The 144179-nt window shown below is 38.9% G+C and overlaps 2 protein-coding genes across 3 annotated transcripts; both read left to right on the top strand.

The window, feature by feature from the left end:
• Positions 1–33535: 33535 nt before the first annotated feature.
• On the top strand, positions 33536–37265 carry LOC145093902 (1-aminocyclopropane-1-carboxylate oxidase homolog 1-like). 2 transcript variants are annotated; one of them, XM_079032145.1, is made up of 3 exons: positions 33536–34223; positions 36237–36603; positions 36896–37265. In XM_079032145.1, exons 1-3 carry the CDS (start codon positions 33688–33690, stop codon positions 37136–37138), a joined length of 1146 nt encoding a protein of 381 aa, XP_078888271.1. In that variant the 5' UTR covers positions 33536–33687; the 3' UTR covers positions 37139–37265. The 2 variants fall into 2 exon arrangements, with proteins under 2 accessions (XP_078888271.1, XP_078888272.1); XM_079032146.1 differs by having other exon boundaries at positions 33540–34223; positions 36237–36558.
• Positions 37266–53173: 15908 nt separating this feature from the next.
• On the top strand, positions 53174–122282 carry LOC145093901 (1-aminocyclopropane-1-carboxylate oxidase homolog 1-like). The gene is made up of 3 exons (XM_079032144.1): positions 53174–53898; positions 121185–121506; positions 121843–122282. Exons 1-3 carry the CDS (start codon positions 53363–53365, stop codon positions 122092–122094), a joined length of 1110 nt encoding a protein of 369 aa, XP_078888270.1. The 5' UTR covers positions 53174–53362; the 3' UTR covers positions 122095–122282.
• The last annotated feature ends 21897 nt before the right edge of the window (positions 122283–144179 follow it).

The raw sequence follows: 144179 nt of genomic DNA, 5'->3' as shown, positions 1-144179 counted from the left end.
AATCCCTACTAAACTGCCCAGACTTAATGCATTTGTAGCAGCCCGATCCCCCTACCTTGCAGGGGGCCTCATGTGACTTGCCGCATTTCCCATAGGGGCCTCGGCCCTGCTGGCCCTTCGACCTAGCGTCGAACCCCTTGGGTTTATTCCCCGAAACCCATGTAACCTTCTCAGTCTCCTTCCTCTTCCGGAGATGCTCAATGTCAATCTCCCTCTCCCTCGCCCTTGCAATTATATCATCTAAAGTCGCACATGCCGAGTAGCTGACATGTTTCGGATATCGGCCCTTAACATGTCATGGTAGCGGGTCTTCCGCATCTCCTCATCCCGTGCATACTGAGGCTCCAGTAAGGCCCTCTCCCTGAACTTGACAGTAATCTCTGCCACCGACTCAAACTCATCCCTAAACCTGGTCACAAAGTCAGATCAGGTCATAGCCTCCATGGTGGGGGCTCCCAAAGAATCACCAACAGGCTCCCACCAATCTCTAGCCCTGTCCCTCAATCATCCTCCAGCGTACCGGACCTTCGACCCCTCACGGTAGAAGCTAATCAACTAAGCAGACTCTATTTCTGCAATCCATCTCCTGGAAACTATGGGTTCTTTCACCCTATGGAAATCTAGCGCATTACATCCCCTGAAGTCCTTAAAGGACAGTGTGCGCACCCCTGACTGGCTGGATGCCATGTCACTTCGGAATACTCTGAGGCGATCCTCCATCAACTCGATGATCCCCTCATTGATCGACCCAAAAATCAATGGGTTCGCCTCAAGGATGCCTCTCGTGATCTCAGAAGCAATGAACTCACATAGTCCTTCATCAACTGGCTCAGTACCTGATCCCAAACCAGATCCTGATCCCATTCTTCCTGCTCCGTGACGCGTAATCATCACCATTCTGAAACAAAATACATACTTGGCAGGGTCATACATAACCTCAGAAAGCCTCACGTACTACAAGTTCCCTGGTTCTATCTCGACCCTCTTTGACTCGAGTACGGATCCTTTGCTTTCGGTAGTACGGGTGCATACTACCTTCCACATCTATCTGTACATTCCTCAAGGATTGCTTTGACTTCACCAAGTCCCGTCTACTATTACTGCTCCCTGCACTAATCTTATCCTAGGCTTACCCTAGGGTAACTCTCCAACCCACTCTCCACCATCAGCTGCATAAGAAGTCCATGGCATCTCTCCCTAACTAGCTCGCGAATACCATTGCATATTACTAAGACCAGATAATTCTTCAAATGAGAGGTCCTGCCCTACAACGGTTGGACTCAAACAAGAGATGAGAAATAGGGCTAGACCTAACCTTATGAAATTATTTCGTCCTCATAATATGTAACTTAACGTATTCGTCTACTTGTTAATTAAAGATAACTAGGACTCCTAAAAAGCACAAAGCAAGCAACATTTGGGCATTGAGTACCCCAAACCAACATATCCTATCCAGGCCATCATATCACCGACTACTCAATACTATCATGCGGCTCAATAAGCACATACAACAGGCATATCAGCCATCCACTTAGATCCTTTTCCCTATTCTACCATGAAGTTCATATATACATACAACAGGCACAAAAGGCATCCTTCTTAGATCCTTAGCCGTAATCTAGCATGCAGTTTTCATAATCATATCATAACATAAATGCATGTGTATCTTGGGGAAACTTACTTGAACTTGGCCGGTCGTACGCATCACACACCTTGTTCTTTTCAAAGTTCCTTTCTCTTTTCAATTTCTTTTCAAACTCCTTTTTAAAAGATTTACTTTTGAAAATTTTCATACCAAATCATTAGTTTGAGTTCAGACACACCCGAGGGTACGCCTGAATCCCTCAAACCATGGATCTGATACCAACATGTAACACCCCAAAAATCATGACCAAAATTTTCATTTTAAATTAAGTAGATTATAAAATTGTTTACTGAAAACATCATCCATATCCTATCAGCCCGTAATCTCATAAGTCAAATATCATAAAACATGTCGTGGAACAATAATAATAATAATAATAATAATAATAATAATAATAATAATAATAATATCAGAGTATAATCCCACGGATCTCAAAATGTGGAATCATGTGCATGTGTGTGATGTGCTGCTACCGTGTCAGCTCCTTCCCCTTCGACGAAGAGGTACCTAAAACCAAAACTGAAAACTGTAAGCACTAAGCTTAGTGAGTTCCCCCACCGTACCACATAACACACAATAACATATCAAGCCAGGCATATCTGGGTGCCGGACTCCCCTTCGGTCTATCAAAACCGGATAACTGCTTTGCATATCTGGGTGTTGGCCTCCCCTTCGGCCTATTTCAACCAGATAAATACCTAACATATCTAGGTGCTAGCCTCCCCTTCAGTCTATTTCAATCGGATATCGGGGACTATACACCCCTACCACTACCACATAGAATCATAACATGCTGGCACAAAGAACATGACAGATAATGACATACCATACAATTATCACACAGACAATCATCTAACTACAAGCTTCTACTAGTGGGCCGACATTATGGCCTTAGACCCACTTTTACTGGAAGGTAACTTACCTCGTAAAGGTGAGTGTCGAATCTCACGGGAAGAAATATCTATCCGCTGCTCCGACAACTCCCGACTACCATAATCACAATAAAACTCAATCATAATCTATAACACTACTTAGGGTAAAATGACAATTTTACCCCCTTGGCATAACTTAAGCCATCCCTACGGCCCAATTCTAATTTATTAAATCTAATGCACTCATGGACCATCAAAGGCACCCTAAGGGAACACTAATGGACCAATTTTCTAAATTGGGCCCAACTCTTCAAATGGGCCTTTTCACAAGTCTAATAAGACCTTAACACAAAGTGAGTATTCTCGAGTGGCCCAATATGTCCCAAACGGCCCAATACCTCTAACTCCAAATTCTCAAGCCCAGAACTATACTCCATAGTGGGCCATGGGGCCCAATAGTCTAGGCCCAATTCCCTAAGGCCCAAAAGCACAATATAGCCACTCTTCATGCATACACGCGACATACCTAGCACGTACACCCAGGATGTACGCTTAGCGTACTGGCCAGCTTCCTTGGGACATCATTTGTGACTTAATCCATTAAGTGTTTACATCCAAAATGTAGATCCAGGTCCTTTAAGACCTCCTAAACCATAAAGTCACAAACTTTATGTGCTTGCATGCATGGTTGGGCTCAAAACATGATTTTGGACCTTTTAACAAGCTTTAAGACCAACTAACACTTGCATGGTTGTGGCTTAACCATCAAGGTCCGATTTTTATGACTCTTAGTGCCCCTAAGAGCTCAAAAGGATGGCTACTATGGTCTGAAATCATTAAGATGCAAGAAGCCTCAACAATGGAGTCCAAAAGTGACCTTAAACACCCCCATAAAAATCTAAGCATACGATGGCCAAGTTCGGAACTTGATACCTCAAAAGAGTCAGAAATGATGCCAATCTCCTGGATCTACTAGCTCTTTATGGATCCTTGCTCCTTCTTCAAGCTCCTTCCTCTTCTAAAGCACCAAAACTACACCAAAGTACTCTCAAATGGCTTCCAAATCACAAAGACACCTAAAAGGGCGTTAGGGTTTTTATGGAGGCTGTATAGCGGTGAGAGGGAGACTGGAACAAAGGCATAAGATCCTTTATATAGGGATCAAACCCTAAGAGTTTGGGTTTTAGAACCTGCGCACGTACGTTGCGCGTACCCTTTTGGTACTCCAAGCATACGTGCATGGTCTCCCTGCCCCAGCCTCATAAGTACGTTGCTCGTACCAGGCATGGTACGCCCCGCGTACTGCCTTTCTTAGCCCACAACCTAAGGCCCAACTATCCTGGCCCAAACCAACAACAACCCATTATTCAATAAAATAAATAATATTAATACCTGCAAATCCCGGATGTTACAAATGAAACTTTAATTCCAAACCCTAGAGTTTTAAAAGTTAAAATTCAACCCTTATACTATTATTATTATATTAAAAGTTTATATATATATATATATATATATATATATATATATATATATATATATATATATAAGAAAAGTTAGTCTTACCATTAGTAGGCCTCATTCATGAAGTTGGTCTATAAGGGGGGATATTGTCACACCCCCAAACCAAAACGGAAGAAATGTTTGGGGGCGGAGGACGTCATGTAGAGTATCATAACAATGCACAATAGGAAAACAAGCAACAACATCATCCACTGAATTAATAATATAGTTTATACATGTGTCTTCTGTGTTTAGTTGTGAGACACCAATATATATATATATATATATATATATATATATATATATATATATATATATATAACAAAAAGAAAGATGAGTCGTGATCCGGCTCTATCTTCTCAAAAGTTGTGCAGATGTACCTGTCTACTGATGACCTGAGAATACAAGTTATTTTTGAAATAGTAGATCAACATTTAAGCTGGTGAGTTCAAAAGTAATTTATTGTCAAAAGTTTGCATTTGTTTTATGAAAAGATTTGTAAGTGTTTTGATGTAAAAGTTCATATACTTCCTAGAAAATCCTATATTTTCTACTAAACTGATAAATAGTCTTCTACCAAGACTCAACTATTTTGTATGTTTGTTTTCTCGGAAAAATGTATGTTTTTCCAAGTTTATGACTATCTTTACTAGAAAATAGTTTGCCTTTCTCAATGTGAGAATATCACAGTATGAATGTAATGTAAAAATGAAAGTGTACAATAGTGTTGTATAAAATAACTACTGATGCACTAACTACCTTAAAAGCAAGTTGTAAATTAAGGTTAAAAATGTGATGTGGTTATAAGCATGTTGATTGACTAGTATTTAACACGACGACCTGGTAGCGTCGAAACTAATATGACATTTGTCACCCCTTGGCTTGCCATCCAAACTGTAGCAAATAGTCGTGATGTGGGATTGCCGGTCCCGTATAGATATATACACACAATGACCGCTCTCCCTCTAGGAGACTCTGGTTACAAAACACGATATAACAAGTATATTGCTAATGTTGGGTTCTTAGCATTCTAACACTCCTAAGGTGTTCATGCAACCCTAAATACTTTGGATCTATGTTTTCACTAATTATACATGCAATGGTGTTTCCAATGTATTAAACCTATAACTAGTATACAATTGTCATATAATCTAGTTACGACAACATACCTTATGGTGGAGCTTGAAGTCTTGATGTATCTAGCCTTAAGAGCTTAGCTCCAATGGTGTGGAAGCCTCAAGTGGAATCACAACACACCATGGACAAAGGAAGAACTTGAGAGAGAATCTTCATGCATCTAAAACCACTATGAACTCCAAGATTTCTCAAGTGGCGATTTTAAGCAATGAAGTATGTATTTATATGTGCGATTTCTAGGGTCATGGATATAACCCAAATCCATACCCATGGGTCTTATGATCCATGGTTCATGATGCCCAACTCTTTATGTATCCATACATAAAGTTAGTCCAACATGGATCATAAGACCAACACACATAAATATAACTAATTAACATAATTAGTCCCCATATATTTAATTAGTTTCTGTTGATCACTAAACTAATTCCTAATTAATTCTTGATCAATACTAATTAACTCATATTATTTCATATTAATATATTATAACTTATAATATATTAATAAATCATATATAACACCTTCTCTCTAAAATCCATTCTAACAAATTGTCCTTATGATATGCAACCCAAATTAACCATGGTACTCTCGGGTCAAGTACATACCAATAATAGTTATGGGATTAGACATCTAATCCAACAGTCTCCCACTTGGATAAGTCTAAGACTATTATTACAAGTATGACTTCATAACTTGACTAGCAATCGTAGCTCTTAAAGCCGATGACGAACTCTGAACAAATCAAATGACGCGTCCATTAGATAAGTAATCATATATTCCTCCTTTCTAGATATCATATGGACCGAGACATGGATTATAATCATTCTCTCAGTCCATTTGTTGTTTCTAGATTTTCGATTTATGACAACTGACTAATTAAACAAATCATATTAGTCCAGGCTTGGCCAAGAACTTAGGGGTGTCATCACTAAATCATCGAGGGGCCCACAGATATCGCTTTTATCCATATGAGGTAAAAGGAATGGATAAACTTTGACTCATATGCTTGTACTAACTACTTGTTGAATCATACACAAAGGCACGTTTTATAACATCAAGTTACTGATGTGTTTTCGTTCAATCAATGTATAACCAACTCATAGTCAACAACTCATATCTCTAGGTTTGAAGAATATAAGATATTATAGTCTCATGATTCACTCGTGATAAAATCCATGAAGTGATTCAAATGAGCGTGGGTTTAATCCAATACTCAGAACTTATGAGCACTCATGAATGTTGTAGCAACCATTGCTATGTCTAATGCACCTTAGACAAATCTTACAAGCCAAATTCATGACAGTCTTGATTCATATCTATTTCCAACATATGACAGACTGTGGATGGTTTGAATAACTTAGTCATTCAGGAAGAACGACCTAGTTATTCTGGAAGTCAAAACATGCAAAGTGAAACACAAGAATAATACTTAATCCTATATGGCCCCAAACTCTTGAGTGTAAATAAAAACCCTTTTATCTAAGCACCAAATTGACTACTCATTATTCATGTTTCGATTAATCAACTTAATACTTGAATTAAAACAATAGTCATGCCATCCTCCAAGAATGCACACTATGTTTTTGCAAACAATAACTATGCCATACTCCAAGTTTGCACACTATGCTTACATATGGTCCTCTCTTTATGAAAGAGATCAATTGACAACATTTCAATGATGCTTATTTCACAATTCCAATCCTTGTAAATGTAAGAATACCAAACTCTTTCCATTTACTATAATTTGTTAGATTCTACACTTATATGCAATGATCCTCTTGTAATGAATATGCACACGAGTCACACGGACTTGGCAACAAACATTACAAAGTATTTCCAATGGAAATCAATCCCATGGAAATGAAATCTCAAATTTAAAGTACATTCCTTTGAACATCCTTCTTTGCATTAAGTTTTCTAATCTTACAAAGATTCAAAGAATAACTTCCACCTATAGAAACAATTCCACATTACCATTTTGACTATCACTTCTGAACAAGAGTTGCCTCTTTTCAGAATATGTCAATATGGTCCTAACTATATACTTCCAATTTTCCATGAGCAACCGATCTTTGGTAAACCTCAGATTGTCCTCGACAATTGCTTAATCATTTTAATCATATCCAGTTCTATTCCTTTTTCCCTCCTAATGTCCTATGCATTTGGAAAATTTAGAACGGATAAATATTATAGCACATGTAATCAAACCTATATCCAAAGCATATGGGACATGATTCATGCTATAAAATTTTTATTTGCCATGTTCTCACAATTCGAACTATGAAGAGGTATGCCGTAATCATAATCGAATTTTTAGAACACAACATATATAGAATTTCCTTATGTTGAACCATTCCAACATAACATTCATATATATCATTGAATAAAGTTGATTAAAATCTCAATCTAAACTTGTAGAATTGGAATGAAGTATAAAATCCTCTCCCTTAATTATAGTAAAACAACTTTTCAAAGTGAATTGAACCTTTTGTTTTCTGTAATTAACATTGCTAGCTTGCAATTCTTAACATAATGATCATGCTCCCACTAGCTTTGACATGTACCCAGAAATCAACTGGACTTCTAGAAATTAATACTTTATTGACTATCTTACCAAAGTTCAGATTTCTTATACGAGATGCTTTGAAAAGACTTTATCAAAAACATACACCTTTCCTTAGATAGCTCACATGTGTGTCTAAACAATTATGAAGAGGGATTTCGTAATCATAATGTTTAGACCTTTTGTCATTCTCAGAACTGCTATCTACTCAAAATGTACTTAGTGAAAGAGTTTCCTTACCATCATTTTCATGAATCGAAGAGAAAGCTTATGACACTTAGATTTTATGGTGTAAGTGTTCCTATCCATGTGAATTTGTCATAACCTTAATCACAAGACAAGATTAGTGACAAATCCAAACTCATATAGACTGAACTTGTTCAATCTTAATTTCTTGCCATCTGGCAGCACAAGGGCCTACCATTGCTTCCAGGTTGTTATGCAAACAACTGAGAACTCTTAGAACTCACATGCATGGACAACTTTAACTAGAATGGTCATAGAAATAAGATTGTGTCAATACGATAGGTTACAAACCCCAAGTCGTGGGCTAGAGATTAATAATACTCTTGATTAGTTCTCGAAACTATATCAAGTTCTTTTAAGACTCCCACTGTCCTCTTGACATATAAGATTCTCTTTGTCGAGAACCATTCCTAGACAGACAAATAGTCAAGAATTTGTGAGAATTCTTATCAAGACTAACAGTTCACACAATTGTTCTTAGTTGGTCTTTGCCTTATCCAAAACATCACAACCTACCAATCCCAAATGTACAAGAGTAAGAAACATGTTACTCTACATTTGATAAGTGTTAGAAACCTTTCTTAAAATTATATCACTCAACTTACAATCTTAGAGTATGACTCTAAGACTTGATTTTGGAACAAAGTATGATTTATCTTCTGATTTAACCATTTCGACAATTCACGATTCCTCTCCTTAGCCAAACAAATGCACTAAGGTGTCCTTAGAGGATCAATTGTGATATGGTTCCATAATCACCAAGATAATCATAAAACAAGATACTCAAGTACTCTCCAATCTCTTTAGATTGGAGAAACTTTTATCTTTCTGCCTAATTTGATTCTTCTTATTCATTCTGTTAATCAGTGAAACCTTTCCAATGTTTCAGAATCACACTTAAACTTGTAAGCATAACCATATTTACTAAACTTTAGTAAATCATGACGAATAGTCTTATTGATCCTTTGTGGTGGACTTTGACTAGTGCACAAGAATGTGTACTTGATCCCTTAGTCCTTCACTTGAGTCACATATACATGTGAACAAGGACTTAGTCTTGATTTCCCAAAGATGAAAAATTCTCATTCATCACACAATACAACTTGCATAATTCCAAGTTTCTATCCAACTGAAACTTGGGTGATGAGAATCTTTCCTTATTTGGCAAATTATGACACTACCACAAATGAAAGAATCAAATCCATTTTCCAATATTTCTTATCGATGGAAACATATAAACAACAATTTTCACAAATGCCATTGTAAGGATACTTAAAATAAATAAAATCAAAACCTTTTCTTTTATTTTAAAACTTGCGGAAAATCTTATCCTTACAATGCAAATACATATAAGAAAACATTGTGTTGTCTATTCCTAAGCGATATATATACATCATAACTCTTATGCAGCAGCTCAAAATTCTGATCATCGGACCATGCGATCGAAATCCATCTTCGCGATTAGAATCAGCATAATCATACTTTAAGCTTCCTTTGATTCTTCAAAACATCAAAATGTAATTACATTACATCATGTATTAAGAATCTTAAAAAGAGACTTAACAGAGTTAGATAATGGAGTTTACCCGAAGCAAAGTCAAACCTTTTGACTTTACCTTCCTTATGAAATTTCAGGTAAATTGGGTAGCTTCCCAACCAATGTCCCCTTTATTGGAAAAAGAAATCTATGGACTCTTTGGAAATGGTATACGGGACTATCACAAACTTAGACTTTCTCCTTACCATTAGGTCAAACGACCCATGGCCGATTCCTTTCAATTGGGAAGAGAAAGTTTTCTGGACTTCCAATGTCACCATTGTCAATGTCCAAATAGGTTTGGGAAGTAGATCTTCCAATCTAATCTGCTTTACCAATGCTCCAAATCATTGTTGATTCATCATCATTAAGAAAATAGGTAAGATCATTAAGGGCCATGTCGTGATCTATCATCAAGGAGTGACTGAAGAACCAAGCCAATGGCCAGCTACCTCAAGACTTCGACACCTAACTCTCTCGGCTTGTCAATTTGTGACTTAACCTCTAAGATGTAAACACATATAGAGTTTGCTTGCCAATAGGGATTAAGTGACTTAGAACTTATCAAGTCTTGAAACTTGTGGGATAGGGAGATTTATTAGAGGAGGTGGAGGAAGTGAAGTATGATTTCCAGTCCCACTAATGCACAACAAAAGGATTGATCTTTCACCTTGGTTTCCATTTGGGATATCATCTTCATTAAGAAGCTTGTTCCTAAAGATTTGGGAAGACCATAGTTGTCTGAAGGAGACATCTATAATGGGAGAAATTCAAGTTTAGTTGATTTAAAGTCCTTAATATAACACCTAATATGAAATATTAAGGCTAGGATCCAACAACCAATTTATAACCGGAAGAGAGATGCCGTAATCCAAGTTATAAAATAGTTTAAGGTATTTAAATGACGATTTACCAATTTCCACCATGAAGAACGAAATATAATTAAGTTTTAATTGGATTTGAAACTCCTAGATCTGTTGAGATACATTGAACTTTCAATGGCATGGTTGAATCTCGATTGTGCCCTCTCAATTTTGTGACTGCAATGTCGAGGATCACAAACAAGGTGTGAATAACCATGCAAATTGACTTGGTACGCTTAATTTTATTACCGAATCGATGTGCCGGTTAACCACATGTGCTCCACCGATCTATGATAAAACTTAAGTCACCCTTTTCCACTCTTACTAGTCCTTATTAGTGTCCACTACCAACTTGGTAAGGTACAAAGTGTAATTTCATGGGTTTGCACCATTTCACATTTTCCTAAGTAACTATGATTAGGAATTTATAAGTGTTTAGTTACTTAGTATTCATCATTACTTTTAATGAAAGGAGAATTATATTCCTTTCCTACCCGTTCGGCTAACGACCCTCCACCAGTCAAGGAAGCGGTGGGTGAGAGTGGACACCCGTTAAACTACCATTTTATAGGCAGTAACCTTATACCCCCATATAGACTGGCTTCGTGAATGAGGCATACTAATGGTAAGATTGACTTTACTCTTATACATATATATATAATCATTAACTTTTAATATTATAATAGTATAAAGTTGAATTTTAAACATTTAAAATTCTAATGTTTAATTTGGAATTAAAGTATACATGGGGAGGTAACTTTGCAAATTCCAAAACTTGAGGGCAAGTTTTGAAACTATTCAAAACCTTTCATATTCATAACATATGAGTTTAATGTAGGTTTTTAAAACTTTTAATGGAGAGACTCTTGAACATCCATAACTTGAGGACAAGTTATGGAGTTCATAAAAGTATTTATGACAAAAGGACTCTTCATGTTTCTTAACCTATGGTTTTAATAACTTTTAATGAGACTTTTCATATAAATTGAGGACAAGTTACAAAAACATTTATTATGAATAACTTTTAGATTAATTTGGATTGAAAACAACTATCACAAACATATCTAGGAATATTCATAATCTTTATTAAACTCATATGAACAAGACAATTCAAATCAAGCAATTTTCATGTAATTAGCCTAATCATTAAACTAATACAAAACATGAAACTTTTGACAATTATCTTTTGAATTGGATTAGAATGATCATTACCGCATCAAAAACAGGTTCATAGGTTTAAAAACAACTTAGGGTAATGATTCTAGTCCAATTCCAACCTTAAAAGTCGAAAATATGATTTCAGGGGCTCCTACTCGTCGAGTGTATGAACCTACTCGACGAGTAGGATGATTTTCTTCATGGACTCGGCAAGTTCATCAGTGTACTCGGCGAGTCCATTGCCCAGACAGCCAGAAAATCGATTTGTTCAACATTTTTCAGCACTTTGCATCAAGTATAATTGAAAAGAAGCCTAGGCTTTGATACAACTGTTGGGTGTTGAGCATTTTAACACTCCTATGGTGTTCATGCAACCCTAAATACCTTGGATCTATGTTTTCACTAATTATACATGCAATGGTGTTTCTAAGGTATTAAACCTATACTAGTATACAATTGTCATAGAATCTAGTCAAGACAACATACCTTATGGTGGAGCTTGAAGTCTTGATGTATATAGTCTTAATAGCTTAGCCCTAATAGTGTGGATGCCTCAAGTGGAATCACAATACACCATGGACAAAGGAAGAACTTGAAGAGAGAATCTTCATGCATCTAAAACCACTATGAACTCCAAGATTCCTCAAGTGGCGATTTTGAGCAATGAAGTATGTATTTATATGTGGGATTTCTAGGGTCATGGATATAACCCAAATCCATACTCATGGATCTTATGATCCATGGTTCATGTGGCCCAACTCTTTATGTATCCATACATAAAGTTAGTCCAACATGGATCATAAGCCCAACACACATAAATATAACTAATTAACATAATTAGTCCCCATAGATTTAATTAGTTTCTATTGATCACTAAACTAATTCCAAATTAATTCTTGATCGATACTAATTAACTCATACGATTTCATATTAATATATTATAACTTATAATATATTAATAAACCATATAACACCTTCTCTCTAAAGTCCATCCTAACAAATTGTCCTGATGATATGCAACCCAAATGGACCATGCTACTCTCGGGTCAAGTACATACCAATAATAGTTATGGGCTTAGACATCTAATCCAACAGCTATGCCGTGAAGTAGTGGTTTCACATTATTGTTATCTTGTTCTTGTTATAGTATGTATGTTCCTTTATGTTCTTGTTATAGTATGTATGTCCATTCATGTTATTGTTATAGTATGTTTTGTAATGTATAGTAATGATATGAATGTACTGACTCATGTATGTTTCCCTGTTCTAGAAATAGTATGTAATGAACTCTAAACTATACCTATTATAGTTTACTAGTATGTTTGTTTAAACTGTTACTAAGTTCAAGAAAGACTCAATTACTCACCATAAGCAACTAAGTTAAGTATGTTCCTTAAAAATGTGTTTATTATTCATATATGTATTTAATAAGTATAACTATTATTTAGCTAACAGTCGGACTAGCGATCCTACCCTAAGCCCACAACCAAACAAGGAACAGGAGTCAACGTATCTACCAGTAGTCCTAAGTCCATTAAAGCATATTTATACGTAAATAGAGAGTTGAATATGGTTTGATATTAAAGAATTTTAAAAGAGTTTAAAAGAGTTTTAACAAGTTTTGAATATCAGAAATCCTTTTGTTTGTTGTTTTCACATAAAAATGGTTAACACAATTGTATTGTGGTCTACTTGTATTCCCCCCCCCCCCTAAAATGATTTAAAATCATTTAAAAGGGTAATTATAGGGGTATGAACTCACATGTAATGAGTGGTTCTAATGAAAGATCGATACAAGATGCTTGGTATCACTAGTGAAGTCCCGAGCACAAATGGATCCTATTAAGCATATATTAACATATATATATATATATATATATATATATATATATATATATATATATGTGTGTGTGTGTGTGTGTGTATGAAATTAGTGTTTATAACAATTAATGTGTATAAGAAACAACCTTAGGAACTAGAAAGCACTTACAATGAAGTGTAAGAACCAAGAACGAAGGGTTGAAAGATGATCACGACCAAGCTAGAAGGGTTCATGGCCCTTAGGCTGTTCACGGCCTAAGAACACTTGATGTGTTCACGACCAAAGCTTCAATCTATGAAGGGTTCATAGCCAAAGATGAAGGTTCACGGCCTTAGAGTGGTTCACGGTCCAAGAACTCCTTGAAGATCCAGATGAAAAGTGATGAATCAATGATAGAATCAAAGGGGTTTCCAAGTATGAACAGGTAAAGGGACGAGATACTTACATTTTTTAGGTGAAAGAAGACGATTTTGTGGATGATACTTGAGAGTGAAATGATGAATTCATGGCTAGAAATGGAGAAGTGAAGAGAAAATGGCCAAAACTCATATATATGGCATGAGTTCACGGCCAAAGATGGGTTCACGACTGTCAACTACTTTTGAGGGTGTTTCCTGTAACACCGTAAATTTCAGAACAATTTTTCATTTAAAAATAATCGTTTAATTCATAAAACACTGTTCTTAAAATCTCATTCATAATCGAATTACAAAACATAACTCCATTTTCACTTGCATAATAAACCAGGATCTTCAAAACATGACTCTTTCTCTGGTGTGTACAATCGAGCCGGTGCCGTCCCGTGATCCTGAGAGAAACCTGAAACACATAACTCTGTGGGTCCGTGGACCCTACTCTGTGAACCTTCCGGTTCTAACTCTGTGAACCCTCCGGTTCTAACTCTGGGAACCTTCCGGTTCTAACTCTGTAAACATGCACATCATAAATCACATAGAAATAATGCAGTACATAACATACATATCATACAAATACTCTATCACATAACTCTGGTTACCTACTCAAGGTAAAGTATAGTGAGAAGACTCACCTGGCAAGCAGTAAGCAGATATCCTCATGCTTGCATCTCGAACTCGCCACCATCTATCACATAAAGCAAATGCTCTCATGAACATAACTCTCGAGACTAGACTCAAACCTCTCTTGGCACTCTTTTAAGGGTAAAAGACCATTTTACCCCCTTCTAGGCCCAAAGGCCACATTGCTGACCAAACCATAAAAGTCAACAGAAGTCAACGGTCAAACTTTGACCCAACTCGCCGAGTGCACTCCGGTGACTTGGCGAGTACACATATGTCCACTAACTCTTTGTCCCGCTTGGTACGTCGAGTCCCTACCTATGCTCGACGATTCATACCAGACAGGAATCGCGGGGCCACCCCGACTCAACTCGCCAAGTCTCAAGAACAACTCATCGAGTACCGCCTTGAACTCCAGTCCTCTAACCCCCTCCTGACTTACTGAGTCATCCCCCAACTGGGCAAGTCTATCCACTGAGCAATTTACGTGAAACGCTAACCCTACTCGTTGAGTCTCAAGAACAACTCGGCGAGTTCATGCCATGCACAAACTCTGCTGACCTCCTAAGGTCAGATCTGTTTCCCCAAACCATAGATCTGGCCTCCCCAAGCATGAATGTCACGTAAAGTTCGAAACTTGATGCTTGTATAACCACAACAAGGCATCAAAAGGAGATTTAGTCCCAAAAATGGCAACCTAAGGCCAATAACCCCAAACTGGTCCATAAAGCTCCAAGGGTCAAGGCCTCTGGATCTCTTTGAGTCCAGATCCAAGGCACAAACTCGAAGAGGGACCATTTGCTCCACATAATCACTCTCCAAAGGGGTTAGAAAACCCTAAATCTAATGATCAACACCAAAACTGAAGGAGGTTCAAACCATTACCTCAAAATGATGTCTCTGAACTCTGGTACTGCTTGAATCACACCTCCTCTTTGCTCTTGTCACCTTCTTCTTGCTAAACCAAGGGTTCAAGGATCAAAAAGTGACTTCTTCTCCCTCACAATGATTTGGCTCACTTAGGGTTCTCTCAAGGGACTGGTAGCCGCAATGGGAGGCTATAAGTGCCCTTAAATAGGCTCCAAACCCGTGGGATTAGGGTTTCATTAAACAGCGTGGACTCGCCGAGTCTACTAATGGACTCGCCGAGTCCGGACGTGAACCCGGATGAACATCCGCGACCCTACTCGGCGAGTCTTGGCTCCAACTCGCCGAGTTCCTCCTCAAACACCAAAATAATTAAATAAAATAATATACCTGGGAAATCAGGATGTTACCATTCTCAACCACTAGAATCAGACTTCGCCCTCGAAGTCTCACTCTGGAAAAAACTCCGGATGCTGCTCACGCATCTCGTGCTCCGGCTCCCAAGTAAGCTCTGACCCCTTCTGGTGGTTGTCGAGGCCAACACAAATAATAACCCTATATATTACACACTAAAATAGTGTATAGTGGTAAAGGGATCGAATCCACGGAGATTGGTTCAATTTATAACTCTATGAAAAATCTCTTTGTAAAAATACTTGTAAAATGACAATAAAAATAAAATGGGGGGTTTTGGTGTTTTGAAATACTTGAAACAAACTAGAATTAACTATGATTTAAATAGACAAATGCAACAAAAATAAGAGTTTGATGTAAAATCAATAAGGGGGAGATGGTTGACTTAAAGTTTCCTCACTTTGACTTTTGATGAACATATCATTAGAATCCAATGGTGCAATACTTTGATTTAAATTCTTAATTTGGCTATAGTAATCCAAGGAGCTTGAGATTATCTAGACTTTTCTTAATTGTTGAAATGGCTAGAGAAGCTCATAACAATTTCCTTAGTCAAAGTCACTAATTCCAAATAGCATGTAATTAGTGAAAGTCAATTAGCATTAAGAACCAAAAAGTCACCAAATCTAAGAGGGGTCAAATGCTTTCACCACCATGTTGGAGGAAATGTTTTTATGATTGTGTGAAGCAAAAACAACACAAAAATCATTTGTTGCTTGCTAATTTGAGGATCCTTTACTTAATCAAGAAATTAGCCAACTAATCACCACAAACACATTTAAACTCATGAACTAAAACATACAACTAATGATAAGATATTAAAACACAAAACATTCCCATAAAGATTTAAGAACATGTTCATGGATTCTTCAACATTCAACAAAAGTTCAAAGGATTAACCAAAAGTCAACCAAGATTAGTTTAGCCAAGCATGGCTAAACTCAAAGAAACAAAGTTAGAGAAAATTGAACCAAACATTAAGCAAGAATCAAGAGGTAAAAATATGATGTTCTTCAAGTGTTCTTGGCCTTCCAAAGTCTTCAAAACTCCAGAGAGAATCTCCAAAAATCGGATGTCCAAGAGTCTCCAAAATATGGGCACCAACCTTCCTCAAATAGCCTTCCAAATGGATTTCCGAAATTACCCCTGCAGAAGGTTGCGCGACCCGCGTGCTGTTGCGCGGGTGGTCCCTGAATGTAGCATCTTTGAGGTTTTGGGCCTCCATAGCTTAGCCCACTTGGCCCAGTGCGAGCCCAATCAGCTCCTAGCCCATTTTTCTTCAAGTTTTCTTCAATTTAAGCCCAATTTGGCTTCTCCAAATGATTCATAGCTCGTAAACTAGCCCGATTAATAATCTATGCATGCTTGAATATACTCCCGCATCTTGCAAATTTAAATATTTATTTCTCTCCAAGCCTTCAAATAATCATCAAGCTCGCTCCATGCATCATCTCCACCACCCATCAAGCCTAAGATCCTTGTTTTCCACCAATTCCCATCGCTTTCCATACGTCTCGAACATTCCCGCTCCACTAGTCTCCATGAAATCTGCAATAAAGCTCACGAAACTAGAAAGTGCCCGAAATAGTCATAAAATAACAAAAAGGAAAATATGCATGAAAATTAACTAGATTATGGATGAAATATGCTAAAATGAACTATAAAAAGAAGTAAATAAAATGAAACCATCACCTTCCAGTGTTGCCACTGGACCTGCACTAGAGGCACTTCTTTGTTCCCTAGAACCTTGATCTTTCGATTCCGAATAGCCACCGGTCTCTCCATGTAGTTCAGGCCCACATCCACCTGAATATCCTCTAATGGCACTACTACAGACTCATTGGCTATACACTTTCGTAGCTGCGAAACGTGGAAAGTGTCATGGATCTAAACTAGCTCTGCAGGTAGCTCCAACCGGTAGGCTACCCTGCCTACCCTCGCGATCACCCGAAAAGGACCGATATATCGGGGCCCCAACTTGCCCCTCTTCCTGAATCGGATCACTCCTTTCCAAGGAGAGACCTTAAGGAGAACGAGATCGCCGACCTGAAACTCAATCTCGGATCGACGTCTGTCCGCGTAACTCTTCTGTCGGCTTTGGGCGGTCAACAACCTCTGCCTGGCCTGTTGTATCTGCTTTGACGTCTGAAGCACGATCTCTGTACTTCCCATCACACGTTGCCCTACCTCTCCCCAACAAATGGGGTCCGATACCTCCTTCCCTACAACAGCTCAAAGGGTGGCATACTGATGCACTAATGATGGCTGTTTGTTGTAGGAAAACTCCGCCAAGGGAAAATACGGGCCACAATTCCCCCCTAAAATCTAATACACATGCCCGAAGCATATCCTCTAGCGTCTGAATCGTTCGCTCGCTCTGAAGTGTCCACAAACATCACCATGGTAAACTCTAGCTCATTTCTCATATTCATCTTCGATACCGAGCACTAGGTCAGCTTTTGGCCCCACAGCTGAACCCCCAAAGGTCACACATAACATGATCCAAAATATCTCACTAACTTCCTCCCTGTGACCACTATCACGGCCTAGTGACACGCAAGTCACAAAATTCCCTTTTCCTCATAAAAGATACAATCCAGTCGAAGATCGACTCAGCTCTAACCTATGGCGTCTGCTGCGCATATCCTCCCACGCGCCTCGTTGACCCTCCCGACAGAGACGGAGACCCCAGTCTTGCCCCGGTTTAACCACTAGGCTCCATAAATTCAACACTAGGGCTACTCAAGCCTAAAACTCCTCTGCATCATGCACTTATTAGAGAACACTCCATCATCACACTCTCTTGCCGTTTAGTGGGTACTATGGCTTCCCGCAACATTACAACAGTCTCTGACTAGTGAGTACTACGGCTCCCTGTAGTATCACAACGCCAACTAACTAGTGAGTACTACGGCTCCCCGTAGTACCATGACTCCCTCCCTACTACTTGTGAGTACTACGGCTCCCCGTAGCATCACAACATCCTCTGACTGGTGAATACTACGGCTCCCCGTAGTATCACGACTCTCTCTCTCTCTCTCTGACTTGTGAGTACTATGGCTCCCCGTAGCATCACAACACCCTCTGACTGGTGAATACTACGGTTTCCCGTAGCTTCACCCTATACTCTCATTCTCATTACAACGCCACACTATGTTCACGAACTCATGCACCGAAGACTATCATAGATAGTTAAACACACACTTGCCCCGATATGCATTACAGACTCTGGTGGCAACCGCCATAACACAGAACCTACCTCAGGAGATCCACTTCCTTAAATAATCCCTCTTGACGACAATACATGAAGGGCTCCCACTGGAACCGTAGATACCTGACACATCACTAGTCGTCTTAAACCCAAGACTCTAAATAACTCCGAAATTGGGACGCTATACGCGGAAACCACGGAACACCATAACAGAGCATCATAATGTCCTGCCTCTACCACTGGTTCCCTTACTCCCAGCACCATACACATACAACAATACATTTCCTCTAAATCCCATAATAATTTCCTATTTCACTCAATGCGCAACTTCAGTGCATCCAAACACTCAATTGGAATACAAGGAAGGCGCTAACTCTTCAAAACACACTGATGATCCTCCGAAACCCTTTCCACTACTGCTCAAAATCCAAGCAAGAATACACATCCCAGCCCGGGAGTTGGCTACTAGACAATCTTCTACCCATATTTCAACCCAGAAGTTCTCAACTGCCCATACCATCATTACGAGTCTTCCACATGAAACGACTCTGAACACTACCAGATTCCTGACCATTGACCACCCGATGTGGAGACACCCATCCTTCTTTCATACATATAGCACATGCATTATCTCGCCCTGCACCTTTCCTTGATCACCAATGACCCTGATCTCATGAATTCAATCCGTAGGTTTCTCTATCCAACCCCTAACCGCTCTTGCACAAATCTCTGGTTCTCTCAATAAATCACCCGGTTCTCCCCCACTTAGGGTTCGAACCATCACTATCTGACACACCAACAATCTCACAAACTATTTTCACCAGCAATAACGCACCTTCCCCTGGAAAGTGATACGCAATTCCTGATAATCCCCTTTAAGGAAATCAATCGATCTCATATACTCTGAACCACGGATGAAATTCTAAAGAACTTCTCGTCACGACTGCCTCTAGTCGTTCCAAGTCTCGTACCAATCCAATACCAAACAACTCAACTGTCTAATAACATCACTGACTCATAGACTGGACCACGAAATCATCATACTCCCCCACCTCGACTCATCAACCGACGATCCAACACATGGATCATTCCAAGAGCAGGGACCCACTCCCATATTCAATACCCAACATAGATAGAAAAACCACTACACTGATAAACTCGACTGGACTCCCCACTGATACCTCTACAATACGCCCTACTATACTCAAATAGGTGTAACGTGGTCCTCGACTATCTCAGTCCTAACTGACTATCTGCTCATGGTAAATCACTGCCTCGCAGCACACATGCTACCTGATACTCTGATGGAAAATCATCATCAATGACAACCTGCAGGGTTTACCCCCAAATCCAAAACTTAAACATCATGCCTCTCATGTTTCGCACACGAACAAAAATAGAACTACCCAGGTCATAGAAGGTGACATCTCCTCTATCGACTGATTGCTCAACTCAGACCAAAATTCTCCCCTCCCTCTGACTCCTTACCAAAATACTCTAAAAGGCTCTCGACCTCCCTCTCAAGGGACGCCTCTTCGAACTCAATCATGGCCCACAGGCCTAAAACCCATAGCGTCCAATCTCTACCTCATCAATCATGACCGGACAACCGGAGAACCACAAGCATCGTTCACTACGAACCGTGGTACTCATCCCATGACATCTCTTCTTAATATGCTCCGGTGTATGGTACCCGAACCATAGCATCACTCCTCCATCTGCTCTGATGTATGGTACTCGAACCATAACATCACTCCTCCACCCGCTCCGATGTATGGTACTCGAACCATAACATAACTCCTGAATCCGCTCCGATGTATGGTACTCGAACCGTAACATCACTCCTCAATCCGCTCCGATGTATGGTACTCGAACCATAACATCACTCCTCAATCCGCTCCGATATATGGTACTCGAACCATAACATCACTCCTCAATCCGCTCCGATGTATGGTACTCGAACCATAACATCACTCCTCAACCCGCTCATTAGAACCTTCAGAATACTCCCTATATCAAGTATGGGTCCTCTGCTTTCAGTAGTACGGGCCCATACTACCTGCCACATCTACCCATACTTTCCACACGGACTATTCCGGAGCTCCTAAGTAGCTGCTCGACTTTCTCGTTCACCAATTCCATCGCGCGTGCTTGCTTTCCAGCAAAATTCTCTACTCTGTCAGCGCACTCATCTGGCTAAGGTTACTCCCTAGGCTCTTCCTAGATTCCTACACTTCTCTGCCATCAGCTGCTGAAGAGCTCCTAATGATGCCAGCCATCTACCTCCTGAATATCGTCATATTCGCTTGGTAGCTGACTCCCATCATCGAGAGTTCCACAAAGCACAAAGCAAGCAGCATTCGAGCATCGAAGAATACATAGGACTCACTCTGGGTGATAACTCCGCTTGCTCTGCTTATCCTCGAAAGTACCACCGAACTCTGCAACTCTTCCCCTCGCGGGTTCTAACTATTCTTTCGCTAAGTACCACGGTACTCATCTAGGCATCTCCCTTAGATTACTCCTCTACTCAAATCCCCTAAAGGATTCCAACTAAATATTCTCACTCACCACATACTCAAAAGCACATTGCATATAACAGCAATTCCTAGGCTAAGGCATCACAAATCAGGCCACTCTATTCCTAAGATATGAAATACCTAGCCTGTCTCTAGCATGCAATAATATCTCATAAAGTGCATCATAAATATCTCATAACACGAAAGTAAGGGTATTTTGGGAAATCACCGTTCGGGCTCTGGCTGATTGTACACACTGCTCTTTCTCGCTTTCTCTTTGAACTCTTATTCGCTTTAGAAAATTATTTCTTTGAAAACATTTCTTACTTACTCAGTTTGAGTCCAGATTTACCCGAAGGTGCATCCGAATCCCTCAAACCAAGGCTCTGATACCAACTTGCAACACCGTAAATTTCAAAACAATTTTTCATTTAAAAATAATCGTTTAATTCATAAAACACTTTTCTTAAAATCTCATTCATCATCGAATTACAAAACATAACTCCATTTTCACTTGCATAATAAACCAGGATCTTCAAAACATGACTCTTTCTCTGGTGTGTACAATCGAGCCGGTGTCGTCCCGTGATCCTGAGAGAAACCTGAAACACATAACACAAAACACTGTAAGCACGAAGCTTAGTGAGTTCCCAAAAATACCACACATAACACATATTAGCCACTCGAGGCTATAACTCTGTGGGTCCGTGGACCCTACTCTGTGAACCTTCCGGTTCTAACTCTATGAACCCTCCGGTTCTAACTCTGGGAACCTTCCGGTTCTAACTCTGTAAACATGCACAGCATAAATCACATAGAAATAATGCAGTAAATAACATACATAGCATACAAATACTCTATCACATAACTCTGGTTACCTACTCAAGGTAAAGTATAGTGAGAAGACTCACCTGGCAAGCAGTAAGCAGATATCCTCATGCTTGCATCTCGAACTCGCCACCATCTATCACATAAAGCAAATGCTCTCATGAACATAACTCTCGAGACTAGACTCAAACCTCTCTTGGCACTCTTTTAAGGGTAAAAGACCATTTTACCCCCTTCTAGGCCCAAAGGCCACATTGCTGACCAAACCATAAAAGTCAACAGAAGTCAACGGTCAAACTTTGACCCAACTCGCCGAGTGCACTCCGGTGACTTGGCGAGTACACATATGTCCACTAACTCTTTGTCCCGCTTGGTACGTCGAGTCCCTACCTATGCTCGACGATTCATACCAGACAGGAATCACGGGGCCACCCCGACTCAACTCGCCAAGTCTCAAGAACAACTCGGCGAGTACCGCCTTGAACTCCAGTCCTCTAACCCCCTCCTGACTCACTGAGTCATCCCCTAACTCGGCAAGTCTATCCACTGAGCAATTTACGTGAAACCCTAACCCTACTCGCCGAGTCTCAAGAACAACTCGGCGAGTTCATGCCATGCACAAACTCTACTGACCTCCTGAGGTCAGATCTATTTCCCCAAACCATAGATCTGGCCTCCCCAAGCATGAATGTCACGTAAAGTTCGAAACTTGATGCTTGTATAACCACAACAAGGCATCAAAAGGAGATTTAGTCCCAAAAATGGCAACCTAAGGCCAATAACCCCAAACTGGTCCATAAAGCTCCAAGGGTCAAGGTCTCTGGACCTCTTTGAGTCCAGATCCAAGGCACAAACTCGAAGAGGGACCATTTGCTCCACATAATCACTCTCCAAAGGGGTTAGAAAACCCTAAATCTAATGATCAACACCAAAACTGAAGGAGGTTCGAACCATTACCTCAAAATGATGTCTCTGAACTCTGGTACTGCTTGAATCACACCTCCTCTTTGCTCTTGTCACCTTCTTCTTGCTAAACCAAGGGTTCAAGGATCAAAAAGTGACTTCTTCTCCCTCACAACGATTTGGCTCGCTTAGGGTTCTCTCAAGGGACTGGTAGCCGCAATGGGAGGCTATAAGTGCCCTTAAATAGGCTCCAAACCCGGGGGATTAGGGTTTCATTAAATAGCATGGACTCGCCGAGTCCACTAATGGACTCGCCGAGTCCGGACGTGAACCCGGATGAACATCCGCGACCCTACTCGACGAGTCTTGGCTCCAACTCGACGAGTTCCTCCTCAAACACCAAAATAATTAAATAAAATAATATAACTGTGAAATCAGGATGTTACATTTCCGGCTCAAATGCAATCCACTAATCTCTTGCTAACACTTCCTAACATACAATCCTTTAAGTGTACTAGGCCTAGAACTCATAATATGACCCTTTACTTAGTAAAAGATAACAGAAACAAGTCAGAACTTTTGATTGATTTGATTGACTTTACAAGAAGACACTACAGGTTGTCACAAGTATACGGTTACTGCCTATAAAATTGTGGTTTAATGGGTGTCCACTCTCACCCACCGCTTCCTTGACTGGTGGTGGGTCGTTAGCCAAACAGGTAGGATACGATATTAATTATCCCTTCATTAAAAGTATAATGATAAATGTAAAGTAGCTAAACTTTATTGAAATCCTAAATCTTAGTTACTTTAGGAAAATGTGAAAATGGTGCTAATCTATGAAATTGCACTTTGCACCTTGTTAAGTCATTAGTGGAGCGTGTGTGGTTAACCGGCACACTAATCTGGAACTGACAATGTGTGGCAAAGGGTAACTTGGTGTTAATCATATATCAATGGAGTGTGTGTGGCTAACCGGCACATTGATTAGGTCATATGTAACATTGGGTGTACCAAGCTAATTTGCATGGTTATTCACACCTTGTTTATGATCCTCGGCATCCCAGTCACAAACTTAAAGGGCACAATCGAGATTTAAACATGCTTTTGAAAAGTTCAACGAATCTTAAAGATCTAGGAATTTCAAACCAATTAAAACTTAATAATTTATTTCCTTTTTCATGGTGGAAATTGGTAAATCATCATACCTGCAAATATTTTACAATTGGATTACGGCATCCCTATTCTCAATTGTAAAATATTGTGTTGGGTCCTAGCCTTAATATTTCATTTTGGGTGTTATATTAAGGACTTAATAACTTGAATTTCTCCCTTGTAGATGTCTAGTTCAGACAACTGTGGTCTTCCCGAATCTTTTGGAAAAAGCTTTCCACATGAAGATGATATTCCACAATATCATACTTCATTTCCTCCACCTCCTCCAATTATTCTCCCTAAACCACAAGTTCAAAGACTTGAAAAGTTCAAGGTCGCTCAAGCCCTATTGGCTAGCAAACACCAAGATGGATGGTCTGTGTATGCACATGTCTTGGAGATGAAGTCACACATTGACAGGTTGGGAATGTTAGGAGTCGTTGTATCGAGGAAGTTAGCTATTGACTTGGTTCTTCAGTCACTTCCCGAGTCATATAGTCAGTTTGTTAAATACTATTGTATGAAAAATCACGACATGACCCTTATTGATCTTGCCTATTTGCTAATTGTTGTTGAACCGACAATGATTTGGCGCAATGATCATGCAAACATGATTGGAAGATCTACTTCCCAAGCTGCCATGAACATAGGCAATGACATCGGTAGTTCAAAAATGATTCATTCTCCAAGGAAAGGAATTGGCCATGGTCAAAAGCTTTGATCATAAGAGAACGGCCGGTTCTGGGATTGTCTCATGTGCGAATGCAAAAGAAGCCAATAGTTTCTACTACCATTGGAAGGGACATTGGAAGCAAAGCTACCCAGACTACTTGAAAGATCTAAGATAAGGTAGAATCAAAAAGGTTTGGCTCTGCTTTAGGTAAGTCCTCTATCTAACTCTATTAAGTTCATATTGGTAGATTCTTAATACATGATGTGATAAGATTACATTTTGATGTTTTGTAGGATCAAAGGAAGCTTAAAGGAAAGGCATGATGAGTCTAATCGAGAAGAGATGAATTTCGATTGCATGGTTCGATGATTGGATTTTGAGCTGCTGCTTAAGAGTTATGATAGATTGCTTAGAAATTTGTAATAACATAGTTTTCATTTGTAATTTCATTGTAAAGAAAAGTTTTTCCGCACACTTTTTTTATAAATAAAGATTTTTTTTTTATTTTGTCTTATCTTATATCTCCTTACAATGGCTTTTGTGGAAAATTGATGTTTGTATTTTTTAGCAATGTGGATTTGATTCTTTTTTTGTGGTATTGTCTAAATTTACCAAATAAGGAAGATCTCATCACCCAAGATTCAGTTGGATAGAAACTTGGAATCATGCAACTTGTATTGTATGATGAATGACAACATTTGTCTTTGGGAAATTAAGACTAATCCTTGTTCACATGTATATGTAAGTCAAGTGAAGGACTAGGGGATAGGGTACGCTTGGTTGTGCATTGGTCAGGTCCACTACAAAGAACAATAAGACTATTCGTCATGATTTAGTAAAGTTTAGTAAATATGGTTATGCTTACAAGTTTAAGTATAATTCTGAATCATTGAAAAAGTTTCAATGTACAAAGGGACGAATAAGAAGAATCAAATAGGCAGAAAGATAAAAGTTTCTCTAATCTGAAAAGATAGGAGAGTACTTGAGTATCATGTTTTATGATCATCTTAATGATTATAAAAACCATATCACAATTTGATCCTCTAAGGACGCCTTAGTTCATTTGTTTGGAAAAGAAGAGGAATCAGGAATAGTTGAAATGGTTAAATCAATTAAGATGAATCATACTCGTTCCAAAATCAAATCTTAGAGACATCATCCAAAATTGTATATTGAGTGACATACCAGAAAATGTAGAGTAAAGTGTTTTCTACTCTTGTGTATTTGAAATTGGTAAGTTGTAATGTTTTGGATAAAACAAAGATCAGCTAAGACCGATTGTCAATAGTGATTGTCTTGATAAGAAATCGCACTAACTCTTGAATATTTGTTTGTCAAGTAATGTTTCTTGACAGAGAGAGACTTATATTTCAAGAGGTCAGTAGGAGTCTTAAAGATCTTGACAAGTTTCAAGAACTAATCAAGAATAAACCTATTGTTAACCACTAGCACACGGCTTGAGGTTTGTAACCTATCGTGTTGACATATTCTTTTTATGTGCCCATTCCAGTTAAGGTTAACCATGCATGTGACTTATATGAGTTCTCAATTGTTTGCATTACAACCTGGAAGCAATGGTAGGCCCTTGTGCTGCCAGATGGCAAGATATTAAGATTGAACAAGTTCAGTCCATATGAGTTTGGATTTGTCACTAACCTTGTCTTGTGATTATGGTTTTGAAAAATTCACATGGATAGGAACATATACACCATTAAAAGTCTAAGTGTCATAAGGTTTCTCACCAATTCATGAAAATGATTGTGAGGAAACGCTTTCACTAAGTAGATTTTAAAGAGTTAGCAATTGTGATATCTGAATTCTCAAATTTGATTATGATTACGACATCCCTCTTCGTAGTTCGAATTATGAGGAATGGCAAAAGGTCTAAAAATTTGGAACTTATTGTTGTAAGTTCTGAAATAATTTAGACACACACATGTGAGCTATCTAAGAAAAGGCGTATGACTTTGAGAAGCTTAGATAAAGGCTTATCGAAGCATCTCGTATCAGAAATCTGAACTTTGGTAGGAAAGTCAATAAGTATTGATTTCTAGGAGTCCAACTGATTTTGGATACATGTCAAAGCTAGTGGGAGCATAAGTGTTATGCCAATAAGATAATAATTATGATGCTAGTGGGAGCATAATTATTATGGTAAGTGTTGCAAGTTAGCAATGTTAATTATAGAAAACAAAAATTTTCAATTCCTAATGTTGCTGGGTTTGAAAAAGTTGTTTTGCTATAATTAAGGGAGAGGAACTTATACTTCATTTTTCAATTCTAAAATCTTAGATTGAGATTTTTAATCAAACTTAGTCAAAGACATATATGAATGGTATGTTGAAAAGATTCGACATAAGGAAATTCTATATATGGAAATGTTAATTTCATTCTCAAAATTCGATTATGATTATGGCATCCCTCTTCATAGTTCGAATTGTGAGAACATGGCAAATAGAAATATTATAGCAAAAGACTGATCAAGTATCATGTCTTTATGTAAGACATTATGAATCGTGTCCTATATGCTTCGGATATATGGTCGATTACATACGCTATACTATTCATGTGTTCTAATTTTCCAAATGCCTAGGACATTAAGAGGGAAAAAGGACTAGAACTAAATATGACTAAAGTGGTTAAACAACTGTCAATGACAATCTAAGGTTCGCTAAGAATTGGTTGGTTATGGATAGTTGGAAGTATAGCAATGAATGGTCCATATTGATATAATTCTGAATATATAGGATTCTGTTAAGAATGGATAGTCATATAGCAATTATGGAAAAGTTTCCATAATGGGAGTTGGATATCAAGAATATATGAGTAAGTTAGAAATTTTTATGCAAAGAAGGATGTTTAAAGGAATGTACTTTGAATTTGAGAGTTCATCTCCATGGAATTGTCTTGTAACAATCTCCAAAGGAATGTACTAAAGGAGTCTTTGCATAACAGTTTAGAACTAACACATTCTAATAGTGGCAGGAATTTGATATTCTTACACTAAAAGATTTGGAATTGTGAAATGAGTTTAATTGGAAATCAAATTGATTTATTTCAAAAAGTAAGGACCATAGGTAAACATAGTGTGCATGCTTGGAGCATGGGATAACTATTGTTCTAATTCAAGTATTAAGTTGATCAATCGAAACATTATACAATGAATAAGGAGTAATCAATATGGTGATTAAATAAAAGGTGTTTTATTTACGCTCACAAGTTTTGGGGCCATATAGGATTAGTATTATTCTTGTGTTTCACTTTGCATGTTTTGACTTCCCGAATAATAAGATTATTCAAACTATCCACAATCGATCATACTTTGGAAGTAGGTATGAAAGAAGACTGTCATGAGTTGGCTTGTAGATTTGTCTAAGGAGTTAGACATAGCAACAATTACTACACCATTCATGAGTGCTCCTGAAATAAGATTTGAGTATTGGATCAACCCGTGATCACTTGAATCAATTCGTGGAATTTATCACGAGTGATCGTGAGACGATAATATCATAGCAATCTTAAAACCAAGTTATATGAGTTGTTGACTATGAATTACTTGTGCATTGATGATATGAAAACGCATCAGTAACTTGATGCTATAAAACGTATCGTTGTGCGTGATTTAATGAGTAGTTAGTATAAGCATATAATGTCGAAGTTTATCTTTTCCCTTTTATACTAAGAGGATTAAAAGAGATATGTTGGGCCCCTTGATGATTCTTTTTTGACTATGTGTAGGGCCCGATCAGAACTAAATTGATGTGTTTAGTTATATTCTAGGTTAGACGAATCGGAAATCGGGAAACAAACTGTTGGATAATAAGTATGACATTGTTCCATGTATTTGTCCAGCTGATATCTTGAGAACAGAGGAATGTATGATCCCTTATCTAAAGGATGCATCACTGACTGGGTCAGAGTTGACAATGGCTTTTGAAAGCTTACGATTGCTAAGTCGGATCTTGAAGTCACTTGGCAATTATAGTTATTAGACTTATCCAAGTGGGAGACTGTTGGATTTAGTGTCTAAGCTCATAACTATAAATGGGATCTACTTGACTCGATTGTAGCATGGTCCTTTTGGGTTGCCTTCACCAGTGCAATTTTATAGGATGGATTTGAGAATAAGGTTATTTATGGTTTATTAACATATTACAAGTATAATATATTAATATGAAATCATATTATTTAATTAGTATTGATCAAGAATTAATTAGGAATTAAGTCAAAAGAGACTAATTAAATATATGGGGATTGGTTATGTAAATCAATGACTCTTGTAATGTGGGCTAATGATCCATGACTATATAGTTGGGGTAAACCAATAAGATAATCCATGGATAGTCCATGGAGGTTAACCCATGGAGCATAAGAATGTGAAAAGGTATGGAGCATTAGGGTTTATAAAGTCTAACCCTAGCATTTGCCACATTATAAATAGTGACCCCACAAGCCAAAATTGGCTACACACTCTTTGGAGTTAAGTATCTTATTCTATTAAAGCCTCATCTTGTATATTGGTGTTTGTGAACCAATAGAGGCATCACACTTGAGGTGCTCAAGCTTTCAAAGGTCAAGAACTCTACCCTACTAGAGAGATAAGCATTCAAACTAAGTTTTATATTATATAGCTTCAATTGTATGCTAGCTAGGGTTAATGCTTTGGAAAAACAAAATGCATGTATAATTAGATAAACATAGATCCAAATCATTTAGGGTTGCATGTGCACCATAGTAGTGTTATAGTGCTCAAAACCCAGCATATATATATATATATATATATATATATATATATATATATATATATATATATATATATATATAACAATGCAAGATGATCTTTTAGATAAATACCAAGCAAACTCCAAGAGATTCTGAATCTCAGATGGAGACATCGAGAACTCCCCAATTATGGATGCCTCTAACATCAATAATTTCATGCAAACGCACAAGCAAAATACCAACTCCCTATCTAGGAATATACACTCCTTGCCTACAAATCCTAATTGTCAATTCATCGCAAGCCTCGTTAAAAAAATACAAAAAGTTATCATTCTTATAGTCGGAATACATCAGAGATAACAAGGTTTTCGCTCCCGATTCACTTCCATGATCACCTACAACCATCAACTAGCACCTGCCTTGCCTATAACTCAAGAAAGCGTACCCTTAATCTCATCTAAATACAACCATACCAAAAAAAATCCTCTCGCGCATTCCCATAATGTCGTTCTGCCACCAAAGACAACAACCATCTAGCCTCATGATGGGTTTACATCACAAATCCGAAAATCACACATCTACCCTCTCTCTCCTCAAAACATGGAAAGCTGGAAGAACATAGCATTCGCCAAAGATAGTGACATTCCAATCCATCTACCAATCACTCAATATCCGACTACAATCCTTGAGCCGATCATAACAATCGATTCGTTCTTGAGTCCCGCAACTCAACTGGCACTGCCATTGGGCAAGGCCCTCGAGACCTCAAAACAATTAAATAACCTAGGTCTGCACCATTCAATCCCAAACTGACATTGCCACTAAAGCCCAACAATTACCAGACTCATCCTCAGCCTGAACAGCCATAACCAAAATATCGACAGATACAAAAACACTGTTACAAATCATGGTATCAAACCATGCTATTTACCCTCAACCAGTTCCTTAGAATCCTCGTGACTTCCCTTGATTTGAGTACGGATCATGTGCTTCCAGTAGTACGAGCCCAATACTACCTTGCACACATATACATACTTTCCTCAAGAATTATCTTGAGTCCTCTAAGTCACCAACAGATAATAATATTTCCAATACTCGAAAAACAGCATATCAACCACACTAAAGCACTTCATAGGCTCTACTAAAATCTCCACCTCACCCTGCCATCAGCTGCTGAAAAACCCTATTAATGTTAGCTAACCACTTCATGAATACAATTAATTACATACAACAAAACTTAAATAATCTTTCGACTAAAAGACCTAACCCTACAATGTTAGACTTAAACAAGAGCTACTTAATAGTGTCAGATCTATCGTTCTAAAATTATTTAACCTTTGCAACATGTAACTTAACATATTCATTTAATAGTTAACTCACATCAATATGAGTCCCACAAAGCACAAAGCAAGCAACATTCGAGCGGTGAAACTGAATGACTATAAGACATCATAAAAAATCAGGCAGACCTTCATATGTAATTCCTAACCACTAGGCCCAAGCATCTAGGATATGCATACATCCTATGATCACTCTCTCAAGAGTGGCTAATCATATATCATACTGGCATGCTATAAACTTCACTCAATCATGAAACTTCCACCAACCCTGCAGCTGCTCGTGCATGCTAAACATACATAATGTTGGATCCTATAGACAATCGAGTCTGAAAGGACAACTCAAAGGTCAAGAACATGTCATATTCAAGATCTAACATTCTGGGACCCAAAAATCCTCATAAAACAACCAAAACTAGATCTATGAGATAAGGGGGTAAAGTTGCAAGCTTTTTATCTTATAATGGTTGCAAATGCAGTAGAAATCCCAGATCCAAGTGTTCCACTCCTTCAAGATGAGCTTGGTTTCCTTCTTTCTTCTTCCAAGGCACCCAAACACACTTCTAAGCTTGAAAAGGCTCCTCAAGGTGGTTCTAGGGTTCCACAAACGAAAGAGAGGGATGAAGGAAACCAAAATGGGTGAAATGAGGCCATAAGAGTGCTTAAATACCAGCCAAACCCTAGGGCGTGCCCTAGTACGCTCAGCGTACACTACGTACGCATGGTGTACTCAAAGACCCATTATTACAACAATGCCACTAGGGCTCCTTTTGCATACTTTCTTGAACTTAGGGACCATAACGTAATACACCTTAATATAAGAATCAACAATGGAAGTACTTCAAAAGTAGATGTTACACTTGTCCAATAAATAGTGGCCATGCCTCAAATTATTGTTCAAAATATCCTTTGGTCAAACTTGGTTAAAACTCTGTTCAAAGGTCAAAGTCAACAAGGTCAATGGTCAACTTAGACAAAGTCAACGTCACGTCGTGACCATTCCTTGGTCACTTCGTGAGAAGGCAGTCAAGCAATCGAGATTCTGGACACCGTCACGTCATGACATATCCTATGTCACGTCGTGACTTCTGGTCAAAAGGCTAATATCTACATTAAGTGCTTAATCTTTTTAAACCAAGGCCCATAACCTCAAATCTAGTTCTTAAGTAGCTTCATAATGGATAAAGTTTCCAACTTTATCCATTAGGATGGTCCAAACAACCACGATCTAGTCTGTAAGTCTCAAAAGGACCAATAGTGCATATTTCTTAGATAAATCCATTAAGTCCAAGTCTCCAACATGATGATCTGAATCAACATAATGTTTAGATGGATAAAGTTTCCAACTTTATCTATAATAATGTCTCAAGCTTTCAAGACCTAAACTTTAATACAACAAAATGGCCTATATGACCAAAATAACTTGCATGGCTGAAAATGAAGGCAAAAGATCAAAACTTTCCTAGTCCATGAGGTCCAAGAAAACATTCTAAATTTGATCAATAAAGTTGCAAACTTTATTCCCAACTCTCACTCAAAATTCATTAACATGGACCAAAACACCAAATACACTTAGATCTGAAGATGAAATGCAATAAATCTTAAAACTTTATAACTTACAAAGGTCTAGAAGGTAGATGAAAGCTGGGATCTCCAATTTCTAAGCTTTAAGGATCAATCTTGTATGAAAACATTGCTCCAAAAACTCCAAAAATTAGATGAGGGAGGAGAGGGGAGGGTCAAATCTTGAAAATGGAGGCTACGGTTTCTCCCAAGAGGTTCTAGATATGATGGAGACTAATAAAATACTCTAAAACATGAATCCTTATCTTTAAATACCTTGAAAACCCTAAAATTTTCATGGGCTTTCGGATGCACACTTCTCATGTCATGAGAATATATTCTCACTTTGTGAGCACTTCTCACGTCGTGAGAATTACTTCTCACCTCGTGAGAACGTGTTTTCACCCAATTTCACTCTAACTTCAAACACTCATATTTTCTTCGTTTAAACTCCGTTTTCGGCTATCTTAATATCCACATAAATGTATTGACGAGCCCCATATTTCTATCTAGTTAATTTTGGATTAACACATGTTGAACTAAAAACCATAATTCATGAAAGAAGTCTAAAACATCATTTTTTCCATTTTAGCCTTTGACTCCAGGACACAAACGAAGGCTTTAATCACATATCCAACATTGTCATCATCCAATAAGATCTAAATCTCATTCCCTTGAAGCCCAATACCTTTACTTAATTCATTTATTGTCCACAATCCCGAAAATAAAAACCTTCTTAAAAAATGATGTTACAAAAAAGTATTCTGAAATATTAAGAATACCTTGGTAATCTAATGACCAATTTAAAAAAAAAAAAAAGTTGTTACAAAATACAGATTACATATATTTTGATCAATCTTTAAAGGATGATTTAGATTTCATTTTATCATCAAAATGACTTTTAGACAAGAAATTATTGACTAATGGTGGAAAAAAATTAGTTTTATGTATATCAAAGATAAGAATGCCAACCGACAATAGATGATAAATCATGAAAACAGTATACATAAAACGACATAAATAATGATACTAATGATTATCAATGCAGTGAATAATATCTCATATTGAAGATAATATCCAGTGGGATAGTGTAGAAGCCACACAAGACTGAGAAGATGGCCCTCGTTAGTATGTCTCCATGCACACCTGAGTATGACCGGAAAGCTGAGCTCACAGCTTTTGACGAAACCAAAACTGGTGTCAAAGGACTTGTAGATGCCGGAATAACGGAGGTCCCTCGGATGTTCCATCTACCCTCACCTGAAAATCTAAACTCCAATCAACACTCACACTCAGAGCTTAGTCTTCCGACCATCGATCTGGAAGGAATCAACGAAGATCCGATCCGGAGAAAAGAGGTGATCGAGAAAGTGAGGGATGCATTCGAGACATGGGGTTTCTTCCAGATTGTGAATCATGGAATTCCTGATAGCATGTTGGAGGAGATGAAAAAAGGTGTTTTAGGGTTTTTTGAGCAGGATAGTGAGGTGAAGAAACAGTGGTACACTAGGGATCGCAGCGGGAAACATAAGTTTGTGCACCACAGCAACTTTGACTTGTTCACCGCAGCGGTGACTAACTGGCGAGACTCTTTCTTTTGCACCATGGCTCCTGATACTCCTCAACCAGACCAGTTGCCACCGCCTTGCAGGTATATATGCTTTTCAATCTATTTCAGTGAAAAAGATGATGTCGTGAAACTAATGAGTGGTGGGTAATGGATCACAATCATCATTTGGATAAGGGAGGATGTTTTTTGATTGTCAAATCTTTTTGGTTTAGTCATCACCAACTTATTAAAATCTCTTGCTAAGTTATAATTTAGTAAGTTCAGAAAAATAGTTATCATTTTAAATACTTTCAAACACCCCTAAAACCATAAAAATATGATTTTTATTTTAAAGTTAATAATAATTGAAAATACAAAAATATAAGGTATAATTAAATGAACCAAGAAGAAAAGTTTCATTAATTTATTTAAATAAAAATTATATATTTCGCTCATGTTTGTCACAAATTTCTTTTTTCGCTAGATCCTCACCGTCGAGATTGTCAGCTGATATCTTCAACATCTTAATGTCGCTTATGATTTGTTGTTCACGACTTCACGTTGTGAAACAACCCAATGCCGTTTTAAATACCTTTCACAAAACATTTTCAAAATAAGTTTTATATTTCAATTGTATAAAGTTAGAGTGTAACAATAATTATCAAAAGATTGATTCTAAATGAAAGCATAACATCATTACAAAAAAGTAAATTCTTCTAAAAATTCTTAATCTTCTCAATTTTCACTTTCTAATAATAACTTATTATTTAGCATTTAGCATGTAAAAATGTATTAATTTGTTGGATTAGGCTATATTGGAGCCTAATGAGTACAATCTTAAAGTTAGAAATTAAATAAATAGAAAACTCATTTCGTATCTAAACATACAAACTTATACCTCACTAAAACACCCTTTTAGTTAAGTTGTGTAGGCGAAGGTACATAATAGGTTTAATAAAAAAAAAATTAAAAGATACGCTTAGAAACTAGAGGCAATTAACAGTAAACAGTCATCAACTCATCGTTATCAACTCGTCGTCTCCAAGAACCGAAAATTGAACTTTGAAACATTTCGAATCGTTAGTTCTACTCCTATTAAATACCAAAGTACGTTATACATGCATTATGCATTTTAAAGGATTTGTAAGTATTTATATATATGGCCGGTATCATATCATTATATATGTGGAAGCTAAGTAATTTATAATCTCCAAATCAATGAAGCCTTCATTATTTCATAACTGATACAAGTTTTCAACTGAAAGAACTTCACAAATGTTACCAAGTGCCACACAAGAAGAATCTTATACAAAAAGAGATAATATGAACAATATTAATTTTTCTTTTTATCCTCCATGTGGAACAAGTTTGTGATTCACGACTCCCCTTCCCCAACACAACATTCACAAAAGGCTTAAAACTTAAAACCATCACCTGTTGATGGTATTGCCTTTTCATTGCGATTAAAACGATTGACCTGTGCAAAAATATCATAAACTTAGCACACATTTTCTCCTTGTTCTACCGAATCTCAAGACTCGATGAAATTTTTTGATTTTTTTTTTAGTATAGAACGTGGAAGATGCCTTCTCCAACCCATTCATTACATCGACTACACTCTTTGCACTCGTCTACCTTTCCATTCACACAACAACAAAAAAACGCACCAACCACAAGAAACCTTCCTAATCTCCTTCCATAATACAGTTTTAAGATTAAAGACGAAGTAGAATCATGACGTACGATTGCTTGCGATTGTGCATTATGATATACCTTTCCATTTTTAAAATAAACTACTAATGGATTTTAATTATAAGCGGCACATTAGTTTTCAACACAATCTTGCAAATTAATATCAAAATTCGACAGTACTGGATTTTATTTAATTCTTTGCTAACTAATATATTAACCATCAAATATGGACAATCTGATATTCTGAAATATTTGTAGTCTAATTGTTAATTTCGGCAAAGCTTGTCCTAGTATTCTACACGTAACTATTTTAACATGGCGTGATTATACGTAAAGCGATACTGAAAGGGTTACAGATAATTCAAATTCAGATTCTAAGTTCTAACTATTCCATATTTTTGTTACCTTGGGATTTATTTGTAGAGATATTTTATTGGAGTACTCAAGACAAGTGATTAGACTCGGAAGTTGTCTATTGACATTGATGTCAGAGGCTCTAGGGCTCAACCCAAATCATCTTTTAGACATAGGATGTGGCGATGGGCTTGCTGTCCTTGGCCATTACTATCCTCCTTGCCCACAACCAGAGTTAACCATAGGCACCCCGGACCACACTGACAACGATTTCATCACGATTCTTCTACAAGATCATGTTGGTGGCTTTAAGATCTTGTATCAAAACCAATGGACCGATGTTCATCCTATACAAGGAGCTCTTGTAGTGAATGCTGGAGATCTTTTACAGGCATGCATTTCTCTCTATCTCAAGCTTAATATCGTCGCAATATTGGTATGCAACTGCATCAATTAATCTTTTTTATATGAAGTGTCGGTCTTTTTATGAAAAAAAATTCTCATTTAATATTAATATTTCATACCAAAGAACTTATGGCCCTACCGTATTAGGAATTAATAGAAAGATCCCATCACCCAAAGATTGAGGGTCCGGATGAAAGGTGTAGAGTATGTGTGAGTTGGCGACTCTAAAAAGTTATAATAATATTACATATATGCTCATCCGCTACTTGCATACCCTACTTTTTTTTAATCCGGCACTGATTACAATCAATGGAATAATTTAGCTAGTTACAAATGACAAGTTTGTGAGTTCACGACACAAAGTGGTGGCAAACAAGGTTGGTCCAAGAGTATCAGTGGCATCGTTCTTTATGAGTGAGACCTTGCAAGTTATTGAACCAATCAAGGAGTTGCTTTCGAAAGATAATCCAGCCAAGTATAGAGGCACAACAGCGAAAGAATATGTGGATTACTACAGAGCAAAAGGAATTGATGGCACTTCTGCTCTTTTGCATTTTAAGATCTAGATCAATTAAACATCGATTGTTGATTTAGCACTACATGATGAATCTTTATTTTCTTGTTCATCTTATGTCATGTAATGTAATCTATCTCAAAGATATTTTCTTTGTTTTTGTGTGATATTTCGCAAAACTGTGGTGTTGTTATATTATTTGTAATGGGCAGACAATTTACAAATGCAAGCTTAAATATTGAACACTTCAACGGATTAGCAAGTTCAAGTACGCTAGAAGAGTATTTTGTAAGAATAACTAAATGTAATCAACATGTAAAAACTAGGGAAGAGAAGAGAAAAAAAAAACGGATATTTGCAACTTTGTTGGATGTTCAAGCTTTATTAATAACAGAAGGGGAAATTCCTAACATATGTGCCTATTTATACTATAGTTTAAAAGACTCGTTATACTAATAATTTGAATTTTGAAACCTAATTGGACTCATAAACATGCAAGAATAAACTTAAAAGAGTAATAAAAAAGGAAACTTTCCTATTGCTAAAAGTCGATTAACCCAACAATCATCCCCTTAATCGGTGTGGTCATACCATTCGTTCACAGTAGTGTTTAATCACCTTCTTGATACGTCATTGAACTCCTTCTTTAACCATCGACACCTTGTTCTCTCTTTTGATAACCTCGACCTCTTTAATCAAGCTTATTCCGATAGCACTTTTCCACCAAACAACAAGACAAGGTCACAACCATCTTTATCGTCTTCTGTCACCCGTAAAATGAACTGAATAAAAGCCACCCGCTTTGACGTCTTCGAGGGTGGATTGTCTTCTGCAGACAATTGCTGTGGTGGTGAATGGTGAGACCAAGTGTCCAGGTAAGATGCAAGATGTAAACGTCCAACAACAACGACGAGCGGGCTAGCGAGTAGCCACAATAGGGGCAAAAGGTTTAGATACTATGGATTTTGACTTCTATCTTGACTTTGTGGTTTAAAAATCGGACTATTGGAGAAATCAAGAAGGTCCACAATCGGATTATGGGAGAAATCAGAAGGGGACACCAGCCCACAACCCAATTTTCACAATAGCTGGCTTAAAATTACAATTTTTGTAGTTATATGGGCCAATGTTGTAAAACTCGCCGGGTTGTCCGATTACTCCTCCGAGTACTCGCTACTCGTCCCCTTACCGATGCGAGTTGAAGAATCTCGAGTGCTCTCCGATCGGCCCCTTACTGAACTAAGCGGTGTTGTAAACCTCGGTCAAATCGGTGATTAATATGTATAATATACTTAATGATTTATTATTTAACACACACATATCTGATTATTACAACATAAATATCTTAAATTTTCATTAATTATTTACAAAGTGAGACCATTATGTGTTTTTTGTTTTTGTGTATTCACATGTATCTAATGTTGTTCTATATTTCAATTAATTTGTATTTTAACTTATGATTTTGACTTATTGTAACATACACGTTCAGTTCTCGTGTTTGTAGTTTAAAAATAAATAATACTATCAAATATTATATGATATTGAGTGTTAAGTTCTAACTGATGGTTTTTACTAGAAATGAAGAAAAACTATATTTAGAATCACTCGGAAAATATTGAAAGTCTTATGAGATTCCAATCAAATGTCAAATATTGAAATTTAACGAAATATAAAATTTGAAATAAGTAAAATTTTATTATTGAAAGTTGTAAAGAATCTCGTTAGAAACATTTAGACAAAAACTTTACCGAAATCCAAGTTATAACGAAGAAATTATGACCAATCAAAGATCCACAACAAAACCGGCAAACACTATTAGCGTAAAAAGTGAGTTTTCAATAAACTACTTTTTATCCTTAGTGATCTAAATGAAAGTCATAGTCCTCGTTAAACCGAGAATTTTCATAAAAAGAACATCCAAATCTGACTTCGTTTGAGGAAGTGATGATTTTTCTAAATTTTGGAATAACAGTAGATAGCTAAAAACTCGAAATAAAGATCAAGTGATTTTTAGCCGACGCAACCTAAACGAGAATCGAAGGTCTCGTCAATGGTAGTACAACGGTAAAAAGACAGACGAAAATGGACATCGGATGAAGAAGTTATGAATTTTTAACAGACTTTTCATGTCCTGGCCTTTTAAAAATATAATAATAATAATAAATTCAAAATTAGCCAACGGAGTCTAAACAAAAGTTGTAGAGCATAATTTCACCTACGCCTGCATATAAAGAACATAAAAAATGGAGCTCGTATGTGAAAGTTATAGATTTTTGAAGTTCGGGACACAAAATCCGAGAAATCAAGAGAACCGAGAAATTTCGCATGGCCAGGGTTCGGTCACATCCGATGCGCGGTCCAACCGAATTCCAACGAGTGCCTTGCAAGTCCGACGCGTGTAGTGTCCGAAGCCAGCTGTCCTCCGCGTGTCTCGCCCTCGCACCCGCCACCTGCCTCGCTTCGGCTGCTGCCACGTGCTTCTCTAATTCGGCCGAAGACCCTCGGTTCGCACCTATAAATAGGAGGGTGCGAATCCTACCAGCTAAGGTTACCAAATTTCATACTTTTCACTCCTAAACCCATTTTTAAGCCATTCCAACTTCCCCTGAAGCCTCGGAATCAATTTTCATAATGAACTAAAATCTGTAACAACTAAGAAACTAACAATCATCAATGCATTTAATAGATTGTGAAAAGTGAAACTGAAATTGAAATTAGTTGATTCCTAACTCAACCTACAATTCACAATAAGAAGCAAAGAACATGAGCATTCCTAATTGGCTAATTCCTAACTCAGTCACTCAGGAACAATTCAATAAATTCAAAATTAGAAATCAAAGAAGAGATGAAATTGAAAGAACTGGATAATAAGATAAGAACTGAAAGAAAGAACAGGAGCATTCCATACCTGATTTTTTGAGTTGTGGTAACCGGCGGGTGGACAATCGTTGGTAGACAGTTGCTGTGGTGCTAGGTAAGATGCAGGCGTCCAACAACAACGATGAGCGGGCTAGCAAATAACGAAAATGGGGGAGGAAGGTTTAGGTACAGTGAATTTTGACTTCTATCTTGACTTTGTGGTTCAAAAATCGGACTATTGGAGAAATCAGTAGGTTCCACAATCGGATTATCGGAGAAATTAGGAAGGGCCATAAGTGATGAGAATTGTAATCGAGATTTCGAAAGCAATCATGATTTAGATGAATGAGTAATGAATGAAATGAACACCAGATGTAAAAATTAATCAGCAAATTTTGTATTGAACAGAGAATTCGAATACAATATTGATTACAATAAGCAGAATGACCTCTATCTCTACTTCTATCCTCAGTCCCTATTTATAGGAAACATGAGTGTACAATAAATACTAAGTCTAGACATTTAAGCTTCGACATTAGATGACTTAGTAAATAAACATGCGAAATAGACAAGACAAAGTTTCGACTTTTACAACAAAAAGACTCAACATTCTCCCCCTTTGTAAACAGTCGAAGTCACTCAATTTGTGAGAACTTGAGCAACAGAGTGCATTGTCCTTCGTATCTCTGAGTACCAAGGGATTATCTTCTTCAGCTCCTTCCTGTCTCCATCATTATTCTTGGTACAGTTATTCATACGAACAATAAAGTTCGTATATTGCGAAGTTGTATATTTTTCAATCTCTGCAACTTGAAACAAGAATCTCTTTGCTTTTCCCCTTGTATCTTTCCCTGCGAACACCATGCCTAATGGTTTGAGACAAATTTCACCATCGACATATTTCATCAACTCCTGTTGTGGCTTCGTAGGTTCCATAGCAACATTAACCTCTCTTCCAACTCCTGAAGCAAGTTCTTCATCAGTTAAGGCCAAGCAATCATAGTAATTATCTATGAATATCTTGAGATGCCCTAAACCAAGTCTGAACACATCCAAATCAGTTTCCTTCAGTTGGTTTTCTTCCATATCCTTCAGAATCAGGGCCACTTGAATGAGATCATTGAGATTCATCAAGGGAAAATCAGCAATTGAGAAATCAAAAGGTTTATTGTCTGCTCGAACTACAAAATAACGAAAGTTATGAAGTAGATTCTCGAACATGACATCTTTCTTGAAAGCAGTTACCCTTTTTATCTTTACCAAAGACCATACTTCATCTTGATCTTTCCCAAGCACAACATGAAATCTAATTTTCAAGTATGTGTACTCATCAGGATCTTTGAATCTTTCACTGACCTTGTACTGAGCAGTAATAAACATCATTTCATTGATTGGGAAGTCTAGTTGGCACATGTCAGAGTTCGAAGTGGCATAACTTTTCCTTGGCTTTTTCTCAAAATCATACATATGATTCCCCAACACTCTAGATTCAACTGATTCAAAAGAGTATAACTTTGCAGGATCTCCTTTGTTCATTGTTGGTGGATCATTTTCTCTTAGCCTCAGTATGCTTTGAATATGTCTCTGTTTCTCTATTTCAGCTTCAATTTCAGCATTCCTCTCCTCCTTCGAACTTTCATAAGCAATACCCTTTCCTTTCCCAACATTTGAAGTATTAGTCTTCGCATTAGAGCTTCCTTTATATGTCGAACCAATTTTAATTCCTTTAGGAATTGCTTTTGTAATTGGTTTTGATGTTACCACTGTTGAAGGAATTGAGCTGGTATTCACAGGTAATGTCGTTTTTAGTTGAGTTGAATACACTTTCCCAACAACTTTCACATCCTCCCCTTTACTTCCTTTTACTTCTCCCCCTTGCACCCCTTTGAAAGCAGGTGGGGCATTCTTTGGCAAAAGAGAAGTAAAATTCGTTATGGGAGCCAAAGCCTTTTGAATTGCCTGCTCCAACGAAGTAACTTTCAATGTAAGAAATTCAGGAGTTAAAATTGTTTGCGAAGTTGGCTTGGACACAATAGCTTTAAGTTCAGCTAACAACTCAATCAGCTTAGCGAACTGCTCCTTGTCATGTTTGCTCTTAGCTTCGATAGTTGGCACAATTGCTTGAAAGTCTTTAACAATCTTTGTAAGTGCTTCTGCCATAATATCAACACACTCTTGCACTATCAAATTTTGCGAAGTTAGATGTTGAAGCTCTTTTGCCATCTCTTGCTTCAATTCTTCGACTTTCAAGTTTACATCCTCCCTTACTTTCTTGACATCTTGGACAAAGAGAACATGTCGTTCTTTTGCAACATTTTTCAGTTCTTGTAAGGCACCATCAAAATTTTTCCCTTGAGCTTTCAACCGAAGCTCATTGTTTTTATCATTTCAGTCAATCTTCTCAAGCAATCTTTTTTCATCTGCTTTGATCATCGCATCAACCTCCATACCAGAAAGTGAATGCTTCGTACCAAATTCAGCTTGTGACTGAAGGATGGTATTTAATTTGCGATTCAAGATTTTGAATTGTTTACCCGACATAAGCATGTGGTCAAGTATCTCCTCCTCCTCTGAATCAAAGTGTAATTCTTCAAATGTTCCTCCGAAACCACCTCCTTCTGTTTCATCATCGGAATGAGCTTGAGAAGTTATAGGTTGTGGATCCTCAGGGGATTGAGATGGAAATAAAGTTGTAAAAGGATGTTTCAAAACATGATCAAAAATGGGTGAAATGGTAACACATGGGTTTGGAATGGGAAATGGTGGTAACGAAGTGTTTAAGCTTTCAGATGAAATAGGTAACAAAGTGGACAAAACAATAGGTAATGATGTGTCGACACTCGTGATAGGTGCCCCCGTATCAGATACATTGAAAACCATATCAGAAGTAGGTACCTCCTCATTAAATGATTCAGTAGAGACTACTTCGAGTGGAACTGTAGTTGTGGTAGAAACATGCGAAGTGATAGTTGAAGAGATAATGGAAGTAGTTACCATCGGAGAAGTCGAAACAATCGGAGTTTCAGGAACAACTTCATCTTCTGAAGAGCCATCTCTAACAACAAGTTTCCTCTTCTTATACAACTTCCCAGTAATGTGCTTCGCAACATCATTGGCCCGCCTTTTCTTGGACATTAGAGAAGTAGGTGGAGGAATTTCTCTGATATCAATTCCCTTACTACTGACTTATGTTTTGCGAATTATTGGAGAATCATCAGAAGAAGTCCGCTTGTGAGACAATTTGTGAAGCTTCTTTAAAACTCCTGATTTTGAAGGAATAATCTCCTTCGTAGGCTTCTCAGATCCAACCACCGTCTGAACATCTTCCCCTACTGAAGACTTAGGTAATTCAGTCTTTGTTTGTTCCTCAGTCTTCAACTTCTTTGCTTGTTTGGAAGACCCACCTTCAACATTCAATAAAACTCCAGTTTGAACATTTGGATTGATAGTATTCATATATCTGATGAGCACTTAATGCGAAGAATGTACTTTGCGAAGCAGTGTATCAGGAATTTTCGCAATGTTTGTAAAAAAGTTTTCATCATCCTCCACCACCTTAGGACATTGATACTTGGTAAACTCTACAACCTCTGCACCTTCAGGAACTTGAATTCCGACTTTTTCATAGACTTTTTGAAGAATTAAGCTCCAATAACGAGCACATGAAATCCCCTTTCTACAGTTGTATTTTCAAGACTCTTAATGAATTCTTTCCATAATTGAGTCCCATAATCCACACTGAGATCATAGTATAACCCCATTACCATCGCATACACTTCCATCCTTCCTCTGTCAAGAGCTACACTTCGTCCTGTTAAGCATCTGAGGAAAATTCCAAAGAGAAAATTCCACATACATGGCAAGCCTGACTTTCTGAAATCACTGATTTTGTCCAATGGTGGTTGATGCCCCATCTCATTGAACATATGAATAATCTAGGCATTATGAGGTTTGAAGAATGGGGTTGAGTTAGGAATTTCCAAGAAACTGATGAACATCAACTTTGTCAATTGAATCCTTTTATCATTCACCAGGTTGAAAGTGATAATGTATGTTGCTTTGTTGTATGATGCTGTGGAAGCCGCCATTGATAACCAGGTCATCGGAACAGAAAAAGAATTAAACATCACCGTAGCTAAAGGTGATCTTTTCAGAGCAACAATCAACATCTTCAACTCCTCTGGATATGTTGACACAACAGCATCAACCTAATAATTGGTACTTTGGATTTTCATCTGAGGTTGTGAAACAATTTCTTTAGTGTTGGATTGATTGGCTGCCATTTTTGAAAACTTGGGAATATCTTGAGAGAAAAATTATAGGGCTTTTGTTCGTCTAAGAATTATGAATCGCGTAAAGATTACAGTGAAAAATTCCCTTTTTATATATTTCCCCAAAGTTGAACCGTTTAAGAATTAGAGACTAGCTTACGTGTTCCTGAAAACTTGTAATTACGCGCCGTTGTAATGATCATGCCCTATTAAATGCCTTGGAACTAGGGCCAACAGTTACTTTAAACCCTTCGCAATCTCAGTTGTCAAAAATGAACCCTTCATTTTTGAGGTTAGGCTCTTTCATTTATGGGATGTTAAACGAAGTCATATGCCAGACTTTTGAAATCATCAGCCTAAGTTGGTAGTACTTAGAACCTCAAGGATTTCGTGAGTACATGTGAGTCAAACGAATGAGATAAGAAGAAATTTTAAGAAAAATTTAGGATTCTGTGATGTCAAATTTTAGTGACACGAAGCAGTAAAACCCTGGGAAAAGGTTACTTCGTTAATTACCAAGAGAGGTAATCAACTGCTTTCGTATGTTCCCGTGATATACAATCGACTACTTGTAGAGAAGTATCAAAGGGCTTCTTTTATAGGCTTGACTTGGTGGTTATGCGAATTTCATTACATATCAATCTAAACATAAGGTGAGTAATTGTAACTGAAATTACTTGTTTGATCATTGTGATCAAGGACAAGTTTGCTTTGGATCATTTTGAAAAGTGACAACGGATTCAGATATATACTCACACGGAAATCATAGTCATATAAAAAAATTAAGTGTTGGATCCTGTTGGGAAACAAACATTGTGGGCTTCGAATATTTGATCAAGACCACTCATGCGAAAGAATATGATTTGGAGTATATGAAATACCGGGTACAGAAACAAATGTTTCATAAAAATCTGGAACATGATTCCCCATCAATTCCTTAATGTGTGAGAATTTTGGGTTTTACTTACTTCACGGACTCATGAAATACGATCATTAACACAGATTGATGACATGTCTAAATCATGATTGGTTTTATTAAGTGATCTAAAGGACATGTAATTTCGTGTGTGCATCGTGTTAAGAAATTTTGTGATGAAAAAGATTGGTTGTAAGATCGAATGTACCTCTATTATTTTTGGGCCAAACAGAAAACTCTTAACTCATGTGAGAAGAGTATGGTAGCTTGTTGGAATTATGCGAATGTAAGCCTAATTGGGAAGAAACTTTCGTATGAAAATTTCATTAAGGCTTTCGTTTGATACACATATAGTCATTTGAGGCTTAGGTCGACATACAGCAGCATGCTTCTAGGGACACCCTAACTAGTATATAGTTCAAAAAAATGATACCTTCCAATATAAGACTAAGCATGTTCTCTGCGAATCTTGCTTCCACTAGTACTGAAAAAGCACAAATCTAAAAGAACAAAAATCTTTTTGTGTTTTTATATTTTTGAAAAGAAACAAAATCTTTTTGGAATTTTATATTTTTATTAAATGAAAGACAAAACAAAAGAAAATCTTTTTGTTGTTTTTGCATTTTTCAAAAAAAAATTACAAACAAAAGAAAATATTTTTGATTTTTCGTGTTTTCTAAAAAAATGGACTCAAGTTACCCAAAATGCGAATGCGAACCATTGCGAAGCCTCTTAACGCACAATAACCTCTGAATGATTCCGACTCAGATCCGCTGAATGAGCATTTCTTTACTTGACAAACTTCTTTCATCATTGAGTGATATTATTTGGCACTGAATTCGCATCGAGCATACCTAAACCTGCTAAAATTCTCACAAAATATTTTTCATCAAGAGCTTTAGTAAAAATATCAGCAAGTTGTTCAGTGGTCTTAACAAAATGTACTTCAATATTCCCTTCCTCTACATGATCTTTGATAAAGTGATATCCAAGAGCAATGTGTTTTGTCTCTGAGTGTTGTAAAGGATTATGACAAATGCGAATCGCACTTTGAGAATCACAGTACAAGGGAATCTTTTTCATATTTATTGCATAATCTCGAAGTTGACTTTGGATCCATATAATTTGAGAAGTACAGGCAGCAGCCGAAATATATTCTGCTTCAGCAGTGGAGATAGCAACACAAGTTTGCTTCTTTGACTGCCAACTCAACAGCTTCCCATCCAAAAGTTGACATCCACCACTCGTACTTTTTCGATCTAAAGTACATCCCCCTAGGTCAGCATCCAAAAAATCTTGAATGAAAAATCCTGAATTTGAACGATACCAGAGTCCTAATGAATTTGTCCCCTTAAGATAGCGAAAAATATTTTTCACTACAGTTAAGTGAGGTTCTCTGGGATTTTCTTGATACCTGGCACAATTACAAACTAAAAACATAATATCAGGCCTACATGCAGTTAAGTACAATAAAGACCCTATCATGCTTCGATAAAGTGTTAGATCAATAGCAGGAGCATCTAACGAAGGAGTTAGTCTTGTTCCCACTGCCATTGGCACTCTAAGCTTTGTACTATTCATCATTCCAAACTTCTCGAGCAGATTCTTCGTGTATTTTTCTTGATTGATAAAAATTCCATCCTTATTCTATCTTATATTCAAACCAAGAAAATTATTTATTTTTCCCATCATGCTCATTTCGAATTGACTTTTCATAAGATTTTCGAATTCAGTAGACAATGCAGCGTCAGTTGAGCCAAAAATAATATCATCAACATAAATTTGAACCAGCATTAGATGATTACCCACTTTCTTTCGAAATAGTGTGGGATCAACTGATCCTTGCTTAAATTTTTACTGTTTCAAGAAATTGGTAAGAGTTGCATACCATGCTCTTGGTGCTTTTTTTAACCCATAAACTGCTTTGTCTAGAATGTAGACATGATTAGGATGTTCCTTACTTACGAAGCATGGTAGTTGTTCGACATAGACTGTTTCTTCTAGCTCTCCATTCAAGAATGCGCACTTAACGTCCATTTGATAAGCATCAAAATTTTTGTGAGCTGTATAGGCTAAAAATATGCGAACTGCCTCGAGTCTTGCGACAGGGGCGAATGTTTCTTCATAATCAATTCCTTCTTGTTGCGAATACCCTTTTACTACAAGCCTAGCCTTGTTTCGAATAATATTGTCATCTTTGTTGGTTTTATTTTTGAAAATCCATTTTAGCCCGACAATCGAAACATCAGAAGGTTTAGGAATAAGTCTCCAAACCTTGTTTCGTTCAAATTCAGCCATTTCAGATTGCATGACAACAACCCAATCTGAGTGTTCCATTGCATTCTTTACTGTCTTTGGCTCTATTTTCGAAATAAAAACATTAAACATACACAATTCTTGATTCGCATTCAGTACCTCATTTTTTGGCATGAATCTGAGCTCTTGTCAACACACCATCTTGAGGAATCCTTATGACTTGTTCTTTGGGATGACTTTTTGTCCATTTTCCATTGGTGGATATGCCGGATCGAAGTCTAATGGTGCATCCTCATACACTTCATCGTTTTCAGTTTTACCAACTGAAATATTGTCATCAATTTCATACTCCCCCTCAACTGAACCTTCAAGCTCCCCATCAACTTGATTATTATCTTGATGCTCCCCCTCAACATGTTGATCTACATTTCTTTTCTCCCCCTCAAAAGTATGCCCACCTTAAACACTGATTTCATTAGTCATATGCTCCCCCTCCATACGAACTTCAGGCATGCTTTCGCAACAATTTGAGTCAGATGTACAAGTAGAGTCATCATTGTGTTTTGAGGATTCTGATGTTTGATTATCAGTAGCATGAATTTCAGCATCCATAGCCCTATCAGGAATACCAAATATTAATTCATAATCAAAAGCAATAGAATTTTCATTTTCAACTTGAGTATTTGAATCAGCTATGATGGATTTTTGTTCAAATTTGCGATCTATCTGCTTAATAAAATAGTCATCAAAGGTTAAGTTGAAAGTCTCTTCAACTTTTCGTGTTCGCTTGTTTAACACTCTGTATGAAATAGAATTATGCGAATATCCTAAGAATATGCCTTCATCTGCCTTCGCATCAAACTTCGAAAGATTATCTTTTAAGTTCATTATAAAACACCTGCAACCAAAAACATGTAAAAATTTTACATTAGGTTTTCGATTGGTAAGTATTTCATATGGAGTGATATTGAATCTACGATGAATGAATGAACGATTCTAAGTAAAACACGCAGTTGACACAGCTTCAGCCCAAAGATATTGAGGTAAGTTCACATATGTCAACATTGTCCTGACCGCTTCGCATAGAGACCTATTCCTCCTTTCGACCACACCATTTTGTTGTGGTGTATATGGTGATGAAAAATTATGCGAAATCCCCTTAGCTGTGAGAAATGAATCCAACTTTTGATTTTTTAACTCAGAACCATTATCACTTTTGATCTTGCAAACACTCTTTTTAAGACTCAACTCAATCTTCTTGATAAAGTCAATCATCGTTTGAGCAACATCAGATTTTAACCTGAGAAAAAATACCCATGTAAATCGAGAAAAACCATCAACAACAACTAACATGTACCGCTTTTTGTTGAGTGTGTCAACAGTCGATGGTCCACATAAGTCGATGTGAAGAAGTTCCAACGGTTCTACGATATTTGAATCTATAATGACTGGATGTCCTTTTCTGTGTTGTTTTCCTTGTTTGCAAGCTGAACATAAAGTATCATTATCAAATTTAAGTACATGCAAACCTCGAACCAAATCTTCAGTGACAAGTTTATTGATATTGCAAAAGTTCAAGTGAGACAATCTGCGATGCCATTGCCAGCTAATATCATTAGAAGCCTTCGACAAGAGACACACTGCTGGTTTGCCCACAATCGGATTGATGTCAAGTGTGAACATATCTCCATATCTTTTTGACTTGAGAAGCACTTCATTTGTGTTCACTTTTGATATGATGTTGCCTTCTTCATTAAACACCACCTGATTTCCAGTGCCCACAACAAGTTGCGAAACACTAATCAAGTTATGTTGAAGGCCTTTCACACAAGCAACTCTATTTACCGTAAATTGCCCATTTGTGACTTTTCCATAGCCTTTCACTTGACATTTATGATTATTACCGAATTTGACCACTCCAGCATTTTCCAAGCTTCTATAATCGCACAAGTTCTCCTTTCTTCCAGTCATATGACGAGAGCAACCACTGTCAATATACCATTTCGAATCATATTGCTCGTCACACATCATCTGCAATTAATGAAAAAATTTAGGAACCCAAGACTTTTTGGGTCCTTCATTAGTATCATTAAACAGATTCTTAGAATTTAAAACCCAGATTTTTACTTTTTCCTTCACACTTTGAATTAAATCAACATCATCAGATCTAGATATTGAAATAAACTTGTTCAATAGTTTTGGGTTTTCCTTGATTTTCACCTCAGCCTTCGCAACCTGCTTAACTTTCATAACTGGTTTCCATTTTTGTACTGGAACGGTTGAACCATGAGAAGATAAACTATCAGCAGAAGATTCATTCAACTTTATCCATAATAATGTCTTAAGCTTTCAAGATCCAAACTTTAATACACCAAAATGACCTAAATGACCAAAATAACTTGCATGGCTGAAAAGCAAGGCAAAGGATCAAAACTTTCCTAGTCCATGAGGTCCAAGAAAACATTCTAAACTTGATCAAAAGGTGTTGAAGTCCAGATCTAAAACATACAATGTTGTTGGGACCTTGGAGAGTAATAAAGTTGCAAACTTTATTCCCAACTCTCACTCAAAAATCATTAACATGGACCAAAACACCAAATACACTTAGATCCAAAGATGAAATACAATAAATCTTAGAACTTTATGACTTACAAAGGTATAGAAGGTAGATGAGAGTTTGGATCTCTAATTGCCAAGCTTTAAGGATCAAACTTATATGAAAACATTGCTTCAAAACCACCAAAAACTCCAAAAAGTAGATGAGAGAGGAGAAGGGAGGGTCAAATCTTAAAAATGGAGGCTAGGGTTTCTTTCAAGAGGTTCTAGATATGATGGAGGCTAAAAAAATACCCTAAAACATGAATCCTTACCTTTAAATACCTTAAAAACCCTAAAATTTTCATGAGCTTTGAGATGCACAGTTCTCATGTAACATCCCGAAATAGCAAGAGTAGAGTTGAAGGGCTAAAAGTGTAAATTGGGAAAGAGTGACTCGGCGAGTCCATGGATGGACTCGGCGAGTAGAGTCGCGACTTGGTCGCGTGTTAAGTAGCCGACTCGGCGAGTCGATGAGATGGACTCGGCGAGTAGGCGCTGAGTGGAGAAAACCCTAATTCTCGGGGTTGAGCCCTATTTAAGGAACATTATGTTCCCTCCCCAGCCTCTTTATTTCCCCCTTGAGTTCCAGAAACCCTAAATCGCGGAGAAGCACCATTGTTGAGTGGATTGGAGCATTGGAGAAGTATTTGTTGAAGAAAGTTTGGGAGTTTGAAGGTGTGGAGCAAGGGGCTTTGCTTGGATTCGAGTTTCCTTGCATTTGGGGCTTTCTTTTAAGGTAATATCTCGTTCTTAGGCTATTGCTATCTTGTTTCTTCATTTTGGGGTTTGAGGGAAGCCTATCTTGAGTTATATTGGAGTCTAGAGGTTAGATCTGAGGTTGCTACCTCATATCTGGAATGGAGAAGAGTTGGGATGCATGAAAGTCCCTGTGTTGAGTGTTGGATGAAGCTATCTTGTCCCAAACCTTAGCCCTAATGTGCAAAATGCGTAGATCTCCTTGGATTCACGTAAAGTTTGCCACTTTACGTGATGGATGGGTTGTAGGAGGCTAGATCTATGTTTTGGAACAATTGCATGGCCTGGAATGCTTCTGAATGGATTCAGACCAGTGGTACTCGGCGAGTCACATGAGTGTACTCGACGAGTTGCTTAAAGATGAGCTGGAACTCGACGAGTTGGAAGAACAACTCGGCGAGTCGGATGAAGATGGCCTGGAACTCAGCGAGTTGTATGAACAACTCGGCGAGTAGGTTGATGATAGCCTTAGACTCGACGAGTCTGTTCTTGGACTCGGCGAGTCTTGTCGAAGAGTCTCGATATTCTCTGGTTGAGTCGAGAATCGGTGAGTCAAGGGATGACTCGGTGAGTTGTGTGCGAGTGGACTCAGAGTTGTTGGACTCGGTGAGTCTCGGGGTTACTCGGCGAGTTAGGTCGCGGATTGAGTAAAGTTCTGAGTATGGGAACTCGGCGAGTCATAGGGTTGACTCGGCGAGTAGGGTCAGTCAGGGGTTGACTTTGACCTTGTCTTTGGCCAAGGGTTGATCAGTGGTTTCCAGGGGTATTTTAGTAATTGTTGATTATTGTTTTGAGTTCAGTGCATTGGTGGTTGACCAGTGGTGGAGATCGTATCAGTGATCGGAGCAACTTGGGTTATCTGCTCAGTCGGCATTTTCGAGGTGAGTTATCCTCACTATATCAACAGGGTCTAAGGCACCAAGGCCGGCCCTTATCGAATTGAGATCCGGGTAGTTGTTGCTATGTTATTGTTATGTTGTTGTTGTGATATGTTTGCATCCTGAGAGTTAGGATGGTATATGTTAGAGGCCTGATTGAGATCGGTATCCTGAGAGATAGGGAGGCGCTATGCTAGTGACCGGTTAGGTCGGTATCCTGGTTAGGATGATGATATGTTATGTGATCTGTTTGATCTGCTTGAGGATTGTGATTTGCTTTATGATTGTATGTATGTATGTGCACATGGTTGTTTGGACTGGAGTTGGGTTGAGGCGAGTCCTGCTGTGTGCAGTAGGCCAAGATACCCAGGGCGGACCGGTTGTCCCGTAGGTCCAGCGAGCGGTCCGGATAGGCTATAGGTCCCGAAAGGGTGGACTAGACGTGCCGAAGGCTCGGAGAGTGGACCAGACAGACTGAAGGCCCGGTGCGGGCGGACCAGTCATACTGTAGACTCAGAGAGTGGATCAGGTGGATTGAAGGCCCGGGAACAGGCGGACCAATCACACTGCAGACTCGATGTATGCGGATAGACTCAGAGGGTGGACCAGGTGGACTATAGGCCGGTGCGGCGGACCAGTCATACAGTAGACCCGGAGAGCATGGTTTTTCTGTGTTTAGATATGTTGTGGCATGATATGTGTGTATGGTATTTGCGGTTGGTATTTTGGGGATATCTCACTAAGCTTTCGGGCTTACAGTTGTGGTTTCATGTTTTTCAGGTTCTTCAGGAGATCGTGGCAAGGCGAAGGCGTGATCGTACCGCTCCTCATGATTTCGTAGTGTTATGATTCTGGGAACACGATAAATGTTTTGTATTGAAAACCTTTTTGTAAAGATTTTATGGAATCGAGATGTTTTTGAAAAATTTAAAATTGATTGTATTTTTCGGTCGTTACATCTCATGTCATGAGGATATATTCTCACTTTATGAGCACTTCTCACGTCGTGAGAACGAGTTTTCATCCAATTTCACTCTAACTTCAAATAGTCATAACTTCTTCGTTTCAACTACGTTTTCGGCTATCTTTATATCCACATAAATGTATTTACGAGCCCCATTTTTCTATCTAGTTAATTTTTGCTTAACACATGTTGAACTAAAAACCATAATTCATGAAAGAAGTCTAAAACATCATTTTTCTCATTTTATCCTTTGATTCCAAGACACAAACGAAAGCTTTAATCACTTATCCAACATTGTCATCATCCAATAAGATCTAAATCTCATTCCCTTGAAACCCAATACCTTTACTTAATTCATTCATTGTCCACAATCCCGAAAATAAAGAATTTCTTGAAAAAATGATGTTACAAAAAGTATTCTGAAATATTAAGAATACCTTGGTAATCTAATGACCAATTTAAAAAAAAAAAAAAAAATTAGTTGTCACAAAATACCGATTACAAATATTTTGATCGATATTTAAAGGATGTTTGAGATTTCATTTTATCATCAAAATACTTTTAGACAAGAAATTATTGACTTATGGTGGAAAAAAAATAGTTTTATGAATATCAAATATAACAATGCCAACCGACAATAGATGATAAATCATGAAAACAGTATACATAAAACGACATAAAAAATGATACTAATGATTATCAATGCAGTGAATAATATCTTATATTGAAGATAATATCCAGTGGGATAGTGTAGAAGCCACACAAGAGTACTGAGAAGATGGCCCTCTTTAGTATGTCTCCATGCACACCTGAGTATGACCGGAAAGCTGAGCTCACAGCTTTCGACGAAACCAAAACTGGTGTCAAAGGACTTGTAGATGCCGGAATAACGGAGGTCCCTCGGATGTTCCATCTACCCTCACCTGAAAATCTAAACTCCAATCAACACTCACACTCAGAGCTTAGTCTTCCGACCATCGATCTGGAAGGAATCAACCAAGATCCGATCCGGAGAAAAGAGGTGATCGAGAAAGTGAGGGATGCATTCGAGACATGGGGTTTCTTCCAGATAGTGAATCATGGAATTCCTGATAGCATGTTGGAAGAGATGAAAAAAGGTGTTTTAGGGTTTTTTGAGCAGGATAGTGAGGTGAAGAAACAGTGGTACACTAGGGATCGCAGCGGGAAGCATAAGTTCGTGCACCACAGCAACTTTGACTTGTACACTGCAGCGGTGACTAACTGGCGAGACTCTTTCTTTTGCACCATGGCTCCTGATACTCCTCAACCAGACGAGTTGCCATCGCCTTGCAGGTATGCTTTTCAATCTATTTCAGTGAAAAAGATGGTGTCGTGAAACTAATGAGTGGTGGGTAATGATCACAATCAACATTTGGATAAGGGAGTATGTTTTTTGATCGTCCAATATTTTTGGTTTGCTTTACCGATATTTTTTTATTTATTCAAAGAAACAAATTATAATTATAAATCGTCTAATAGTATTCTAAGCATCTTCAAACATTTTCCTATTTTTTCTTTTTTTATCAATTATAATTAGATAAACTTAGACCGTTGGAAATACTTTTCATACCACCACATTAAGAGTATATTTTTAATTATAAAATTTATAATAATTGAAATTAAAAATATAAGATTGAACAAAAATTCATAAAAAGTCACATTAATTTATGAAATAAAACTACATTATAGATTAAAAAATTAAAAAATGAAAACAAACAAAGAAAAATAAAATTACATACGAATTTGTTTTTTCATCGCTAGGTCCTAGCCCTCAAGGTTGTCGGCCAACATCTTCAAAATTTGAATGCCGCTTACGATTTGTTGTTCACATTGCAAAACCCCTTGCATGGCGGTTTTAAATAACATTTTAACAAAATATTTTCGATCAAAATAAGTTGCAAATTTCAATTGCGTGGTTCCATTACATCACTTTCAAATTAGTTTGGAAAACATCATGTTAGAGGGTAACAATAGTTATGTAAAAACAATTCTAAAGGAAACAATATCATCATTACAAAAACCATAAGTCTTCTAAAAATCTTTAATCTTCTGAATTCTCATTTCTAACAATAAGTGGTTATTTAACTTGTAAAAATATATCAATACAGTGGGTTAGGTTATGGGGAAGATAGTACAATCCTAGGGTTAGACACTAAATAGATAACATATGAAGGGACACTAAGTTCATATCTAAACATACAAACTCATACCTCAACAAAATAACAAAATCGTCAAAATTCATCATTGGGGATAAAACATAACTCAAAGTACATTGTCATAAACATCAAATCGCATACAAACATAAAAAAAAAAAAAAAAAAAAAAAAAAAAAAACTAAAAGGTTAGGAAACCCCTAAATCTCAATTAAAACTTGATTCAAGTGTCTATGAAGGAGATGTTGTTTGAATATTAAATCAAATAGGAGAATGAAGTTAATAAACTCCAATAAAACATAGAATAAAACTTGAATAACAGATTTTAGAATTTTTATAAACCCTAACATAAACATTAAAGTGAAAAGAATTAGATATACCTTCTCAAGCTAGGGACTGCTGGGGGAATGTCCAGGTCTTCAATGACTTCTTTCAAGAGCTTCAATCATCATTAGATAAGGTAAAATAGCCATGGAAAAGCTCTTGGGGGCTAAATATGTTTGAATAGGGGGCGAGGAAGGGTTGGAGATCTACTGTCAAAACTATAAGTATTTGTCTAATATTGTCCCTGAAATTCAAAAGCTTACACTTAGACTAGCATTTTGACTTGGAAACTAACTAGTAACTGTAATATTTCCCTAAATAACCTTGATATAACTTTTGACATCCAAGTCCTATTTAGTCAACAAGAACCAAATCTTAACTTTCACACATTGGTAACCATTGTTCCCTAAAACATAACTTCCACAAATAAGACACATTAAATATATTATGAATTCCATGCAACTCTTAAGGTGACTCCAAATGATAAGATTGTTTCCTAATTCTTTCTGACACATTCAATGACCCAATATACCTTGGATTCAACTTCCATATTCTTTCCAAATATATCTACCCTCTCGATGGTGACACCTTCAATAGTACTTAATCACCTACTTCAAATTTCATTAGATGGTTCTTGTTTGCATAGTTCTTTTGTCGACCCTACCACCACCAACATTCTCTCCCTAATACTTTCCACTTTCTCAATCGTCTCATGAATCAAACTAGGCCCCATGAATAATTTCTCATTAACTTGTAACCAACAAGACAATGATTAGTACTTCTTTCCATACAATTCTTCATATGTTTCCATCTTAATCGTCGAGTGATAGTTTTTGTTATAAGAGACTTTAATCAATAGGAGATGCTCAACACAACTCTCCGAAAACTCTAGCACACATGATCTCAACATATCTTCTAAACTCTGAATTATTATCTAATTATGGTCGTCAGTCTATAGATGGTAATAGTAATCAAGAAAAAAAATTATTCCTAATTCCTCTTGCATAATTCCTCTTGATGCTTAGTTTTACTTAAAGAACAAGTCAAACAAGCACTAATATATTTTTCAATATCGAGCTTCATGGTAGACCACTAATAATACAACTTCAAATTCATATATATCTTAGCTTATACTAGGCGCACTAAGTATCTAGTAACATCTTTTTCCTATCTACATGCATAGGTACCTATATCTGACTCTAGAATGTTTTAATCCATATGAGTCCTTCTAAATAACTATAGATTTCCTTAATTTATGTTTCTTCCAATTATGCTTTTTACTTGTATTTATTGTCCCTCTTTCAAAGCTTCAACAATGGATGGTATCACATAAATTATTAGACACTTAACCACCTTTTTTCCTTTATTTCTTTTCTACTTAAAGCATCAACGTATGTTAGCCTTGTTAGAATGATATACAAGTTCATAATAAAAATTGTAGTCTTTATGAGTAAGCAAGTAGTGTAAATTGTTGTGATCAGCGTACAAATGAGATTTTATTTCATACAAATAATGTATATATATATATATATATATATATATATATATATATATATATATATATATATATATATATCTTCAAGTTATGAATCATGGTTTGAATAATTCAACTTATATGGCTTCAATGATGAATAGGCTATCACTTTACCCAATTGGGTAAGAATACAATGCAATCCTTTTTCGGACGCATCATTGTCCAAAACAAAATTTTCCACTCTTTCTAGTAATGTAAGAATAGGCACTTCACTAGCTTCTTCTCAAGGTCTTTAAATGCTTTCTTATGGATGTTGGAGTATATATACTTCTTATTCTTTTTAGTCAATGTCATTAAGGGACATGCAATCAGTGAGATTTTTTCAATAAATTTGTGGTAATAACCCGACAATCCAAGGAAACTTCTTATCTTGGTTACTCTTTTTGGTAATCCCCATTTTTGCAACAACTTCAATCTTGGATGGGTCCACTTTTATCTAATTTTTGGTTGATTATGTGACTAAGAAATTTTATTTCTTCAATCTGGAAGTCAAATTTTGAAAATTTTGCATATAACTTCTCTTCCTTCAATGTCTAAAACACAAGTCTTAGTGTTCTTCATGCTTTTCATTTATCTTCGTGTAGATAAGAATTTTGCATATAACTTCTCTTCCTTAAACGTATTGAGATACAATTTATATACCCTATTTCTCTAGTCGATAAAATCGCATACATATTGCATAAGCCATAAGGCATCACCAAAAACTCAAAATAGTCGTATCTAGTTTGAAAAGTAGTCTTCTAAAATTTTTCATTAATTTCTTACTTTTAGTTGTTGTTAAACGAATTGAAGAATTATTTTAAAAAAATAATTCGCTCCCTACAATTAATCAAATAGATTCTCAATCCAGGGTAAGTGTAACATCCCAAAATACAACTCAAATTTTTTTTTAAATATAATAAAATCATATGTTGAACGTCATATCATAAATCCATACGTCAAATATCTCAAACCATAATATTATGTCGTGATAAAACTGTATCAAATCAAACTAAGTATCAAAACAATCTCCCAGGACAAAAACTGAAGTTGTGGTGTGTGCGATGCCATCATCCCGAGCTCTTCCCTTTACTTGCGGAAGTACCTGAAACCAAAACTGAAACTGTAAGCACGAAGCTTAGTGAGCTCCCCCAAATTACCACATACCACACAAACATATAACAATTACTAGGCCTTGCCCACTGCATCGGACCGAAGTCCAGAAACTGCATCGGACCGAAGTCCAAAACTAACCAGGGCCTTGCCCTCTGCATCGGACCGAAGTCAGGAACTACTGAGGCCTTGCCTCCTGCATCGGACCGAAATCGGGAACTAAATGGATCGGACCGAAGTCTGGAACTGCCTGCATCGGACAGAAGTCTAGAACTACTGAACATAGCATAGCATAAACATATCAACTAACACAACAACACATACTGCATACTGCTTCGGGCCATAACCCGGAACACATAACACGCAAACCTGTCTGAGCCACGAAGCCGTCAAACATACTAACTACTGCATCGGACCGAGGTCCGGAAACTACTGCTAGCTAAACGGGCCGACATTGTGGCCTTAGACCCGTTCCTACTAGAAGGAAACTCACCTCATGAACTAGCTGCTGAGTGTATGGCTCTGGAAGCTATCTGCTTCTGCTCCGGTATCTCCCCGGCTACAATTCCACAAGCACACTCAATTAAATACTAATAACTGTATTGGGGTAAAATGACTCTTTTACCCCTGGCTAAAGTCAACTCTCCCAGTCAAAGTCAACTTACAGTTGACCTGACTCGCCGAGTTAGGCCGCCAACTCGCCGAGTCCCTACTCTCACTTCTCAACCCTGTTCGCTGCTACTCGTTGAGTATGGAATCAACTCGACGAGTTCCATTTCGATTCAAGAACTTAGGCTATCTGCATCTGACTCGCCGAGTTGTATGAACAACTCGACGAGTTGTTCTTGAACTAAGAAGATTGCCTTGCACTTGCCGAGTTGTATGAACAACTCGTCAAGTGCCTCCATTACTGAGTCTGACTCGGCTCACTGAGTCCATTCCACTACTCACTGGTCCCCACTCAAAATCACTCAATAAGGGGAAAAATTGGGGGCTCGCGGCTCGACACACCGAGTCCTAAGAACGACTCGCCGAGTCGCATGCATGCAGTTACTATAAACTCGATTCTGCTTGAATCCAGCGCATATAACTTGTAGATCTGGGCTCCTTAGGCTCGATTAACACGTAAAGATTCTATCTTTACGTGCATATAAGCATTCATGAATATTAAAAGGCTCAAAAAGCATAATAAAGGCTAGATCTAGGGTTCTCATGCAAAGCAACTTCAAAAAGGCAATAGATCAGGGCTCTACAACTCCTAAATGAACAGATCTAGGGATATCTCGACCCACCAAGGCATCCATACAACTATAAAGCTTGGAAAATACATTAAACTAGCCTTAGAGGTGTTCCAATGGAGGTTTTAAGCACAAAACAGAATGATTCTGAGAAATACCTCAATGAACTTTGATTTTGACCTTGGATCTTTGCTCTACACCTCTTCTTTTTGGTCCTTTCTTCTTTTTCTTCTTCAAGCCTTCAAGAATCCACACAAAACACTTAATCAAACAAGGAATGGTTTAGGGTTGCTCACAGGCTCTCTCTGAGGGTGAAGGAGGCGAGTTTGGGGGCACATATCATTGCTTAAATAGTGAGCAAACCCGGGGATTTAGGGTTTCTTCCAGACAGGCGGACTCGCGCGAGTCCCGAATATGGACTCGTCGATTCGCCGACTTACATGTTCTCGAAATCCCGTCTCCACTCGACGAGTCGGGCTATAGACTCGCCGAGTCCTTCTGGAAAACTTCAAAATAATAAACATGAAAACAACATACCAGAGACGGGACGTTACAATTCTCCCCCACTTGACTCAGACTTCGTCCTCAAAGTCTGCTACGGCTGAATTTGCAAACAACTCCGGGTAGTGCTCTCTCATCTCCTCCTCAGCCTCCCACGTCCACTCAGACCCCTTCCGGTGCTGCCACTGCACCTTCACTAACTCAACCACCTTGCTCCTCAAGGTCTTCGTCTTCCGATCCAAGATCGCCATCGGCCTCTCAATATAGTTCAGGCTGCTATCGACCTGAATGTCCTCCAGGGGCACCACCGCTGACTCATCCACCAAACACTTCCTTAATTGGGAAACATGAAAAGTGTTGTGAATCTGGCTAAGCTCCGCTGGAAGATCTAACCGATACGCAACCCGTCCAACCCGGGCCAAAATCCTAAAAGGACCAATGAACCTGGGGCCTAACTTGCCCCTCTTCCGGAACCTGATGACACCCTTCCAGGGTGAGACCTTCAGGAGGACCATATCGCTCACCTGGAACTCCAAGTCTGAACGCCTCCTGTCAGCGTAGCTCTTCTGCCGACTTTGCGTAGTCTGTAGTCTGCTACGAACCTGCTGAATCAACTCGGTCGTCCTGAGCACCACTTCGGTGCTCCCAATGACTCGTTGACTGACCTCGCCCCAACAAATCGGGGTCCTGCACTTCCTCCCATAGAGCATCTCGAAGGGAGGCCGATCAATACTCGCATGGTAATTTTTGTTATACGAAAATTCCGCTAACGGAAGATACGTATCCCAACTGCCACCGAAGTCTAGGACACATGCCCGGAGCATGTCCTCGAGAGTCTTAATCGTCCTCTCGCTCTGCCCGTCCGTCTGAGGGTGGAAAGCGGTGCTGAAATGAAGATGAGTACCCATCTCGTCGTGAAACCGCTTCGAAAACCTGGATGTAAAACGGACGTCTCGGTCTGACACCACCGATATCGGCACTCCATGATGTGCCACTACCTCCCGCACATAGATGTCGGCTAACTTTTCCGCCGATATGCTCTCTTGGATCGGTATAAAGTGAGCACTCTTCATCAACCGATCCACTATTACCCAAATCGAGTCTACCCCACATGCGGTCCTGGGAAGCTTGGTGATAAAATCCATGGTGATGTGCTCCCATTTCCACACGGGAATGTCTAACGGATGAATCTTGCCATGAGGCCTATAGTGTTCTGCCTTGACATTCCTGCAGGTCAGGCACTTCTCTACATACCAGGCTACATCCCGCTTCATGCAGGGCCACCAGTAATCGGGTCGAAGATCTCTATACATCTTCGTCACCCCGGGGTGGATAGAAAATCGAGACTTATGAGCCTCGTCCATCAGCACCTTCCATACTCCGCCCCAGTATGGTACCCACACTCTCCCGTGAAGAGTCAACAACCCTCGACTATCATAATCAAACGAAGCTACTCGGCCCACTATCCTCTCGCACTTCTGCCTTTCCTCCTTGAGGCCCTCAACCTGAGCCTCTCTGATCCGCTCCAACAACGGAGTAATCACCGTTATCCTCAGACATAAGTCCCTGATGGGGGCTGCTGTCGCCTTGCGGCTTAGGGCGTTGGCCACTACGTTGGCCTTCCCTGGATGGTAAAGGATCTCACAATCATAATCCTTCAGCACATCCAACCACCGTCTCTGCCTCATGTTTAGATTCAGCTGATCCATAGGTACCTCAAGCTCTTGTGATCCGTGTAAATGGTAGAACAGACCCTATAGAGGTAATGTCTCCAAATATTGAGGGCAAACACCACCGCCCCCAGCTCTAAATCGTGGGTAGTATAGTTAGCCTTGTGAGGCTTCAACTGTCTCGAGGCGTAAGCTATCACATGCCCTTGCTGCATCAATACTACTCCCATACCTGTGATTGAGGCATCACAGTAGACTACAAAATCCTCTATTCCCTCTGGCAGGGTAAGGATCAGAGCCTCGCACAATCTCTACCTAAGGGTCTCAAACGCCGCTTGCTGCTCAGGCCCCCAACGAAACACCACCGACTTCTTGGTCAGTCGGGTGAGCGGTACTACTATCTTGGAGAAATCCTGAATGAATCTCCTATAATACCCTGCCAAACCTAGGAAGCTCTGAATCACGGATGGAGACTTCGGGACCTCCCACTGCATCACAGCCTCTATCTTGGCCGGATCTACCAAAATACCCTTCTGGTTTACGAGGTGACCAAGGAACTACACCTCACGCAACCAGAACTCGCACTTGGAGAACTTTGCGAAAAGTCTCTCCCTTCTCAAAACTTCTAGCACCTCCCTCAAGTGCTCCTCATGCTGCTCCTGAGTCTTGGAATACACCAAGATATCATCTATGAATACTATCACAGACTAATCCAGCATCGGTCTGCATATGCGATTCATGAGATCCATGAACGCGGCTGGAGCATTAGTGAGCCCAAAAGGCATCACCACGAACTCGAAATGATCATAGCGGGTCCTGAAAGCAGTCTTCTGCACATCCTCGCCTCTAACCCGCATCTGGTGAGATCCGAAGCGTAAATCGATCTTGGAGAACCAAGATGCCCCCTGAAGCTGATCAAACAAATCGTCTATCCTCGGGAGGGGGTAACGGTTCTTCACCGTTACCTTATTCAACTCCCGGTAGTCTATACACATACGGTGCGACCCATCCTTCTTCTTCACAAACAGGATCGGCGCTCCCCAAGGTGAACTACTCGGCCGAATAAAACCCTTGTCTAGCAGCTCTTGCAGCTGCGTAGACAACTCCTGCATCTTAGAGGGAGCTAACCGGTACAGTGCCTTAGCTATCGGAGCCGCACCGGGAATTAGGTCGATCCCGAACTCGACCTGTCTCTCAGGTGGTATTCCCGGTAAATCCTCTAGAAATACATCTGGGAAGTCTCGCACCACCGGAACATCGTCAACTGTCGTCTTGCCCTTCTCCCGGGCATCCAAGACATAAGCTACATAACTGGCGCAACCCTGCTGAAAATAACGCCTCGCTCTCGCCGCTGAACACAGAACTGGTCCGCGTTGTGGCCTCTCGCCCTGAATCACTAACTCTCCCCCGCTGGGAGTGCAAACCCTCACTAATTGAAGCTCACAATCTATCACCGCCCCATTGGGGCTCAACTAATCCATTCCCACTATAACCTTATTCCCTCGCAGGGGAATAGGGCCCAAATCCACCGGAAACTGCTCGTCGAACAACTGAAGACAACATCCTCTGTGCACCCTGGCGACCCTCACGGTCCTGTCGTCTGCTGTCTCAACCTCTAGTGGACAATCCAGCTCCCCTGGAGCTCTACTAAATCTCTTGCTAAGCGCTAGCGATACAAACGATCGGGTAGCCCCCAAATCAAATAATACTGTAGCAGAAATTCCGTTCACAGAGAACGACCCTATACAAAACATATAACCATAAGCGATAATCAATAATAAATACAGAGATGAAGGGAAGATACCTACCTGTCACCACATCAGGAGTCGCTCGCGCCTCCTCTGCTGTCATCTGAAAAGCTCTACTCTACGCCACTGGCACCTCGGCTCGGCCCTGACGGCCATCTGTAATCCTCAAGGTAGCAGGGGCAGGTGTCGCCACCTTCCCCGCTGTAGCTAAACTCGGACACTGGGACTTTTTATGTCCCCTCTGATTGCACTGAAAGCAAATCAAATTTGATGCCGTAATGGCGGTAGTAGGGGTTGTACAATCTCTGCTCAAATGCCCAGTCCGACCGCACTTGTAGCAGCCGGAGCTCCCTGCCTTGCACACCCCATCGTGCAATCTCCCACACTTTCCACATCGACCATGGCTCTGATGACTCCTGGATCTGTGATCTGAAACCTTGGGCTTTTTGCCCGAACTACCTGTACCCGAAACCGCCCCCGACTTCCTCTTCCTTTCCATCTCAAGATCAATCTCCCTCTCCCGAGCCCTAGCAATCATGTCATCCAATGTTTTACAGCTGGACCGGCTCACAAACTGGCGAATATCACTCCGTAGCATCTCATGATAACGGGCCTTCTTCATTTCCTCGTCAGCTGCATACTGAGGAACGAGAAGAGCCCTTTCCCTGAACTTGGCGGTGATCTCCACCACAGTCTCTGTAGTCTGGGTGAGGTCCTGAAACTCCCTGGCTAACTGCTGTACCTCAATAACCGGTGCAAACTCCGCCTTGAATCTGGTAGAGAAATCAGCCCAGGTCATGGCATCTAACGCTGCATCATCTCCAATGGCATGTCCAACCTCCTCCCACCAATCCCGTGCCCTGTCCTTCAGAAGACAGGATGCCAATCTGACCTTGTCCCCCTCGGGACATCTACTCGAGCGGAATGCGTTGGCCACATCCGCCAACCATCTAGTACCCACTATGGGGTCTCGTGCCCCGTGGTAGTCTGGAGCTCCACATGCCCGGAACTCCCTGAAAGTAAGCGTGCACGACTCCGTCATAGCCGCCACCTTAGCACGAAAGGTGCCTAGCTTCTCCTCCATCATCTCTAGTATACCCTCCTTGATCGAACCAAAGATCACTGGAGTCTGCTCAAGAATGATACGAGTGACTTCTGAAGTGAAGAACTCTCTGGTCTGCTCATCCAACTGTTCGGCTCCTGAGCCTGATCCCGATCCTCCTCCGGCACCTGAACTGCCGCCTGCTGGTCTAGAGCGTAAAACCACCATTATGAAAACACATTACGATAAATGTCAGAAACGCTGATATATCTCGAGGGATCACTACTAATACAGACCCTCCGATCTCATCTCGGCCTTCCTTGATTCGAGTATAGATCCTCTGCTTCCAGTAGTATGGGCCCCTAGTACCTTCAACATCAATTCGTACTTTCCTCAAGGACTGCCTCGACTCCACCCGACCACTACTACTACTGTTGATCTCTACTACACTCATCCTAAGCTTGCCCTAGGGAAATATCCGACTCAATCCTTACTAGTCCTCAGCTGCTGAAGGCCTCCTGGTGATGCCAATTAGTCATTACATGAATGCCATCACATGTGGCGAGGCTCAAATAATCCTTCGAGTACAGAACTCGTCCCCACAACGATTAGAATCAAACAAGAGCTACGCAGTAGGGCCAAATCCAACACTCTGAGATTATTCAACCCTGTTCACATGTGATGTGGCGCATTCACCTAACGGCTAACTCCCATCACTCAGTGTCCTACAAAGCACAAAGCAAGTAGCATTCGGACACGAAAACTACTCAAGCAATTCTATCCTAGCAATGAGAAACTGTACTAGCATACAATGCTAAGCTCGTGCTATCAGGCATAACCTAGACAGGCTATCCTACTGCTGTCTACTTGATGCTAACATGCAATTCTCATAAAACTGGAACACACAAAGCAGGCACATAAGGTATCCAACTAGATCCTTAGTCCTATACTAGCATACTGTTCTACTGAAACTGAAACACTTGATCATAATAAAAACTTGTATGGGTTACTTAGGAGTACTTACTTGAGCTCGGCTGATCGCATGCACCACACCCTTATCTTGTTTTCAAAACTCTTTTCTTTCTAAGCGCTTTTCAAAAAAATTTCTTTCGAAAACATTTTCCTTTTGAAAATCTTTTTATCTTTCCCTTAGTTTGAGTTCAGACACACCCGAGAGTGTATCTGAATCCCTCAAACCAAGGCTCTGATACCAACTTGTAACATCCCAAAATACAACTCAATTTTTTTTAAATATAATAAAATCATATGCTGAATGTCATATCATAAATCCATACGTCAAATATCTCAAACCATAATAAAATGTCGTGATACAACTGTATCAAATCAAACTAAGTATCAAAACAATCTCCTAGGACAAAAACTGAAGCTGTGGTGTGTGCGATGCCATCATCCCGAGCTCTTCCCTTTACTTGCGGAAGTACCTGAAACCAAACTGAAACTGTAAGCACGAAGCTTAGTGAGCTCCCCCAAATTACCACATACCACATAAACATATAACAATTACTGGGCCTTGCCCACTGCATTGGACCAAAGTCCGGAACTAACCGGGGCCTTGCCCTCTGCATCGGACCGAAGTCCGGAACTAACTGCATCGGACCGAAGTCCGGAACTGACTGCATCGGTCAGAATTCCGGAACTACTGAACATAGCATAGCATAAAAATATCAACTAACACAACAACACATACTGCATATTGCTTCGGGCCATAACCCGGACCACATAACACGTAAACCTGTCTGAGCCACGAAGGCGTCAAACATACTAACTACTGCATCGGACCGAGGTCCGGAAACTACTCCTAGCTAAACGGGCCGGCATTGTGGCCTTAGACCCGTTCCTACTGTAAGGAAACTCGCCTCATGAACTGGCTGCTGAGTGTATGGCTCTAGAAGCTATCTGTTGCTGCTCCGGTATCTCCCGGCTACAATTCCACAAACACACTCAATCAAATACTAGTAACTGTATTGGGGTGAAATGACTCTTTTACCCCTGGCTAAAGTCAACTCTCCCGGTCAAAGTCAACTTACAGTTGACCTGACTCGCCGAGTTGGGCCGCCAACTCGCCAAGTCCCTACTCTCACTTATAAACCCTGTTCACTGCTACTCGTCGAGTATGGCATCAACTCGACGAGTTCCCTTTCGATTCTAGAACTCAGGCTATCTGCATCCGACTCGCCGAGTTGTATGAACAACTCGACGAGTTGTTCTTGAACTAAGAAGATTGCCTTGGACTCGCCGCGTTGTATGAACAACTCGTTGAGTACCTCCATTACTGAGTCTGACTCGGCTCACTGAGTCCATTCCACTACTCACTGGTCCCCACTCAGAATCAATCAATAAGGGGAAAATTTGGGGGCTCGCGGCTCGACACGCCGAGTCCTAAGAACGACTCGCCGGGCCGCATGCATGCAGTTACTATAAACTCGATTCTGCTTGAATCCAGCACATATAACTTGTAGATCGGGGCTCCTTAGGCTCGATTAACACGTAAAGATTCTATCTTTACGTGCCTATAAGCATCCATGAAGATTAAAAGGCTCAAAAAGAATAATAAAGGCTAGATCTAGGGTTCTCATGCAAAGCAACATCAAAAAGGCAATAGATCAGGGCTCTACAACTCCTAAATGAACAGATCTAGGGATATCTCGACCCACCAAGGCATCCATACAACTATAAAGCTTGGAAAATACATTAAACTAGCCTTAGAGGTGTTCCAATGGAGGTTATAAGCACAAAACAGAATGATTCCGAGAAATACCTCAATGAACTTTGATTTTGACCTTGGATCTTTGCTCTACACCTCTTCTTTTTGGTCCTTTCTTCTTTTTCTTCTTCAAGCCTTCAAGAATCCACACAAAACACTTAATCAAACAAGGAATGGTTTAGGGTTGCTCATAGGCTCTATCTGAGGGTGAAGGAGGCGAGTTTGGGGCACATATCATTGCTTAAATAGTGAGCAAACCCGGGGATTTAGGGTGTCTTCCAGACAGGCAGACTCGCCGAGTCCCAAATATGGACTCGTCAAGTCGCCGACTTACACGTTCTCGAAATCCCGTCTCCACTCGATGAGTCGGGCTATAGACTCGCCGAGTACTTCTGGAAAACTTGAAAATAATAAACATGAAAACAACATACCAGATATGGGACGTTACAGTAAGGGATACTAATTCTTAATGGTAACTTTGTTGACGTTGCGGTTCTTAATACACATTCTTATCAACCCATCTTTCTTCCTTACAAACAAAATAGGAACTGTCGAAGGTGAGGTGGTTGGTCTTATAAAACCCTTATCGAATAGTTCTTGAAGTTTGGTTATAAGCTCGCTTAACAAAAAATGTGTTAATCGATATAGTTCTTTTACAATTTGTGTAGTTCATGGTATCAATTTTATAGGAATATTCACTTATCGATCTGGGGGAGAAGTCCTGATAATTCCTCAAGAAAAACATCATAAAATTCTTTCATCACATCAATTTCTTCTTTCGTATTCTTTTCCTTTACCGTGTCTAGCATATATTTTGAATATGTTGGACATCCTTTCTTTAAATACTTTCGTTTCTTCATCAAATTAACAACACGAATAGCTACACGTCTCTTGTCTTTATAAATGAGAATCAGGTCACCATTGGTGGGTTTCAATCGCACCAACTTCTTACTAAAAATTTTTTAGCCTCATACATTAACAACCAATCCATGCCAAGGCTAACATCGAATCCTCCAATTTTCATAGGAATGAGGTTTTCTTGAAAACTAACACCATAACACTCAACGATGACATTTGCATATTCTTTGCTAACTATAACAGATATATTGTTCCATATTCCGATAATTACTCTTAGTTTTAGAGAAAATGGTGGGGTTATTAATTTTTTTATAAAGTCTTTTCACACATAACTATAAGTGGATCTGAGTCTAAGAGTAATGACACGGGGATGGAAATTCTTAATAAACTTCATGAAACTAAATCCTTCTCTTCACATGACTTTGTCTTGGTCATTTAAAAAGCTTGAACCCTTTCCCCTTAGTGGTTCACATCTCTTACTTTTATTTCCTCCTTAGTTTTTTGATTATGTGTACATTGTAGAGATATGCTCATATCAAATTGAACCTTATTTCCAAAATTGAAACAAGTCACTCTCTTTTAGAACTTGTCCTACAAGACCCATCCCAATGCTTCCTTGTTTCGTCAAACTTTCCCTTCTTATGATCATGACCACCCATTGCTACCAAGTTTCATTCATTCTTCTTGTTATGACTTGAGCTTCCATGTCTTTCTTTGTCCCATTTTACTATTGTTTTCTTAATCTTCCTTGAATTCCTCATTTTCATATCAAGACTAGTCGTTTCTTTAGAATTAAAATTTAAATTCCACGGTAGACCTAGCACCTACCTAGCTAGCTAAGTCGCTTCATCTGGTGCCAACCGCCTAGAAAAGCTTAAGAGCTTCCAAAATTTATAGTTATTCTATGTCAAATACTCATCTTTTATTTTTTTCGAATCTAGAAATCAATTTTAGGGTCTTGCACTTCTTCTTTGGTGCAATATATTTCTTTTAATCTTTCCAATAACTCTTCCCATGATAACCTCTCAAGCTACATAGTTTCACACTTCCTTAGAGATCTAGCTACCAATCCAGTATGGTATTAATGGATGGGCCATTCACCAACTAGATGTGAAGAATCTCTTATTAAATGGTGATTTACATGAGGAAGTTTATATGGAGTAACCTTTTCGATTTGTTTATACGGGGGACTACGTCATAGTTTATAAATTGCATAAATCACTATATGGATTAAAGTAACACCCTTGAGTTTGGTGTGTATGTTTTAGTGTTATGGAGACATTTTGTCTTACAAAGAATCTATTAAGATTAATTTGTGTTATTTACTTCATCTTCTATGTTGATGGTGTTGCAAGTACTTTAAGTGATGGAATAGGGCAAGAAGCCCAAATATTTTTTGGTATATCGCTTTCAAACTAAAGGACCTATGTCCTTTAAAATAATATGTAGGAATTGAGATATCACATACTCCGAAAGGGATATGATTGTCTCAACTAACATATTGTTTGGATATATTGCAGGACTTTAAGATGATTGCCAAAAACTTTATGAGGCCCTATTGATTTCATATATCAAATTGAAAGTGGATAATGGAGATCCACTTAAATGTTTAGATAAATATAGAAGAATTATAGGAAAGCTTAACTACATAACGAGTACAGACCTAGACATTTCTTTTGTGCTCAAAGTTCTAAGACAATTTAATTCATCTCCATGAACCTCATCTTGAGATGATATTTATCATATTCATACCTAATGATCATAATGTCAACGAAGGGTTCACATATGTTGCATATAAATGGGACCCTAAAAACAAATGGTGTACTATATATTATTGTCTGTTTGTTAGAGGGATACAAAATTAAGAAACAAATTCTTATTTCTCAATCAATTGTTGAATCTAAATATTTGTTGGAGGGAAAAGAGTTTTATGGATAAGTAAGAAACATAATTTCATTTCATGATCAATTAATGAATCTGCATATATAGCTATGGCTTAGACTACATATATGCTGATACATATATGAAATTTGCTTGATGAAATTGGCTTTGGTCAATCAAAAGCAATCAAACTATATTGTGATAACGAGGAAGCTATCCATATTCCAGAAAATCACGTGTTCCATGAAATGACTAAACATAATGAAGTAGATTGCATTTCACTTGTAAAAATCTAAAAGAAGGAATCATCTCTAGTCCCCATGTTTAAGCAGGAAGTCAGATACACAATTTCTTCATGAAAGCTTTATATGGATCATGAATCTCTTCTATTTGCAACAAGTTAGCCATGATTATTATTCATGTTCCAGCTTCAAGGAGAATGTTAGCGTGTACATGTTGTACTTATTATCATTGGCATAGTTAACCAATGGACATGTAAGGTTTCCTATCTTTACGGTTCCTACTTGTCTTTATAATTATGTACGATCTCTTTGTAAATTTAATCAATAAAATAATTTTAACCTCAATCTTCTCCTTTTTTACACTTTCGTATCTTACCCCACAACCTTTTTGACCTTTGCATTTATTCAACAGCCTTTTAACTTTTTATTAGAAAAAAGTGATTGTTAGTAAGAGTTGCTTGGTTGAGAAGATACCATTTTAACCTTATCAAACGAATTCATAAAATTTGAATACAAGGTAATTAAGTTGACATGCCCTTTTTTTTATCCAAAATATGTTCGAATCCCAGGGGAAGTTGTTGGACATCAATATTGATCGAGACAACTCTAGTTGCATACATACGCCTTCATAGTGTAGGAGTATTATCAATTAGAATAACAACCAACTCCACAACCGCATTAGTATCTAAACCTATACCACATACCCACATATCATTCTTTCCTCTAAAGTTTTTATCTTCAGTAGAGGACAGTCTAACCATCAAACTTTCCATTAAATAGATCAATTCCATGCATCTTCAAGATCAAATAATATGAACTGAAACACAATTAATCAAACAAACTCTTTGATTAAAAGGAAAATAGCTCAAAACCTTTGTGTTACAATCTTAATAACCCTGACACAGCTTGAAAGATAATATAGACATTTGATATCGACTTGTACAATTGAATTAAGAAACTTTAGTTTAGACCAACTTGCCACAAACCAATTTACTTGTTCAACAAGTGTTTGGATTCCAAGACTTTAGGATTCCAACAATTAGCATCAAATCTCTAAGTCCTTCTAGAGACATCTTCAATCCTAATCAAGCTTCGTGTAACGTTCCAACAAATCATGACCAAAAATTTTCCATTTTAAATTAATAAAACTATAATCCAAACGTCTTCATAAAACCAAGATAAAACAAATTGTATCAAATACATATGAAACATTAGAGTAATCATAAAATGCAGAACAGGATGATGTGTGTACTACAATTATCCCAGGCTCATCCCTTTCGAACTAGAAGTACCTGAAACATAAACTAAAAACTGTAAGCACAAAGCTTAATGAGCTCCCTAAAGTACCACATACCATACATAATAAACTTATAATGGGCCCTCCCAATATCAAGCCCAGCTCAGTATACAGATCTGCCAGTCATCAAGCCTCACCTAGGATTGGGCCCCGCCTGGTATACATATAACATATAAACATACAATCATACAAACACATGCAATAATCATAAATATAATAGCATACATGATAGTCATCAGGTCTTTCCCGATAAACATACAAGAACATAGCACATGCAAGAATCACGCAGACATCTAGCACCCTAACATAATAAACCATGGGCCAACATTGGTGCCTTTGACTAGCTAAACACATTAAGGAAACTCACCTCTAGCTGCTAAACCACAACCAAGAGTCTAAGTTATTTGGCCCATAACCAGGGTAAAATACCATTTTACCCTTTATCTATCTTGGCCTAAAGCCAAGACCTAACTCAACTATTCAAAAGACCCAAGTCCTAAGGCCTAATTTATGGCCAAATCTTCCAAATTGGGCCCAAAACCCATCATGACCTAATATCCAAGAAGTCTAACAAGCTAGCTCCAAGCCCAAAACAGAGATCTAATGGCCCAACCAGTCCTAGTCTTACAAACCCAACTGTGGCCCAATACAGAGGATGTTAAGCCTAAAAGCCCATTTGTTGAGTATACGAGGCGTATGCAGCTTGTACGCTTACCGTACTCCATCCGGGGCAAGTACGCACATCATACTAGCAGGGTACGCTCAACGTACTCCCCAATTTGCCAACCTAATCCATTAAGCACTTAATCGGTTGATACCTTAAGACAAACTCTCAAATCTGGTCCTATAGCAGAAGTTATCACGTAAAGTTGGCAACTTTATTCTCATGTATGGCTTTATGCAACTCAAATGCTCAAAAAGAGATTAACAAAGGTCTTAATACATGCATGGATCAAAATACTCCATAAAATTGACATTTTATGAACACGAGGACTGAATGGAGATAAGATCTAGCAACCATTGCTTCTGGAGTCGATCAAAATCTCACATTTAACACAAAAGACTCAAAAGTGCACAAAATACACCATAAAGTAGATCTAACATATATGATCATCAAGATGTGAGCTTTTTACCTCAAAAAGTTTGCAAATGAGAAGCTAACCCTGGATCTACAAGCTCAATCCACTCCTCTAAGTGTTCCTCTTATTTTTATCCTTCAAAAACCATCAACAAACACTCTTTAAAGCTTAAAACTCACCAAATCACTCTAGGGTTTCAATTTCAGGGCAAGAGGAGGTAGAGGTTGGTCTAAAATGTCCAAGATGTAACACATGTTCCAAGTATTAATCAATTTATCTAAGTTTTTGGGTTTTGTGCATGGACTCGGTGAGTTGGGTGTTCCAACTCGTTGGGTAGATACTATCATAAGGACGCGGGACTTGGATGCTACTCGATGAGTTGGAAGGCCTGACTCGTCGAGTAACAGCTGTAGGAAGAAACCCTAATTTTCAGGGGTTAGTGCCCTATTTAAAGGGCTTATGGCTCCTTTGCAGCCTCCCTTATCGTCCTAGCAACCCAAAAAGAAACCCTAGCTGCAGAGTTGAGCTTCCTTGAGAGTGTGTGAGCCTTAGAGGGTGAAACTTGTGCCTTTGTGAAAGATTTTAGAGCTTGAAGAGGAATGAGCAAGGAGAGGAAGAATATATCCAACATCTACTTTGTATTAGCCATCATCCTAAGGTATAAAGTCGTGACCTTGATCTCTAGTTTCTTAGATCCCTTTTCTTGGAAGTAAATAGCCATCTTTGGTGCAAGTTGGAGTCAAACTCAGATCTGGACTTATCACAAGGATATGGTTCCAAATCTGGACATCTCTAGATCCCCAATGACATAAAGTTGCTCACTTTATGTAGCTTAGCCCCATTCCATGTATAAGTGTTGGGTTTTGAGCATTCTAACACTCCTAAGTGTACATGCAACCCTAAATACCTTGGATCTATGTTTTCTCTATTATACATGCAAATAAGAACTTCCAAGGTATTATCCTAATCTAGCATACAAAAACAATGAGTGTAACAAGATAGAATACATACCTCTTTGATGTAGAAAGTATTCATGAAGCTTGAGTGCCTAGCCCCAATAGTGTGGAAGCCTCAAATGGAATCACAATCACCAAAACACTTAGAATAACTTGAGAGAATTCTACAACTCATGAAATCGGCTAGCCCTTTCACTTCACACACTAGTGGCCAATTTTAGTCAAGAATAAGATGCTTATATAGTTAGGGTTACACCATGTAAACCCTAATTGACATGGCCTTTCATTCCCATGATCCATGGGTACAAATACACCATGGAGCATCCATGAACCATCCTATGGGTTTTAGCCCAACTTGATTATCCATGGAGCATTAGCCCACTATATAAGTATGGATGATTTACACAATCAACCCATATATTTAATTAGTCTTCTTTTGATCACTTAATTAATCCTAGATTAATTCTTGATCAATACTAATTAAATAATCTTATTATTCTTATTATTAATATACTAGAACTTATAATATATTAATAACCATAAGTGTCTTATTTCTCTCATTATAGTCTATCCAAGTGCATGATGGTATGCAACCCAAATGGACCATGCCGGGTCGGGTCAAGTCTTACCAATTATAGTTATGGACTTAGACATTAATCCAACAGTCTCCCACTTGGATAAGTCTAAAACTAATATTGCGTATGACTTCAGGAACCAACTGGCAATCGTAGCTCTCAAAAGCTTCTGTCGAACTCTGACCTTGTAGATGAACTCTGACCTTTGTCGATGACTTGTCCATTAGATAAGGGATCATATATTCCTCCATTCTAGATATCATATGGACTGAGACATGGATTATAATCATTCTCTCTGTCCATTTGTTGTTTCCCGATTTCCGATTTATGACGACTGACTAATTGAACAAATCAAATCAGTCCTGGCCCGGCCGAGCACTTCCATTTGTCATCATCAAATCATCGAGGGGCCCACAAATATCGCTTTTATCCCAAAGGTAAAAGGAACGGATAAACTTCGACTCATGTGGCTTGTTCTACTACTTGTTGAATCATACACAAAGGCACGTTTTATAGCACCGAGTTACCAAATGCGTTTTCGTGCAATCAATGTACTATCAACTCATAGTAACAACTCATATCTCTAGCTTTGAAGAATATAAGATATTATCGTCTCATGATCACTCGTGATAAAATCCATGAAGTGATTCCAATGAGCGCGGGTTGAATCCAATACTCAGAACTTATGAGCACTCATGAGTGTTGTAGCCCTTTGTCCAACACCTTAGACCTCTACAAGCCAACCCATGATAGTCTTAATTCATATCTACTTCCAACATATGACCGACTGTGGATGGTGTGAATAACTTAGTCATTCCGGAAGAATAACCCAGTTTATTCGGGAAGTCAAAACATGCAAAATGAAACATAATAATAATTGAATCCAATATGGTATCAACCCTTTGAACATAAATAAAACACCTTTTATTTATCACCATATGATTACACATTATTCATTGTATACTGTTTCAGCTATCAACTTTATTCTTGAATTTAAAACAATAGTTGTCCCATGCTCCAAGCATGTACACTATGTTTTCTAAACACTAGTCATGCCATACAGCAAGTATGCATACTATGTTTGTCTATGATCTTTACTTTGTGAACTAGATCAATTGAACATAACTTCAATGATTCTCTTTTCACACTCCCAAATCCTTACCGCAAATGCAAGAATTCCAAATTCATGCCATTTACTGAAATCTGTTAGATTCTAAACTTATATGCATTGATCCTCTTGTAATGATTATGCACAAGGTCATAAAGACTTGACAACAAAAATTACAGAGCATTCCAAAGGAGATCAGTTCCTTGGAAACATCCTTCTTGCATTAAGTTTCCTTAATCTTACACAGATTGAAAATTCTAACTTTGAAACATTTCCAGATTCCATTTTTGACTATCTCTTCTGAACAAGAGTTGCCTCCTTACAGATTATGTCAATATGGTCCTTCCAGAATTATCACTATACTTCCAACTGTCCTTGAGCAACCAATCTTTGGTAAACCTTAGATTGTCCTCGACAATTGTTTAATCCTTTTAGTCATATCCAGTTCTAAACCTTTTCCCTTCTTAATACCCCAGGCATTTGGAAAATTTTAGAAAGGATGAATATAGCACATCTAATCGATCCTATATCCGAAGCATATGGGACACGATTCATGATGTCTCACATAAAGACTAAACTAGTCTTTTGCTATAACATTTCCATTTCAATTTGCCAAGTTCTCATAATTCAGATTATGAAAAGGGATGCCGTAATCATAACCGAATTTTAGAACGCAAATAATGGACCCAGAACGCAAATAATGGACCCATATACAGAATTTCCTTATGTTGAGCCATTCCAACATGAAATTCATATATATATATATATATATATATATATATATATATATATATATATATCCTTTGACTAAATGATTAAAACCTCACGATCTAAGCTTATAGATTTGAGATGAAGTATAATTTCCTCTCCCTTAATTATAGCAAAACAACTCTTTCCCAGTTGAAACTTTTGTTTTCTATAATTAACATTGCTAACTTGCAATACTCATCATAATTATCATGCTCCCACTAACATGATGATTATTAGCATAACACTTATGCTCCCACTAGCTTTGACATATACTCAGAAAGCTCGACTTCTAGAAATCACTACTTAATTGACTTTCTTACCAAAGTTCAGATTTCTGATAGTAGATTGCTTTGATAAAACTTTATCAAAATCATACACCTTTCCTTAGATAGAACACTTGTGTGTCTAAACAATTATGAAGAGGGTTGCCGTAATCATAATGGTTAGACATTTTTGCCACTTCTCACAAGTCCAGGTTAGTGTGCCGGTAAACCACACACGCTCCACTAACGACTTTGAGAATGCAAATATCACAATTGCTATCTAGCTAAAATCTACTTAGTGAAAGTGTTTCCTCACCATCATTTTCATGAATCGGAGAGAAACCTTATGACACTTAGATTTAATGGTGTATGTGTTCTTATCCATGTGAATTGTCAAAACCATAGTCACAAGACAAGGATAATGACAAATCCAAACTCATATGGATTGAACTCAATCTTAATTTCTCGCCACCTGGCAGCTCAAGGGCCTGCCATTGCTTCCAAGTTATTAAGCAACCAATTGAGAACTCTAAGAACTCATATGCAAAGCCAACTTTAACTGGAATGGGCACAGAATATGTCAACACGATAGGTTATAAACCTCAAGTCGTGTGCTAGTAAAGAACTTCAGGTTTTATTCTTGATTAGTTCTTGAGACTTTCAAGACCTTTAAGACTCCCACTGTCCTCTTGACCTATGAGACTCCCTTGTCAAACATCCAAGAGACAGTGTGGATTATAATCAAGACAAACACTTCACACATTTAGCCTAAGTTGGTCTTTGTTTTATCCAAAACATCACAACTTACCAATTTCAAATGTACAAGAGTAGAAAACTTTTACTCTTACATTTGACAAGTGTTTTAAACCTTCTTTTGAGACATGTCACTCAAGTTACAATCTTGGAGTATGACTCTAAGACTTGTATTGGAACGAAGTATGACTCATCTTCTTGATTTAACCATTTCAACAATTCAAGATCCCTCTTCTTAGTCATAAGAATGCACTAAGACTTCCTTAGAGAACTAATTGTGCTATGGTTTCTTAATCATTAAGATGATCACAAAATTGATACTAAAGTACTCTCCCATCTTTTCAGATTTGAGAAACTTTTATCCTTCTGCCTAATTTGATTCTTCTTATTCGCTCTGTCATACATTGGGACCTTTTTCCAATGTCTCAGAATTACACTTAAGCTTGTAAGTATAATCATATTTACTGAGCTTTAGTAAACTATGACGAATAGTCTTATCAATATTTTGTGGTGGACTTGACCAGTGCACAAGAATGTATACTCGATCCCTTAGTCCTTTACTTGACTCACACATCCATGTGAACAAGTAATTAGTCTTAATTTTCCAATACTTGAAAGTTCTCATTCATCATGCTATACAACTTGCATGACTCCAAGTTCGGGTCCAATTGAAACTTGGGTGAGGAGAATCTTTCCTTATTTGGTAAATCTAGACATTACCACAAATGAAAGAATCAATTTCATATTTCCACTCTTGCTCTTAATGGAATCATATAAGCAACAATTTTTCCTCAAATGCCATTGTAAGGATATTTTAAAATAAATAAAATCAAAAATTTTCTTTTATTTTAAAACTTTGCAGAAAAACTTATCCTTACAATCCATATGAAAACTTGTTGTTATCTATTTCTAAGCAATATCTCATAACTTCTAAGAAGTAGCTCAAGAATGCGATCTTCAACTATGCGATAGAAATCCATCTACGCGATCAGATTCAGCATATTCTTTCTTTAAGTTTCTTCACTTTTCTTTGATTCTTAAAACATCACCATGTGACCCAGTCACATCATGTATCAAAAATCTCAGAATACAAAACTTAACAGAGTTAGATAGTGGACTTTACCTGAAGTAGAGTCAAACTTATTGACTTCAACATCCTTAGGTAAATTTGGCAGATTCGTAACCAATTTCCCTTCCTTTGGCAATATAAACATATGGACCCTTTGATAATGGTACACGGGACTATCACAGACTTAGCTTTTCTCTTTACCATTTGGTCAACCGAGTTGACTATGGCCGATCCCTTTCCATTGGGAAGAGAATATTTTTCTGGATTTCCTGTGTCACTATTGTCAATGTCCATCAAGTTTCAAGGAAGTTGATCTTAACAAATAGATAAGATCATTAAGGGTCTTGTCATAGTCTGTTTCATAGGTGTCCCAAAGGAACTCACTATGTGACTTAGAAAGTGATTGAACCACCAACTTTCTCAAGACTTTGACACCCAACTCTCCCGGCTTGTCAATATGTGACTACATCTCCAAGACATGACCACACCGAGACCTTGCCTTTCCAATTGGGCTTGAGTGACCTTAAATTTTTCAAGAACTTGTGGGTTGGGGAGAATAATTGGAGGAGGTGAATGAAGTACGATTTCCAAGGGACATCATCTTCATTTAGGAAAGCTTGTTTCAAGAGATTTGGGAAGATCATAAATGTCTAAACCAGACATGTTATGGGAGATATTCAAGATAGTTGATTTAAAGTCCTTAATATGACACCCAATATGAAATATTAAGGCTAGGACCCAACAAACTATTTTATAACTTAGAAGAGGTATGCCGTAATCCAAGCTATAAAATATTTGAAGGTAGGTGAATGACGATTCACCAATTTCCACCAAGATAAACGAAATGTATTATTAGGTTTTAATTGGATTTGAAACTCCTAGATCTTTGAGATTCATTGAACTTTTCAAAGTCATGTTTCAATCTCGAATGTGCCCTTCAGGTTTTGTGACTGGGATGCCGAGGATCACAAAACAAGGTGTGAATAACCATACCAATTCACTTGGTATCCTTAATATTATCACCCAATCAATGTGCCGGTTAACCACACACGCTCCATTGATCTATGACAAACATTAAGTCACCCTTCGTGATCCTTACTAGTCCAAGTTAGTGTGCCGGTTAACCACACACGCTCCACCAACGACTTGGTAAGGTACAAAGTGTGAATTCCATGGGCTAGCACCATATTCACATTTTCCTAAGTAACTAAGATTGGGAATTATTAAGAGTTTAGTTACTTAGTATTTATCATTAATACTTTTAATGAAGGGAGAATTATAGTCTTGTCAAACTCGTTCGGCTAACGACCCTCCACCAGTCAAACAAGCGGTGGGTGAGAGTGGACACCCATTAAATTGCCATTTTATAGGCAACAACCTTATACCCACCTTATAGACCGGCTTCGTGAATGAGGCGTACTAGCGTTAAGACTGACTTTACTCTTATACATACATATATATATATATATATATATATATATATATATATATATATATATATATATATATATATTATTAACATATAATATTATAAAGTATAAGGGTTGAATTTTAACTTTTAAAATTCTAAGGGCTAACTTGGAATTAAAGTATTCATAAGTGAAAACTTTACAGATTCCAAAACTTGAGGGCAAGTTTTGAAACTATTCAAAACTAATTAATTCCATAACTTATGTGTTTAAAGTAGTTTTAATCCAAAAACTCTTCAAGTTCCATAACTTGAGGACAAGTTATGGAAGACTTTAAATTATTAAAGAATGTAACTTTTTATTTATTTTGTAACTTATGGAATTAATTAAGGTTACACTTTATTTATTTATTTATTAATGAAGTGACTCTTGAACCTCCATAAATTAAGGACAAGACTCTTCATCTTTTGTAACCATTGCCAACTTTTATAAGTTTTATGAAACTTAAATGTGACTTTTCATATAACTTGAGGACAAGTTACAAAAACACATTTTAGAATCAACTCTTAGATTAATTTGGATTGAAAACAACTATTTCACTCAACTTTTCTATTAATCTAAGCAACTCATAAGAACAAGATAATTCAAATCAAACTATTCCATGTAATTAGAGTAACACTTTAAACTAATACAAAACATGAATCTATTGACAATTATCTTTGAAATTGGATTAGCATGAACATTACCACATCAAAAACAAGTTTATAAATTCAAAAACAACTTAGGGTAATGTTCCTAGTCCATTTCTAGCCAAAAACCTCGAAAATATGTTGTCTAGGGCTCCTACTCGGCGAGTGCATGAACCTACTCGGCGAGTAGGATGATTTTACTCATGGACTCGGCGAGTCCAGTGCCCAAAAAGCCAGAAAATCGAGTTTTTCAGCATTTTTCAGCAATTTGCATCAAGTATAATAGAAAACAAACCTGGCTCTGATACCACTGTTGGGTTTTGAGCATTCTAACACTCCTAAGTGTACATGCAACCCTAAATACCTTGGATTTGTGTTTTCTCTATTATACATGCAAATAAGAACTTCCAAGGTATTATCCTAATCTAGCATACAAAAACAATGAGTGTAACAAGATAGAATACATACCTCTTTGATGTAGAAAGTCTTCATGAAGCTTGAGTGCCTAGCCCCAATAGTGTGGAAGCCTCAAATGGAATCACAATCACCAAAACACTTAGAATAACTTGAGAGAATTCTACAACTCATGAAATCGGCTAGCCCTTTCACTTCACACACTAGTGGCCAATTTTGGTCAAGAATAAGATGCTTATATAGTTAGGGATACACCATGTAACCCCTAATTGACATGGCCTTTCATTTTCCATGATCCATGGGTACAAATACACCATGGAGCATCCATGAACCATCCTATGGGTTTTAGCCCAACTTGATTATCCATGGAGCATTAGCCCACTATATAAGTATGGATGATTTACACAATCAACCCATATATTTAATTAGTCTTCTTTTGATCACTTAATTAATCCTAGATTAATTCTTGATCAATACTAATTAAATAATCTTATTATTCTTATTATTAATATACTAGAACTTATAATATATTAATAACCATAAGTGTCTTATTTCTCTCATTATAGTCTATCCAAGTGCATGATGGTATGCAACCCAAATGGACCATGCCGGGTCGGGTCAAGTCTTACCAATTATAGTTATGGACTTAGACATTAATCCAACAATAAGAACCTTGTAACAAGCTTACTTTGATGTTATAGCCTTAGAGGGCCTTTCATGCATGTAAAGTTTGCAAATTTACATGGTATCTGCATTAGAAGAGGTTGGATCTGAAGTTTGGGACCTTATATCTCACTGAAAAGTGTTGAACATGAAAGTGACTGAAGGAACTCGTCGACTCCCTTAGTTGACTCGATGAGTCAGGGTAAGGGTTTGCCCGTTTTTGGGTTTCTGGATGAGTGGAGTGAAGGATTAGGGTTTTGGGTTTGAATGGACATTAGTTTTCTGGACATCGGATGAACTCGACGAGTCACTAGGTTGACTCGGCGAGTTGATGTGGGATTCTGTGGAATGGACTCGGGAGGAACTCGATGAGTTATTGGATGCACTCAACGAGTTGAGGTCAACATGGACTGCTGACCTTGACTGTTGACCATGAATTTGACCGGGGTTGACTTTGAGGGTAATTATGGGATTATGACAACTTAATCACATGTTGGTTATAGGCATTTGAAGAGGAGCAGTGCATGGGATACATCTGATCTTAGCTTTTCAGTTTAGCATTCGAGAGGTGAGTCTTCTCACCATCCAATGGGTCTAAGGCACCAAGGCCGGCCCATTTATGATATGTGGTACACTAGCTAAAGTAGAGATATATGGTATGATAGTTAGTTATATGCTAAGTGGTATGCTAGTGATTATATGATAATTGCATGGAAGACCCCAAAGGGAGCCTATGGTAGGCAGACATAAGACCATGTAGGGGAGCCCATGACATTCTTGGGTAAAGACCATGGAGGGAGCCCATGGCATGATGGTATAAGACCATGGGGGGAGCCCATGGCCTCCTTATATGTTTATATATAGGTTGTGTAGTATGATAGATACTTGTGTGTTATATGATATGTTAATTGATTATGTATGTTACTGCATGGAAGACCCCGGGGGGAGCCTGTGGCAGTTGTATATAAGACCTTGTAGGGGAGCCCGTGGAATTCCTAAATAAAGACCATGGGGGAGCCCATGGCATGAAGGTATAAGACCTTGGGAGGAGCCCATGGCATCCTTATATGTTAGTATGAATGGCTTATGTTGTAGAGATAGCTTTTATAGATAATATGATATGTGTTATGTGGGTTGTGTGTGGGGTATTCTATGGGGGAAATCACTAAGCATTAGCTTACAATTTGTGGATCGGTTTCAGGTACATCTGACCCTAAGGGCAAGGGAAAGGTTTGATGGCATGACGTGCACTCTCTCTCAGGCACTTTATAGGACACTATGATGATTTGAAATAAAACTGTAATTGATATGGATTTGAAAACAATTGTATTTGGGATTTCATGATTTAGGGAAAGTATTTTGGTTAATCAAAAATGAAAATTTTCTTTTGAAAATTTGGGTCTTTACAAGTTGGTATTAGAGCCTTGGTTTGAGAGATTCGGGCACAATTTCGGGTATGTTAGGACTCAAACTAAGGAAATGGTAAAATCGTTTTCAAAAATAAAAAAAAGTTTGAAATTTTAAAGTATGTAAAAAAGGAGAGTCCAACGCGCGTGATCAGCCGAGCCAAGTAAGTGGTTCCCCAATGTGTTAGTCATGTTATATTGATATTTGAGCTATCATAATCGTATGAAACTTGCAATGTGTATGCTTTTAAAATTGTATATGGTGAAGAGCTTATAGCCTTAGAATGATTGATTTGGAATTATTTCCTATTCGTCGTTTGTTTGTGGTCCTAGGGTAGAATCTCTTATTCGAAAGTCTATTTGATCCTTTTCTATGTATAATTTGCATGCATAAAGGCAACCTGTTATGATAGGTCTGATTGATGTGAGTAGAGCAAATCTTAGGACAACTTAGGATTTGTGATATGTGGTAGTCTGTGGGATATGATTTATTTTGGGACGAATTGGAGCTATCAGGTAGAACCTTGGGGAAAGGTACATGTAGGTTTAGAAGGTAGTATTGGGTTAGTACAACTGAAAGCACAAGACCTGTACCCGAACCAATGTTAGATCCGACAGCTCTAAGGAGGACCGGAGTAGGAAGATCCCCTATACACATATCCTGATCATTATTATTTATGACATTTCAGTTCAGCATGGTGGTGACACGGTTTGGAGCAGGGGGATCAGGATTAGGATCAAGATCAGGATCGGGATCTGGATTTAGGTCAGGCAGCGGTTCTGAGCCCATCGATGAGAGGTTGCGCGAGCTCATTGCATCCGAGGTGACGAGGGGAATCCTTGACGCTACCCCAGGTCTCTTTCATGAGATAATCCACATAAAGTGTGAAGAGGCTTCAATTGGTGTGAAAACATACCGATTTTGACGCTTGGTTTCCTGCGTGATCGAACCGCATAAATCATGGTGAACTAGTTCCAATGGTCGTTTTGCTTTGTATGTCGTCATTGTCGGGAATGACTTTCTTGTTTTCTTACCCACCAAGCAAGACTCACACAATTGATTATCATGATCAAATTGGGGTAACCCTTTCACTAGACCTTTCTTGGACATCTTTTTCAATGACTCAAAATTGATGTACCCAAGTCTTGCTTGCCATCGCCACGTATCTTCACTTAGTCTCGAATGAAGGCAAATAGGTGCTCCAATTTGTAATTTTATTTTATAAAGGCGGTTTGGAGTTTTTTGCACCTTCATTAATAAGTAATTATCGACATCGTGCATGGTCTAGTAGTTGTCTTTCATTCAAATATCAAACCTGGTTTTGGCTGCTTGTCCGAGACTAATAATATTGTTCTTGAGATCCAGTATGCAGTAAATCTCCGTCATCAACCTTTGTTGACCCTTCTTGCCTTGGAAAAGTATAACACATTTTCCTTTGATTTTTACACACAAATTATCTTCGAATTTAATCCTCCCGGTTATGCCTTCATCCAGTTTAGAGAAAAATGACTAGTTACCCGTCATACGATTACTCGCCCTGTTATCCAAATACCACACATCATTATCTTGTGAGTCGTATCGAGATGGTATCACCTTTTCTTCATTTAAAAATACAATCTCATGTAAAAATATGGTCTCGCCGGTATCGTTAACTTTGGTAAAATTACTTTCTTGTAATTTTTGGGTTCGGTTCAGACAATGAGACGCAAAGTGGCCTGGTTTATCACACCATTAACAAAAAGTTTTAGATCGATCCTTCTTGGTTTTATTCTTATTCGACTTATAAATGGAATTGGTCTGATCAAAAGTGGACTTATTTCCTTGATTGGGCTTGGCACATTGCGAGGCCCGATTAAATTGTTTGGACCTATTTGATCCACTCGGACCATTTGACCCACTGCCCCATTAAAACCTTTCAATCCACTTCCTTGCGTTCTGTGATTACTCAAACCACCATCACCACTAGATGACTTCATAAACAACACCTTCTCCTGACCATCTCCACCGTTGTCCCCCTCCCTAATCGGTTCTTCATATGCCTTAAGTCTTCCCACAACATTCTCGAAACCTATTGTCTTCAAATCCAGGACTTGATCCAAGGAAGCGACAATATGGCTAAAATTTCACGGTACCGATTTTAGAAATTTCTTGACCATATTGGGTTCTTCAATCGATTCACCAAGGGAGTTGCTTTAGATGCGATTCCAAATAGTTTCCATGTAAAAGAGTCAACCGATTCTGAGTCAGACATCCTCAATCGGTCGAATTTTGCCATCAAGGTTTGTAACTTTGCCTCCTTTACACAAGATGCACCCACATATCTTGTTTTGATTGCTTCCCAGAGTTGTTTCGCAGTCTCCACATCTTCGATTTGCATAATTAAGTTTTATGGCATTGCCTGATAGAGCAGCCTCACTGCAAGGTAATCATTTTCTTCGTTCTTCTCTATTCCTGGGTCAATTACACTCCATGCCTTATGAATTCTTAAGACAGCCTTCATACGCAGGGACCAAACTATGTAATGTGTATAATTGAGCATATGACATTGAACAGAGGTCGATCCAATTTCCTTCACACTTACCGGAGCAGCTCCTCCGCCTCCTCCTGCATCCGACATGTTGACCTAGCTCATCAATAGGTAAGATATTTGATCTCACAGCTTCTTGACTCAAGCTCTGATACCAATTCAAGATTAAATTGTATGAATTAAAGCAAAACAATCAAACAAACTCTTTAATTAAAATGAAAGCAACTGAAAACCTTTGTGTTACAATCTTAATAACCATAACACGACTAAAGAGATCATATATACAATTGATACCGACTTGTACAATTGAATTAGTAAACTTTAGATTATACCAATTTGCCTGTAGCATTCCAAATTTTGAGTCCAAAATTTTCATTTTAATTAACTAATTATAAAAACATTCATAAGAAAACTACACAAAAAGATATCATTTCGTAAATCAATATATCATGTATGAAAACCCAAATCATGAAATAGCAACATGTCAGAGTAAAATCCCAGAATATCTGAAGTGCGGAAAATCAATGCGTGTGTCTATGATGTGCTGCTACCGCGCCAACTCTTTCCCCTTTTCTGAAGAAGTACCTGAAACCAAAACTGTAAACTGTAAGCACGAAGCTTAGTGAGTTCCCCCATCGTACCACATACCGTACAATCATATAGCATACATACTGTCGGGCAATTCTAGGGTGCCCGACCTACCCAGTACGGCTATTCTGGGGTGCCAACCTACCCGGTACGGCCATTCTGGGGTGCCGACCTACCCGTGTCAAACCGTTCCGGGGTATAGACCTACCCATCTGGGTTGCTGACCTACCCATCGGTCCTAACAACCGACCCTCGAGGACTATTTCGCCCCTACTGCTACTATCACATATATCATAATATAAACATACTATCAGACATAAATGTGGTGTCCGAGCTACCCTTCGGTCCTAACAACCGAACTTGGGGATTATTCCCCTCCTACTACCAATATCACTTAGAACATATCATGCCAGTATATAAAAATATCATCGTATATTGTCATACATATATGGGTTGCTTGACCTACCCTTCAGTCCTAACAAGCGAACTCTACTACTATCACATATAACATATCATGCCAGCATACAACATATCAGGTAGTAGCAAACCTAGATGATATGTCAAAGACGATCATCTAACAGAAAACTCCTACTGGTGGGCCGGCATTGTGGTCGTAGACCCACCGCTACTGGAAGGTAACTCACCTCGTACGAGTAGCTGTTGATAATCTGTGCAGGAAATCTCTATCTGCTACTGCTCCGAAAATCCTCCGGCTGTAATCCCTAACCAAGTCCTAGTTAAAGTCAAGGTCAAATTCAACTTCCAGTGACCTGACTCGCCTAGTTGGGCCGCCAACTCGTCGAGTCCCTAACCTTTTAGCTGTCCTCATCCACGTCTCTTTTCGTCGAGTTTAAAAATGACTCGACGAGTTCACCTTCTATACGAGCATCGAATGAACCTTCATCCGACTCGTCAAGTTATATGAACAACTCGTCGAGTTCATCCTCATCCTAAGAACCAGTCCTATCCTCGACTCACCAAGTTGTATGAATAACTCATCGAGTTCATCTTCAAGAGTTGGGAGATTGCCTTGGACTCGCCGAGTCTATTCATGCACTCGCCAAGTCCTATGAACTCAAGGACTATAGCTTAGCCCAATACGTTGGGTCACTCCCCTGGACCCTCTAAAACCTTTCCAGCACTCCATTGGGTCTCTTTGACCCATAACAGAAAAGGAGAGTCTAACCTCGGACTCGCCGAGTCCCAAGAACGACTCATCGAGTCGATACTGTCTAAGTCTATTTCTTCGATTTGTAACGTATAACTCTTCTCCAAATGATAGATCTAGGTCCCTAAAATCGATCTAGCACGTAAAGTTACGAACTTTACATGCATGCATGGGACTTTGAGCCTAAAAGGCTCTAAAAGAGACTCTCAAGTTGCATGAGGGCTTCCATAGGTGCAAAAGCAGCCCTTTTCTGCCTTGTAACTCCTTCATGGACCTAGATCTGAAGCCTCGACCCCTAACCATGCTTGCAATCATGGTTGGTCACCAAGAATGGCTTATAAAAGCTCTAAATCTCCCCCAAAAAGGGATCTAGCAAATGAACAAGCAAGGTACCGACTTTATACCTTCTGGGAACTGCAAAAGATGCACAAACTAGAACTCCCTTGGTCTTCTCTTGATCCCTCTAGGCCCTTCCTTCTTCCTTGTGATCAAAATCACCAAAAATCACCACAAATGCCTTTAGATCTTCACATACACAATTAGGGTTTGCTATGGGGGGTGTTTCTGGGAGCAATAGGGAGGAAGGGTGGCTGAATGAGATGCTTAAATAGGGTGCAAACCCTTAGATTAGGGTTTTGTCCAGTCAGAGTCTACTCATCGAGTCTAGAGGCCGACTCGACGAGTCCGTCATTTAAATCTCGCATCCAATCCACTTCTACTCAACGAGTTGGGCCTTCAACTCGCCGAGTCCCAGGCCAAAAATGCACAATACTTAAATAAACTACATACCATCAACCAGGTGCTACAAATCTCCACCACTTGTTTTAGACTTCGTCCTCGAAGTCTGCTGCTCGTTCCTGGAAAAGTTCTGGGTAATGCTCCATCATCTCATCCACCGGCACCTAAGTCCACTCTGAGCCCTTCTGGTGTTGCCATTTGTCACACCCCAAAACCGGAACGGCGGAAACATTCTGGGGTGGATGACGTCATGTCAAGTATCACAACATATGCAGTATAGTAATCAAAGTACAACAACCATTGCATTAATAGTAATAGTTTTACATAAGTTACATTTCATAGAGACATTAAAGTAATACAGAAACTAGTATAGATCCAGCTCGGTTCTAGACTGACTTCGCCAAAAGCTCCTAGGATGTACCTGTCTATCGCTGACCTGAGAATACAAGTTATTTTGAAAGCGAGTATCATCATTTTTATAAATGTTGGTGAGTTCATAAGTATTCGGTGTCATTTGTGTAAGTAAGCATTTTATTCAAAATAACTTTATAAAAAGTAGTAGTTTAGAATCTACGGTGTATTAGTGTCCTTTCCAGAAAATCCTATATTTTCTAATTAAAAGCAGTCTTCTACCAAGACTCACCAGTGTTATGTTTTAAAGAGAAATTTTACCTGAAATACTATCATTACCCAAAATACAGTATTTGACTTTAAAGAAAGTAGGAGAATATCACTAGTAAAAATACTAGGGGAAAATAACATATGCCTCAGCAAAAAATACTGCTAACTAAGGCAAAAGAAATCATAGACTCCAGGAGAGTATCGAATGAATGACACGCCTGGCTCAGTCTGTGACAACCCGATATTTCGAGGCATTATGATGGAACGCAAGTCAAATTTAGGTCAAAATTTAACTTTCCTAAAATCTTATTTGGGTTAAATAAAGTAGTAGGAATCGTGTCAAGGTTTTCATACATATAAAGATCCCTAAAATCCGAGTTATAACGAAGAGGTTATGACCAACCGAAGATTCTCGGCAAAAACCGGCAATACTGATAAACGTAAAACGCGAAGTTTCAATACAATAGTTTTTGGCCTTAGGTATCTAAATGAAAGTTTTAGATATCATCAAACCGTAAACGTACATAAAAAGAACGTCCAAATTTGACTTCGTATGAGGAAGTTGTGATTTTTCTAAGTTACAGATATAGCAGTAGACAGCTAAAAACTCGAAATAGAGATCGAGAGACTTTTGGCCTACACAATCTAAATGAGAATCGAAGGGCTCAACAATACTAGCGCAACGGTAAAAAGTCTGACGAAAACGGACGTCGGATGAAGAAGTTATGGAACTTTAACGGACTTTTCCTGTCCCGACCTATTAAAAATATAATATTAAAAATAAATTCAAAACTAGCCGACGGAGTCTAAACGAAAGTTGTAGATCGTAGTCTCACCTTCGCGTGGATATAAAGAACGTCGAAAACGGAGTTCGTATGAGAAAGATATGAATTTTTGAAGTTTGTTAATTAATTTAAGTATAAATTAAATTAAATCCCGGTATTATCCGAAGAAGGAGTCATTGGTCCGATCCCTCGTATGCCCAGCGTACCGTCGTACGCCCAGCGTACTCGGATGCTAGGCTCCGGTTCGTCCACGTCGCTCCAATGCTTCGACCGAGGATGCGCTCATGCATGACGCATGAGTACGCAGCGCGTACTCTAGTACGCCCCGCGTAACGCAACCTCTCAGACCCCTATATAAAGGATGCGAGGGTGCCGGCCAAAATTGCTAATTTCCTTCCTTTCTCGCGCCGAAGCTCTGCGTTTCAACCCTCAGAATCATCCCAAAGGCCCGGTTTTCATATCCAAGGTGGGAAGAAAGTTTTACACTCCCGAGACTCCCGAGATTTCCCGAGAATCTCGAGAGATCCGCTTTCTCGAGTAGAAGTTCTGCTCGATTTTCATCACGCTTTCTTCAATCAAACAAGTGAGTTCATACCCCTATAATCCACACTTTTAAATGTTTTATGAATATTTTTATATGCTTTTAAGGGGGGGAATACAAGTAAAACACACGATGATTATCGTATGTTATATAAAGTTTCGTTTTATACTTTTTATCAACGGAATCGCATGTGATTTATAATCATTATAAAGAAACTTTCGTGTGCAAAATGTATCACGATAATATCATATCTTTCGGAAATTGAAAAGTGTTGTTATTTATATATATAAATCAAACACTCCGCCTATACTGTATGTATATGTGTCCACCTTTTATACTATAAACATACGATTATTTAGGGACACTTCTTGTTAATAAATCAATCATATGTGATTTATAACTAGTATACAAATAGATTCACTACAAGTTCAACAGTTTCACTAAACATATTACTTCAAATGACTTTCTTAAACGTTTTTACATGATTAAAGCTCGTTATCAAACTGTCTTACATACTGTAAGCTTCCTTTCAAAATTGGTTACAAAGGTGTTTTCAAACAATGGTTTTACGTGTACTTAAACTGTCTTATCAAACAAAATACTTTCAATCATTTTATAAACTGACATCAAGTCATAAATCTTTATTTGACTTTTCAACGGTTTTACAAAACTTCTTTATGCTTTTATATTATAAATTGCATGCCTCTATATGTATAGTTATATAAGAAATGTTTAAAAGACTTAGAAAGGCTATCCACCCTATTTCCTTTTCGCGCCTTGAGATGTGGTCTGGTGGGATATTGGGTATTCGTCCGAAAGTCGTTTAAATATTAGTTATATATTATGTATACATATATGGTCATAAATGTTCCATCAGTTAATTTAGTTCCGATACAAATAGATATCAATGGTGTATAAACCTACTTGGTCACTCATCAATTACATTCTAGTAAACTATTATAGGAATAGTTTAGAGTAAACAAAACATTTTCACTACTACAAGAAATTACACCAGAGTCAGTTCATTCATGAGTCCAGACTACATGTTATATGAAGGAATACTTTTACATGAATACTTATACATGAATACTTTTACATAAACATTATATGGCAAATTACTACTACATGTTATATGAAGGAATACTTTTACATAAATACTTATACATGAATACTTTTACATAAACATTATATGGCAAATTACTACTACATGTTATATGAAGGAATACTCTTACCTGAATACTTATACATGAATACTTATACATGAATACTTTTACATAGACATTATATGACAATTTAATATTACATGTTATATGTCTAGATACGGTTATATTGTTCGCCTTTCTATCTTTACCTTGTGATTCAATCACATCATCGACGAGGTAGACTGGGACTTTATCTCCTAGTACCACATCATACTTTGAGGGACTAACCATTCCGATAACCACTGCTAGCTACAGAGGTAAATGAACAATCTACGGATGTTCTAGGTTGATACCATCGTGGGTATACATAAGGGACTAACTATTCCTAAACCCGGCTGTTAGCAACAGAGGTAAATGAATAATCTACGGATGTTCTAGGTTGATACCATTTCAAGTATACTTAAGAGACTACTAATAAGAGTTAAACAAGGAAAAACTATCACATTTTCAAGAGATGCGTATTTTCAAAACATTCGAGTCTTGGTAGAAGACTACTTTTATACTAGTAGGAAATATGGGATTTTCTAGAGCTTTTCATACTTATACTAAATGTTTCATCATTTATTTACCAGTCTTTCATATCAACTAATCAAAGCAATGACATTAAATACTTATGAACTCACCAGCTTAAATGCTGATCTACTCTTTCAAAATAACTTGTATTCTCAGGTTACAAATAGACAGGTGTCGATGCAAGGTTTAGAGAAGACGGAGCAGTCAAGACTCGTCTTTTATTTTGATAAGTTATTATCATGTCTTGTACTATGAAAGAAAACACTTGTAACTAAAATTATACTATTAATGCAATGGATGATGTTGTTGCTTGTTTACTACTTTACATTTGTTGTGATGCATACATGACGTCCTCCGCCCTAGAACGTTTCCGCCGTTCGTGGTTTTGGGGTGTGACACAGTCTAACAAAAGGAAACACAGACCCCAAACGGTATCAAATGTACGATACGGCTAGCAAGGTCTAAAACAAAGAAACACAGACCCCAGACAGTATCAAATGAACGATACAGCTAGCAAGGTCTAAAGTAAAGAAACACATACCCCAGACAGTATCACATGAACGATACAGCTAGCAAGGTCTAAAACAAAGAAACACAGATCCCAGAAAATATCAAATGAACGATATAACTAGCAAGGTCTAAAACAAAGAGTAATCCTAAGAGTGTTGTTTCAAGAATACAGTGTTAATTCTCGTTACCTTAAGGCCATGAATTCTAAGGTAAACATGGAGATACTCGTAAGCATACTGATTGACACTAGAGTACTTGACGCCCTGCAAGCGTCGGAATAAATGTGACATTTGTCATCCCTTGGCTTGGTAGGCCGTGGACTGTAGCTAGCAGTCAGGGTGCAGGAGTGTCAGCCCCGTATAGATCTATACACACAATGCCCGCTCTCCCTCCAGGAGACTCGGGTTACCAACTTGATGATGGGGAGATCTGTGTCCTAAAGATGCATCTCGTATTCTGAATTCTATTAGAGGTGCTAGAGAAATGATATAGACTCGCGAATGAACTGACTCCTTTGGAATTCTCGTACTAGAAAGAGTAAATAGAACCTCCTAACTATTCCTATAATAGTTACTAGTGTTTCTGATCTATGAATGATGAATGGAAGGATGCCCTTGCTACCCAAGGGAAATGAACTGGTCAATGTAAACCTTCATGTCTATACGTGTATACATGATGTATAACTAATGTTTAAATGACCTTCGGACGGATATCTGATACCCACCAGACCACATCCCAACGAGGAAAAGGAAATAGGGCGAACTAGCCTTCCTAAGTCTTTTAAACATTATTTATATAACTATACAGGTACAGGCATGCATTTAACGAAGTAGAAGCATAGAAGCATAGAAGAAAACTTTGGTAAAACCTTTGGAAAAGCTTTAAAAATAAGAATTTACGACTTGATATCATTATGTAAAAGAACCTTTGAAAACCGTTCATAAACACGTTTTGAATATAATTTGATAACACAATATAAGTAAAGAAAACCATTGTTTAAAACACTATTGTAACTGGTTTAGAAGTAAAACATACGGCGCGAGAGACAATTTGAGAAAAGATTAAACAAGTAAAGACGTTTTGGAAAACCATCTATAGTGTGTGATAAATCCTTGTGCATGCGGGTTATTAATCACATATGATTGATATGATAACTAGCATGTTTTAACTTGTATTCCCCCCCCCCCCCCATAAAAGCATGTAAAAATGTGTAAAAGTTTAATTCAGGGGTATGAACTCACTTGACGTTGGCGTTTCGGATGAATGGACGGTATAGGATGCTAAGTGTCAAGTGAGGACTTGACCACACACGCGAATCATATTTAACATGTAATGATACATTTAAGTATCTAATTAGTCATTTAATAACTAATTAAGCAAGTAAGGATGTATTAATACATAAAAACACTTTCCTACAAGTGCTAGAAGTACCAAGGGTTGCATAGAAGGTGTGTATGGACTCACATTGGAGTTTACTCTTCAAATGATGGCCCTTATGGGTGTTTACGGTTTCAAGACGATTTCTCCCATGATTTTACGGCCGTAAACTCATGGTAGTGGTGTCATGAGATGTTTAAAGGTCTTATCTCACTCATAGAATCATGCTAGAGTCGAATCAAGGGCTAAGGAAGTCAATTAGGGCTCAAAATGGACACAATAGGGAGTTTACGGTCCATGGGCCACTCCTTGAGGAGTTTACAGCCATAAACACATGAGTTTACGGTAGTAAACTCATGTTAGTCCATTTTTTTTGTGCTTTGGTGGTTCTAGGCTATGTAGGGAAGGTTCTAGTCACTTATATGAGCATAGGAAGGTGTTAAAGGCACTTAAACACCTTGGAAAGGTGTTTACGGTCTATGAAGGTGTTCATGGGGAGTTTACTACCTTAAATACATGAGTTTATGGCAGTGAACTCATGTTAGTCCATGAATCATGTGTTTTGATGGTTGTAGGGTAAGCATACAAAGTTCTAGGTCCAATTCTAAGCCATACAAAGTGTTAAGGGCACTTTAACAACCTTTGGGGGTGTTTATGGTCTAAGTAAGGGTGTTAACGGTCCAAGAATCTTCTTGGGCCGTAAACTCAAGTATGAATCACTTGTGTATGTTTTGGTGCATCTCAAGAAGGAATATAAGGTTCTATGCACTCAAGGAAGCTCATAGGAGCTTTTGGAGGTGTTTAAGGGGTAGTTTAACACCCAAAAAGGTGTTTAAGGTCCTTGAAGATGGGTTTACGGTCCAAGAATGTTCTTAGACTATAAACTCGTGTTTACTCCCCATATGTTAAGATTTTGGTGTTCTAAGTCCTTTCATGTAAGCCCCTAAGTCATAACTAAGCTCCATTAGTGGTTTGGAAGGGTTTTTGGGCATTAAAACCCCATTTATGAGTGTTTACGGTCCAAGAGTGTTCTTGGACCATAAACTCATGTTCTTGAGGGTTTTGGGTAATTTAAACACGAATTTGTAAGTTAAATGAGCTAAATAACAAGTTAGGGTAGATCACTTAGTAGTTTGGGGCTTGAAAGAGGCGATTTTGGACCAAACCCGATTTGTAGAGAGAGAAAGTAGAGAGAGAGAGAGACTCTTAAGGTGTGAAAAGGGTTGGAATGAAACCCACTCAACCCTTATATAGGGTGGAGTTTATGGCCTGGTTGGGGGTTCACCTGACACCAACCGCGAACGGGGTTTTTCACGACTACCGTTAAACACGGCAAATTTTAAAACTATACCTCCTTAATTTTGGTTCGCTTGATGAATATTATTTAAAATATTCCAATGGGTTTAAATCCGGTCAAAAATATTTTGGGATAAATTTGGCTAATTTTTGACGTACTTAATTTCAACGTTAAAACTGACGGGAATTTTTGGGTTGTCACACCATTGCACCTTCACCAGCTCGACCCTCTTGTTCCTCAAATCCTTCGACTTCCGGCCAAGGATCGCCACAGGCCGCTCAATGTAATTCAAGCTGTCATTGGCCTGAATATCCTCTAAGGTCACCAATTCTGAGTCATCCACCAGACACTTCCGCAGCTGAGAGACGTGGAAAGTGTTGTGGATCTGACTGAGTTTGGCTGGCAGATCCATCCTATACGCTACCTTGCCCACCCGAGCTATAACCCTGAATGGTCCACTGTACTTGGGGCTTAACTTGCCCCGTTTCCTAAATTGGATGATGCCCTTCCATGGTGACACCTTTAGGAGAACCATATCCCTGACCTGGAACTCCAGGTTTGATCGGCGTTTGTCAGCATAACTTTTCTGCCGACTCTGAGCAGTCTGAAGCCTGCTCCAGACCTGTTGAATCTTTTCTTTCATCTTGAGCACCACTTCGGTGCTCCCCATGACCCTCTGTCTAACCTCATCCCAACATATCGGGGTCCTGCACTTCCTCCCGTATAATATCTCGAAGGGAGGACGGTCAATACTCGTGTGGTAGCTGTTGTTGTACGAGAACTCAGCCAATGGAAGGTAAGTATCGCAACTACCACCGAAGTCTAAAACACATGCCCGCAACATATCCTTCAGTGTCTGGATGGTCCGCTCGCTCTGACCATCTGTCTGCGGGTGAAATACAGTGCTAAAGTGAAGACGAGTACCCAACTCGTCATGGAATTTGTTCAAGAACCTGGAAGTGAACCGTACATCCCTATCAGAAATCACGGAGACTGGCACTCTGTGTTGAGCCACCACCTCTCAAATGTAGATGTCGGCCAACTTCTCGGCTGAGATACTCTCATGGATCGGTATGAAATGGGCACTCTTAGTCAACCGATCTACGATGACCCATATGGAATCCACTCCCAGCACGGTCCTGGGACGTTTGGCGATGAAGTCCGTGGTAATATCTTCCCACTTCCACATGGGAATATCCAACGGCTACATCTTGTTGTGTGGCCTCTAGTGCTCGGCCTTGACATTCCTGCAGGTCAAGCATCGCTCCACATACCATGGTACATCCCGCTTCATGCATGGCCACCAATAGTCTAGATGAAGATCCCTATACATCTTCGTTGCCTCGGGATGAATAGAGAATCAAGATTTGTGTGCCTCTTCCATTAGGACCTGGCGCACACCCCCGTGGTATGGAAGCCACACTCTACGGTGTAGTTTCAATAACCCTCGGCTATCATAGTCAAAGGAGGGAACCTGACCCACTATACGCTCGCTCTTCCGATGTTCCTCCTTCATGGTGTCACACCCCAAAACCGGAACGGCGGAAACGTTCTGGGGTGGATGACATCATGTCAAGTATCACAACACATGCATATAGTAATCAAAGTACAACAAAACATTGCATTAATAGTAATAATTTTACATGGTTACATTACAAGGTATCAAAGTAATACAAGTAAATATAATAAGTACAGCAAGGTACTAAGCCATCTTCATCAACAGCTCCGGGGGTGTACCTGTCTAATGCTGACCTGAGAATACAAGTTATTTGAAAAGCGAGTATCAACATTTTTACAAATGCTGGTGAGTTCATAAGTATTTAGTGTCATTTAGTCAAATAACGTTATGAAGTAATAGTTTAAGTGTTTACAGTGCATTAGAGTTCTTTCCAGAAAATCCTATATTTTCTTTAATAAAAGCAGCCTTCTACCAAGACTGGTCAGTGTTATGTGGTAAAAATTAGTTTTCCCTTAATTGCTATCATTATCAAAATACTGAATTTGATTATTAAAGAAGGCAAGAGACAGCAGGGAAATAACATATGCCTCAGCAGTGAGGACTGCTGACTAAGGCAAAGGAATCATAGACTCCAGGAGAGTATCGAACGAACGACACGCCTGGTTCAGTCTAACAAGTAGAGACTCAGACCCCAGAAGGTACCAAATGAAAGGAACAGCTAGTAAGGTCTAAAACAGTGAATACAGACCGCAGACAGTATCAAACGAAAGATGCGTCTTGCAAGGTCAAAACAAAGAAAACAGACCCCTGACAGTATCAAATGAAAGATACGTCTTGTAAAGTCAAAACAGAGAAAAACAGACCCCAAACAGTATCAAATGAAAGATACGTCTTGTAAGGTCAAAACAGTGTGACTCTGAAAATGAATTACCAGCACACAGTGTAAATTGCTGGCGAAATACCGTTACCTTAAGGCCATGAATTATAAGGTAACCCGAGATACTCATAACCATACTGACTAGAGTACCAGACGCCCTACAAGCGTCTAAAATATGACATTTGTCACCCGTTGGCTTGGTAGGCCGGGACTGTAGCTAGCAGTCTGGGTGCGGGGGTGTCAATCCCATATAGATCTATACACACAATGTCCGCTCTCCCTACAGGAGATTCTGGTTACCAACTAGACGACGGAGAAGGCCGTGTCCTGAAGATGCATCCCAAATAGTGGGTAGAGACTTCCGAATAGTGGGTAGTATGTTTCTAATGTAAGTGCTGAACTAGAGGTAGAGACTTCCAAATAGTGGGTACTGTGTTTCTAATGTAAGTGTTGAACTAGAGGTAGAGACTCTTAACTGAACTGAATAGAGCATTCCTGTATGTCCATACTCATATACATAATATATAACTAATGAATCAAACGACCTTCGGACGGCCATCCGATCCCACCAGACCACATCTCAACGAAGAAAAGGAAATAGGGCGGACGAGCCTTCCTAAGTCTTTCAATCATTACTTATATGTACCTATATAAGCACAGACATACATCTAACTACGACTGAGTGTGTATCAAGTAGAAGTGATTCTTCTGAAGTAGGAGTGTCTAACAAGTGAAGTAGGAGCGGTCGCAAGTGAAGTAGGAGTGTCGAACAAGTATAGGCATATCACGAAGTAGAGACGACAATAAGTGATGTAAGAGCGTCTATCAGGTATAAGCGACTACAAGTATAAGTGAAATAGGGACAATAACAGGTATAAGCGTATTACGAAGTGAATGCGTTATCAAGTAGGAGTTTAAAATACATGAAAGCGAAACAGCGGTATCTAACAAGTAAAAGTATACGTCGTGAAAGGGAACTTTGATGAAAAACCTTTATTCTCGGGAAAATCACAATTTGGTATTCTTTGTAAAATAAGTGTGAAAACCTTTAGAAATCTTTGGAATCTTTCATAAACCAGTTTAAAACGAATGTAGGTAAAACAGTATAAGTAAGAGTTTTGAAACAATTGAAATCCCTTTTAAAAACCATTATAGTGTCCTACTCGGTTAAATAGTGTACATTGTGGTAAAATCTTGTGCATGCGGGTTATCAATCACATGTGATTGATATGATAACTGGCATGTTTAACTTGTATTCCCCCCTATAAAACATGTAAAAAAATTTAAAAGGTTCATTCAGGGGTATGAACTCACCTGGCGTAAGTGGATCCGACAAAGGCGCCGATTGGGTGCTCGGTGTCAAGTAAAGACTTGGACACACTTAGTGACCTATTTAACATATGATAACATATGTTTACATACAATTAGTACATATAATACTAATCAAACAAGTTTACGCACCCTAAGGAGCGGAAAACACCTTGGTTAAGTGTTTGGGGTGTCCCGGGTAACAACTAAGGGCTCAAATGGCTTAGGAATGGAGTTTGCTCTCCGAGAGTAAACTCTCAACACCATGTTTACGGCCCAGGGACTACTCACCATGAGTTCACGGCCGTAAACTCATGGTGAAGGGTTCTAGTGTGTTTTAAGGCTTCAATCTCGATAGTGGGATTTTTCTAGGTCCAATTCCAAAAGGCATGAGTGGGTTTAAGGCTTCTAAGGGCTCCATCATGGAGTTTACGGCCCATGAACCACTTGTAAGGGAGTTCACGGCCGTAAACTCCTATATCATGGATTTAATGAAGTTTTAAGCCCTTAAATCATTCCTAGCATTTTATAAAAATAGTCTAAGGCCATTTTGTGACAACCCGAAATTTCCATTTGTACGAACAATATCTATTCAATAGAAGTCAGTCCCATTTCAGTGATTTTCAGACTTTTCCGAACAAGTTAGTGTACCTTAGGGTTTACACTTTAGGAGATATCAGGAGAGTGGATGCTCCTGAGTTTGTGAAATTTGGACATTTCAAGTTTCATAATGTTACAGTCTAAGTTCAAGAGTAAAAATATTTTCTGTCAAAATATTTCAGGACAATAAATAGTTTTCTGAATTTATTTAATTCATTATTCACAATTCCAACTAGAGAAAAGCCATTTTCTCTCTGACAGATCTTCGGGTTTTTATCCCAGATTGTGAGTAACTCTTTCTAGTAGTGTTAGATTACATATTTGATGCTTATAACATGATTTAGTGGGCTAAATCATGAGATCTAGGAGTTTACTCCCCAAGGTGTTCTTGGGCGGTAAACTCCCGAAACAAGGCCAAAACCGACATTGATGCTAGAATAAGGCCTTAGGACATTAGGTAAACACATTAGGGACATGAAATCACACACCAAACCACCCAAGATTGGGAGTTTACGGCCCAGAACTCTCTTAGGCCGTAAACTCCATTTCAAAGGGCTAAATGGTGGTTTTTGGACTAAAGGACTTTAAGGCTTGCATCTAGATTAATTCCCCAAGTAGCTTAAGGTCTTAAATACTTCAAATGACACAAAAGAAAGGGAGTTTACAGCCCAAAACTCTCCTAGGCCGTAAACTCCATGTAAATGGTCACAAAGGGGTGTTTTCATGACACCTAAGGTCCTAGCCCTTTACAAAAATTGTACCCACAAAATGGAAGGACCAAACCACACCAAAATCACTTAAACAAGTGAGTTTACGGCCAAGACATGGTTCTTGGGCCGTAAACTCCTATAAAGGGCACTAAGTGGTGCCTAATACCTTCATATGCTAGGATTAAAAGTCTAGAACACATCCCACTAGTACAAGAGGCTTGAAAACAACCAAGGAATCACCCCAAGGGAGTTTATGGCCATAAACTCCAAGGGGAAATGTCCTTTAGGCCGTAAACTCCTATTTGGAGTACTTCTAGGCCTTAAACCCTTCCAAGAACATAGCCACTAGGTTAGAATAATTCTAGAAAGCATATTGGACTTCAAAACACACCAAACACACATGTTTGGGAGTTTACGGCCGTAAACTCAAGAGTTTACAACCGTAAACTCCATGTGTGATGGTTTATGGAGAGTAAACTCTCATATGGGGTCCTTTGGAAACCCTAAACTCAAGTACCCTGTCCCACAATAGCTTAGATGATGTCCTTATGGCTTAAAACACTTACATAAAGTGTTATCTATATCTAATATGTCTTAAACATTATCAATTAGTCTTTGGTGTCTAATTGAGTGCATATATGTGTGATTATATGTTCATTAGGATCGTAGTGTGTGCACAAGTCCTCGCTTGACACCTAGCCATCCGATACCGTTCAGTTCATTCCAATCACCAACTACAGGTGAGTTCATACCCCGTAATCAATGTTTTAAAGGATTTTAAATGCTTTAATGGGGGGGGAATACAAGTAGAAACAAACATGTTATTAAATCAGTTTCATGTATTTTATAACTATGTTTTCACTCAGTAGATTTCACATATTTCAAAAGAAGTCACGTGAAATGGTTTTCTATCTTAAAATACTTAGACAACAGAAGTATTAGTTTTGAATTGTATAATGACTTCAAGTCACTTTATATTATTGTTCAAAGCTCCTAGATACCTTGCATAAACCTACTTGAACAAACAACATACTTTCCAGTTAGCTATCATAGGGATAGTCAGAAGATATCAAACATGAGTCAGTTCATTCATGAGTCTATACTAGCACATTGCCTGATACGTGAGTACTTATAGATGTTTACCTGATACATGAGTACCTTTACATATACTTGCATGATACATGAACACGATTACATAAACGCATTACATGAGTACCTTTCCATAGATACACTTATCTGTATACATTAACAGGATTACTTGTATCTCGCATTACGAGGATGATTTATCAGTACCTTCTGTGTAAATCTTCCTACATATTCCACAGTACCTCGGAATATTTAAGAAAGGACCCTATCCCATAGTACCTCGGGATACCTAGATGGGCCTATATCCCACAGTACCTCAGGATATACGTACGGGACTAACCATTCCGGAACCCATCTGTTAGCAACAGTGGGTAATGAACATCTACGGATGCCTACGGTTAATACTTATACTAGGAGTACCTTTACAGGGACTAACCATTCCTTCCACCTGCTGCTGCTACAGAGGAAGAATTGGACTATCTTCGGATGTCCATTAGGTTATATGTAATATGTTAGCCCCAGTACCTCCGGTCAACATTTACATTCGTTTTGTTAGCACCAGTACCTCAGGCTAACACTTACCTGCTTATATTTTTCCTGTTTACCTTATTTTGTGATATCTTTCACATAAACGATGAGTTAGACTAAGCACTTTTAGTACTAGTCTACACAAACGAAAAATACTTCATACATACAAAACCTTCGAGTCTTGGTAGAAGACTACACTTCATTCATACAAAACATTCGGGTCTTGGTAGAAGACTACATTTCATACATGCAAAACATTGGGTCTTGGTAGAAGACTACACTTCATACATATAGAAAATAAGGGTTTTTCTAGGGATTTCATACTTACCTCAACATTTTTCACTTAAAGGTTTTCATGGCATTCATAGCAGGTCTTCACAAACAAAGCAATGACACCTATATACTTATGAACTCACCAGCTTTAAAGCTGATACTCTCTTTCAAAATAACTTGTATTCTCAGGTCGCCAGTAGACAGGTACGGAGGACAGGTTTTGAGAAGACGCTGCAGACAAGCCTCGTCTCTTATTTTGATTGTATAGTTTTGGTGTCTTACCATACTGAGGTCGAAAGAACACACATGTATAAAACTTTACTTATAATGCAATGGATGATGTTGTTGCTTGTTTATTATATTACACTGTTGTGATACTGTACATGACGTCCTACACCCCTGAACATTTCCGCCGTTCGTGGTTTTGGGGTGTGACAGATTGGTATCAGAGCATTGTTTATAGTGAATATAGTATATCAACCCATAAAAGATATACTAACTATAAATACATGGGATTAAAACACTCTGTCTAAGAGTTATACTTTTAAATAATAAAGTGTTTAACAAAGTATACGTGCCTGCATTCATACTAAAATCAGTGTCACAACGACAAGAACAAAAGTACTACGATTGTTGGATATCACAAGTAAGCCTGGGGATATATAGTCAGTCTTGGGAATGGCATAGCCTGACTAACTATGTTGGTCCAAAGAGTGATTAGCATATGCCCAAGAACGGTTGTAATGTGGCAACAAGTCTAAAAACTTACCAACACAACCACAAAGAAATACCATATGGGTATTTGATCTTACTATAAATTTTCTTAGTTAGTTCGTCTATTTTAGCTATCTCTTATATCCCTTTTCTCGCGTAGATTAAGATGGTTGGATTTCCCCACGGCGATCCGTACTTTCCGAACCAAGGCAATGCTGGTTGGCTAGAGGCAGAGCCAGAAGATGATCACCCAATCCCTTTGGATGATCACCATGCTGAGGGCTTTTCCGATAGTTCCGACTCGGAGCCGGAAGTCAATAACCTACCCCCTGCTGCTCAAAACCCAAACCTGAACCCTCGCCATGTGTTTCAAGGACCCACACCCCTATGGGCCACTAACTTGATAACATGGAGTCATGAACAGGGTCAGCCCATTCCCTACAACGGAGACCGAAGTTTCTACAACCTCACAGAAGGAGGTTCGGCCGATAGAGTCCTACCAATCATGGTGCGTAGGATGTCTAGGAACTCGATAATAGCCCAGGCGGCTGTCAATCAAGTCTTGGAAGTTGACGCCAACTCAGGTGTTAACACTGTCCACATTCGCCAACTAGAGTCTGCTCAAGAAAGGACTCTGGTCCGTAATGCAAATCTGCAAAGGGAACTTGCTGAAACCCGAGCCGAAGTTAGAGAACTCCGAGCTCAACAAGCAAGGTCGGACAGGCGTATAAGGGACATCGAACGTCTACTGTCGGAATCAAGGACTCATGCTAGTAGTTCTCGTCGCCAATAGAATATCGTTATCTCATCTTTTGGATATAACCTAGTTTATGTAAAACTATGGTCTAATTTCCTGTCTATATAAATCTTAGAACTGTTAGGTCTTTGTTTAATCTTAAGTCTGTCAAAATTTTCCATCTTGGTTGATGTAAGGCCTACTTCTAGGCCATTTTTCCCGAACTTGTTACATCTGTAATTCCAGTTTATTGACAGATATCTAATCTTATGGAAATTATTATCCAACTGTTCTCTTCTTCATTTAGTCATGCCATTCTTTCTGTTGTTGGACTATGGCGATTTAGTCCATGAGACACATTCATTTATCATTTATTCTTATCCATGTGGTCATCTTTTAAACGTATAGTTAAAGATGCCGCCATGCAGGAATCCAAGGAGGAATCCAAACAACGAAGCACCTATACCACCACCTCCACCCCCACCTATACCTCTTCAAACTCCAAATCCTTTTGATGCCACTATGTTCCAGGCAGCTTTCACAGTAGCAGTTGCAGCTGCTGTGTCAGCAATCAACGCTCCTGCCCCTAGTGGATCAGGAACAGGTGCACCACCCTCAAACCACGGCGAAAGCCATGGACACCCTCGGGAATGCACCTACAAGGATTTTACTAACGCCAAACCCCGCAGCTTCAATGGGACTGGGGGTGTTATGGTGTTGAGACAATGGATCGAGAAGATGGAATCTGTCTTCGAGATCTGCTCATGCCAAGAAGGCAGCAAGGTCAAGTTCGCAGCTTGTACCTTCTCTGACCGAGCACTAACATGGTGGAACAGCCATGTTAACTATCTAACTCTGACGGTGGCGTATTCCATTGACTGGGAAAAGTTGAAAGAAATGTTGATGAAGGAATACTGTCCTCGAGGTGAAATACAAAAACTCGAGCAGGAATTCTGGGGTCTACAAATGGTTGGATCCGACATCACTACCTACACAAATAGGTTTTGTGATTTGGCAAACTTATGCCCTGACATGGTTGCTCTCCAGAGCAAAAAGATCGAGAGGTATATCTGGGGACTGTCACCCCAGATCCAGTCAAGTGTGATCGCTTCCAGGCCTATTACTTTTGATAGTGCCAAGGAACTGGCACAATCTCTTATCGATCACCGGAAACCTCATAACATAACCATTCCTACCCCTGTACCACAAAAGTCCAACCCCGACTACGTTAAGAAGGGGTGGAACAAAAGGAAAAGAGGGGCTCCGCAAGGATCCTCCAATAAACAACAGCATGTGGCAATCAATGCTGCCACAGTGACTCCTGTTGCCCCTGCCAACCTCTTACCAGCAAGGGCATATGCTGGAACCCTCCCGAAGTGCACCAAGTGCAACTTCCATCACCACGGACCTTGCAAGGAGATGCAGTGCTCTAACTGCAACAAGAAGGGACACACCGTCCGCTTCTGCAAAACTCCAACAGCTCAAGCTGCTCAAGTTCCTAACGCCGGTATGGGCCAAGCTTGCTACGGATGTGGCGAAGTGGGCCATTACAAGAGGAACTGCCCTAAAGCAGGGATGGCTGGAGGAGTGGGAAGAGTTATGGCTCTGGGCCACGAGGAAGCAGTAGCTGATCCAACGATAGTTACTGGTACGTTCCTCCTCGATAACTCTTATGCTTGCATACTTTTCGATAGTGGAGCCGAGAAAAGTTTTGTGAGTCACAAATTTGCACACCTGCTTAAACAAAAACCATGTGCATTAGATAGTTCATTCACGGTAGAAATGGCTAACAGGAAAACAGAGAGTACAAACTGCATATACATAGGTTGTACTTTAACTTTAGATAGCCATACTTTCAAGATAGATCTTATGCCAGTTACCATTAAATGTTTCGACGTTATCATCGGTATGGATTGGTTGAGTCTTCTGCGTGCCGACATTATGTGCTTCGAGAAAGCAGTCCGTCTTAACCTTCCTAACAACGAAACCTTAACTATCTACAGCGACAAACCTAGCACTAGCCTTCGCATCATTTCGTGCATTCAAGTACAAAAGTGTTTGCAGAAGGAGTACCATGCATTTCTCGCACATGTCGTCGATACCAGCCAAGAACAGAAAGACATCCAGAAAATCCCATAAGTACGCGACTTTCCCGACATATTCCCAGAAGAACTTCCCGGTTTACCACCACAACGCCAAGTCGACTTCAGAATCGACTTAGTGCCAAGGGCTACCCCCGTAGCCAAATCTCCTTACCGTCTTGCACCGGCTGAAATGCAGGAACTTTCCAGTCAACTTAACGAACTTCTCAAGAAGGGATTCATTCGACCAAGCTTCTCACTATGGGGAGCACCGGTCTTGTTCGTCAAGAAGAAAGATGGATCGTTTCGCATGTGCATAGACTATAGAGAACTCAACAAACTTACCATTAAGAATCGTTATCCCTTGCCCCGTATTGACGATTTATTTGATCAACTTCAAGGAGCCAACTACTTCTCGAAGATAGATCTGCGATCCGAATACCACCAACTACGAGTGTTAGAGGAAGATGTTCCCAAGACAGCCTTCCGAACTCGTTATGGGCACTATGAATTTGTAGTGATGCCATTCGGATTAACTAACGCGCCCGCAGTATTCATGGATCTGATGAATAGGGTGTGTCGTCCTTATTTAGATCAGTTCGTCATCGTCTTCATTGATGACATACTCATCTACTCTCGAAGTAAGGAGGAGCATGGTCAACATCTCCGTAAAATCTTAGAAACATTGCGAGCAGAGAAGCTCTACGCAAAGTTCTCGAAGTGCGAATTTTGGATTCGGCGAGTCGAATTTTTGGGCCATGTGGTTAGCGAAGAAGGTATACACGTGGACCCTTCCAAAATTAAGGCCATCGAGAACTGGTCAGCACCAAAGACACCTACCGAAATTCGTCAATTTCTAGGTCTAGCTGGCTACTATCGCAGGTTCATTCAGAACTTCTCCAGCATAGCGAAACCTCTTACAACCCTGACACAGAAAGGCGTGGCCTTCGACTGGGAGGAGAAACAGGAAAGAGCGTTCCAAACGCTCAAACGAGCCTTGTGCACCGCCCCGATACTATCTCTTCCCGAAGGAATAGAAGACTTCATTGTCTATTGCGATGCATCCAACCAAGGACTCGGATGTGTTCTGATGCAGCGAGGTAAAGTCATCGCCTATGCCTCGAGACAGCTGAAGACACATGAGGTTAACTACACAACCCACGATCTCGAGCTAGGAGCAGTTGTGTTTGCTCTGAAGATCTGGCGACATTACCTATACGGTACCAAAAGCACGATCTTTACAGACCATAAGAGTCTACAACACATCTTCGACCAGAAAGAGCTCAACATGAGACAACGACGGTGGGTCGAGCTACTTAGTGATTACGAATGCGAAATTCGTTATCATCCGGGTAAAGCCAATGTAGTAGCCGACGCCCTAAGTCGGAAAGAATATACTGGTCGTAGAGTCAAATCTTTGACTCTAACCATCCATTCGCACTTGTCCACACAAATAAAGGAGGCTCAGCTCGACGCTTTGAAACCTGAAAATGTGGCGGGTGAATCCCTTAGAGGGATGGATAAGAACTTGGAAGTCAAGGGTGGCGGAGCCTTATACCTCATGGATCGGATCTGGACACCGAAACACGGTGGCTTCAGAGACTTGGTCATGACGGAAGCTCACAACACTCGTTATTCCGTCCACCCGGGTTCAGATAAGATGTATCTGGATCTTAAAAAGCTATACTGGTGGCCTAACATGAAAGCAGATATTGCTACCTTCGCGAGTAAATGCCTTACTTGCGCAAAGGTCAAGGTCGAATACCAAAAACCCTCCGGTCTTCTACAACAACCGGAAATACAAGAATGGAAGTGGGAGCGGATCACTATGGACTTCATAACCAAGTTGCCCAAGACGACGGGTGGACTTGATTCCATATGGGTCATCGTCGATAGACTGACCAAGTCTGCACACTTCCTACCGATCAAGGAAACAGACAAGATGGAGAAACTTACCAGAACTTACATTAGGGAGATTGTAAGACTGCATGGTGTTCCTTTATCTATCATCTCAGACTGAGATAGTAGATTCACTTCGAGGTTCTGGCAGTCATTACAAAATTCCCTAGGAACTAGGTTGGACATGAGTACAGCCTACCATCCACAGACCGACGGGCAAAGTGAGAGAACTATCCAAACCTTAGAAGATATGTTGCGCGCCTGTGTGATAGACTTTGGAAAAGCTTGGGATACTCATTTACCTCTTGTTGAATTTTCCTACAACAACAGTTATCACACGAGCATCAAGGCAGCTCCATTCGAGGCACTCTACGGCCGAAAGTGCAGATCCCCTCTGTGCTGGGCTGAAGTGGGTGATACCCAGTTAGCTAAGGGACGCGTTCCCGAAAGCACTCTCACGGGTCCGGAGATCATTCGGGAAACGACAGAGAAGATCGTTCAAATTCGTGAACGACTAAAAGCCTCTAGAGACCGACAGAAAAGCTACGCCGACAAGCGTAGGAAACCATTGGAGTTCCAAGTGGGCGACCGAGTCCTACTGAAAGTCTCACCCTGGAAGGGCTTGATACACTTTGGAAAGCGTGGGAAGCTCAATCCAAGATACATAGGGCCTTTCGAGATTCTCGCGAGAATCGGCCCTGTGGCTTACAAGCTCAATCTACCGAACGAACTCAGTAACGTACATCCTACCTTCCACGTGTCAAACTTGAAAAAGTGTCTATCTGACGAGACTCTTGTCATTCCACTCGACGAGATCGAGATCAACGAGAGCCTCAACTTCGTGGAGGAACCAGTAGAAATAATGGACCGAGAGGTCAAGCGAACAAAGCAGAGCCGTATCCCGATAGTGAAGGTGCGCTGGAACGCAAAGCGTGGATCGGAATTCACTTGGGAACGTGAGGATCAGATGAAACTGAAATACCCTCACCTTTTTGCTTAGTTATTTGTAATTTCTTAATTGCTTACATTCAAATTTCGGGACGAAATTCCTTCTAACGGGGAGATGATGTGACAACCCGAAATTTCCATTTGTACGAACAATATCTATTCAATAGAAGTCAGTCCCATTTCAGTGATTTTCAGACTTTTCCGAACAAGTTAGTGTACCTTAGGGTTTACACTTTAGGAGATATCAGGAGAGTGGATGCTCCTGAGTTTGTGAAATTTGGACATTTCAAGTTTCATAATGTTACAGTCTAAGTTCAAGAGTAAAAATATTTTCTGTCAAAATATTTCAGGACTATAAATAGTTTTCTGAATTTATTTAATTCATTATTCACAATTCCAACTAGAGAAAAGCCATTTTCTCTCTGACAGATCTTCGGGTTTTTATCCCAGATTGTGAGTAACTCTTTCTAGTAGTGTTAGATTACATATTTGATGCTTATAACATGATTTAGTGGGCTAAATCATGAGATCTAGGAGTTTACTCCCCAAGGTGTTCTTGGGCGGTAAACTCCCGAAACAAGGCCAAAACCGACATTGATGCTAGAATAAGGCCTTAGGACATTAGGTAAACACATTAGGGACATGAAATCACACACCAAACCACCCAAGATTGGGAGTTTACGGCCCAGAACTCTCTTAGGCCGTAAACTCCATTTCAAAGGGCTAAATGGTGGTTTTTGGACTAAAGGACTTTAAGGCTTGCATCTAGATTAATTCCCCAAGTAGCTTAAGGTCTTAAACACTTCAAATGACACAAAAGAAAGGGATTTTACAGCCCAAAACTCTCCTAGGCCGTAAACTCCATGTAAATGGTCACAAAGGGGTGTTTTCATGACACCTAAGGTCCTAGCCCTTTACAAGAAATTGTACCCACAAAATGGAAGGACCAAACCACACCAAAATCACTTAAACAAGTGAGTTTACGGCCAAGACATGGTTCTTGGGCCGTAAACTCCTATAAAGGGCACTAAGTGGTGCCTAATACCTTCATATGCTAGGATTAAAAGTCTAGAACACATCCCACTAGTACAAGAGGCTAGAAAACAACCAAGGAATCACCCCAAGGGAGTTTACGGCCGTAAACTCCAAGGGGAAATGTCCTTTAGGCCGTAAACTCCTATTTGGAGTACTTCTAGGCCTTAAACCCTTCCAAGAACATAGCCACTAGGTTAGAATAATTCTAGAAAGCATATTGGACTTCAAAACACACCAAACACACATGTTTGGGAGTTTACGGCCGTAAACTCAAGAGTTTACAACCTTAAACTCCATGTGTGATGGTTTATGGAGAGTAAACTCTCATATGGGGTCCTTTGGAAACCCTAAACTCAAGTACCCTGTCCCACAATAGCTTAGATGAAGTCCTTACGGCTTAAAACACTTACATAAAGTGTTATCTATATCTAAGATGTCTTAAACATTATCAATTAGTCTTTGGTGTCTAATTGAGTGCATATATGTGTGATTATGTGTTCATTAGGATCATAGTGTGTGCACAAGTCCTCGCTTGACACCTAGCCATCCGATACCGATCAGTTCATTCCAATCACCAACTATAGGTGAGTTCATACCCCGTAATCAATGTTTTAAAGGATTTTAAATGCTTTAATGGGGGGGAATACAAGTAGAAACAAACATGTTATTAAATCAGTTTCATGTATTTTATAACTATGTTTTCACTCAGTAGATTTCACATATTTCAAAAGAAGTCACGTGAAATGGTTTTCTATCTTAAAATACTTAGACAACAGAAGTATTAGTTTTGAATTGTATAATGACTTCAAGTCACTTTATATTATTGTTCAAAGCTCCTAGATACCTTGCATAAACCTACTTGAATAAACAACATACTTTCCAGTTAGCTATCATAGGGATAGTCAGAAGATATCAAACATGAGTCAGTTCATTCATGAGTCTATACTAGCACATTGCCTGATACGTGAGTACTTATAGATGTTTACCTGATACATGAGTACCTTTACATATACTTGCATGATACATGAACACGATTACATAAACGCATTACATGAGTACCTTTCCATAGATACACTTATTTGTATACATTAACAAGATTACTTGTATCTCGCATTACGAGGATGATTTATCAGTACCTTCTGTGTAAATCTTCCTACATATTCCACAGTACCTCGGAATATTTAAGAAAGGACCCTATCCCATAGTACCTCGGGATACCTAGATGGGCCTATATCCCACAGTACCTCAGGATATACGTACGGGACTAACCATTCCGGAACCCATCTGTTAGCAACAGTGGGTAATGAACATCTACGGATGCCTACGGTTAATACTTATACTAGGAGTACCTTTACAGGGACTAACCATTCCTTCCACCTGCTGCTGCTACAGAGGAAGAATTGGACTATCTTCGGATGTCCATTAGGTTATATGTAATATGTTAGCCCCAGTACCTCCGGTCAACATTTACATTCGTTTTGTTAGCACCAGTACCTCAGGCTAACACTTACCTGCTTATATTTTTCCTGTTTACCTTATTTTGTGATATCTTTCACATAAACGATGAGTTAGACTAAGCACTTTTAGTACTAGTCTACACAAACAAAAAATACTTCATACATACAAAACCTTCGAGTCTTGGTAGAAGACTACACTTCATTCATACAAAACATTCGGGTCTTGGTAGAAGACTACATTTCATACATGCAAAACATTGGGTCTTGGTAGAAGACTACACTTCATACATATAGAAAATAAGGGTTTTTCTAGGGATTTCATACTTACCTCAACATTTTTCACTTAAAGGTTTTCATGGCATTCATAGCAGGTCTTCACAAACAAAGCAATGACACCTATATACTTATGAACTCACCAGCTTTAAAGCTGATACTCTCTTTCAAAATAACTTGTATTCTCAGGTCGCCAGTAGACAGGTACGGAGGACAGGTTTTGAGAAGACGCTGCAGACAAGCCTCGTCTCTTATTTTGATTGTATAGTTTTGGTGTCTTACCATACTGAGGTCGAAAGAACACACATGTATAAAACTTTACATATAATGCAATGGATGATGTTGTTGCTTGTTTATTATATTACACTGTTGTGATACTGTACATGACGTCCTACACCCCTGAACGTTTCCGCCGTTCGTGGTTTTGGGGTGTGACACATTTGGGGAATAAAAACCAACATTTTGGCTAGGTTTGGGGAGTTTACGGCCTTGACACATGTCTGGGCCATAAACTCCTTTTCATCCTTCCACTCCTTGTGTTTAAATGATCTAAACCCGAAAGGATAAGCCCCTAATTTATGTATGAAGTCCAAGGGTGTTTTAGGAGTGTGTTTGGGGCATTTTAACAAGTTTAAGAGGTGTTTACGGCCTTGGCATATGCATGTGCCGTAAACTCTCTTTTATGCTCCAAATCCTTATGTTTTAATGTTTAAACACTCCTAGGCTAAATCCCCAATTTAATTCCAAGCCTTTAGGGACATTTTGGGGTCATTTTGGCCTCATTTAGGGGTTTACGGCCTAAGGAGGAGCTTAGGCCGTAAACTCCATTCTAACAGCTTCTAAGTCCGATTTTTGGGCTATAAACACGAATCAATATGTTTAGAAGAAGCTAGGGTAAGCGGACTTACGATTTGGAAGCGTTTGGTTGCGGATTTGGGGTGAAAACGGGTCTAGAGAGAGTGTTTAGGGAGTGTAAAAAGTCTCCAATGGACTCCACTCACCTTTATATAGGGGTTCGAGTCGGGGATTAGTGGTATTCTACCCGATACTGTCGTTAAACGGGGCTTTTGGTCGCATCCGATTTAGTGGTAATAATAATAAAAACTAACATTTTCCAATTTAGTGGAAATATGTGTCATGTGTTTTTATTCCCTTTTATCACGACTTAACGGCATATTAAATGTAAACAAATGGAACGTTTATTAAATTGATGACCTCCAATTAACGGAACTTTCATAAACTGGAATATTCCATTAACGGTAACGGGGAAATGTAACGGAATAACTTGGGTTGTCACACATGGCCTCCTGTTGGGCCTCTCGGATCTGCTCCAATGGTGGAGTCACTACTGTCATCCGCATGCAAATGTCTCGGATCAGCGCTGCCTGGCAGCTAAACGCATCAGCCACCACATTGACCTTCCCCAGGTGGTAAAGGATCTCGCAATAATAATCCTTCACCACGTCCAACCGCCGACGCTTCCTCATGTTCAGATTCGGTTGATCCATAAGGTACCTCAAACTCTTGTGGTCCGTGTAAATGGTACAATGGACCCCATAATGGTAATGACACCAAATCTTGAGGGCAAACACAACAGCCCCCAACTCTAAATCATGTGTCGGATAGTTCGCCTCGTGAGGCTTCAACCGCCTCGAAGCGTAGGCGATGACATGCCCTCTCTGCATCAATACTGCGCCCAAACCCGAAATAGACGCGTCGCAATACACCACAAAATCCTCTACGCCCTCTGGAAGGCCAAGATTGGTGCCTCGCACAACCTCTGTCTCAGTGTCTCAAACGCTGCCTGCTGCTCAGGCTCCTAACAAAAGACTACGGCCTTCTTCGTCATTCGCGTCAAGGGTATGACTATCTTGGAGAAATCCTGGATGAATCTCCGATAGTAGCCAGCTAATCCCAAGAAACTCCAGATCTCAGATGGAGACTTCGGAACCTCCCATCTCATCACGGCCTCTACCTTGGATGGGTCGACCAAAATACCATTCTGGTTGACAAGGTGCCCAAGAAACCGCACCTCACGCAACTAGAACTGACACTTGGAGAACTTGGCGTACAAGCTCTCCCTCCGCAGAGTCTCCAACACCTCTCTCAGATGCTCCTCGTGCTCCACCTGCGTCTTGGAGTAAACCAAGATATAGTCGATGAAAACTATCATGGACCGATCCAGCATCGGTCTACATACGCGGTTCATGAGGTCCATGAATGCGGCACGAGCATTGGTGAGCCCGAAGGGAATCACCACGAACTCGTAGTGGCCATAGCGAGTTTGAAACGCAATCTTCTGCACATCCTCCTCTCTGACCCTCATCTGGTGATAACCTGAGCGCAAATCGATCTTGGAGAACCAAGATGCTCCCTGCAACTAGTCAAAGAGGTTGTCAATCCTCGAGAGTGGGTAACGGTTCTTCACTGTTACCTTGTCCAGCTCCCGGTAGTCTATGCACATGCGATGCGACTCGTCCTTCTTCTTGACAAATAGGATCGGGGCTCCCCAAGGCGAGCTACTCGGCATGATAAATCCCTTGTCTAGAAGCTCCTGCAGCTGCTTAGATAACTCCTGCATCTCGGGAGGATCCAACCAATATGGTACCTTGGCTATCGGAGCCGCACCAGGGACTAGGTCGATCTTGAACTCCACCTGGCGTTCCGGAGGTATCCTGGGAAGCTCTTCTGGGAAAACATCCATGTAGTCTCGCACCACCAGAACGTCACTCACCGTTGTCTTATCCGCCTCCTAGGTATCCATAACATAGGAAACATACCCAGCGCAACGCTGCTGTAGGGAGCGCCTAACTCTCGTTGCTGAACATAATGTGGGTCCATGTTGTGGCCTCTCGCCGTGGATCACTAACTCTCGCCCACCTAGGGTCCTGACTCGGACTAGCTGTTGTGCACAATCTATCACCGCCCCATTATACCTCAACCAGTCCATGCCTATAATCACCTTGTTCCCACGCAACGGAATGGGAACCAAGTCTACTAGGTAGCGCTCCTCAAATAACCTCAGTACGCAATCTCTGAAAACTATTGATGCTTGCACCGATCGGTCATCGACTATCTCTACCTCTAAAGGGCAATCCAACATGCCCAAAGACTTAGGAAACCTGTTGCTAAGTGCAAGGGAAACAAAAGATTGAGTGGCACCTGAGTCAAACAACACCTGCACTGGGATACCGTTCACATGGAACGATCCTAAACGTATACACAGAGCACATATCAATATCATAAGTATCAAATAAATAAATCATAGGGAAAGAATCATACCCGTCACCACATCGGGTGCGGCGCGTGACTCCTCGGTAGTTAACTGGAAGGCCCGGCTCCTCACCACTGGAGCCTCTAACTTGCCCTACCGTCCATCAGTGATCCGCACAGTCGCTGGAGCTAGCGCCTTCACTGGCACTACTGCCAACTGGGGGCAATTGGCCTTCTTATGGCCCCTCTAATTGGAGTGGAAACACAACAACTCGAATGTCTTAATAGTGGGTGTAGTGGCGGTACAATCCCTGTTGAAGTGCCCCGTCTTGCAGCACTTATAGCAGCCCGACGATGCCAACCTACAAGCTCCCTTATGTGGCCTGCCGCATTTCCTGCAGCGGCCCTGTCCTGACTGGCCTTTCGGCCTACCATCTGATCCCTTGGGCTTCTTCCCCGAAGCCCCAGTCACCTACCCCTCCTCTACCTTCCTCTTCCGGATGTGCTCCAAATCAATCTCCTTCTCCCTTGCCATGGAAATCATGGAATCCAGGGTAAGGCAAGCTGAAAAACTAACATGCGCCCGAATGTCAGCTTGCAGCATGTTATGGTAGTGGGTACTCCTCATGTCCTCATCTCCTGCATAACGGGGCACCAGTAACGCCCTCTCCCGGAACTTGGCGGTGATCTTTTCCACAGTCTCCGTAGTTTGTCTCATGTCTAAGAGCTCCCTAGCTAACTGCTAGAGCTCCACTGCAGGTGCAAACTCTGCCCTGAATCGGGTCACAAAGTCCGGCCACGTCATAGCCACAACAGTCGAGGCTCCCAGAGAGTCACCAACCGACTCCCACCAATCTCTGGCCCTCTCTCTCAAGCACCTTGCTGCATATCTCACCTTCGACCCTCGGGGCAGAAGCTGGTCAATTATGCAGACTCAATGTCTGTAATCCATCGCCTGGCTGCAATGGGGTCCTTCGCCCCATGGAAATCTGGTGCACTACTGGCCCTAAATTCCTTAAAGGACAGTATGCGTGATACCGACTGGCCGGTCGCCATGTCGCTCCTAAACGCCCGGAGGCGATCCTTCATCAGCTTGACAATCCCTTCCTTGATCGACCCAAAGATGACTGGGGTCGCATCAAGGATACCTCTAGTGATCTCGGACGCGATGAACTCACGTAGCCTCTTATCCACTGGTTCGGAACCTGAGCCCGAACCCGATCCCTCTCCTGAGCTGCCAACTGTTGGCCTCGGACGTAGTACTACCATTCTGCAATACATAATGACAACCGTCAGTGATACTGATACATCTAGAGGGATAACATCCATCACAAGGTCCCTGGTCTTGCCTCAGCCTTCCTCGATTCAAGTACGGATCCTCTGCTTTCAGTAGTACGGGCCCGTACTACCTTTCACATCTATCCGTACTTTCCTCAAGAACCACCTCGACTCCACCAAGTCCCTTCTACTACTACTGATCTCTGTTATTCCCATCTTAGGCTCGCCCTAGGATACCTCTGACCCCACCCTAACCAGTCCTCAGCTACTGAAGGCCTCTTCGTAATTCCAATTAGCCATTACCTAAATACAATCACATACAACGAGGTCCGGATAATCCTTCGAGTAAGGGACTCATCCTTACAACGGTTAGGACTCAAACAAGATCTCTGAAATAGGGTCAAATCCCATCCTCTAAGATTATCCAACCCTGATCACATGTGACTTTAACATATTCACCTAATAGCTAACTCCCATCACTCAGAGTCCCACATAGCACAAACCAAGCAACATTCAGACAAAACGGAATGATCTCAAGCAATCCTATCCTCATAATAGGAAACTGCACTAGCATACAATGTTAAGCTCATACTATCACGCATAACCTAAACATGCTATCCTACTATTTTCTATTCAATACTGGCATGCAATTCTCATAAGCTGAAACACATAAAGCAGGCAGATAAGGCATCATTCCTAGATCCTTAGTCCTATTCTAGCATGTTGTTCTGCTGAAGCTGATAAACATAACATAAACTTGTATGGGTACCTTGGGGAATACTTACTTGAGCTCGGCCGGTCACGCACATCACACACTTCGTTCTTTCTCAAAACTCCTTTAACTTATCTTTTAGAAAACCATTTTCTTGTAAAAAGCTTTTAATCCCTCGATTTGAGTCCAGACACCCCTGAGGGTGTGTTCGAATCCCTCAAACCAGGGCTCTGATACCAACTTGTAAGACCCTAAATTTCGAGTCCAAAAATTTCATTTTAATTAACTGATTATAAAAACATACATAAGAAAACTACATAAAAATATATCATTTCGTAAATCAGTATATCATGTCTTAAAACTGAAATCATAAAATAGCAACATGTCAGAGTATAATCCCAGAATATCTCAAGTGCAGAAAATCAATGCGTGTGTGTATGATGTACTGCTACCGCGCCAACACTTTCCCCTTCGCTGAAGAAGTACCAGAAACCAAAACTGTAAACTGTAAGCACGAAGCTTAGTAAGTTCCCCATCGTACCACATACCATACAATCATATATCATACATACTGCCAGGCAATTCTGGGGTGCCCAACCTACCCGGTACGGCCATTTTGGGTGCTGACCTACCTGTGTCAAGCCATTTTAGGGTGCTAACCTACCCGTGTCAAACAGTTCTGGGGTGCTGACTACCCATGTCAAGTCATTCTGGGGTGCTGACCTACCCATCGATCCTAACAACCGACCCTCAGGGACTATTCCGCCCCCTACTGCTACAATCACATATATCATAATATAAACATACTATCAAACATGTCTGGGGTGTTCGAGCTACCCTTCAGTCCTAACAACCGAACATGGGGACTATTCCCCTCCTACTTCCACTATCACATAGAACATATCATGCCAGCATATAAACATGTCATAAAATACTGTCAGACATATCTGGGGTGCCTGACCTACCCTTTGGTCCTAACAGCCGAACTCTACTGCTATCACATATCACATATCATGCCAGCATACAACATATCAGGTAGTAGCAAACCTAGATGATATCACAAAGACGATCATCTAACATACAACTCCTACTAGTGGGCCGGAATTGTGGTCATTGACCCACCGCTACTGGAAGGTAACTTACCTCATACGAGTAGCTGCTGATAATCTGTGCGGGAAATATGTGTCTGCTGCTGCTCCGGAAATCCTCCGGCTATAATCCCCACAAAACACTCAGTCAGAATCTGATATCTACTCTTAAGGTAAAATGATTAGTTTACCCCTGACCAAGCCCTAGTCAAAGTCAAAGTCAAATTCAAATTCAAAGTCAACTTCTAGTTGACTTGACTCACCGAGTTGGGCCGCCAACTCGTCGAGTCCCTAACCTTTTAACTTTCCTCATCCACGTCTCTACTCGTCGAGTTTAGAAATGACTCGACGAGTTCGCCTACTATACGAGCATCGAATGAACCTTCATCCGACTCGTCGAGTTGTATGAACAACTCATCGAGTTCATCCTCATCCTAAGAACCAGTCTTGTCCTCGACTCGCCGAGTTGTATGAACAACTCGTCGAGTTCATCTTCAAGAGTTGGGAGATTGCCTTGGACTCGCCGAGTCCTATGAACTCCAGGACTATGGCTTAGCCCAATACGTTGGGTCACTCCCCTGGACCCTCTAAAACCTTTCCAGCACTCCACTGGGTCTCTTTGACCCATAACAGAAAAAGGGATTCTAACCTCGGACTCGCCGAGTCCCAAGAACGACTCGCCGATTCGATACTGTCCAAGTCTATTTCTTCGATTTGTGGTGTACAACTCTTGTCCAAATGATAGATCTAGGTCCCTAAACTTGATCTAGTATGTAAAGTTACGAACTTTATGTGCATGCATGGGACTTTGAGCCTAAAAGGCTCTAAAAGAGACTCTCAAGTTGCATGGGGGCTTCCATAGGTGCAAAAGCAGCCCTTTTCTGCCTTGTAACTCCTTCATGGACCTAGATCTGAAGCCTCAACCCCCAATCATGCTTGCAATCATGGTTGGTCACCAATAATGGCTTATAAAAGCCCTAAATCTCCCCCAAAAAGGGATCTAGCAAATGAACAAGCAAGGTAATGACTTTATACCTTCTAGGAACTGCAAAAGATGCACAAACTAGAACTCCCTTGGTCTTCTCTTGATCCCTCTAGGTCCTTCCTTCTTCCTTGTGATCAAAATCACCACAAATGCCTTTAGATCTTCACACACACAGTTAGGGTTTGCTAGGGGGGGGGGGGTTGGGAGCAATAGGGACGAAGGGTGGCTGAATGAGATGCTTAAGTAGGGTGCAAACCCTTAGATTAGGGTTTTTTCCAGTCAGAGTCTACTCATCGAGTCTGGAGGCCGACTTGACGAGTTCGTCATTTAAATCCTGCATCCAATCCGCTTCTACTCGACGAGTTGGGCCTTCAACTCGCCGAGTCCCAGGCCAAAAATGCAAAATACTTAAATAAAATACATACCAGGAACCAGGTGCTACATTGCAATAAACCAATTTACTTGTTCAGCAAGTGTTTGGATCCCACGATTTTAGGATTCCAAGACATCTTAATGACATCATCTTGGTTTAACTTTAATTTGCTATATCTCTATATCATTATTTAACTTCTCTTTATTCTGAATTTCATTAGAGTTCATACTCTATAACAAACATATTAGAAACCCATCCTCATACTCACTAATCCTCAAAGTCTTCGTTATCATCTTTATCTTATAATCCAATATAAGATCCATATGAATTTTATTAATTATTTTTCGAAAAGCCTTCCTCTTGAACAATTATAGGAGGAAATTTACTAAATCGGAATTGTATAATGCAAACCATCTATACCATGTAGATGAAATTGTTATATGACGTGTTAATACAAACCCACCGACAACATATGTTTTCATCATGGACGTCATCCATGAACATCACTTTCCCTCATTTAGCCCCATATAATATGGGGCTTCCCATTGATCTTGAGGGTCATGTAAAAAAAATGGAGCTCTAAATATACTTTTTTTATGTACAAGCAAAATCCGTCTATACTACGATAACTCCATAAATGTTATAAAAAATTAGGACAAAAGAACGATGGTATGATATATAATCTTACATAATTATATGAATCATGAGACTCTCCCAACATTCTTAGAAGCAAAGTTGGTCACAAACTCTTCATAATAAATATTCTCCAATATAGCATTCTCAATAGCTATCATTGTCAATCTATTAAGTCTTTATTGTGACATTGTGGAGCGTAAGTAGGACCTTACAACTTCAGTTTTGATCTCTATTAACACCTGCATTATCAAAATTAATATCGCCGTTGTTTTGATTCTTATATTTTAATTCTAAGAAGATACTTGGAGGTTATTTTTGGATAAACCTAGTATGAGCCCCATTTTTATACTTTCTTAGTTCTTCATCTTTTTCTTTACTTTTTTCACAGCCCGATAGATGCTTAGGAGGCATAATTCCTATGAATTGGATCATAAACATTATTCTAATCAACTATGCAGAGGCCACAAAACATGAACATGATTATAGAAACTAAAGGGAGCTAGAAATTAGAGAAATCACTGAAAACAGAAATCAGATTTTATAATGCACTAATGTGAAGTCCGAAATTCAATCATCAACATATGTGTGTTACATTCGTTAATCACCAAAAACAACCAAACTATAAATACAAGAGGCCATCAGATTCAAAAGCAATGTATAGTAGAATACTCGTTTAATTTCAATCGACAATAAAAAAAATAAAAAATAAAAAAAATTAAAAATAAAAAAAGTGAGAGTGCAATCAGAAACTAGAGGTGAAGTATAGTGGCATAAAAATCCAAAAAAAAAATAAGAAACATTGCTTAAGTTTTGCAGTTGCCGCAAGTTTTGAATTTTCAAATCGAAACAAAACGTAAGCTCTTGCTTGCCGCAAATCTACATTAGCACATTATTAGCCCAAATGCAATTTTTTATTTTATGTCGAATATTGTAAAACATGAGTTATTGCAATTAGGTATGGCGATGGAGCGGGTTTTAACCCTGATCCGATCCAAACCCTTAACAATTATATGGGTTTGGAGCATAGTTTTTTATCCGTTTACCTGTTAACGATCCGTACTCGCTAACCCTTTTATTAAAAGGGTTGGGTATGGATCATCATTGATCGGTTCCGTTTATAACCCGCCCCGTATAATTTTTAGAATTATATATTTATATTTTATACTACCTAAAGTTTACTTTTAATTCCAATCGAAAGTCCAAAGAGAAAAGACCAAAGACTAAATTGTTTTTACATGGGTCTCGAGGACTTGATTTCTAGTCTTCCAATCATCTACTAAGAATCATGATGTCATTCATTTGTATTCTATCAAGCAAACACCAATTTCATTTGTATATCAATAAAGTCATTTATCAACCGAAAGAAAGTTCGTAATTGTCATTCTTTATCAATGCAATCGACGGTCAAAAATCAATAAGAAGTTACTACAATAATGATTTTAATTCCAATCGAAAGTCCTCAAGTATGTAATATGTTTTCTAAATCAACATTTGTTTTATTTGATAAATGTTATTTTAAGATTTATGAAAAATATGTTTGATTTTTCAAAAAACCTACGGGTTACAGGGCGGGTTTGGATATATGTCGATTCGGTGGATAAGGGTATGGATTTGACTATTCAAAACCTTGCGGGTTACGTAGCGGGTTTGGATCGGATTTTGAAATTTGTTAAAAGGGTTTGAATCGAGATCGATTCGCTCCAAACCCGCTCCATTGCCATGTCTAATTGCAATGTTTAATTGTAGTGGGAGCACTTAGAATTGGAACAAAACATGGACTTTTGTCTTTTGAATTACCGGATTGTCGATAGCTGGACAACATACTGAATCGTATGTAAAATCGCCCCTCTATACAATATGGGTCATATGCGGTTACCCACCTAGCACACCCTCAAAGAGGCCCATACATTTTATTAAATACATTTGAACTCCAAGCTAATAAAGGAAGCCCATCAATTTCAACCCAAACCATACTTTCCTTGACCCGAGTAACGACCTCATCTCCTTGAACATCGTTTGAATGCTGATACAAACTTTAGACAAGTTTTAGATGACTTGAATTACAACCAAACCCAAATACCACCGACATACAAAATCTCCAAATCAATGAAGCCGTCATTATTGCATAACTGATAGAAAGAACTTCACAAATATTACCAAGTGCCACACAAGAAGATATTATGATCAAGATTGATCTTTTTCTTCTCGATGTGGAACCATTTTGTGATTCACAACTCCCCTTCCCCAAACACATCACATAAGACATTGTACGTCTACCCTTCTCATTAACATCGAAATTCCAATCAACATTGCTCTTTTCGCGACCCAGGTTCACATAAGGGTTAAAACCGACCAGTGATGGGATTTCCTTTTCATTGCCATTAAAACTTGTGACTTGTGCAAAAATATTTTAAATGCCGGCTATATAATGTACCTTGCTTAGCATACAGGTTAATTATACCGATAACACTGATTGAATCAAGCCATCCCTCATGCCAATTATTTCTGGTTCAAGATACATGATCGACAAATCAAAAAACCCTAGGATAATAAAAATCGCACCAACCACAAGAACCTCGATCTCCTTCCATAATACAGTTTTAAGATTAAAAACGAAGTGGAATCATGCCGAGTGCTTCCAATTGTGCATGATGATATACTTTATTGATATTTCCAATTATTTCCAATTTTAATAAATAAACCTGGATTTTAATTATAAGCATCACATTAGTTGCCAAAAATCTTGCAAATTAACATAAAATTCAAAAGTACTGGATTTTATTTCAAATTTTCAATGTTTGCGGACTAATATATTAACCATCAAATATGGATAATCTGATATTATAAAATAACTGTACTCTAATTGTTAATTTCCGCAAAGCTTGTCGATCCTAGTATTATACATGTAATTATTTTAACATGACGTGATTATAACTATGGAGACAGAATTCAAATGCAAATTCTAACTATCCATATTTTTGTTTCCTTGGGATTTATCTGTAGAGATATTTTATCGGAGTACTCTAGACAAGTGATAGAACTCGGAAGTTGTCTATTGAAGTTGACGTCAGAGGCTCTAGGGCTCGACCCAAATCACCTTTTAGACATGGGATGTGGCGCAGGGCTTGCTGTCCTCGGTCATTACTATCCTCCCTGCCCACAACCAGAGTTAACAATAGGCGCCCCCGACCACACTGACTACGATTTCATCACGATTCTTCTACAAGATCATGTTGGTGGCTTTAAGATCTTGTATCAAAACCAATGGATCGATGTTCATCCTAAACAAGGAGCTCTTATAGTGAATGCTGGAGATCTTTTACAGGCATGCATTTCTCTCTATCTCAAGCTTAATATCGTTGCAATATTGGTATGCAACTGCATCAATTAATCTTTTTTATATGAAGTGTGGATCTTTTTATGAAAAAAATTACTCATTAAATATTAATATTTCATACCAAAGAACTTATGGCCCTAGGGTATTAGGAATTAACATAAAGATGTCCTCAACCAAAGATTGAGGGTTCCGGATGAAAGGTGTAGAGTATGTGGGAGTTGGCGACTCTAAAAAGTTATAATAATATTACATATGCTCATCCGCTGCTTGCATACCCTACTTTTTTTTAATATGACACTGATTACAATCAATGGAATAATTTAGCTAGTTACAAATGACAAGTTTGTGAGTTCACGACACAAGGTGGTGGCAAACAAGGTTGGTCCAAGAGTATCAGTGGCATCGTTCTTTATGACTGAGACCTTACAAGTTATTGAACCAATCAAGGAGTTGCTTTCGAAAGATAATCCAGCCAAGTATAGAGGCACAACAGCAAAAGAATATGTGGATTACTTCAGAGCAAAAGGAATTGATGGCACTTCTGCTCTTTTGCATTTCAAGATCCAGATCAATTAAACATCAATTGCTGATTTCGCGCTACATGATGAATCTTTCATTTTCTTGTTCGTCTCATGTCATGTAATGTAATCTATCTCAAAGATATTTTCTTTGTTTTTGTGTAATATTTCGCAAAATTGTGGTGTAATTGTTATATTATTTTTAATGGGCAGACAATTTACAAATGCAAGCTTAAATATTGAACACTTCTCATTAGCAAGTTCAAGTAGGCTAGAAGAGTATTTTGTAAGAATAACTAAATGTAATCAAGGTAAAAACAAGGGAAGAGAAAGAGAAACAAAATTTTTCCAAAAACAAACAAAAAAAAAAAAAAAAAAAAAAAAAAACAATTTTTTTTCATGATTGTATCTACAAAAAGCAAGTTCAATTAAAATTAACATTCTTACAAAAAAAACAAAAACAAATTTTTTTTCATCATCAACCTTTCTTTTGAAAAAATAATCAATGGTTTTCATCTTTTTCCATGATTGTATCTACAAAAACCAAAATTAGGGAACAATTGATTCAATAAAAATTAAAAATTAGACAAAGAGAAACAAGATTCATCACTCATCAACTTACTCTATACAATCATTAACAAAAATCTGCAATAACTCATTTAACATTGTGTAAAAAGTGAAAACTAAAATAAAAAAGTGAAAACTAAAAACTGAAATCGATTTTCATAACGAACTAAAATCGGTAACAACTAACAAACTAACAATCAGCAATACGTTTAACAGATTGTGAAAAGTGAAACTGAAATTGAAATTAGTTGATTCCTAACTCAACCTACAATTCACAACAAGAAGCAAAGAACATAAGCATTCCTAATTGGCTAATTCCTAACTCAATTACTCATGAACAATTCAATTCCTGTGGTTCAGATACGATGGATTTTGACTTTTATCCTGACTTTGTGGTTCAGAAATCAGACTATTAAAGAAATCAGGAGGGTCCACAATCGGATTATTGGAGAAATCAGGAGGGGCCACAAGCCCACAACCTAATTTTGACAATGCAGGCTTAAAATTAAAATTTTTGTAGTTATATGGGCTATCTCCAACCAAAATTTCAAAAGAGGGGGGGGGGGGGGGGGGGGGGGGGGGGGGACAACCCCCTGTCGTCTTCACGTTCGTTTATTTCGTGCATCCCTTCAACGTAACCCAATTCCCGTTGCATCTGCCCTTCAGCGAAAGACTATACTTTTCTTGAAACCGACTCTCAAACCGGCCATATTCAATATTCGCTCTGATACCATATGTAAGAATAACTAAATGCAATCAAGGTAAAAACAAGGGAAGAGAAAAGAAGAAAACGGATATTACCAACTTTGCTTGATGTTCAAGCTTTATTAAGAACTTAACGGGAAATTCCTTACATATGTGCCTATTTATATTATAGTTTAAAAGACTCTTTATGCTAATAATTTGAAACCTAATTGGACTCTAAAAGATGCAGGAATAAAACTTAAAAGACTAATAAAAAAAGGAAACTTTCCTACCGCTAAAAGCAAATTAACCCAAATTGATCAAAACTTGACCTTATACATGACTTATGTGTACGGAGCGACACTTGGCTGAATGAAATTTAAGCCTCCTAAAAAAACTATAGTTTGAAAATAGATGTTGAAGTGTTTTTTTTAATTTCTCTCCACAAAAAGAGAAAACAATTAATCAATAAAATATAGATTGATAGTACTAGCCTGTATATTTTATAATATAAAAAATGTTAAGAGGCTTTTTATAGTGAGAAAATTCAGATAATAATCAAAAAAGGAGGTTGGTTTGAAGAAAATAACCAAGGAAAAACATATTTTGGAAAATGACCAAAGGATCCGCAGAGCACCCTCTGCGGATCCATTAAATGTTCTGCAGATCATCTACAGCTCTGTGGAATGTTTTTTTTTTCAATTTTCTTAATTTTTTTTTCGTTTTATTGTTTTTTTTTTGTGCTCATTTTCGTTTATTTATATTAATTTTTTTTAAATACACTAATACCTTATGTGATTATGTAAATAATTTGACAAAAAAGGTTAAAAATAATGAACTTATGTTTAATATCAGTCCACAACCCCCTGTCGTCTTCACGCCCGTTTATTTCGCGCATCCCTTCAACGTAACTCAATTCCCGTTGCATCTACCCTTCAGCGAAAGACTATACTTTTCTTGAAACAGACTCTCAAACCGGCCATATTCAACTTTCACTCTGATACCAAATGTAAGAATAACTAAATTTAATCAAGGTAAAAACAATGGAAGAGATAAGAAAAAAACGGATATCACCAACTTTGCTTGATGTTCAAGCTTTATTAAGAACTAAACGGGAAATTCCTAATATATGTGCCTATTTATACTATAGTTTAAAAGACTCTTTATACTAATAATTTGAAACTTAATTGGACTCTAAAAGATGCAGGAATAAAACTTAAAGGACTAATAAAAAATGAAACTTTCCTAATGCTAAAAGCAAATTAACCCAAATTGATGAAAACGTGACCTTATACATGACTTAAGTGTACGGAGCGACACTTGGTTAAATGAAATTTAAGCCTCCTAAAAAAACTACAGTTTGAAAATAGATGTTGAAGTGTTTTTTCTAATTTCCCTCAACAAAAAGAGAGAACAATTAATCAATAAAATATAGATTGATAGTACTAGCCTCTATATTTTATAATATAAAAAATGTTAAGAGGTTTTTTATAATGAGAAAATTCGGACAATAACCAAAAAAAGAGGTTAGTTTGAAGAAAATAACCAAGGAAAAACATATTTTTGAAAATGACCAAAGGATCCGCAGAGCACCCTCTGCGGATCCTCTACAGCTCTACGGAATGTTTGTTTTTCAATTTTTTTAAAATTTTTTTTTTCGTTTTTTTTTTTTTTTTGCGTTCATTTTCGTTTATTTATATTAATGTTTTTTTAAATACACTAATACCTTATGTGATTATGTAAATAATTTGACAAAAAAATGTTAAAAATAATGAACTTATGTTTAATATCGGTCCACAGAACTGTTTAGAAATCCATAAAATTGTTATCAGCAGATCAGTGTACACCTCTGCAAATCAGTGTACACCTCTACGGATCAGTGTATAAACTGTCATACCGGTTAAATATTGTATCAACTCACCCCGGTATTAAAAAATATAGAAATGGCCTCCAATGCACCAACTTCTACGAATGCAACATCGTCGTCCAATACACCACGTCCATGGTCGACAAGAGAGGTGATGGTAATTATAATACGATGTTGGTTGAACATTTTTTAGAGATGTAACAACAATGGTTACCCCTGATTACCTTGAAGGTGATGAATCGACCCGCATAACAGGTATGTTCAACCTCTCATTTGGACACGGAGAATATTAGGTATAAGTAGATATTCTTAGTAAGTGGATGGAGTTAAAGAACGAAATCACATGGTTCAATCGATGGTATCATCATCTTAAAAATAGTCGTAATTATTATTACTCAAACGAGGAAGCTCTTGTAGAAATGGTTTTAGATCATTACATTTTTTAGCATGAGGGAAAAGACTTCAAGTATGTGAACGCTTGGAATCTAGTTAAGAACCACCAGCATTTCATGTAGAAGGGTTTTTATGTGAAATGTTTTATGTAATATGTTTGCTACTGATGTATGTTTTCCATGTATTTGTACCGTTTTGTATTTTATGCTCTATTGAATAAAGTAAAAGTTAACTCAATTGGTTTCGTAAATAACCTAATACAAACCAAATACATATAAATAACGTAATACAAACCGGTGCATATAAATAACCTAATAAAAACAAACTACATTAAAATATCCTTCTACAAACGCAATACAAATTAAAAATACGGGAGATGTTTTTAGAGATTCAAAGGTCCTTCAAACTTGAATTCTAACCCATCACTAATGGATATGTATTCCGCTTTCACTGTGACAACCCGAAATTTCCATTTGTACGAACCTCATCTATTCAATAGAAGCTAGTTCAGTTTCAGTGATTTTCAAGCTTTTCCGAACAAGTTTGTGTACATTAGGGTTTATGTTTTAGAGGATATCAGGAGAGTGGATACTCCTGGTTTTGTGAAACTTGGGCATTTCAAGTTTCATAATGTTACAGTCCAATATCAGGAATGAAAATATTTTCTGCCAAAATATTCCAGGACTATAAATAGTTTTCTGAATTAAATTAATTCATTATTCACAATTCCAAATAGAGAAAAGCCATATTCTCTCTGACGGATCTTCGGGTTTTCATCCCAGATTGTGAGTCTACTTTTCTATATGTGTTTCAATACTTGTTTGATGCTTATTAACATCAATAACATGTTAGATTACAAGATCCGGGAGTTTACCGCCCAAGAACGTTCTTGGGGAGTAAACTCCAAAATGGAACTTTAATGCTTTCTAGACCCATTCCTATGTTAGAGGACTTATCAAGGACATTGTGTATGATCTTTATAGGCTAGAAATCATCCAAGAAACACAAGTTCTTGGAGTTTACGGCCAAGGAACTACCTTGGGCCGTAAACCCCTTTTAAAGGGCAATTAGTGCCCTAAAACTTCCCCAAATGCTTAAGGACTTTAACTACTAGTACTTGTGCTTATTTAGAACATCAAAAACTCATCAAAATCATAAGTTTGTAGGAGTTTACGGCCAAGAACTCCTCTTGGGCCGTAAACCCCTTTTTGTAGGGCAAAAATCATTCCAAGCACACCTAAGGCCTTTAGACAATTTACCTTGCATCCTTGGGACTAGAATAGAGAGTAGAACACATAGAAACCACTCCTTGAAAGGAGTTTACGGCCAAGGAACATGGCTTGGGCCGTAAACTCCAAGTGAAGGCACCAAAGTGTGCCTCTTGTCCCCATTAGCCTTAGATAAATTCATGGAAGCCATCCTTGATGTTTAAGTGCCTCAAAACAATTAAATTCCAAGAGTTTACGGTCGTAAACTCTTGGGTGAATGACCTTAGGCCATAAACTCCCATATGGAGTGTTCTAAAGCCTTAAACTACTTCATGTGTTATTCCAACAAAGTTAGGAGTGTTCTAGGATCAAGATAGCACCACAAAACACCCAAAACAACCCTTTTAGGAGTTCACGGCCATAAACCTATGAGTTTACGGCCGTAAACTCCAAGGTGTGGGGTTTGTTGGGTGGTGAACTCCTATACAAGGCCCTTTGATGTTTCAAACCCTTTTGCCTTGTCCCGTAGCAACTTAGATGCAACCATTTGAACCTTAAACACTCATAAAAGTGTTTAAATGTTTTCTAAGTGTCTTAACTTATTTATTTAAGTTATTATATGTCTAATTAGTTATATATATGCTTATTATATGATAACTAGGCTCGTGCGTGTAAACCAGTCTCCGTTTGCCACCTAGCACGGTAGCCGACACTGCAATTCAAACGACTCACCACAAGTGAGTTCATACCCCTTGAATCAACCTTTAAAATGATTTTAAGTGTTTTAAATACTTTATGGGGGGGAATACAAGTCAAATACTTATAAGTTATTGCTTCAATCACATGTGATTGCATTTAATCACATGTGATTAATAACTAGGAAAACAACGATTTTTACCACTATTCAAACTGTTTATCAAATTGTTTTACTTTGAAATGTCTTACAAACTGTTTTACTATCCAAACTTACTTATAGACTGTGATTTAAACAAATGCTTCTTATACTTGAACTGTTTTATTAACTTATGCCTTCAAATTGTTTTATAGATCGACATCAAGTCGATCTTCTCTTGAAATTATATTTATGCTTCAAATGTTTTATGAAAACTTATTTATGCTTTTATATATCCAATTGCATGCCCATATATGTATAGATATATAAATAATGTTCAAAGGGCTTAGGAAGGCCATCCGCCCTATTTCCTTTTCCTCGATTTGGATGTGGTCTGGTGGGATTTCGGGTGACCATCCGAAGGTCGTTTCCATATTACTTATATATCATATATACATGTATAGACATAAAAGTACTTCCATATTCATACTCATCAGTACATCATTAGCTGGTTACCATTGGGGTAACGCAGGATCATACATATACAGATATACTAGAAACAATACATATACAGATATACGAGAAACAATACATATACAGATATACTAGAAACAATACATATACAGATATACTAGAAACAATACATATACAGATATACGAGAAACAATACATATACAGATATACTAGAAACAATACATATACAGATATACGAGAAACAATACATATACAGATATACGAGAAACAATACATATACAGATATATGAGAAACAATACATATACAGATATACGAGAAACAATACATATACATAAATACGTAATAATTGTGATCCACTGTATCGGGCATGCCTTAAATGTCATGGCCCGAGTTGTAGCCAGAATTCTCTTGGAGGGAGAGCGTGAGTTTGCGTATAGATCTATACTGGATTGACTATCCTACACCTTGCTGCTAGCTACAGCCGGACCTGCAGGTCTGCGGGTGCCAAACGTCATTTATTTTATTACGACCATTCATTATGTCGTTGTTACCAGTCGATAGCATGGTGCAATTTATCACATTATGCCTTAATATAAATCCGGTTTAAGGTAGTAGCATTTAGTACAGCAGTAGTCTTATTATACAAAGCTACAGTACTACAATGATTTACCCATTACATATTTTAGTGATAATCTCACTTAAGCATTAGTGTACAAACTATATTTTTAACAAATGATAGTTATACTTGGGTAATTACATACTTTTACAACAAACAAGTTTACAAAACAGTTTAGCCTTGGTAGAAGGTTACTTTTCTAGAAAATATAGGATTTTCTGAGAGATTCAAACTTTTACAAACACTTTCAAACATTTGCATACATTTTTACAAACTTATACATTGAGACAGGTTCAAACGTTTTTACAAGAAACATTGACACTAAAATACTTATGAACTCACCAGCTTAATGCTGATAAACTCTTTCAAAATAACTTGTATTCTCAGGTCATCAATAGACAGGTACCGAGGCCAGCTTTTGAGAAGATGGAGTGCATTCAAGACTCATCTCATATTATTTTGTTATACATTATTTTTGGTGTCTATAACTGTACAGAACACACTTGTATTAAAATTATATATTTAATGCAATGGATGATGTTGTTTGCTTATTTACATTTACTGTTTTGTGATACTATACATGACGTCCTCCGCCCCAGAACGTTTCCGCCGTTCTTGGTTTTGGGGTGTGACAGATTGGTATCAGAGCATTGTTTATAGTGAATCAAGTATATCAACCCATAAAAGATATACTAATCTATAAACCCAAAAAGGGACTAAAACACTCTGACCAAGAGTCTATACTTTAAATAATAAAATATTTAATTAAGTATACTAGTCTGCATTCATACTAAAATCAGTGTCACAATGACAAGAACAAAAGTATTACGATTGTTGAATATCACAAGTGAACTCGGGGATGTATGGTCAGTCCTGGGAATGGCATAGCCTGATCAACTATGCTGGTCCTAGGAGTGATTAGCATATGCCCTAGAATGGTTGTGATATGTTAACAAGTCTAAAAACTTACCAACAATACCACAAGAAGATCAGTAGAACTTAGAACTTAAAATACTATAGGAGTATTTTGTGCTACTAGTTACACGTATACTATATTCTTATACCTCTCTTCTCGCGTAGATCTAAATGGCTGGATTCCCTCATGGCGATCCGTACTTTCCTAATGAAGGCAATGCTGGGTGGATCGATGAAGAGCCCGAAGATGACCATCCAATCCCTTTGGATGATCACCTCGCAGAAGGCTTTTCAGATGGATCTGACTCCGAGCCTGAAGTCAACAACCTACCGCTTGTAGGTCAAGCCCCGAACAACAACCCTCGACCAGCGTTTCCAGGTCCTACTCCCATGTGGGCAAACAATCTGAATCGCTGGAGTGATGAGCAGGGTCAGCCCTTACCATACTTTGGGGACCGAACCTTTTACAACATTAGCGATGGTGGCTCTGCTGACAGAGCTCTGCCGGTAATCATCCGCAGAATAGCTCGTAATGTCGAGCAAGGTTGAGCAGCCATTGACCGGGTCATGGAGATTGATGCCAATTCAGGTGTCAACACAGTCCGCATTCGCCGTCTTGAAGAAGACATGGAACGGACCCGGAGAACCAACGAAACTCTGCAGCAACAGCTGGCTGCCTCCCGTGCTGAAGTCTTAGAACCAATGTTTTGAAAACCGGACCGGACATTGAACCGGTCTCGTTAGCGGGTCGATGGTTCAACTGGTCCAACCGGTCGGACCGGACAAAAAAACCGGATATATATATATATATATATATATATATATATATATATATATATATTACAGTTCATATTTTGGTGAGATGGGAGTAAAAGGGTATAATAAATTAATAATCTCTATTATTTATGTTAAGAAAATAACCTGCTTTCAACTTGTGAATTTGTTATTGCTTTTCTCCATGTTCCCAGTTCCCACATCGACTAGATGAAAAGAAACAAAAGAAATTATATCTTAATAAATAGATGGAAAGAAGTAGAAGTTGGGCAAAGTTATCCCACATCGGCTGTCGATAAAAAGTTTCAAGGCTGATGTCCATTTAAAAGGAACCAACGCGTGGGCCATGCTTTCAGTGGCCGGATGGCTTTAATTTTTGATAAAAACCGGGTTTTTGCTGGTTAAACCGCCACCGGTTTTGCCGGTTTTTCGTGAACCTTACGGTATTTTCCGGTTCCAAAACAAACGGTTTTTAGGCCTTTTTGAACCGGTTTTGTGACCGGTTCCCGGTTTAACCGGTTGAACCGGCCGGTCCGGTCCGGTTTTCAAAACAGTGTTTAGAACTTCGAGCTCGTCAGAGAACTCAGGATCGACACCTTCAAGAGGTGTTTCGCCAAGTGTCCGACCTCAGGGCTCGCCCGAGAAATTCCCATCGCCATTAGATGATGTCTAGTACATCTCTGTCTTTTGATTTAGGGATAGCCTTGAACTTATGTGCTCTAAGTAGCACTTGTTTGTAAAATATTCCTAACTTTCGATACTCTAATTAGGAATCTAGGACTATCAGTCTTGTCCTTATGGTATGATGTAAGACCTACTGTTAGGTCGATTTTCCTTGAACTTATTACATCAGTAATACCCGTACTATTGAAATCTACCTAATTTGTGGGAAAAATTTGTACACTTGTGTATTCCTACTAATATTCCTTATTGTGATTTCAAACACTCATTCAAACTGTTGGGCTATGGTTAGTTAGTCCATGGGTCACTATCACGTTGCTTACAAATTGATTTTTATCATCCTTCGTGTCTTTATAAACTTATAGCTGAAGGATGCTCCTCGCAAATCTCCCAGGACTAGGAATAATCCTGCATCTCCACCACCTCCACCACCTGCGGTCATCGATACTGTAGCTCTGAATGCTGTCGTAGCTGCAGCAGTGGCAACTGCCATGGCTCAGTATCACTCATCAGATGTCAGCAGAGGTGGAACCCCTGTTGAATCTATCCCAGTTGAAATCCCTGTGCGCTCGAGAGAGTGCTCCTACAAGGATTTCACAAACTGCAAGCCGAAGCCTTTCTATGGCACCGGCGGAGTCATTGCTCTCTCGCAATGGTTCGAGAAGACTGAATCAGTCTTCGAAATCTGTTCGTGCCCTGCTGCATTCAAAGTGAAATATGTCGCGTGCACCTTTGAGGATAAAGCCCTAATGTGGTGGAACGGCCACGTCAAAGCCCTAACTCTCGTCGTGGCTAACGACATGGGCTGGGCAACGATGAAGGACCTCATGACTAAGGAGTATTGCCCGAGGGGCGAAGTCCAGAAGTTAGAACATGAACTCTGGAATCTGACCATGAAGGTCACCAACGTGATCGCTTACACTGCCCGCTTTAGCGAACTGGTGGCCCTATGCCCCAATATGGTTCCCACTGAAGGGAAAAAGATTGAACGGTATGTATGGGGGCTAGTGCCTCCGTACCAGGGGAATGTCTTAGCATCCAACCCCGCTACCTTCGACAGTGCCAAGCGATTGGCACAAAGACTTATTGACCATGGAGTCAAGACCCCTGCCGCCACAACCACCCAAGCCATCCCAGAACCCTCCAAACCCGCTGGCACCAAGTGGAAGTTTTGGGATGAGAAGAAGAAGCAGCGAGCTTCAAAGAAACAACAAATCGTAGCAGTACATGCTGCGGTAGCCCCTACTGCTGTTACTGCTCCGGGGAAGCAGTATTCTAGAAGTTTGTCGAAGTGCAACAAATGCAACTTCCACCATAACGGCGCCTGCCGTGAAATGCAGTGTACTAACTGCCACAGGAAAGGACACACCATCCGATTCTGTAGGTTCCCGGCGCAACCGATCTCCCAAGTTCCTGGCTCAGGCGTGAGCCCAACTTGCTATGGATGTGGCGAAGCAGGCCACTTTAAAAGGGACTGCCCTAAGGCGAGGAATACTGGAGGAGCAGGGAGGGTACTAGCAATAGGCCACGGGGAAGCAGTTGCTGACCCGACAGTGGTGACTGGTACGTTCCTCCTTGATAACTCCTATGCATGCATTCTGTTCGATAGTGGAGCGGAGCGAAGCTTCGTAAACCACAAATTTGCTCGCATGCTTAGGCAACAACCACACGCACTTAATGAACAATTCACAGTAGAAATGGCCAATGGGAAAACTGAAAGTACTAATAGCATATACTTAGGTTGTCTTCTAACCTTAGATAACCATTCATTCCCGATCGACCTTATGTCGGTCTCAATAAAAAGTTTCGACGTTATTATCGGCATGGATTGGTTAAGTCTAAATCGCGCCGACATCATGTGCTACGAGAAAGCAGTCCGACTAAACCTCCCGTCTAACGAAACCCTTATAGTCTACGGCGACAAACCTGGTGCGAGTCTTCGCATTATTTCTAGTATTCAGGCTCAGAAATATCTGCGCAAAGAATACCACGCATTCCTTGCTCACGTCGTCGACACGAGCCTAGAAATGAAAGAACTAAAGAACCTCCCAGTAGTGAGCGACTTCCCCGACATTTTCCCAGAAGAACTACCCGGGTTACCTCCGCAACGACAAGTCGAGTTCAGAATAGACTTAGTCCCAGGAGCTACCCCAGTAGCCAAGTCGCCCTACCATTTAGCACCAGCCGAGATGCAAGAACTCTCTGGTCAACTTAACGAACTGCTCAGCAAGGGCTTTATAAGACCAAGTTTCTCACATTGGGGAGCACCGGTCTTGTTCGTTAAGAAGAAAGACGGATCATTCGGTATGTGTATTGACTACAGAGAACTCAACAAGTTAACGATCAAAAATCGTTACCCTCTGCCGCGCATAGATGATCTATTCGACCAACTGCAAGGGGCAAACTATTTTTCCAAGATTGATCTGAGATCCGGATATCACCAATTACGAGTGCTCGAGGAGGATATGCCGAAGACAGCCTTCCGAACTCATTACGGACACTACGAGTTCGTGGTGATGCCATTCAGATTGACCAATGCGCCCGCAGTCTTTATGGATCTGATGAATAGAGTATGCCGACCTTACTTAGATCAGTTCGTCATCGTTTTCATTGACGACATCCTGATCTACTCCCGAAGTAAGAAGGAGCATGGTGATCATCTACGACAAGTTCTAGAGACATTACGAAAAGAGAAACTTTATGCGAAGTTCTCGAAATGTGAATTTTGGATCCGAAGAGTCGAATTCTTAGGACACGTGGGAAGCGAGGAAGGAATCCACGTGGACCCATCCAAAATAAAAGCCATTGAGAACTGGTCAGCACCAAAGACACCTACAAAAATTCGTCAATTTCTAGGTCTCGCTGGCTACTACCGCAGGTTCATTCAGAACTTCTCCCAAATAGCGAAACCTCTTACGACCCTGACCCAGAAAGGCGTGGCCTTTGACTGGGAAGAGAAACAAGAAAGAGCGTTCCAAACGCTCAAACGAGCCTTGTGCACCGCACCAATACTATCCCTTCCAGAAGGAATAGAAGACTTCGTTGTCTATTGTGATGCATCCAATCAAGGACTCGGATGCGTTCTGATGCAGTGAGGTAAGGTCATCGCCTACGCCTCGAGACAGTTGAAGACACATGAGGTTAACTACACGACCCACGATCTTGAACTAGGAGCAGTAGTTTTTGCTCTGAAGATCTGGAGACATTACTTGTATGGAACGAAGAGCACTATCTTTACCGACCACAAAAGTTTACAACACATTTTCGATCAGAAGGAGCTCAACATGAGACAACGACGGTGGGTTGAGCTACTCAGTGATTACGAATGCGATATTCGTTATCATCCAGGTAAAGCCAACGTAGTAGCAGACGCCCTAAGTCGGAAGGAATATTCTGGTCGCAAGGTCAAGTCATTATCAATAACCATCCATTCACACCTGACTAAGCAAATTCAGGCGGCTCAACTTGAGGCCATGAAACCTGAAAATGTGTCGAGTGAATCCCTTAGGGGAATGGACAAGAACTTCGAAGCCAAGGGTGACGGAGCTTTATATTTCATGAACCGGATCTGGACACCGAAACACGGTGGTTTCCGAGACTTGGTCATGACCGAGGCGCACAACACTCGGTATTCCGTCCACCCAGGTTCAGATAAGATGTATCTGGATCTGAAAAAGCTATACTGGTGGCCTAATATGAAAGCAGAGGTTGCTACCTTTGTGAGTAAATGCCTTACTTGCGCGAAGGTTAAGGTCGAGTACCAGAAGCCCTCTGGTTTACTGCAACAACCAGAGATCCCAGAGTGGAAGTGGGAGCGGATCACTATGGATTTCATAACCAAGTTTCCCAAGACGACGGGTGGACTTGACACCATATGGGTCATCGTTGATAGATTGACCAAGTCTGCACACTTCCTGCCTATCAAAGAAACCGACAAGATGGAGAAACTTACGAGAACATACATTAGGGAAATTGTACGGTTGCATGGTGTACCTATTTCCATTATCTCCGATAGAGATAGTAGGTTCACCTCGAGATTTTGGCAATCCCTACAACATTCCCTAGGAACAAGGCTGGACATGAGCACAGCCTACCATCCACAGATCGACGGACAGAGTGAGAGGACCATCCAAACACTGGAAGATATGTTGCGAGCCTGTGTGATTGATTTTGGGAAGGCATGGGATACTCATTTACCCCTTGTCGAATTTTCCTATAATAACAGTTATCACACGAGCATCAAGGCTGCTCCATTCGAAGCTCTCTACGGCCGCAAGTGCAGATCCCCTCTGTGCTAGGCTGAGGTTGGTGATACCCAATTAGCAAGAGGGCAAGCTTCCGACAGTACTCTCACTGGTCCAAAAATCATTTGGGAAATGACAGAGAAGATCGTTCAAATCCGTGAACGATTGAAAGCCTCTAGAGACCGACAGAAGAGCCACGCCGATAAACGAAGAAAACCTTTGGAATTTCAGGTGGGACACCGAGTCCTTCTCAAAGTCTCACCCTGGAAAGGCTTGATACGCTTCGGCAAGCGTGGGAAGCTAAATCCGAGGTACATAGGGCCTTTCGAGATTCTTGCCAGAGTCGGCCCCGTAGCTTACAAACTTGGTCTACCCGACACACTTCGTAACGTACATTCTACATTCCACGTATCTAACTTGAAAAAGTGTCTGTCCAACGAGACTCTCGTAATCCCACTCGACGAGATCGAGATCAATGAGAGCCTCAACTTCGTGGAAGAACCTGTAGAAATCATGGACCGTGAGGTCAAGCAGACGAAACAAAGCTGTATCCCTATCGTGAAGGTTCGCTGGAACGCCAAGCGAGGACCGGAATTCACTTGGGAACGTGAGGATCAGATGAAGTTGAAATACCCTCATCTTTTCGCTTAATTGTTTGTAAATTTTATTTGCTTAAATTCTAATTTCGGGACGAAATTCCCTCTAACAGAGGGATGATGTGACAACCCGAAATTTCCATTTGTACGAACCTCATCTATTCAATAGAAGCTAGTTCAGTTTCAGTGATTTTCAAGCTTTTCCGAACAAGTTTGTGTACATTAGGGTTTATGTTTTAGAGGATATCAGGAGAGTGGATACTCCCGGTTTTGTGAAACTTGGGCATTTCAAGTTTCATAATGTTACATTCCAATATCAGGAATGAAAATATTTTCTGCCAAAATATTCCAGGACTATAAATAGTTTTCTGAATTAAATTAATTCATTATTCACAATTCCAAATAGAGAAAAGCCATATTCTCTCTGACGGATCTTCGGGTTTTCATCCCAGATTGTGAGTCTACTTTTCTATATGTGTTTCAATACTTGTTTGATGCTTATTAACATCAATAACATGTTAGATTACAAGATCCGGGAGTTTACCGCCCAAGAACGTTCTTGGGGAGTAAACTCCAAAATGGAACTTTAATGCTTTCTAGACCCATTCCTATGTTAGAGGACTTATCAAGGACATTGTGTATGATCTTTATAGGCTAGAAATCATCCAAGAAACACAAGTTCTTGGAGTTTACGGCCAAGGAACTACCTTGGGCTGTAAACCCCTTTTAAAGGGCAATTAGTGCCCTAAAACTTCCCCAAATGCTTAAGGACTTTAACTACTAGTACTTGTGCTTATTTAGAACATCAAAAACTCATCAAAATCATAAGTTTGTAGGAGTTTACGGCCAAGAACTCCTCTTGGGCCGTAAACCCCTTTTTGTAGGGCAAAAATCATTCCAAGCACACCTAAGGCCTTTAGACAATTTACCTTGCACCCTTGGGACTAGAATAGAGAGTAGAACACATAGAAACCACTCCTTGAAAGGAGTTTACGGCCAAGGAACATGGCTTGGGCCGTAAACTCCAAGTGAAGGCACCAAAGTGTGCCTCTTGTCTCCATTAGCCTTAGATAAATTCATGGAAGCCATCCTTGATGTTTAAGTGCCTCAAAACAATTAAATTCCAAGAGTTTACGGCCGTAAACTCTAGGGTGAATGACCTTAGGCCGTAAACTCCCATATGGAGTGTTCTAAAGCCTTAAACTACTTCATGTGTTATTCCAACAAAGTTAGGAGTGTTCTAGGATCAAGATAGCACCACAAAACACCCAAAACAACCCTTTTAGGAGTTCACGGCCATAAACCTATGAGTTTACGGCCGTAAACTCCAAGGTGTGGGGTTTGTTGGGTGGTGAACTCCTATACAAGGCCCTTTGATGTTTCAAACCCTTTTGCCTTGTCCCGTAGCAACTTAGATGCAACCATTTGAACCTTAAACACTAATAAAAGTGTTTAAATGTTTTCTAAGTGTCTTAACTTATTTATTTAAGTTATTATATGTCTAATTAGTTATATATATATATGCTTATTATATGATAACTAGGCTCGTGCGTGTAAACCAGTCTCCGTTTGCCACCTAGCACGGTAGCCGACACTGCAATTCAAACGACTCACCACAAGTGAGTTCATACCCCTTGAATCAACCTTTAAAATGATTTTAAGTGTTTTAAATACTTTATGGGGGGGAATACAAGTCAAATACTTATAAGTTATTGTTTCACTCACATGTGATTGCATTTAATCACATGTGATTAATAACTAGGAAAACAACGATTTTTACCACTATTCAAACTGTTTATCAAATTGTTTTACTTTGAAATGTCTTACAAACTGTTTTACTATCCAAACTTACTTATAGACTGTGATTTAAACAAATGCTTCTTATACTTGAACTGTTTTATTAACTTATGCCTTCAAATTGTTTTATAGATCGACATCAAGTCGATCTTCTCTTGAAATTATATTTATGCTTCAAATGTTTTATGAAAACTTATTTATGCTTTTATATATCCAATTGCATGCCCATATATGTATAGATATATAAATAATGTTCAAAGGGCTTAGGAAGGCCATCCGCCCTATTTCCTTTTCCTCGATTTGGATGTGGTCTGGTGGGATTTCGGGTGACCATCCGAAGGTCGTTTCCATATTACTTATATATCATATATACATGTATAGACATAAAAGTACTTCCATATTCATACTCATCAGTACATCATTAGCTGGTTACCATCGGGGTAACGCAGGATCATACATATACAGATATACTAGAAACAATACATATACAGATATACGAGAAACAATACATATACAGATATACTAGAAACAATACATATACAGATATACTAGAAACAATACATATACAGATATACGAGAAACAATACATATACAGATATACTAGAAACAATACATATACAGATATACGAGAAACAATACATATACAGATATATGAGAAACAATACATATACAGATATATGAGAAACAATACATATACATAAATACGTAATAATTGTGATCCACTGTATCGGGCATGCCTTAAATGTCATGGCCCGAGTTGTAGCCAGAATTCTCTTGGAGGGAGAGCGTGAGTTTGCGTATAGATCTATACTGGATTGACTATCCTACACCTTGCTGTTAGCTACAGCCGGACCTGCAGGTCTGCGGGTGCCAAACGTCATTTATTTTATTACGACCATTCATTATGTCGTTGTTACCAGTCGATAGCATGGTGCAATTTATCACATTATGCCTTAATATAAATCCGGTTTAAGGTAGTAGTATTTAGTACAGCAGTAGTCTTATTATACAAAGCTACAGTACTACAATGATTTACCCATTACATATTTTAGTGATAATCTCACTTAAGCATTAGTGTACAAACTATATTTTTAACAAATGATAGTTATACTTGGGTAATTACATACTTTTACAACAGACAAGTTTACAAAACAGTTTAGCCTTGGTAGAAGGTTACTTTTATAGAAAATATAGGATTTTCTGAGAGATTCAAACTTTTACAAACACTTTCAAACATTTGCTTACATTTTTACAAATTTATACATTGAGACAGGTTCAAACGTTTTTACAAGAAACATTGACACTAAAATACTTATGAACTCACCAGCTTAATGCTGATAAACTCTTTCAAAATAACTTGTATTCTCAGGTCATCAGTAGACAGGTACCGAGGCCAGCTTTTGAGAAGATGGAGTGCATTCAAGACTCATCTCATATTATTTTGTTATACATTATTTTTGGTGTCTATAACTGTACAGAACACACTTGTATTAAAATTATATATTTAATGCAATGGATGATGTTGTTTGCTTATTTACATTTACTGTGTTGTGATACTATACATGACGTCCTCCGCCCCAGAACGTTTCCGCCGTTCTTGGTTTTGGGGTGTGACATTCACCGTGTCCAGGATGACTTCCTCATCTTCATTCGGAAGTGCGTCATCAATTTGGTATAAAGATTGTTGAAAACCAAGACTTATGTTTTTTAATTCATACCATTTTGTTGTGATATCAACGGTGTTGCGGTAGTTTTATGGGGCAGCTTAAGGGTCAACGTTGAAGGCATAAGTTAAACGGGTCCAGTAATTTGGATCATTCACCCTAGTGGTCTCGTGGATATTAATATATGCACAAGTTAGACAGAGGTTATCCGCAGCGCTCCATGGTATGGAAGCTATTATGACGGAAAATATGAGGGTTAATTGGTAAAGTGATTTTATATTACTTATTCCGCAAAGTTGTTTAGTAATCCGCAGAGTTGTTTGTCAGTATATACATATTTTAATGTGTATGTGTGTGTGTGTATATATATATATATATATATATATACCCAATCAATATCCTTCAAATGTGGTCCATCAACCATCCAGGCTGCTATACGCCTCAAATAATGTTGTTTCCCGGGTTCCAAAGTCGTGCCTTCAGGATTAATAATCGTCCACCTACCATTCGACGGACTTATTTCCTTGAGCATGGACAACCAGATAACCAAATGTTGTGTGTTAGAAAAAACAAATTCATTTTGAACAATTAATTATCTAACCCTTTTTGTAATATAAAATAAGGGATGTGTGTTACCTCATAGAGCAACCATCCAGAGCCAATACCATGTAAACTAGAGCAAAATTCTCAATTCATGTCAATACATCTTAAAAGTCTATGCTCCACAAATACCGCCCCCATCTTCTTTCCCCACAATTTTCAAAATTCATCATCACAATCTGCATGATTGTCCAATAGTGATGGTCTTTTTGCTACATTATTTTCCTTCTGTGGTTTTTTCCCTTTTCTGTTCTTCATTGGTTCCGTCGACGGAGGAACCTACAAAATCAATATGTTAATTAATTTGGAACGATTACATACTATATAAATAGAAATTACTTAATTTTATACCTGTGTGTAAGACTCCTAACAAAATTTCAATTTCATTTTTATCCGCCCTTTAAACAGTGTAACTGTGTTATCCTCAACTTCAAAAACAGGCGGTGACGTCTGCACATACATATGGCCTGACTCGTGATCTAAACCACCAAAAAATGCTTCCCTTGCATCCACATTTTCCATATTGTTCACACCAAATTGTTTATCTTTTTCCCAATTATCCATTCTCTTCCCAAAGTGCTCGATTGTGGTTTTCAATTCACTAACAACACAAAATAACTTTTCTATTTTACTGTTTTCTAAAGGTATGTGGTATGTTTCCTGAAAATAAGAGACTGAGGTGTAATCTGCTTTCTGAAACTGAGACGAGTGAGGTGATGGAGACCGCTGCATAGGAGGACTCCATCGTTGCGGTGATGGAGACCGCTCCTTAGGAGGACTATGTTGTTGCGCTGGCGACTGCACTTTGTCTAGAGTCCAACTTACATAACGCGCAGAGAATGGCAAATGGATCTCAACAGCGGTTGGTTCAAAATCACGTGGGATGTTATTTTCCTGCAAAATTAATAAATTAAATTTAAGTATATAAAATTGTTGTAATTTTTAACTATATGTAATTAATATAAAGAATGTATAACTATACCACTGAAACGTCTAATATATGTAAACATTGCTCGAGAGACAATTGTATTTTTATTCTCCATGCCCTCATTCTTGGAATTTCATTTTCTTTGTGATGTGCAAACCTCAAAGCTTTAGGAAATGTCTCCAAAATCTATACCTATTATTACGACAAAAAATTATGTTTTGTCTAAACTTATAAGCACTTAAAAAATATAAGTAATTGCAGCTAAAACTGTGACAACCCGAAATTTTCATTCGGTCAACCCTAAAAGTCAACCACTTTGTATCATAAGTTAATGTCATTATTTCTTATTTTTAAGAAATATAAAGTTCGTTTGATTATTTTAATATTATATTTAAACGAACGGGTGAAGGAAAGTGTCGTCTCGGGTTTTGATTTTTAGAAACCGCAAACACCTCGCGTCTTAGAAGTTCCCGGCCAAACTATTATGTTTGGGTTGAAAAATCATCCCAAAAACCGTAAACTCATACCTATGTATGAGTTTACTCCCCAAGACTAGCCATTATGTGTTTACTCCCCAAATACCCAAAAGAGTAAACTCCAAAAAGGCTTTCAAGTATCATCCTAAATTTCATTCCAAATCTTCAAACTTGTAAGTGTTCTAACCATTTCAAGTTAGTAAAACACTTAATCTAGTGTTTGTGCATCTAATCATCCACTCATTTATGTATTTTGTCAAGATTTCCAAAACACCAAGAACACACACTAAGTGTTCTTGGGTTTTTAGCTCAAATCAAGCCTCCTAATAGTAAGTGCTTCCATCCTTGAGTGTTATTAAGCTAGTATTACATTTAAACATCAATAAATTATGCCAAGAACACAAGGTTAGAGGTGTTCACGGTCCAAGAATGTTCTTGGGCCGTAAACACCATAAATGGCACCAAAGTTTGCCTAAGTCCCTTGTTTAGCCCTAGTTTGATGTTTAAGACTTACCTTGACATGTTTAAACCTTCCATTGATGTGTTTAAGCCTTGAAAAACACCAAAGACCAACATTTATAGGTGTTTACGGTTTAGGGATCTCCCAAAACCGTAAACACCCTAAAGTATGTTTAAATGGGTCATTTTCCTTCCTTAGGCCTAAAAACTAACTTAGACTATTACCTAGTTGTGTTAAGGACTTGAAAACATGGCAATACCCTTTTCCATAAGGGTTTACGGTAGTAAACCCAAAGGGAAATGACCATGAGGCCGTAAACTCCTCTAAGGAGTGTTTTTGTTGCCCTAGTCCCTTCCAAAGGCCAAACCACCTAGTAGAAATGCTTCAAAAGGCTTGTGAAACCACAAAACAACACTTGGTCAATAGGAGTAGAGTTTACGACCGTAAACCCTAGAGTTTACTGCCGTAAACTCCTTGGGTTATGACCATCAAAACCGTAAACTCCAAGGGAGTTTACCCTTGAACTCCAAACACCCTAGCTTTGCCCTAACAACACTTGGATGCAATCCTTGTGATCTTTAACACTTGAAACAAAGTTTTTTCATGTTCTAGAGTGTCCCAACTTAATTTATTAGTTATGTTTTTGCTAATTAGTTATATATATGTTCATTATATGATAACTAGGCTCGTGCGTGTGTACAAGTCTTCATTTGTCACCTATCACCGTACCCGACACTCCAATCCAATCCACTCACCATAAGTGAGTTCATACCCCTTTAACTAACCTTTGAAATACTTTTAAATGTTTTAAATGCTTTAACGGGGGGATACAAGTTGAATACTTATAGTTATTACATCAATCACATGTGATTAATAACTACAAAACCAATGATTTTATTACTGTTTATCAAACTGTTTTACTTCAAACTGCTTTACAAACTCTTTTACTTATCAATTACTTTTACTTAAACTCTTTTATACTTATTATAAATTGCATGTCTGTATATGTATAGTTATATAAGCAATGTTTAAAAGGCTTAGGAAGGTCGTCCACCCTATTTCCTTTTCGCGCTTGAGATGTGGTCTGGTGGGATATCGGGTAGCCGTCCGAAGGTCGTTTCAATATTAATTATATATCATGTGTACATATATAGTCATAAAAGTTCTTCCATATTCATGTGTACTAGTTACATCATTAGTAAGTTACCATCGGGGTAGCACAGGATAATACTTATACTATTGGTAGATCAATGAGTCAGTTCATTCATGAGTCATTACTTATTACTATGAGAACATATACAACTATATTAGAAGAAGAACATATACAACTATACTAGAAGAACATATACAACTATACTAGAGAGAGAACATATACAACGATACTAGAACGAGTAACAATACATTACATATACATGATACGTTAACATAATTGTGATCCACTGTATCGGAGCATGCCTTCAATGTCATGGCCCGAGTTGTAGCCAGAGTCTCTTGGAGGGAGAGCGTGAGTTTGCGTATAGATCTATACTAGATTGACTATCCTGCACCTTGTTGCTAGCTACAGCCGGACCTGCAGGTCTGCGGGTGTCAAACATCATACATTTTTACGACCTGCATTTGTCGTTGTTACCTAGTCGATAGTATGATACAATTAATCACATGATACCTTAATATAAATCCGGTTTAAGGTAGTTAGTACAACAGTAGTTCCTATAATACAACACTACGGTACTACAATAATTTACCCTTTACATACATTTAGTGATCATTTCACTTAAACATTAATGTACAAACTATATTTTGTTAATGATAGTTATACATGGGAAAATTACACACTTTTACGATAACGAACATACAAAACAGATACGCCTTGGTAGAGGCTACTTTTAATAGAAAATATAGGTTTTTCTGAGAGATTCAAACTTTTACAAACACCGACACTAAAATACTTATGAATTCACCAGCTTAAATGCTGATAAACTCTTTCAAAATAACTTGTATTCTCAGGTCGTCAGTAGACAGGTACCGAGGCTAGCTTTTGAGAAGATGGAGCGCATCCAAGACTCATCTTATTATTTTGATTTACTTTTTGGTGTCTATAACTGTACGGAACACACTTGTATTAAAATTATATATTTAATGCATTGGATGATGTTGTTTGCTTATTTACTGTTATACTGTGTTGTGATACTTTACATGACGTCCTCCGCCCCTGAACGTTTCTGCCGTTCACGGTTTTAGGGTGTGACAAAAACTAACCTTAAACAGAAACTGAAAACCTAAAACATTATACTTCATCGTCTTCGTGTAACCCTCACCCTCATTATCTCGTAAATATCTAGAGATTTTACCAAACCATAATCGTA

The sequence above is a fragment of the Lactuca serriola genome, chromosome 3 (genome assembly GCF_051521515.1).
Source record: "Lactuca serriola cultivar US96UC23 chromosome 3, Lser_US96UC23_V15, whole genome shotgun sequence".
Classification (NCBI taxonomy): domain Eukaryota; kingdom Viridiplantae; phylum Streptophyta; class Magnoliopsida; order Asterales; family Asteraceae; genus Lactuca; species Lactuca serriola.
The sequence above is the reverse complement of the archived record's forward strand: the minus strand, read 5'-3'. Positions and strand labels throughout refer to the sequence as shown.

Coding starts and splice junctions, on each gene's coding strand:
- LOC145093902 (XM_079032145.1), top strand. CDS start 33,688: ATGGCCCTCGTTAGTATGTCTCCATGCACACCTGAGTATGACCGGAAA. Junction 34,224..36,236: donor CAGTTGCCACCGCCTTGCAG/GTATATATGCTT, acceptor ATTTATTTGTAG/AGATATTTTATTGGAGTACT. Junction 36,604..36,895: donor TTAATATCGTCGCAATATTG/GTATGCAACTGC, acceptor GGAATAATTTAG/CTAGTTACAAATGACAAGTT.
- LOC145093901 (XM_079032144.1), top strand. CDS start 53,363: ATGGCCCTCTTTAGTATGTCTCCATGCACACCTGAGTATGACCGGAAA. Junction 53,899..121,184: donor GAGTTGCCATCGCCTTGCAG/GTATGCTTTTCA, acceptor ATTTATCTGTAG/AGATATTTTATCGGAGTACT. Junction 121,507..121,842: donor ATGCTGGAGATCTTTTACAG/GCATGCATTTCT, acceptor GGAATAATTTAG/CTAGTTACAAATGACAAGTT.